Here is a 116,477-nt window from a genome sequence, read left to right as displayed (position 1 = left end):
AATTTTTAATATTCTAATATTTTTGTAACTACGTTTACTTATTTAGTATTAAAATTAAAGGGGATAAACTAAATAGATATAAAGTTTTATTCTAAGTTCAACAAATGTTAAGTATTTAAGCTAACAACTTGATGTGACCTAGCTTTATTTCAAATGAATAAATTTTAATGGTTTTTATGAACATAAAAAGACTTAATTTTATCGATCTAAAACCTATTAACTTAAAAAATCATAGAAAAAATTACTTCTAAAAAAAACATTTTGTACTACTCAAAATTTTTACTTAACAAAGTATAAAAAAAGGTATAACTATAAAAAAAACTTCAACAACGTTCTAAAAGAACTACTATTATTAAAGTGTATTTAAAATTCTAAATAATTTTTATAAGTCTTTACTAAAATAAAAGTTTACACAGATCGCAAAAAACTTTAAAATGCAATTATTTTTTCAATAGCAAGAGTTAGTCGTGAAAAAAGAAAAAAATTGACACTAGCACGACTTTTACTTGTCAACACTTGACTTTACTTGTACATTGCATTCTTCTCCCGTGACGTCATTTAAATATGTTTACATTTAAAAACAGAATTATATTTTTCTGAGTATTTAAAGAAGATATAACTTTGAGAAGATTAAGTATTTTTCATTTATTTTAAAAACAACTGTTTTATTTATTTACTAAGAATAAACACTTAATTTGTAAACAAAAGGTACTTAACATTTTTCAAATACTTTCAATTAGTCACGCTACACTAGTAATGCTTTATTGAATAAAAAAATATATATACCCCAAACGAGTCAAATAACGCAATATTATTTAAATTGTGCTTAAATTTAGTTGAAAAACAAATATATTTATAAATCATAAAAATCTAAAAAACCAGCTACATACTTTTACTTTACACAAAACTTTGTGAGCACTAATAGTTTTATTAATGATATATTTAAAATAACGTTTTCTAATTTTATCATTTTTTATATGCTTTAATATAAAAAATTATTTAGGATTGTATAAATTTTAAACTTTAAAGACAAAAAAAAAATTAATGCTAATATTAGCTATATTCTCTAAAAATACTTTATTTTTTAATTATTTACTTCAAAAAAAATTGACTTTATTTCATTATTAGTAAATTTTAAAAACAAAAAGCTTGTAATTAGAACGAAAAGTATAAATATTAAAAGTTTTGATTAATTTTTATATGTGTAAAAAATCTCAATTTCTACTAAAAGGAATAAGATATTAGTCTTAAAAAAGTGACTATTGTATTTTTTTCATAATAAGCTTCTTAAAAAAATTACTAATGCCTACTCTTTTTTTTACATTTGAACGAAGAATAAATGTTATAATATTTTAAGCTGAACTAATTCAGGCTTAACAAACTACATTAAATTTTCAGTATAACTTTATGTGATATCAAAATTAAGTAAAAACAAGTATAGTTATTTAATTTGTAAAAAAAATGCAAACAATTTAATGTACAACTGTTTATAAAAAAAAATTGACAAAAAAAAATCATTTAAAAAAAATAACTATAGAAAATATTTCAAAGCTCATTTAAAAAACCATGATCTCTAATTTCTTTACCATTTTACATTTCAATAAATTTACTTTATTGAAACATCATACTGTTACATGGTCATAAAATCGTATTAGAAAACTGTTACTTGTATTTAAACTTAATATAACCTTATGATTAATTTTTAATATAGTAGGCAACTTCAAAATAAAATTTTATTCAAAATAAGTTATCTAAATTTTACAATAACTTTTTCAATATATTTTACTTCTTTAGATACAGTGATCAAGCATGTAGTAGATAACTGTAAGGAACCTAAACTATAATTTGCAACTATATATTTTCAAGTTTCTAAAATTTTCTTTGCATAATTAACAAAAAAAATACTATATTGATTACTAAAATATTCATTGCAGTACATAAACCATGTGTAGATTAACTACAAACTCATTTCTTTTTGTTAAGTAATAATTTAAGATTTAAAAAATCTAAACCTTTCTATTTTTGATAGTATTTATAACAAAAAAAAATTTATTAACTAAAAATGTTCCTATAGTATATGCTTTATGTTACTTCGAATGATTGATAGAAATTATGAAATTATAGCAGTCAACTTTTGTAAATTCAGAAAACAATTTTATGTTAGCTAAAGCAAATTAATATGTAAGTTTTTAATTAAATCTAAAAAATACTAAATAAATTGTTACAAGTTATACTTTGATATTAACTAATATTTAATTTAAAAACTTGATACAATTTACAAAGCTTTATAAAACTCAGTAAAAGCACTTAAAATAAAAGCTTTTATTGTTGTAAATATTTCTAAGAGAAAACCTAATTTTAGAAAAAACCAACTTTAACAATAAAAATAAATTAATTAAAGCAAATTTAAAAAAAAAAATTAATACAAATAAAGATAGAAGACATTGACCAAATTACTTTTATTAGAAAAAATAAAACTTAATACCTAATAGATAAACTTATTTGACTATTTCTTAATCAAAACAAACATGTTATATTTATTGAACAAAAACAAAAAAAAGGTCAACCATTTTTTAATCCAAGGACCTGGGTACACAAAAAAACCTCTTGGTCATCGAGTTGCATACCCAACTTTAATCAAAATTATAATGAGTTAAAAAATAAAGAAAAAAAACTACAGTCAAATTTAAACTTTAAAACGAAAAACAATATGAAAAGTGAGACTATTAGACTTTACAACATTAAATATTATCCTAAACGATATTATCCAAGAATAAGGTTATATAATAATATCTAACATCAAAATATATATTGAACTCTAAGTTAAAAGGTAAAGTTTTAATCGGAAATATTTTTTAAAATAAAACATGTCAATAATTTTAGCAAAATAATTTAATCTTTTATTAAGTCATATATTTGAAAAAATAAAATAAATAAATTTTAAGTTTTAAAAAGTTTGTTTAAGAAATTAAATTCTACTATCAACTTTTTTTAATTTATTAAAAAAGTGTTAGTAAATTAAAGCTATAACATTTAAGAAAACAAAAGAGAGCTGTAACGTAATATTTTTAAAAATAAAATAAAGTTGTAACCTATTCAAGAAAACAATGCTTAAATTAAATGAAAAATGATAAAATAAACTTTTATTTAAAACTATCAATTTTTACAAATTTGAATAAATATCTAAATCTAAGAGTTTAACCGAACCAAAAAAATAATGTAAACAAGCACAGAAATCTTTAAAATTGTAAATTAATTTTCTTTGTAAAAAAATACTAAGAAGTAACAATAACAATAATAATCACAATATGAATCAACCTATTACCAATTTAAACTTTATCAGTAATTTCAGACTAAGATTAAGTATTTAACTTTTTTTTGACAAAATTTAAAAAGAGATTGATATTTTTATTTACACAGATAAAATGTATATTATTTAATGAAATTGTTTACTAATACACCAACTACTAAAAATAAAACATATTACAACTTTCTACAAACTAGACTGGATCATTGCTATAGAAACTTAATTAATAAAACTTTCTCAGACGAAAAACAAATACTAATCTACTCCTTATAAATATTTTTTTAAATATATGTTATGTAAACTCTACTTCATTAGTCGATAATTTAATAAATTATCCTTCAATTCAACCTAGAACCTTCCAAGATGACTTTGGTCTTTTAAATGAATAGGTAAGTCTGTCCAAAGCTTACTACTTTGATAAGCTAGTAACTTATGACCATTACTAAAAAACATAAATAACTTTCAAAAGAAAATAAAAAATTATAAACAAATATTATTATTACAGTTTTAAAATAGTCATAGCTAACTTTTACACTCAATAAAACCTCAAAGAATCATAATAAAAGCAAAACAAAAAAAATAATTTTATTAAAATTTAATTTATAAAAGTTGTTTGAAAGCATTTAAGTTAAAGAAATTAAAATAGTTGAAGTTATGGCAAGCGTTAAACTACATTATTTCAATTTTGCATGAAACGCTAACTAATAAATGGTAAAAGCTGTCAATAAATATGCTTTTTATACATTTTGGTCCTAAATAAAAGATTAACTAACTTTAATTAAGCTTAATAACTTAACATTTTATAACACAATGCTTTGTAAGCTAATAGTATTTTTTTCAGAACTTTTATATTTAAAATAAATAGTCTTAACTTCCTTAAATTTAAACTTTAAAAAAATTCCAGTTCAAAAACAAACTTTTAATAAGATGTTAACATACTTAACTAGTAGTAATATTTACTTTTGTAGTAACATTCTGTAGTAATACTTACTAGTAACATTTAATAGTAGTAATATTCACTTTTGAAAAATAATCTTATTTAACTATTTTTAAATAACTGACTTTTTAATCATACTTAATAAATAAATATTTTTAAATTAACGATTAACAGTGTAGTCAACATTTTAATTAAGGTAATTTTAATCTAACTCGTAATATAATAAAAAAAACTTTAGTAAACACAACAAAGTAGTTGTCATAAAAGTATATGTTGTTTACTTTTTTCTTTAAATAACATAGCTAATTCTTAACCTAGATCAAGATTAAAGACTTAAACTTACTTTTTATAAACAAATTTTAGAAGTTAAACTAACACATTTATTTTTAATTGTTTTAATTTTACAGACAATTTTTTCAAATACAAAGTAAATTATAACTAAAAATAATCAATTTAAATGAATAGTATTTTTTGAATTGAAACAGAAAATTAACCAAACCATTAACCATAATTGATACTTTCAACTTGAAATAATCAATACTAGGTTTTTTATTTTTTGTAAGCTAATTTACTAAAATAAAAGTCTTTTGCTAGAGTCTATAGTATGTTTAATATTATAAACTTCTGCATTAAATAAGTAAACAATGTTACAGTAATTTTTAGTAAACTTATAACTAAGCTTAAAATCAAGTGGTACTTTTTGCTAGGGTAACTAAATAAAACTAGTTTTGTTTATGAACAACTTTAATGTGAATTAATAATATAATAACAAAAATGTAGTTAATTTAAAACAGTGACAAAAAGTATTTAGTGTTTAACATTAGCAAATGTTAAAATTATGTAGTCATTACAATTATTACTTGCTGACAAAAACAAAAAAATTGCTATTCCAGTTGAACACTGAATGTTAAATAAACGTGAACATTTTTTTGAGTAATTGTTAAGTTAAAATGACAAGCTTTTTTTTTGTAAACTAACCAATATATGATGTTGGTACAGATATTCTTTTGAGTTTACTTATTAAATAGATTGTACACATCTAATTATAATTTATTGGAACAGTCAGTTTCAATGGCACAATTTCCACTCAATCAATTGCCACCCGATCAATTCAAAGGAAAAAATTGATAAGTAAAAAACACACATGAAAAAAATAAATAATAATAATAAAACTAAATAAAAAATTACCGACCAAAGGTAACAGTGATAGTAAAAAAGCTGAAAAAATAGTAAATTGTAAGTTTTTTTGGTGGGATTTGGTTGGGTGGGAATTGTAAGTATACCAATTAATTTATAACTGTAAAACCACAAAATACTGTAAAATCCTTCAACTTTATGTTTAGCTTTTGATTTTTTTATAATAAATGTAGTACAATACAGTCAACATGATTTTTACTTAGCTTGTTGAAGAATGGTGTATAAAATCAGCCTCTAAAGGCATTTTACATTATATATACCGAAAAATTTTTATAATTTCAAAATATACAAAAAAAACAAACAAATATTGATCATTAAAATAACATACAATATGAAATCAAAACTTACAACTTTATATTTCATATGCTTTTTTATACTTGAACTAATGTTAAATATAGTAATCCACATGTTTATGTCAAGTAAAAAGTTTTTTGTAAAAAATTCCCTAAGATAAACCAATTTTTTTTAATGTTTGTATTTTGTTAAGGAATAAAAAATCGTTTTCAACCTCAACGTCACACTATCTACACAAACTAAACGAAGTTAAAACGTGAAACATTACTAATTTTTATTTTTTAACAACAACTTTCGTAATAATTTCATTGAATAAAAGCATTTTCAATGTTGCATTCTTAACAAATTTATAGTTTGTTTTACATAGTCCTGAAGAAAATATTAAACTGTTAACTGTGTGTGTCCGTCTCCGTGGTGCATGACTTAATAACAAAAAGTTTTTTCGAACAATAGAATCTAGACCAAGCTTTTTAAACGCTTTTGTAACGTTCAACAATCATTACTGAATTAAACACAGCTAGTATTATTATAAAACTATTGAAGAAATGGCATGCAGATTGTAAAATTAAAATTGGTTATAGACCAAAGGTTGGCAGTGTTGGCACTATTATTAATAAATTAGTTATAAACTTTGTTTAAAAGAGAAAATATTTTAGATATTTTAAATAGAATTTTCAATAAACAGAATCAAATAGAATATTCATCTTTGGTGCCTAAGTAAATGTTATTTATTAATTTTAGGTCAGTTAATTTTTTATAATTCTAACAATAAAGTTTTAAACGGATCTACTTCACTGTAACTTGTTTAAACACTTAAAAAACAGCTTAACTATGTAAATAAGCAACCCCGATGAAAAAGTAAAATAAAATAATTCTGAATGAAATTTTAACAAAAATCTGAACGTACGTTGTAAAGTCGGAAAAGCTTGCCAAAAATATTGTACGTATGTGAACGGTCGAGTTTGGATATTTTAATTTCACATTAAAATAGTCGTTATTTGATAGTTCGTATTTTAAAACTTTGAAATTAATAATTTTGTAATATAAACTATTTGTCTGAAGAATCCTTCTTGCTTAGACTAACTTTAAAATAACCACTAATCAAATGCGAAAATTTAAATGTCTTTAAAAAGTTTTAGCAGTAAAAGTTGACTTTAAAGAAAAACAAATAGGAATACTGGTTGATAGCTTTAAAAATATTTGAATAATAAAATTCGTTTAAAATAAATTTTCAAACAACAACGCAAAAAAGGTTATTATTTTCGTTTTACAACCATCCTATATTTTTTATAGTTACTGTCGTAAAATTTAAACTTTCTTATCATTTTAATTTAGTTGGAATTTTTTTTTATCGATGAAACCTTAAACGTTGGGAAAATCCCAACTTAGGAGTAAACAAAACTTGCTAAGTTTTTCATAACACCTGGTCTTATTTTTTTTAGTTTGCGTCCTTGACTATAAATCGATAACGAAACAGAAGCTAAAAAATAATATGAACATTTTCTTACTATAAAAAAGTTCATAGTTCTTTTTACTAACTTAATTTTCGAAATCGAAATTGAAAAACCTAGTTCTTACTCAATTAACTTACTACCTCACATCGTCCGGCAAACTTGTATACTTATTTAATGCGTTCACTGTAAATTAAAATTACTTTTGTTTTCTAGAACTTAATTCTTTTCGGTATACTAAAGATTACCATAATAAATCTTTCTGAGAATGTAACAAAAAAATATATGCAATGAGTTTTTAGGTACCTTTTTACAAATTGAAACAAATACTTTTATTAATGTACTTACTGATATCTGTTAATTTTAGACGAGTGTGAGAACTTTATTTCAGTTGCAATTAAGTTACTAATCAACCCTTATGATAGTAAAATTGACACAAAATAAATAATTGATATAAAAAAAAGAAAATATTTCTATATGCTTTATAAACAAAATACTCTATTCTGTTGTTTTATTATAGTAAAGTAACTTGTAAAATCCTAGGATGTTAATAAGTTAATTCAAACAAAAACATTTATATGTAAAAAATTAAAACCAAACATCGTATCAAATTCGACCACTAACAACGGCTGTCGTAAATACTATAAATACTAAGAAAGCGAAATGAAACTATCTCGATTAACAAAACTAAAACTACTAAACCTTCGAAAACCGAATAAGTAATGAAGTTGATATTAAATGGGTCATTTAGAAAATAAAAAGTAAACCACTATCCTTTGTATGATTTTATAACATTTAATAACTGTAATGCAAATTTCTTTAAATATATTCTCTATAAAATTTTAAAACAATTTTTGATATTTAAGTTTAAAGTTATAAGTGTTTCAAAAATGATTTATACTTTAATTTAGTTACTGTAAAAAAGTCACAAATTGTTAATAGCTTGCGGTTTTCCCCTTGGTTTGATTTTTCAGCGATAAAACGATCGACAGCTAACTTTTTAGGAAAATACAAAACAGTTTAAACAAATTCAAAGTTCAATTATAATCTAATTGTTTTCTTTTTATTGTTCTCTAAAAACTTATATGCGTTAATTATATTTTAAATAACACAGTATATCAATGTATATATATAAATAATTGACGTTAACATAATAACTAATATATAGTTTTTTTATCCGATTAATTTGAATGGCGTTATAAAATTATCTAACAACATACAAAAGTATTTAAAAAAGGTAGTAGTTTTTTCAAGTAAATTAATAAAGATTTACTTTAGAAACCAAATTATTTTTAACTTTTACCCTGAAAAAACATTCTTTTGAAAATTAAGAATTTAAAAATTTAAAGATAGGCAAAATCTTAAGTACCCTCATTTTTTATATAATTAGGTAAAGTCATGTACTTTTTCATTATTATGATTTCTATAAATACTTTGAGAGACTATTCAGGAACAAATCAGCAGAAAGCTTGTATTTACAAAAGTATTGTATAAGAAATACATAAAAAATATCACAAATTAAATAAAAAAAAGAATTTGAAATTTATAGAGTTCAAAACTATTATAAAAGTACTTTCTTTTAACATCAATTACATGAATTTTTAGAGTCAGCTGTGTTTTGTTATTCAACTTGTTGTTGCGAGATTTTTTCCATTGAACTTTTTTTTTAATATATTGTAGTCTACACATTAAAAATTTTGTGATTAGAAATCACCTATTATTTCAGTATCACCAAAGAAAAAAAAATGTTTACGTCAACATTAAGTATTTATCAATCATGTACCTTTATTCAAAAGATAGTAAAAAGTCCACGCATTCAATTTACGAGACACTACATAATAAAATTTCTCAATTTATCAAACTTTTATGCAAACTATTTTTGCAGGACCCGATAAGTTTCTTATTTACTGTGAAAAAAAAGGATCTTCAAAAAATGTTGAAAAGAAAAACATATATACTAATACTAACTGGACAGTAAGTCAAATTACGCAGGTCTAAATACTAACACAAAAAAAACAACCTTGTAGTGAACAAGCTTGTATACGTAAATTCAAACTAGTTTTAATAATCTAGCCTGCTGTCTGCTAAAATTCAATTTTAATTCCGAAATTCCTAACAGTTTTTTGTAAAAAAGAGATGAAAAAACGCCTCTATCTTTCAGTTTTCAAAACAATTATTAACTTTGCTAAGACTTAGAAGAACTTATAACATTAAAGTTATTAAAAAAGTATAAGCAGCTTGTAATTTTTCAACCACAAAAATATGAAGCTAAAATAAAAAAGAGGATTTTTGAAAAAGTAACCAGTTAAGTGAGAATCCACGAGATGACGTGAAAACCGAATTACCATTGCCATTCGAGATGAGACGGAAAACAGAAGTACTAATACCATTAGAGATGACATGAGACCGAAGTACCACTACCATTCAAGATGACATGAAGACCGAAGTACCACTGCCACTTAAGATGACACGAAGTATCACTATCATTTGAAATGACATAAAGACCGAACTACATGACCAGACTGTTTTTCAATTATCACCGCTTCAAAAACTAAATTCCAAATCTTGAGTTTTTTGAACTTTAATATAATGCATGTTTAAAAAAAAAAAAGAATTTTGGATTTTTTTTTTGTTTTTTATTTATTTACAATTAACTCTAATTTGATATGAATTTCAATTTACAAAGTAACATAAAAACTTTTTTTTTTCGGTTTTACAGTAACCTCTCGAATATTTACGCACTCGTGACGTTACGCACTCTCGTTTATTTACGCATTTTAGAATTCTAAAAAGTTCAAAAAACTAAAAATTTAATGATTTTTAATATTGCACAAATTAGGTTTATTGTGTATTATTAATTTAAAATATGTTTTTAAATGCTAACTCACCTTGCTATATCTTCAGACTTTGTAAACTTATGTTCCTTGACTAATTCATAAACATTAAGTTATACCTTTGTATTTAAGAAATTTTGTTAATAATAAGCGACTAAATTAAAGTTCTGAAATAAATATGACTGTGTTAAATAATGAAAGTATAATGAAATAATGAGAGTTTAAAAGGGATGATTTTTAATAAAATTAGAATTTTTAATAACAAAAAACTTTTTATTAAACATTTTTTTTTATTTTACATAATTTTGTTCAAAAGAAGAAATCCATTACAGCACCAAATGCATATTTTTGTAAAAGGCTATAGAAACAGATTTTAATACTAGACCGTTTCTTAATTGTAAACAGATGCTTAATTATAAATTGAATTTGCTAAGTAGAATATAATATAAATGTTAAGTACCAAATAAGTCCCATATGAATAAAGATAAAATCTACTTATTAATAAAATTAATAAAAATTTTCTACAAGTGTTGTTGTTTTATATAAATTATATTCCTTTTTTTAATATATGTATAGTTATATATTTTGTTTTCATATTTATAAATAAAGTAAATAAGTTTTTTAAAGTAGGAAAGTCTTTTAACTAGAAGCAATATCAAAAAAACAGCCATTATAGTAAGTATATATGGTATCTCTCGTATCTTTACGATCTCTCGTATCTTTACGCACTTTTTCTGTGGACACAATGTGCGTAAATAAGCGAGAGGTTACTGTACTTCAACTTTTAGTTACATAACTCCTGCTCTGCAAACAGACAAATTGTAGTAAAAATTCTTAATGTTGAATATGTATGTTAAACAATGACTGATTTCATTCAATTTTTTAATAAATTATAACAAACTTAATTAATCATTTAGTTCTTACTTATAAAGATGTTTTCTATCTTTCTAGCCGTGTTTTTACACCATATTTCACTAATTGTTAATTAACAATTCATTTAATTTGTTTTATTTTAAGCACTGACAGCTTTTTGAACGAAACTTTGTTTTTTTTTCAATACTCTTGAAAAGTGTTAGACTGTAGCTTACTGAGGAGCACATGAAATTTTACATTTCATGTGTGAAACAGCTGTATAAATTATAGTTTTTATATAATTAGATAAATACATATTCAAATATATATATAAAATGTAACTTTAAAAGGCGTTAAATCCTAGAGATCCTGATAAGCTAAGCTTATAGGTCAAAGTCAAGAACTTTTAGAGCTTTTTTGAGACTCAGTAGATCTGTTCTTAAATTTATTTGAGAGCAATGAAACGCCGTTAGTCGAAATAAAGTTTTAACACAAAAACATATGTAGTATATATTCCGATAAGTTTAGCTCATTAGGATCTCTAGGATTTAACGCCTTTTAGTGTTACATCTTATATATATATATATATATATATCTTTTTACTCGTCTTTTATCTTTTTATTCTTATAATGGTTGCATAAAGAGTTTATGGGTTCGGGGACAAAGTGTTAGACGTAAAAGATAATGTTGAGTCTAAAATCTAAATATAAAGTTAGCTTGTTGAAACTAATATAAAACAAAAACATAAGTTAATTACATTTTTAAATGAGAAGAAAGTAGAGAGGTTAGTTAAGAAACTAAGAACAAAAAATAAAATAAAAAGGAATTAAGTGAAGGATAATGTAACGAAACTGTCTTTAATCTTACCGTTTCGTTTAATTAAATTATTTTAAAAGAGAAAAAGAAAAAGAATAAAAAAGTCTTATGTTACGTCACTATTCGTATTGAAAACAGAAAGTGAGAAAAATAAGCGTGAAGTATTTTTAAGAGCGAATTTAAAAGTTGTCTTGCAGACGCACGCGGGAAGGGGAGACGCGAGACGCTTAAACAACGCAGAGACATGTGGAGCCGGCAAAGCGGATAAAGAACATTTAAGAAGGACGTTTAGCAATTAAACGAGGATTGAAAACTACATCGTCGAATCTATTTCTTGGCAATGTTAATATACAGTCAACAGAATATTTAGTGCTTAGTTATCGTGCCTACGAGACTCTTTTCAGCAGTTGTTGGTAACACTTTTATTGTATTTTGTTTTCTTTCACTAATTTCACAACATATTTATTAATCTTGTATATAAATAACGTACACTAATAACTAGTTTGCTAGTATTATTTTAGTAGTAAGAACTAGTACATTATACTAATCTGACATTCCATCTAAAAATTATACTTAAAATAAACATTATTAGTAATAAAAGATTAATTATTCGGGATTTTTATTTGAAAAACTAAGTTTCACCCTTTAAGGGATCTTCAGTTACAAATTAAATCTGGAAACTATAAGATAAACAAAACATGGAAGATATTATTAAGCAATACAAGTAAGTTAGAAGATGTAAATTATATTAGTTATAAAATTAATCAACGATTTGAAAAAAAATACTAAATAAAAACTATGGGTTTAGGCTCTTTAAAAAAAAAACTTAACGTGAAACTATTTTATTGAAAAAAACAAACATAAGTGGCTCAAAATTAAGGAATAAAACAAGCTACTTACATACTATAATATATAGAGAAAGTTTTGAGTCTTTAAATTGAAATTTAATTATACTGATGTAAAATTTTTGACTTAAAAAAACTTTACTAGCTTGAAGGCAAAAAACTAAATAAAATTAAAACTGCAACACACTAACGATTTGAGTATTTAAATTTTAAAAACTTCTTTTATAAATTACTTTTACTGCATAAGCTGCTAATTGTTAAAAAAAAACGTTTAACTTTGTGAGAAACTTTTAACTCTAAAAAGAATATAGTGGCATAGAATTAAAAAAACAATGTAAATAACTTAGATACTAAAATAGATAAAAAGATTAATCGGTTATTAATAATGTTATTTAAGAGCAGCATAAACTTATCAAAACCCTACCAACCATCATTTTTACTGATGGCGATTATAGTAATGCCGTACAAAAGTGTCTTCGTGCAAATTTGACACCTACCCATCATTTACAACAGGTTAGTTTACAAACACTCAAACTATGACAATATAGTATGAACACAATTTGAAACAATTGTCAAATAGTAGTGATTACGAATCTAGCTTTGGATCCGGCCCTACATTCCTTTTTTAGATCCGGATAAGGTAGGATATTAATATGAAAAAAGATAAAGCAGGAACTTTTGGCGTGAAACGTTCTATAGTTTCTGTTAGTTTGTTCTTTCGTACGTGATAGGACTTAAGAAAAAAAATATTTTAAATCAAATTTTTGTTAAAAGATTTATTAATTGCCTGGATAAATATAACTTTTAGAGCAAAAATGTTTCTACTTTTTTTATATAGTTTTTTAATGATTAAAATAAAACTATGAATTCGAGTTCACGTTTAAAGTTTTGAAAATTCTAATATTAATGGATCCGGATTCGATCAGATCTAAATCAGAAAAAAAAATCAAGATCTGGTCAGATCTTAATAAGAAAATAAGATCCTGATGCGGCTAGATTCAAAAATTGTGGATACAGTAAATCACTACGTTAAAATGCTAGTAAAATTTGTAGCACTGCTTCATATAATTTTTTTACCGATACGTCTGAGTGAGTTTGTTTATTCGTCATTGTTTTCTTATACCATGTATTTACAACCTTGACCTAAATGCGTACTTTAACTCTGCATTTTCTCTGAATCTAACAATTTTACCGAAAAAAAACGCATGTATATGAAGCAATCAAATATTTTGCCCGTAGTAGTGCTTTGAATTCCGCAAAGTAAGGCTTCTAAGTTTTAGCCGAATTCGTAGCATTCGTACTTTGTAGTGGCAAAACATTTGACAGCTTCATATACATGCTTTATTTTTGGGTAAACATTTTAAGAAATAGAGTAAGGGTAAAATTATTGGTTAATGTTAAAATACGCGTCCAGGTGACAGTCAAAAATAAGGTGTAAAAACTAGAAAAAAAAAGTAAACTCACTTAAGTGTATCCCTAAAAAACTAATTTACTTGAAGGTCTACTCTACACTTTGAAACCTACCTCGGCTAAAAAATCTAAAGATTTCCAATTTAACGATCAATATAATCGAAACAACTAAAACTCAATAGTCAACACTCAACACATCTACAAAAAGTCTTAATTTGAAGTTTCTTAAATTGATTTGTCAAATTTCGAGTTTTTAGACACCGAACCGAACCACTTTAAATCCAAAATTTCACAAGTTTTATAGGGTCGTGACTCGTGACTCGTAAGTTTTTGGAAATGTTTTCATTCAATACATTATGCAATTTTATGTAAATGAGGTAAACTGATAATGTTGAGAGCATTTACTTATACCCTTCGACCCAAGCCTACATTACACAAACATTTAAAAAATAAACTAAAAAAAAATTACATAAAACTTAAAATAAAAATAAGTAAAATATTAGCCAACCAGAAGCGACCTTAGAACTGCAGCTGACGCAATTTTATATTTAAAAAAATAAACATCCATGTAGGCGAAGAAAAACTAAAATTGTAATAAGTATGTTCTTCAACCCTTATTTTAGGGAAAGCTGTTACAAATTAGGTCCCAGTAAATCTATCAGTGTTTATTTATATAAATTTTACCTTAATTCAATAACTTTTGACCCTGACCATCAAAGTTAAAAAAAACTCTGTTATCTACAACCTCTAGATTTACATATTCTCAAATTATGACAATTGTAAACTATACTTTCATCTGTGTTTTTCAACAGTAGTTCAAATTTTCTTGTTGTATTGTGCGACTTTGTGTTTTTGATGCTCTTTAATTTAATGGAATCATTTCATGTGTGCAATGCATTATGTCACTGAAGAATTAAATTTATTTGAACAGTCTTGCTGTTAAAATTTTTATTGATAGTTCTAGTTATGTAGATAAACATTGTCTGATCATTTTACAAAGCTAATGTCAGTTAAAAATTAATTTTGGTTTAGAATTTAGTAAAATTAATTTTAGATTAAAATGTATGTTTGATAAGTAATTATATAGGTTTTGTACACCAGATTGTTACTATTATTTTGTGATTGTTTGGTCTAAGATAGATAAATTGCTGTACATTTCTGAAATGAGTTGAACTTGTATTTAATATTATTAATATGTAATTTGTTTATAGTTAATTATTTATTTCTGAATTTTTTTATTTTCTGTATTAGGTTTTAAGAGAGTTGATATTTTTAAAATTTATTTATAAAAAAAATATATACAAAGTTTAGTAATTATATGTTAATATTATTGATACTATTAAAGATATGTTAATTTAACAAGTTAATGGTTACTGAAATGAGTTGAAGTTATATTTAATATTATCAATATGTAATTTCTTTATAGTGAATTATTTATTATTTAGTTTTGATTTTTTTTTCTGTGTTAGGTTTTAAGAAAGTCGGTATTTTTATATTTTAATAAATTTTTTAAATTAAAAAATTCAAAGTCAACTAATGATATGTTAATATTATTGATACTTTTAAAGATATGTTAATTTGATAAGTTAATTGTAAAAGTTAATTTTTAAAAAGTTTTATCTTTTGTTTTTACTAGCAAATTTTAAAAATACTCCTTAAAGTTTTTGTAGTTACCTAGGATAATGTCGCACCAATATCAAGCTGAAATTGTATTATATTTGATGTATCGAGATCTTAATTAATTGTAGTGAAAATACTTTTTTCAAAAGTTGATCTTATTTTATATAGTTTTTACTAAGCTACTAGATGCTTTTTACAGATTATAAACATTCAAAATAAGTTTTGAGGTATAGCCGGTTAAAGTTGGAGGCAGCAATAGGATCCTTATGGGAGGCACAAACTAAAACAGCAAAAGTAGACTATTTCACTAAAAATATATCTTCTATGTTTTTTGAGATAACTACCTCAAAATTTCAGGAAGTGTTCCTTGATAAATTTAGAAAATTCTGTCGGATCAAAGTTTTTAAAAATTTAAAAATAGAAATAACAATAGTATCTATTAAAAAAAATACTCTAGAAAGTTGAAACGACATTGTCATTACAAGTTGAAGAGGTACATGGTTAATTGCTAAAGGACATTCAGTTATTGTTATATATTAGCAGAGTAAAGCTAAAATTAGAGCTGAAATTTCCTGTAAAAAAGGTCTTTAGAACAAAATATTATGCACACCTAAATAAAATTAATGATAATCAATAATAATTGTGGCTAATTAATAGATTTTTCATTAAAAAATTATAGCTAGGTACTTAAAATTGAACAATCTATAATACTAGGTTAATAGCAGATGATAAAACTTTATGTACTCTAAAAAAAATTTAAACTTCAATGATATAATTTTTTTATAAATATTGGAGACTTTCAGTTTTATTTAAAGTTTGTGGATGGATTTATTTTTTGTGTTAAGGTTACCACACATCTGTATAATCTTAATTTTGGATTAAAAAATTGACACTGCCGGGTTCTTAATCTAAGATTTTTAAATAAATTTGTTTAGACAACCTCAAATGACATATTGACTACAGTTTTTTTTTAATGACACTTCTAAAATGAGTTCATAACTTTATGCTATTGGCCCTCATATTTTTTTTAAACATCTTTAAGTAATGAAAGAATAACAATTTTACTTAAAATGTTAAATTATTTAAATTTATTGAATTGATACTATAGTAGAAATTTAAGAAACCAGCAGTAAGTTTGCACCACAATAACTTTTTATAAAACCCTTAAACTGACTCAAGTACTGCAAAAGTACTTAGTTTTGGTTGATTTGACTCACAATAAAACAATTGACTATGTCTGCCTAATGAGTCTTAAAAAGACAAAACTAGGTTGCAGAAGTTCATATGGATTGTTATTGATGGTTATGTAGTTCAGTTTAGTGCTAATTCTATTTTTAACAACATGTTAATTTTACGTTAAGGACAATTGAAAGAAATTTTAATATCACTGTAGTAAAGTTGTGATGAATTTTACTAGTTTTTTAAAACGGTAGTTTTTACAAATGTTGGCATGATACAATTAATTTTTAGTGAAATTTCAATTTCAGAATTTGTACTGTAGAAATAAAATAATATTCCATATTAAAATTTAAATACTACACTGATGATTGTCCATGAATATTCTTTAATATAAATATAACCTTAGTAATAATATAGTACTATGTTTATGAATAAACTATTTCTTATAAAGTTGTATAAAAAACATTATTGCTTTTTGTGCTAAGAAAAATTAGCCTCTAAAGCATGAAGAAAATAAATTAACAAAGATTAGACTTAATTTTTTTTTTTGAATTAAATTAATTTAATTATAAAAAAATGTATTGAAACTTATAACAAATATGGCTTATCATAAAGTTTATATTTATATGTTTGATTTAAATTATGCTATTCTTTTTTGTTACAGATTTGTATAATTTCATAACTTTTGAAAGTTTATTAAGTAAAAGTTGAAAAAGTTTAAAAAAAGTTGTCATAAGACAATGGTAAGTTATTTACAAAATATTTAAATGTTAATTTAAGTTTTTTTATCCTAGTAATTGTCACTCGAAAAATTAAAATGTACATTTTAGAATTATTTAAAAATATTACAAGTGTTCTATTTGTTGATTGAAATACTTAAAGTAATGCTTTTTTCATTGCTTCAAATGTATTTTAGTTCAAAGTACATATAACAGGGTTTCTACTACACTGAAAAACTCAACTCAAAAAATAAACTACCTGGTAATATGAAATAAAACAAAAAAACTACAAGATTTATCTTTTTTTAAATACTAAGTGGTTGGCCATTTAGTGCTATATGATTTTGCAATGGTTTATAATAACATTTTTTTTAAGTGATATCTGTTCAAATGTTGAGGATCATAGCAAAACACCTCCTTAACTTGCCAAAATCTTAAATACACTTGCCAAAACCTGATTTGTTTAACTTAAGGTTTTTATTTTTGATTGTCGGGTTTTTAACCTTAAAGAGGAAACCTGATATATGTAATTGAAATACCTTGAAATACAAAGATTAAAGTTGCTGAAGATTTAAGTAAAATTGAAGTATTTGAGAATATATAATGAACATTTTAGTTATTCAAAATGTCTTTCATTAAATCATTTTTAATATTTCAATTTTTTGGAGCTTAGTATAAGGTTTGCCTAGAGTTAGGATCAACTTTAGCAAGTTATTTTTTTCATAATTTTTTGAAAAGCTCAGGCTACTTTTTGGATTTTTTGAAAAAAATCTTGCTAGTTAATTGTTATCTTAAAAAAATTGAGTTGATTCAGTTTTAAATGCTCTAACCTTTTCTAGTAACTTATGTTTTATTTTCTTATTTTTCTTAATTTTACAATGTCAATTGTTATTATCAAGTATTTTTTAAATTCCTTTAAAACATTAAGTGTGAGATCATATACTTATAGTCCTGGTTTTAGTGATTTAGATATAAAGTACATAAGCCAAAAGAAGAGGCTTTCAACATCTTTAAAAAAAACTTGCAAAGTAAGCCACTGAGAAGCTTATATGCGTAGTAGATAATTTTAACTTAAACAATTTTTATTAGTACAAAATACTTTTTTAAGGTTTAGTTGTTTTTATAGTTGCGTGACATGTCAAATTTTGTTAATCACTATGAAATACAAAAACAACATATTGATTACACACATAATTAAACATATTTTTTGCATTGAAAATTATCCTGTGCTCACTTAAATGTATTATGAGCACTAGGGTGTATCTGTTTCCCCTTAAAAAAGAAAATTTGGTTGTAGAATTTAGTCCATTTTTTATGTGCGTGGCAAATCGCATAATTAAACAAAACAAAAAAATTAGCTTCCTAGCTGTGTCCATCTCTTGGATTCTTCAAAAAACTTAAAAATTACAAAAAATGTTAAAAATATACAGAAAATCTAAAAATACCTCAATGAAACTTTCTTCAAATGGCCTGAAAACGCAGATAATGTGTTTTTGTGATGATTGCTACATGTAAAAATGTTTTCAGCCAAAAACTCGAAGGTCAAAAGTATAAGGTCACATATAATTTACATAATGGTTGTTTTCAAAAAAATGTAAGTAGCGTGACTGAGGTAAAAGGAAGAAATCTATTTTTTTTGTGCTGTCTATTTATGTGATTTCCCACCTACAAAAAATGGACTAAGCAAAATTCCAATGTCGGGGCAACAGATGCACCCTAATGAGCACACTACTGTGCGCACTAGCTAGAAGATATGTGTGCAGTTTTTATTTTTTGTAAAAATAGTTGCTGACTTTGGCTTTTTTTTTTGCTTCAAGAGTAGCAACCATGTATGACTCTTATGTTCTAAAATTTATAGTAGTTTTTCAACATAGTTGATGACAATTTTTTTATTTCAGAAAAGAATTCGAAGAAGTAAAAGATCTACCAAAGGTTTGAAAAAACCTGTTTTTGACCCCTCTGATGTTGTAAATTGTAAGCATATTTATTGGTTAAAATTAAAGTATTTTTTATTAATTTTGAATAAAACTGTTTTAAAATAAGTTATTAAGAATAATATTAGTATATTAAGTAAAGTTTTGATTTTAAAATCTTTTTTTGGGTACTTATTAGTTGAATTTTTTTTTAAACAAACTTGCATTAGTAAAAAACATTGGTTTTGCTTTAAAAGGTAACATAAATTTAGTTTTTTACTTTCAGTTTGTATTCAGTTTTTTACTGTACTTTTATAGATAATATTGTTTAAACTATGCTTGTTATGTGGCTACTTTCGTTGTTATTTGCTTATTGTTGTCAATTTGCAATGGATTAAGTTAACGGATTAAAGGATATGAAAATTGAACTCATTTTATTTCAAATTTTTTAACTTTTTAAGTATACTGGTTGTAACTACGATGATTTACATAATTATACAATGTTACATAATATTTTGCTATGTAAGGTGTGTAAAGATTAGAAATTAAGTTGAATAGCAAATGATTAATTATGCTGTTAAAAAAACTTAAAACACACATTTTAAAGAGTTTAAAAGATCAAAAAATCCACCTTTAATAAATAACTAGGTTTAAAAACTAATTAGTCTATAACATTTACTGGGAAGGTAAGGATACTACACTATGACTAAGGGCATAGGCAGTCCAACATTTTTTTTTATAAAATATAATATTAGCTCTTGTATGAAAGCTTTCAGTATAAACTAGAAGCCAGTTTTTATAAAGTTTCTTTAATTATTGAGATATTATAATATTTGTAAAAATTTTTTGATACAAATGTATGGACAATTGCTAGGGTCAATTTTCTTAGAAGTTTAAAAAGTCACTAAAAATCTATCTTCTCCTTCAATTTTTGATCTAGAGACTTCAAGTTTTCAGGAAACATTTTTTAATTGTTTAAAAGATTTTTAGTGTTGCAATTAAAAAAAAAAATTAGATTTAAAAAAACATAAAAAAAAGGTGTTTTTTTAAAATAAATCTCAAGATTAAAAACAATTCTGCATTAAATCGATTTAAATATTAGTAATGGACTTTCTGTAAAATTTGAAGAAAATTGGTTAAAAAATGAAGGATAAGATAGATCTTTAATGAAATAGTTTTTTTCTAGTTTTTTGGTTTGCGCATTCCATTAGGAACCTATTGACCACACTGACTTTGATCAGTTATATTTAAAAAGTTACTTTGAATTTTTAAACGGTTAAAAATGTCTGATAGCTCAGATAAAACCCTACAAAATAAGATCAACTTTAAAGATTGAGGTGGACCTATTTATACCCTCAATTAAAATAAAGTAGCAAAAATTAATGTCTTTATATTACAATTTAGATTTTTTGTAAAAAGACTCTAAATAATTTCTTTCAAAACCCTTGGCTACTTTGTTGAGTTACTATTTTAACATTTTACTAGTGAAAAAATATTACTGTAGTTCAGTATAAATAAAGTTTTTATGCTAAAATTGTTAAACATATTTTGAATAACTTATTTTAACAACAGCCTCTTCAACATCTCAACAAGATGATGACAGTGATGCCAGCTTGAGTGATGACTGCATTGACACTAATGAAATAGAAATAAACAGAAGTAGCTCGAGTCCTGAAGATAAAATACCTTTGAGCAAGTTCAAAGCAAAACAAAAAACTATAACTTCATCATCTTCAAAAGGTGATTTTAGCATAAAAAAAAATATTTTGAATATTTTTTCTATAAAACAGTTTTTACAAGTAAATTACAGTCAATCCAATTGTATTTTTCGTAATTAAGCACAATATATTAAGTAGGTAAGTTACCAAATATCTGATAATTTACAAATATATGTTTTTTTAAAAGCTGAACTTATTGGTCTTAATTAATGTATATAATAAAACAATCTTGGAGTTATTCTTGTACACTGTACGAACCGGTACAACTTGTTCTTTGCATTTTGCAATAGTTTTTTATGATTATATTTTACCTCATATCTAACTTATTTTGAGATAACTTTTGATTAACTTCTGGATTATTGAAAAATTAAGCTTCTGTAAAAACTAGTAGTATAGTTTATACTCTAAGCCAGTGATTGTCAAGCTAATCAAATTTTGTGTACACCAAGCTGCAAAAAATAAAATTGGTGCATCCGTATATCTAATTTTAATAAGCACTGCTAGTGGTAGGACAACGTAACCTTTTTTCTTAGTGCATTTCTCCTTAAAAGTCATAACTCAGTTTGTATTTACATGCAAACTATTTAACAGCTGAAGTTAAATTTTTTTATTTGATCCTCTTTTTAATTGACCTCTTTATTTAGTTTACCTTATTTTTACGATGATATTTTAGTTGTAAGGCTTTGTCTTACATACTTTTTAATTGAAAACTTATCCGCAATTACTACAAAATCCCCAATTCAGTATTCTTTAAATACTTTAATAGGTATAACTACATACTTAATCTAACTCTAAGTACTTTTGTGTATTTTCAAAACTTCAGGCACCCCTAAATGAGTTTCGTGTACCATACAAATTTCGTGCAACCCAAAAAAAGTTTTGTGTGCACCAGTGTACACCTTGACGACCACTGCTCTAAGCATTCATGTAACAAAAAATATTAATATTAGTTGGATCCTTTTGCTAATAAATGTTCTTTACTAAGACTTTCGATAGTTTAAACTATAATTTATATATTAATTTAAATTTAATTTTTGTAGTAGTAAATAATTTATATATAAGTTGTGAATTTATGTGTTTATTGACTTAAATATGATATTATTAACTTTTAAAAACATTAAAGGCTTAAAAGGAAGTCCACAAATAACTTTTTTGCCAGTTGAACAAAGAATGTGCGCCCGTCCTGGTTGTAATAACTTTTCCATGAGTGGGAAAATATATTGCAGCAATGAATGCATTTTAAGATTTGCACAGATGACCAAGGGTAACACTGATGAGGTTGGTTAAGTTAGTTTGTATACTGACTATACTGCTACACATTAAATGTTATAAACTTTATATTTAATATTCAAAAGTATTTTTTTAACGGTTTTTGCAGTGTTTTCTATAAATTAACTTAGCCGTTTTAATGCTTTTTAGTATTGTAATTGTGTGGTACTACTGATGTTATTTATCAAGATTAAAGTCATAAGAGACCAACATTTTTTTATTAAAATTAACATTGGCTCTTTATGAAGTTTATAAATATAAACTAACAGGGTTGCCAAAAAACCTAGAGTCCTGGAAAAATCTGGAATTTGAGAAATTTTGAAAAAACCTTGAATTTTGAACAATAATCAGTAAAAAACTCTGAACTTAAAAGAAATTATACATGCAAAGTAGTAAAACGTTGATTTGACATGAAAAATTTATCATATAGATAAAAAAAAATTGTCATGATCAAATTTTTTTTTTTAACTTACAGTAACCTCTCCCTTATTTACGCACATTGTGTCCACAGAAAAGTGTGTAAAGATATGAGAGATCGTAAAGAAACGAGAGGTACCAAATATACTCACTAAAATGGCTGTTTTTAATATTGCTTCTAGTTAAAAGCAGACTGGGCACTTTTCCACTTTTAACAATTTGTTTACTTTATTTACAAATATGAAAACAACAGTTAAAACTATACATATATTAAAAAAAAGGATTTGAATTTCTATAAAATAATAATACGAGTAGAAATAATTTTACTATTTTAATAATAAGTAGAAATTATCTTTATCTTTATTTATATGTGACATTTATATTCTATTCTACTTAGCAAATTCAATTTATAATTAAGCTTTTTTTTACAATTATAAAATGGTGTTTACTAATTTATAATGCAAACTGCTGTATTATTTCTTTGTGTTTAAAACTCTCATTTTTTCATTATACTTTCATTATTAAAAAAAGTCCTGTTTGTTACAGAATTTTGATTTAATCTCGAATTGTTTACAAAATTTCTGATATACTGAGGTATAACTAAATGTTTATCAATTAGTCAAGGAACATGAATTTATAAAGTCTAAAGATACAGAGAGGTGTGTTAGCATTTAAAAACATATTTTAATTTAAAAATATACATTAAACCTAATTTGTGCAATATTAAAAAAAATAAAATTTTTATTTCCTGAATTTTATAGAATTCTGAAATGCGTAACTAAACGAGAGTGCGTAACGTCACGAGTGCGTAAAGATCCGAGAGGTTACTGTATTTAAAGTTGCTTTACAATATCTTTTCAAGATTTTAATACTAATTAAGACATTTTTTACCTTCAACTTAATTTTAAAGTAAAAACAGACTTTAATACGTGTAATTTTAAAAACCTGGAAGAAGTTTTGATAACCAGGAGAAAATTTATCAAAAACATTTTGCAACCCTGAAGTACAAGCCAATTTTATCGAATTATTGTTATTTTTATATTTTGAGATGTACATACTAATTTTTTTAAAAGTTTTTGATGCAAACGTATGAACCGCTTATTTTTATTGTCAATTTTATCAGAAATTTAAAAAGAAAAAATATATACATCTTCTTTTTCATTTTTGTGCTAGAGACCTCATATTTCCAGGAATAATGCCTTTTATACTTTTAAAGAATTTGATGTAAAAGTTAGAAAAAAAAAAAGAGATAAAAAAGGGTTGTTTTTAAATAAAACATTTATTAGAAAAAATAATTGTCCACTGAAAATATTTTAGATTCTAGTGAAATAGTCTTTTTTCGCTTCTTTAGTTTGCACCTTTTATAAGGAACCTATTGGGCTCATCATTTTTGATCGCTTATATCTTCAAAGTTACATAGAGTTTTGTTAAGCCTATAAAATTTATAGCAAAAATTAAACTCTACAAAATAAGAATAATTTGTAAAAAACAAAGTAACTATGGCTTAATTATGTTTGTCGTGCTTACTATTAATTAATAAATAGTAAATTAAAATCTTGTTTTAAATCAAAATATGTTTTTTATTAATTAATATTTTTCAATTATCACTTGAGAAAATTAAAAAGTGAAGCTAAATAATATAAAATAGATGCATGGTGTACCTCAACCAAAAAAAGGTATGGTTATTAAGCCTAAATATTCAAAAGCTGCGGGCAATTCAGGAAGACTGCTGCTAAGCCCAAACTCTTTACCTGCTAAGCCCAGCATGTTAGTTTTATTAAGCTTATTTTGTTCTATTCAAATTGATTGACAATTTTTCATATTTGTTTTTTTATAAGTAACTGCTTATACCAGTTGATTTAAACATTAAGAAAATAAATTTTTATTGTTCAGTAATGATAATAAAAAGATACTTGATAACTTATATTTCAAGATAAACAAAATTAGTTTAAAACAAAGTTAGATCATTGAAAAATTATTAAAACTAAAGAATTCTTTTATCTAATTTTATTAACCGTTTTAATTTTCTATTAGGTTCATAAGTTATATAACCAATAAATTAATTGTGTATATAATTTTGTTCTTCGTTTTTTTTTGCCATAAAGGTTTTTGTATAACTATTTGTTATACTATAAGATTGTTTTATCGTTTTTTTTAAAGGTTTCAAGGAAGAAAGATTTTAATCAAAAGGAAGGGAACTGATCAGGTAGTCCAGTCTATGGTGCTATCTTTTCAAGATGTTAAAGTAGCGGCTGATCACCAATTTCCATCTAAACCTTCAGCAGCATTTCAACAAAGTAGAAACTCTGTTAGTTGTTAAAAATTCTGAGTTTTACAAATTTTTGTAGTAAACTTTAATTCTTTTTCTGCAAAATTAGATGTTAAATAAAATTTAAAGATTTACTTGACAAAAATATAATTCTAACAACGACTTAAACCACAACTTTCTTTCCAATTTCTATATTAAGTATAAAACCTAAACATTAAGTGTTTTAAATTTTGTAATTATAAAAATAAAATTCATAAGGTAAATATTTTTTAAAAATTAAGTTAGCCGTTTTAGTGCTCATTAGTATCGTAATTGTGTGGTACTACTGATGTTATTTATCAAAACTAAGGTCATAGGGGACCAAAATTTTTTTAACCAATTTAGCATAAGTTATTATAATATCAATGTTTTACAATGCGGTTAACAATGATAAAGATAATTTTGAAACAACGGAGCAAAAAACCAAAACGAACAATAAAAATAAAATAATACGAAATATAGTTTGGTATAATCCCCCATTCAGTAGTTCAGTTTAAACAAATATCGGCAGAGAATTTATAAATCTAGTAAAAAAACATTTCAACAAAAATAATCCATTATCAAAAATCTTCAACAGACATAATATGCGAATTAGTTATTCATGTACGGCAAATTTGGAGAGATTAATTAAATCACTTAATCAAAAAATATTAAATAAAAGTAATCTTATCCAGAATCAATAGAATTGCGCTGGTGGCTGCTAATACAATTTAAAAGGGGGCAATTACCGTTCGGAGAACATTTTTAACAAGGCAACAGTTAACTATGACCTTGAAAAGAAGTTCTACATCGGCTTATGTTCAACTTAGTTCAGATTCCGATATGCTAACCATAAAAACTTTTTTAAAGGTGTGTATATGGAAATGAGACTGGGCTATCAAAGTACGTTTTCGACCAAAAGCGCAAAAACATTGGTTTAAGATTAACTTGTGAGGTGATAAAAAGAGCACAGCTAATATCAGATATTATTAAACTCTTTTATAGGTTGTGCTTAAAAGAATCAACGGCCGATGTGTATGCGTTGAAAAAAGAGGAGTGAATTCATATCGTCTTGTCGACATATGAAAAAGCTCCTCTTAAAATCCAATAAGTTTTTAAGTATTTGATAGTCACTTACTAGTAGTTTTGTAAATTTTAGTTTTTTGTTAACATGAAAGATTAATTTTTGCACTGAATAATTGTACTCTACAATATTTAATAGTTACGTCATATTGTGTTTTGTTTTTTTTGTATAACTTGTGTGTTATTGTTTAGCAAAGTGCATTTCATTTCAAACTCACAGTTGATGATTAAAAACAATTTTGTTGTTTTTATAAAACATATGTTCTGTTATTTTTAAACTGTAATTTTCTAATTAATTTAATTTAAAAGCCCTTAAAGTGGCCTCTGTGGAAAGTGATTAAGTTTATATAATCACATTATTTTCTATATATTTGTTTTTGTTTTTTCATGATTTGATTATTCCATTGTTTACAACGCTTCTATAATAGTTAGCAAATTATTAACAAAGGGTGTTTAAAATAGATATTTTTTTGTAAAAATAAGATATAACATTCATTGTGTTTTTAATACAAAACTATTAATCTTTAAATGTTAAAACTTCCGATTAGGCTTCTAAATACTTATTTTGGTTTTATATATATCTTTAACCTTAATTTTAGCAGTATACACACTTTCTGTAACTGACCAATTTAGTTTTATAAATATTCTCACTTTTAACAGGCACTGCTTTTTTAGTAATAAATTATTTAATAACTTTATTTTTAAAGCAAGCGTAATTTTTACAGTTTATATTGCTTTGTTTGAATTATTATATGACTAACAATAACATCAAATTGTTTTATTTTCTTAGTTTTGTATAAAATTTGTTAAATTTATTTTATTTTATGTGAGAGCTTGTAAATCTTACCAATTTTATGTTATTGTTATGTATATTTCTAATTATAAAAATTTTTGATTTATACTCGATGCTATATAAAATTTTTTAATTATTATATAAATAAATTAAATTATAAAAAATATTAAATTATAACATTTTACTAATGTATATATAATACATTATAGTTTTTACTTAAAGGTAAGAAATTAGGAAATTAGAGGACCTGAAGGCTCATTATATAAACTAAGTATTACTATAAAAAGCCAACCTTGCTAATACATTCTAAATAGGATCTCATTGTGATATTTACCTAAGTCCTGTTCAATAAGTTTTACAATTTATTACACATTACAATATATACAAAGTAAACACACACTATAAAGAATACATAACATAATAGTCGATTAAATAATACTCAGCTTAGATGAGAGTTAACAGGTGGCTTTGGCTCACCATTCTACCAAAAGCAACGTTTATTCAAAGTTATCATATTTAAGCATTGAGAAATTAATCTTTTTTTTTTTGCAATCTCTTCTCTTATACAATTAAGAAAGCAGTGAAGCATGCATTACTGCTACAATATAAATGTTTTAAAACTCACCTGAGTTAACTAATTTGAACTAAATTAAATATCCAAAACAGAAAACGGTTGTTGCTGAAGATGCTGCAAGTAAACAGGTCAAGAAAATCAAGCCGTACAAACCTGCTAGACAGGCTGTTGAAGAGACAAATTCTCCTGACAGTGTAAAAGTAAATATATTAAAATTTTAGTGTAAATAATTTAGTTATTTTATCTCAAGAATACTTTTTTTATTAATAATTAGCACTAGACTGCACTGCACAAAAATCAAAAGTAATTCCCGCAACAGAATACAACTAGTAACGTTCTGATTAAAACAAATCAAGTTTATATAGTCATTATGAACAGCTGCTTAAGTAGACTTTGAAATAATCTTTTGAGGGTTCAGTTAAAAAAATCTAGTGCTAATCAAATGACAGCAAAAACTTCTTAACCTTAGTTATTGTTAACAAAACAATTTTTACTTTTAAGGTTGAAAATTATTTAAGATGGTCTATTTTCTTTCAGGCCTCTTGTACCAAACAGTTTAGAGAACCAGATGCGTTCGATTTTGTCCGCCACAATGAAAATAAATACAAACGAGTTAAAATTCATCGAGATAAATCGGAAGTGTCCAAGTTTGACAGAGGAATTAGTGCTGCCAAAAAAGTAAGATAAGCTTGTAGAACTCTTTTCCTTTAAGATGTGTTATTCTACTATTTTATTTCAAGCAATACTATTGCACCATCTAAATATGATACCTTCAACTTTATAAAATAACAATTATATTTTATTTTAAATGTTAATTGCTACGGCAAAATAAACACCCAAAAATGTTTTTCAATTAATTTCTACTTAATCTATAAATTTATCTACAACTTAGTTTTACTTTTGAATTCGTGTTTTTTCTACTTTTATTACATAATATTTACAAAAACATGATTCAGGCACATCAAAGTCGTTTGAAAGAAACTGTACAAACCAAACCTACAAAATTTACAGCCAGATCAACGTTTGGTGATCAACTTAATACCACAGAACATGAAACTCTCGCTAAACTTAAAGAAGAAGAACGCCTTAGGAAAAAGAGAGGTTTTAGAGATTATTTTGCAGAAGATTTTAATACTATACAAACATTTTTTCAATATAAGAAGCAGTTCTCTGTTTATTAATTGTCTACTGCTATAAGCAGTAATTTATTAAAAAAATTAAACCAGTTTTTTATTTCTCTCGTAACTTAGTAATGTTTTTAATATTTTTACTTACATCCATACAATAATTAAAAAGTTTAGATAAAATATTTCAGCTCGCGAGAACGCACAAAAGCAAGCGAACAAGATGAACATGTCGAACCCAACAGACCCGATACCGTACCACAAGCGCAAGAGCACCGAGGTTCAGGTGATCCCAGCTCCTTTCAACAAGCGCGATAAAAGCGAAGTGGCCGACTCGTTTCCCCGGCAGAAGCGAAGAAAGCAAACAGAAAAGAGAACTGATCCCCTGCCCGTGCACAAGCCGTCGAAAAGAGTCGCGAAAATGCCTTCTTTGGCTGCTATGGCAGACAGAGCGGACAAAAGCAAGCTGAACATACAAACAAAGAAGCAGGAGGAAAAAAGAATGATGATTAAAAAGAAACTTGCAGTAAGTTTTATTTTTACTGTCTTTATAGGTATAAATCATACTGTTCAATACTACATTACAAGATGATAAAAATAGTTTTGAGAGTTTTTTATATAACAAAATAAGTATTAGTTGTTATTATTTAAAATTACTATAGGTATATGATTTAAAATTATTTTAATATTATATATATAAACACAATGTTAGCTATCATGTAATCTTTTTTATTTAGCAAGTTCTTCAAGAGCGCTCGAAGAATGCAGATCCGAAAGAAGGACTTCAAATGCAAAGCAAGTCAATAAAAAAACTTTCTTATAAAATTGAAGAAGCCTTGTATCAAAAGTTTCCAGCTGTTGATAACAAATATCAGAAGAAGTTTCGCACTATTCTATTCAATTTAAAAGTAATTTTTTTCAAACTTTTTACTTTATAGACTGTTTACCTGTACAAATAAAAATGTTTTATTACAAAATACATATGTAAATGTTCTTAAAACAGTATTTACATATCAATAAGCACATTTAAAAAAATATTACTATTGTTGTGAAAAACAGTCAATTTATTTAGTCATTTAGGACTACATATTAAAATACATTTTAGTAAGAAAATTTCTAATAAAGTATTAAAAAATTAAGATTTTAAATATAAACTAGTGTCTCCTTACATCAAAACTTACGTTAGATGCTTAACTTAATATTGTTTCAAGTGCCATTGGTTTTTTTTTGTAAAACTGATTTTATTTTATTATTAGAAATAAATTAGATAATTTTAAAGTTTGATTTTCTTGAATGATTCAATTTAACTATCTCAACATTCCTTATTCATGATTAGAACTAAAAGTACAGTCATTAAAAAAAATAACTTTACTATAGTCCAGTACTTTTTTTACTAGTTTTAAAATAGTGTTAGCAAATTTTTTTAAATCAAAGAAAGTGATTTTTGTAAATACTTCTGTAATTTATCACCAATTTTTTTACCCATGATTTTTACTAGGATGAAAAAAATGTGAGTTTGCTGCGTAAAGTGATGCTCGGCAATGTTTCTTGCCAATCACTGGTAAGTATGACTTCAGAACAAATGGCAAGCCAAGACCTGTTGGAGTGGAGAAAGAAAAATCTTAATGAAGAGCTTGACATGATACAGGTTAGTCTTGTATTTTAATAAAAGTCAATACACCTGATTCCTTAAGCTACTTAGGTGTTCTCAAAAGCGTTTAGATGAACTTTTATTTTAATTTTTTCACGTAATTAAACCTTCTTTTTTTTGTTGTACCAAGCTTGAAAGTTTTGTCTTGCGGTTAAAATTAATAATTTTATAGTTTTCAGAATTACTTTATTTGAATTTGATGTATATACTTTAAAATGACATGAATTGTAAACTGCAATAATATAACTTGATTTACATTTATATAAAAACATTTTTCTTTTGTTTGTTTTCTTTATTATTGTTTAGTTGGTAATATATGTAGGATAAAGAGATACTTATGTTTTAACTCGGGCTGTTTCATAAAACCAACTTAATATCAGTTGTGTTTTTTTATAATTAAATAGATTGTGAAAGTGTTCAGTGGAATAGAGGCTTTTAATAAGCTTATAAAAACACAATTTAAAATAGAGATACTGTCATAAAAAGACTACAAGTAGAAAATTTTACCCACACATCCTAGTATATGGCAAGTGTGTAAAAATTTTAATTACTTAAGTTTACTTAAAACTTTAAAAACTTGCTGGTTTGATGTTAAGTAAAAGTAAAATTTACAATCATTAGGAAATGTTAAAAACATCGAATTAAACTACTTATACTAACAGTAAAATAAATTCTGCCTCAGGTGCAGCAATTTTTCACCTTCTAACCACAAACTAATTAGAATAGTATAGGTTACTTTTTCCGCTAAGATACGGCAAAACTTGTAGGTAATATATATTATTTATCTAATTCGTGTTATCTTAAATATAAAAGTTCATATATATTTTAAATAGGGTAAAACTCTTAAAACTTTATTTTAGTTACCAGGTTCTTTTACTATTAAGAATATTTATAATTGTTTTGGAATTTATAAAGACTATATTTTACAGCAACGGGAAGAAGAAGAGGTGAATATTCGACCAGTAGCAAAAATAACTCACAAGGGAACAATAGCAATTAATGAAGATTTGTCTGACATGGCTTCCAATTTCACTCCTGTTAAGGTTTGTCTTAATTAAATTGTTTGAGATGAAAAACTTTTATAAAAAAACATATTTTATTTTTCTAGACTTTTGTACTGTGCTTTTAAAAACTTGTATAACTAACTATTTAAAATGGTAGTACAATATATAGTTTTTAGAAGTGTGTAAAAATATTTTGCATTGGAAACAGCTATTTCGTTTTCCAATTTTCTATTTGGAACGGGTCATTTTTGCACGAGCTTTTTATGTTCTAATTAAAAACTTTACTAAACGTTGTTTTCAAATAAATAAAAATTAGTTTACTAGTTTGTACTAATATTGGTCAAACTTTTTGATTAAACTAAATTGGTTTGTGCAAAAGTGACGCTCCGTGCATTTCTGACACCTACCTATTTTTCCCTTTTTTAATGCTTCTGTTTTTTAACTCTGCTTCAATTATTTTTATTAGCTTCTAACTAAGTAAAAAAATTCTAAACTTTCCAACAACAGAAAGACAGTCCAACAGACAAGGAGGAAAATAAAGCTGATGAAAATGATACTACAATGAAGCATGGGGAGCATGAATTCGACCAGAACTGCAAAATTTGCACAGGTAAATGTATAGTTTTCTAAATTTTCTAAATGAATTTTTTGTATGAAAAACTTTTCTTCAAGTCTTACAAGTGTTTTACTCTGTTTTAAAGACAGTTTTTGTTAAAAGTTCAAATTATATTCGAGAAATATTTTTATAAGGCAAAAATGTCTATTTTCTAATTAAAAAAGTACTAAAATAAGAGTAAAAAATATATTAAAAAAGTTGTTTCACTTATTTTTAAAGTTTATACAAACACATAATTAATTTTTAAAGATTTATCTATACACAAACTCAACTTCAATTTAAAAGTTTAAATTATAAGGTCTAAATATTTTTTAAGAATTAGTCTTATTTAGAGTTTTTTTCATGTGCTATAAATGTTGTACTACTTCTTGTTTTTGATACCTTAATCTCAAATGTTAATGTTTTGTTAAATTTCATAATGGGTTACTATTTTTCGTCAGTACAATTTTATAGCTCAAAAGCAAACTTAATACAATCATAGTGTTAAAAAAACAAAAAAAAAACAGATATTGTTTTAAAAGTATCTAATTAAATAGTAACTTTTAAATGGTGTTACATTTGAAGGATAGTTACATATTTACATAAAGTTTTTTTTTTTTAAACAGGACTTCAAAAGGAAAAAGTGGAAATAAAAAAAAGTACCGTTAGAAAATCCTCTTCAAGTATAATTTTGAGTAAAGAAGCTAAAGCAGCTAAGAGCTACATAACAGAAGCACCGGCTAGAGAGTTAGATTTTTTTTGTGATTAACCTTTTTGTTTGAAAATAATTAATTGATGAACTTTTTGTAGAGTTGACATCAGCAAGATTAGACTGGATCCAGTTGTAATGCCTGAAGAAAATGAATCAACACAAGAAGATGATGCAATAAATCAGCCTAAATCGCCTGAAAAGTTTGTTAAGTTAAAATGTTTTGTTTTAAACTGTAAATATTTAACAAAATTACATTTAATGTGATTTTTAACAAAGATTTTTTTTCCTTATAAATATTTTATACTATTGAAACTTATACGACTTTATTAAACATTTACCAACAGCATAAAACTAAACCATAGAACTTTGAACCTACTTTTTTTTATTGAAACTCCCTGATGAAAATACTTTGCAGCTCGCCAACTTACAACGAATTCGGCGAAGATGCCTCGGAAATGATAGCTGATATCGCAGGATCTTCCGCAAAAGACGGTCCTCTGTGGGAAGGTTCAATATCAATGCATGAGATGCAAACTTTTAATATACATTTACATCCGGTGAGTTTTTATTTATTTATCTAGTTTTAATAAAGTGAATTTTTTTATCCCTGTGCTTAAATTTAATTCATTTTTTATTATTTTGTCTTGAGCTTTAGATCGAACTACTTAATTAACTATTAGAGTAAGCATTTTTTGTTTATTTGTTTTTTAAATTTTAAATAGCTCGTATTTATGTACCCTTATTTGTACTAACAAAAATCTCTGTAAGCGAATTTTATTTGTTTGTGTGAAGAAGACATAATCGAAAATACTTACGAACAAAATAGTAATCTAAGCTTGAAATTTGTAGCTTTTTTGATACATTGTTATTTAAATACAAAGTACGAGATCAAGACAGATATATCATAATAAATTGTTGACACCCTAAAACGGTTTTAGGATATAACATATTTTTATGTTATTGCAGTTAATTTTAGTAGCCAAGTTTAAAATAAAGTTTTAATTTTTTTCGCAGGTGTGTGGTGAATGCCGCATGTTGGGTGAACATTTGCCCCTCAAAATTGAACTTGGAGGAAGAATAAGAATGGAGCAGGTGTGGAAATACGTTGGAGAAGTTAAAAGAAGACGACCGGACAAAACCATTAGCGTCGTCAGATTAGATCCGGCAATTAGCAAGGACAAGGCCGCGCATAGAGACATGATCCAGTATTTCCTTCAAAGAAGAAGGTTATTTGCTCTTAGTTTTTCTATACATAAATATTCCATAATTAAAAGATCGATGTTGGTTAGCTTATATCAGTTTACACGTGAGTATAAAAACAAATATAGTTATATATAAGTATATAAGCTCTGCAGTAAATGAAAACCTTGATGATAATGCGTGTTATATGCTAAAACAGCTGTACAAGTATATAGTTTAGTTTTGTTTACTAATTTTTAAAATACATGTATTTTGGTTTTATTTTGCAAATTTTAAGATTTTAAGTGGATAATATAGATCTTTATATTCTATAAATATGCAGGTATTTGAAATGTATATTACAGTTCTTTTAAGATGCTTTTCACAAGCTGTAAACAACAACAAAGTTGCAATGGAAATTTGTGATGCTTTTTGAAATTAGTCTCAATTTTATTTAATTTTTAATCCATAAAGTCTTTTGTATATTTTGTAATTAAAAAATGTATGTAATTTCTAAATGAGTCCAATTTGTAATTTTTTTATATTAATTATCAAAACAACGTAACCCAAGGTTATACACAAATGGCTCTTAAAAATAGTATTTATGACAAAGATCATGTGTTATCAACAAATGATATTCGTAAAAAAAAACAAAAACGAAATTGTTAGTAACTTTGATGAAGTTGACTAATTAAGTCCAGTGCCAATTTGTTAATGCTAACTAGAAATTATACAGTTATCTTCTTAATGGCAAGCATTATATTTTTAAAGCAAACATTCAACTTCTTAAAAAGTTTTGCTAGGTTATTTCTAGATATTTAGTAAATTTTACTGTATTAGTTTTAAAGTATTTGTAATAAATTCCAAGATTACACTCATTTACAGTATAAAACACCTTGCTATAAATCTTTTATAGACGAAATAAGTGTCGACCATTTTACATGATATTGTAAAACTGAAGTTTGAATATATTTTTAACAGTATAATATACTAGATTTTGCTTTAGAATACTTGATACAATAGAGACCAGAGTAGGTTTATTAAACAGCTTCTTCTAGTGCTAAAAAAGCTGTTTGTTTTTGTAATCTTCTAGTAATTAAAGAATTGTTTATACTAGAACCCAGAAACTGCTTAGTCTTCTCTTTGTTTGACTTGAATAGTTAATAACTAAAAGTATAACGATATTAAATGAAACTATTAATGTGAAGTCTCAATACTGAAATTTTTAATAATAATTCTACACAATACAAAACTGCATAAATTAAAGTGTAAAGGAAAATCAAAATCATGTTGTTATTTCTACCAAATGCTACAATTAGTTATGTTCAAAACGTAAGAAGCTGAACTGTTATTAAACTGAGCTTAAAATTATCCACTAATGAAAATTTTTATATCAAAATCATTTCTTAAATATTGTTTAAACTTTGACGTCCGGGAATGCGAAAAATTTGTTTGCTTATAATTCTTTTGACATACTTCTAAAGCTCTAAAATACCAGTTTGCAATGTCTTTACGAAATTTTGAAATTATTTGAAGCTACATGTTTTTGAATTACTAGGCTAGTCAGTATAGCTTAAACTGTTTTCTACTTTTTGTATTGTTTTTGGGAAAATCACATAGATTCAATACTTAAATACAACTGGAACTACTTTTTTAAGAGTGACAACCCGGTTTAACCAATGTTAAAGTGTTTTAATAATTCAGTAAACTTAGTTACATTAAATTAGTACTTCTCAATATGTATTACTACTGAGTACTGACGAACAGGTTCGGAGTGTTGTCAGGACACCAGGGTTCAGTTATCAAGGACATGTACATCATACCTCTGTCTTCAACCAAGCCGATTTACAAGGAGTTGTGCGAAGTAACCAACGATCAAGTTGTAATTGCGCTCGGCGATGACCGACTCAACTCAATGCTGATTGGTCTCATCATCAGAAACGAATTCGAACTGTTAGCTGCTTTTTGAGTTTTTAAAGACTTACTATATTTATTTTAATATTCAATTCGACGCTCGGGTTAAACTTTTTTGTTTAATTTATTATAAATTAAATGTTGCAATATTTAAAAAAAACTTATGAAGTATTTTTTTTAAGCTTATATATACATAAAATATTAAATTATAAGCAACCTTAAATTTACAGACCACCCGAAGAATTTTTAGCGGGTGACGAAATATTGGGTGAAGAAAACACTCAATCAACACTCGGAATGGCGGAAGTCGACGAACTCTACGAAGACGTTTCGGCAGTTTACGATGAAAACGCCACTACAGATCCTGATTTGGACATCGGCCAAACACCACCCGATTTCGAACCTGAAGACAACGATTATTTGGACCAATCAAACTCCACGTTCAACCTGTCGACGAGCTTAAACCAAACAAACGACGTGTTCGACCACACCGTAGTTGCCACAGACGAGTCGATGGTCGATCTCCTAGCACAATCGTTTGTAGAGGATCATGAAAGTTCGACGCTCGACGAGAGCCTGAACAGTTCCAGCCACACTCAAGCCAGCATGGAAGCCACCTCGAAAGTCATGAGCATGATAAATTCCGTTCGCAACATTCCCGTGCAGATTTCTGAGAATTCTTCACTTATAGGTAATTGATGGAATTCAATTGGTTTTAATATAATCTTACCTATATATTACTATTTATACACATAAACTTAAAACGGTGATTCACACATTTCTTTTTGAAAAAGTTAACATGAGATGTTAATTTGAAGCATAAAAAATGAACTAAAAGTTTTTTTTACAGAATGTATTAAGCTTAATATATTTTTGAGATAAAGCTAGTTTTATAATAAAAAATTTGTAAATTTTTATCTATAAACTTTTTTAATAAGGTAAAAATTCAAATAAACTTAATTGTAAAATTATAGAAACAATAAAAAAAATAATCTTCAATTTTCTTCTAAAGTTTTTATAACATACTCAAGGTTTATCTGCACTACCTTTTAAGCTATACACCTCAAGTTGTTAGGAAGTTGTCGTTAAATATTTAAAAAACTTGTTATTGCTAGAAATTGTGTTGCTTAGCTCTATAAAAGGACATATTTATAAAACACTTACAAATGTACCTAACTGTAACAATTCATTATCACAAATGTGTCATAATTTAACAACTTTTTGGATTTTCTCATTAATATTTTACTTTTTATCAAGTCAAACTAGTTAATGTTGGTGTTAACTATTTGAAATCAAGACTATTTTAAATCCGTTTAACACCGGCTAGTATTAAAATGTTTCAAAAACTCAAGCTAATACAGGCTAGCTCTAAATTAAGAAAAAAATAAATTAAGTTTATGATAGATCAAAATTAAGTTAGGTCTTTTTTATTTGATCAGTATAAACATCAAAACATCATATAAAACGTATTAAAGCATTTATATATTAGTTAGGTAAAGTTTTTTTATTCTTAGCTTACTTGTTTTATGAGATTATGATGATTTCAATTAAATTACTATTTTGTTATATAATAAAATTTTATATTATATGAGTTTATTTGTTGAAATTTTAAACTCTTTTAAAAAAATATTGTTTAGTAACTTTATCGAGAGTGCTAGTTAGAGCAATATGCTTAACTATCTAAGTAGACTGATATAATAACTTACTCTTCTGTATTTGAGTTTGCACAAAATATATAAAAATTACTAAAAGTTATTGCACGTAGTAAGTATATAGTATTGTTTGTTATATTGTTGTTTGCAAACGTAAAGTTCACAAAATGTTATAAAAACTGTAATTTTGGATAGTTTATAATAATATAAGTTATTTTGTTTTACGTAAAAGCAAGTTAGTTTATAAAAGCTTCAAAAAGTCTAATTTCTATTTATTTTAGTTCTACTATTTTTAATACTTTTAAATTTTTTGTCTTTCATACAATTTATTTAAAGTTGTGTGATAATACTCAACTGTTAGACTATGAGTCACTTTATTAACAACATTGTAGTGGAAACTTTTAGTTAACGAAATAAATAAGCTGTTACATTATTTACATATAGTATTTATAGTACGTTGTTTTTTTTTGTTTTTTTAATTAGCAAATTTGTTATTAAGTATTTTGAAGCACTTTTAAACTTTAGTAATTTAAGACAAGTACTTCAGCTAGACTAACAAATTTTTTCATATATTTTTAGGTTTTGAATTTAAAACATTAAATTGTTTTTTTTTAAATCTACTTTAAATTTTAGAAGTACTTATTTTTCTAAACTAATTTCAACAAAGTTAGTTTTTTTAAACCACGATAAAGATTTTTTTATTTTTTTTATTGAAATTTATTATCTATACATAATGTGTTTAATAAGCTTTATAGAAAAAATCGTTAAAATTATAAAAGTAAAATAACTTACTGCAGTTGTGCTTAATAATTTACTTGGAAAACGCAAATTAAAGTTGTAACCATTTTTTTTTAGTCATAATTTACTAATTTTTACAAACTGTTTATATTCACTTAAATGAAACATGCTACGAAAAATTTTCATAAGTTAGAATTTAAAACACTTTGAAAAACTTTTAATCTGCTAATGTTTTTATAACTTGACATTATAACTCACAAATATGCGCAAAACATAATTATAAAAATACAGTAAATTTTATGATATTTTTTAACAAATATGAAATAGTCCCAATTATATATATCTCTTTTTTCTGGTAAACTAATATTTGTTTACAAATTTTTTTTTTAAATCGTGTATCTACTACTAGATCATAACCATCACATTAAAGTTTAATTTCAGATACTTATTATTCATACTATTTTATTTAATTTTTGTGTTTTCTGAGTTATGACTAATTTTTTTGTTACGATTGTTAACTTTAAAGCCATTAAATTATCTTTATACAACTAAATATGACAGCTTTATTTTTATTTTACATTCTTACTAATAACAAGTTCTGTTATTTTTTATTCGCGGGAAACATAAAAGTAAATATTACCACAGATAGTTTTATAGAAGAAGATATCCAGGAAGAACCATCCTACACAATACCGACTGTCCAACCGCAGCCAAGGGTAAGTCTTTTTTATATTGATTTATACATAACTTGCAAATATATTGGCCTATTCCTTGTAGATTATAAGTTAACATCGATTTATATCATTTAGTAAAAGTTGTAATAATTAATGATAAGAAATATTGTTTAACTAGAAACTAGTAAATATTAAAGTTGTTAGTTTGTCAATGTCTATACAAGTGGTTTGAAGTTAATGAGAAATAGATAACAAACAGCAGATTTCAAGTTTACCTGAAGATGAAAACGACCTCAGTGAAGATTATCAATCCAGAATGGAACAAATCACCAAGCTTCAGAAAGAAATTGAACTCCGGCAACAGAGGTTGAAGACCTTTGATAAAAACGTAAGATATTATCTGACCTTAATTGTTGAATTTCTATAAATATTCTTTTTATAATTTTTTTTAGCCTGTCGAAGCTTCTATATCGCCACCAAGACTTCCTGATTCAACAACCAGCCACGAGCAAAAACAATATCATTCTCCAAGACTTGTCAAACAGGAAAAGTTTGTTTAAGCAAATATTGTAGTATTTTTATTTTGTAAAATATTTACATAATACTGTTCAACAAAGGAACAAGTCACGCAGAAACGATCCACATTCGCGTTCACCTGAAAAGAAAAAGAAAAAACACAAAAAAAGTCACCACAAGAAGGAGCACAAGAGCAGGGCGAGATCAAGGTTATTTGAAAATATTAACTTTTAATTGATTCTAATCTTTTATAACAATTAAAGGTGTATGAAGAACCGACTTTTATTTTGTATTTCACAATGTTTAGATTTTTGTTTTATGTCATGTAATGACGTTTTGAAGTTTATAATTTTTTTATCAATGCCATAGATTTAATATTTCTTTGTTTAAAATGCAGAATTCTAATAATTACAATGTTTTGTAAAAAACATTTTTTTATTTTCAGTCGTTAAGGTTAACTACTTTGTAAAGCACACTGTTTTATGTTGTTTCCAACTATATGGTAAACAACTAAGCAAAATTAGTTAACTAGAAGTTTTTTGTTTTGATAGAATGAGCATAAAAGTATTTTCTATATCAATCATTTTTTTGTTACAAGCAGGTTTTTATTGTTCTCAATAAGTTTAAAAGTTATTACCATACAAGTAAATCATAAATTCTATTTTATTTTAGAGTTATTAAACTTATACTAATGTTGTACAACTATTGAGCTTGTATATTTTAAAGGGTAGATTAGAAACTTGAAGGTGTATATGAATGAGCATATATTTTCAACAGGTCTCCGAGTGACAGACATTACAAACACTCATCTTACGAAAGAAAACGAGATAAAGACTACAGGAGGCATTGAAACGTACTTATATATATGTTTTTGTCTTTATTTAAACTGCAACTACTAGTATATGTGGGTTTTAGGAATTTAGTATAAAACTTAGTTCGACTTGTTTCTATTTTTATTTCTTTTTGTGGTAGTTGCAGTTTTTCCTGTAACTAATTTTACATTTTAAAATGTTTTTTTTTTTTTCGAAACATGCAAAATGCTTTAAAAGTGTTTTTAAATATACATATTTCCGTTGACTTTTGAACTCAATGAAAAAATTGGAATGTAGGTATTGAAAAAACTAAAATTTCATAGGTGTTTTTAAATGTTTAAATTCATTATTTTATTAAAAATTTAAAGAAAATTCTTATAAGTTAATAATATTTAATTTGGTTTGGTTAAATATTCTATCATGTTTTGTTATTTTAATTTTTTCCATTTTCTTAATGTGTTCTTGAGATTTAATAGTATAGTTCGAAGTTTTTATAATAATTTTGTTTAGTTTTGTTAATTTTTTTTCTTTTGAAGTATGTAAAATAATCAACAACAACATCTTAAAAGTTAGGACAATTGAAATTTCTTAACTTTTTCTTTATTTGTTTTTTTTTATTAAGATGTAATACAAAAGTTGAATGAACTCGTTTGTGTTTTGTATATATTGGATCTTAGTCTTAGTTAAAACTTATTTAAGTATTGTCATCTAGGCTCATAGTTAAAATGTTTTTTGAACTCAGTCTTGCATAGCTTTTAGTCGAAAACTACGACAATTTTTTAATATAAATAAGAATATGTTTGTCTTTTTCTTTAAATCATTAAAATTTTACTATTGTTTAATATTGTACATACTGATGTTTTAAAACTTACTAGTTAAGTTAGATTTTTGACAAATATCAACCTAACTTGAAAAGCTTCTGAAGTTTGTTAGAACCATTTTTATAAAAAATAAAATCAAAATTTGTTCACAGGGTTGCCACTTTACCTGGAAAAACCTGGAATTTGACAATTTAGGCAAAAAAAAACCCTGTAATTTTAACAATTTTCACATGTTCAGTAATAAAATTTCAATTTGACTCAAAAATTCTATCATATAAATAGAAAAATTTTGTCATCATCAAAAATTTTTTTATTAAAAAACATACTTGAAGTAGTTTTACAGTATCTTTTTAATGTTTTTAATGTATCTTATCTATTTAACACAGTTTCTTACCTTAACTTAATTTTTAACTAAAATTAGACCCAAAAATGTGTACTTTTAAAAACCTGGAAGAAATTTGGAAAACCTAGAAAAAATTTAGAAAAACGAGTGACAACTCTGCGTTAATTAAGGTTTTAATTCCAGTATTTTAAAAAGTTTGATAGTCCTTATCAAAAGTATATTGTAAACACAAACTAAAACATGCATTTCAAAATTACATTGTTTTTATACAAATAACGAACAATTTGACCGGTACACAATTTATAGTTGCATATTTTTCAAGAAGTGATCTACCGGATTCGGATTTTTTTTTTCAAGATAAGATCTGACTGGAACAAGTAAATTTATATTTTTATTTAAATTAGACTTTTTAGTGTTATTTCAATCATTATAATAAATTGATAGAAACTTTTTTAGTCGATGGGTCATATCTACCAGAAAATATTTTGCGGGCCGGACATAAAATAAAAACGTTAAACGCTACTAATAACTTTTCAACCATGAAAGTGAAATTATTTTATACAGTATTTTTACGTTTATAAAGTTTTCTGTAAAACTCTTAAGATTTTTAGTTTGCTTTATTATTGGGTTTTGCAAGCTTTAAAATATTTTAAACCTGATAAGTTATTGTCAAACATAACGCTAAAGTATTGTTCAGTAACTAATAGTATTTTAGTGAGTGATCTAAAAATTTTAGAATCTTTTTTAAACTAAGATTCAACCGGTTCTAAAAAGACAACACCCGGTCGGATATTGGATGCGGTAGATCACTAGTTTTAAGATATTTTGCTGGAGTTTTCAACTGTATTTATTGAGTTTTTCTAGATGTTTGTAAATATAGGTTAAACAAGAGTGTATAAATGACTGTCAGTCATGTGACTATTGTAAAAAATAGTTAAATATTATTTTCAGTATTCTTACCCACATTTAAATAATTTTATTTCTTCAAAAAATCACTTACCTTATACGGGGTTGCAACAAAAATTCAGAAGAAGACTAATGTCAGGAAAAAATGGGGTTTTTGAAAAAAAGTCAGAAAATTTGGTATAAACATACTCTTTTAAAAAAGTCTATCATCACTAAAACTACATTTTACTAATGTTGTTATCTAAAAAATATTGTTTTTGCAACTTATCTTTTTTTCAGGGTCTAATTGAATTTTTGGAATAAATTAAAAACTTTTACGATCTTCCGTAAGTATTACTATGTGGTAGAGAGTGAGTTTATTTTTTGTTTAATTAGAATTACTTGCACAGAAAAATAATACTTTATGTATAGGGTTTTCAAACTCAGACTAATCATTATTGTTTTTCCTTCCAGATCAGTTTATAATACTTGGGTAAATTTGTTATACGCATATAATATTTCAATGTCAAATCTAGAATACTGGATTTCTAAAAATAATGTTCTGAATGGCTCATTAAAGATGATTATGAAAAGAATCTTTAATGCAATTGTAGTTCATTAGGGTAAAACTATAAATATTGCAACCATTGAGCTTTTAACTAAAAAAAATACATTTGCCGAACAGCACAAAAACACAATGTACAAGATTTTTAACGATTTGAAGAAATTTTCACCTTGGTGTAATTAGATTTTAGGTGAAAGTTTTTTTACATGTGGCAATTAATACAAAAACACGTTATGCACAATTTAAGACAACTTAAAAAATAATTTATGGTGGTAAATCTTTTAGTAAGGTATTTTCCTTTTACTAGGCATATAATTCTTGTTTTGAAAAAAAAAACTATGCTTTATTTATTTTCAGTATAATTACACGTTTTTATTATTTTTTCTTAATAATTGTATGACTTTTTTTTTTGAATTTAACTGTAGTAATAAATTTGCGCTCACTTAATGCTGGCTCGAACTGTGTTTTATATTTGGTAGACATATCCTTAGTTTTTGATAACGAATTTTAATTATTCTTGACTATTTTATGTAGTTTGATTATAGTAGTTTAGTTTATACATCACAATAAAAAAACCGACCCCCAAAGTTGTTGTCAAAGGACCTGTGATGTAAAGTAAGACATTTCAGATATCCAACTACACTACCGTTAAACCCATTAATAAATAGATATAGTATGACTGAAACTTGAATTTTTATTTTATACTTTGTTCTTGTTTTCTGAATTGATGATATAAAATTTTCTGCAAATCAAGTTATATATTAAAAAATCTGATATCTCGCTCAAAATTTATTTACGGTTCTGCTCAGAAAAAAAAAGCTAGTCAATCAAACATCAAAAAATTATCAGAATCCTAAGGCGTTCCACATACTTCATAGCTTGAAAAAACCTTATGCAAAAAAAACTAACATTGAGCTTTCTATAACTACAGTATCTATATATATATATAACAAATTTGAATTTTTGTAAACAGTGGTACATAAAATAAAATCAAAAAAATTATCAAAAAACCTTTTTGTACTGAAGTATTAGGAAAAATTTTTTATTATAAATACTTTAAAAGTTATCCGGACAACTGAGATTTATTTTTACTATGTGTGGCCCCCAAAAGCCGTTTCTGGTAGATCTGGTCCATCGACTAATAAAGTTTTTATACTTCTTTTTAAAAATAAAATACTTTTTAACTTTCCTTAGTAAAAAACTTGGGCTTTGTACATCTATGCTTTTAATTTTAACCACAACAAAATAAGCCATAAAAAAAACCTAAAAAAAGAAAATACTATAATAATTTTTTATAGATATTTAAAGTATGCTAAGTTGTTATATATTGTTTATTAAACGATAAAAAAGCGCTCAAAAAGTTTAGTCTAAGGACCTGGTGTACGAAAACATCTTTCGGTTATCGAGTCGAACACAACATGCTTTTACAATTTCTTATTAGCTAAACATTATTTTTTTTTCATCTGAACTTATAAACCTTAAATATATTAATGTTTTACTTCAGTTGTAACTTCCTTTAACGACTTAAGAAGTTAACTTTTTGAAATCGCTGTATAAACATGTTTTTGTTCATGGAAAAATAAATAATTTTAAATGTTAATTTAAACTTTTAGTGCATTAAAAGTTTGAAAATTTTGTTTATTGGTTGACGATTTACTTTAAACCTTTAAAGTTACAACAGTTGTAAAGATTTAACCTGTTATGAATAAAAAAAAAAAAAGTTTAAAAAAATCTAGTTTAAAAACGAGAGTTTGAAATGATTGGCTCCGTTTAATATAGATTAAAACATATATATAGTAAATTTATTATATTAATTATAAATTATAAATTTTATTAATAATACAATGTTACACTAGTTTGAAAACGAGATCTTCAGTTGTTTAAAATCTTATTCAAATAGAAAATTATTTGAATAAGATTTTAAACAACTGAAGATCTCGTTTTCAAACGAGTGAAACATTGTATTGTTAATAAAATTTAAAATTTATAATTGATCATTCTCCTTTTATTTAAGTTCAGAACTTTGATTGCCACCTTTAAAGTATAAAGTACGCAACATATTATATTAACTATTATATAAACTATTAAAACTATAAACTGTACCAGTTACTAATATTTGAAAACTGAATGAAATTTGATTCAAAACTAAAATCATTGTATACTATGTAACAAACTTTAAAAATAAGCTAAGTATGTTTAAGTAATAAGCTTTAAAATTGAAGTATAAATTGGTATATTAAGGCCAAAAGTTTTTTAAGAATTTAGTGTGTTGTACATAATTCAAACTTAATGAATGATAAAATATGTAGTTAGAAATACAAAATGTTTAGTAAAAACTATTTTAAAGAAATAAAAATCAATTTTACTACAGTTTTTAGTTTGTTTATGTGGAATGGATATTTGTGTCTCTGAATAAAGTAAACAGTAAGTTATCTATAATTGGAATAATAATTGTAAACTTAAGAATTTAAATTGATTTTTTTATTTGTTTTATGTTAATAATTTAATTAAATTAAACTAATTCATCAAGTTAAAAACAGGGTTTGTGCTCATCAAGCTTAATCCAGTCAAATCAGGCTCAATCAGTTATGTTGAAAAAAAGTGCAAAATATTTTTTTTTTTCAGTTTTTTGCTTGAAAATTTTAGAACTTCAGTAAATGTCATTTTAAATGCTTTAAAACTTCTGAATTAAAAATAAATTAAGAATAATTTTTATTATTCATAAGTAAATCTGATTAAGGTGTGAATTAATTTCTAAATATAAGTTTATTTATAAAATGAAAAATCAGTCAATATATGTTGAAATAAATGCTTAATACCTTTTGTTGAACCCTTAAATTTTTTTTAAGTATTTTCATTAATTTGTTTTGAGTAGATTATATATGTCATAGTATTGAAATTTTCATATAAAAAAGCAGTTTAAACATTACAGTTTAGTTTAACAACTTAGCTGTTTGTTTGAATTTGTTTACATCAGCTATGTTTTTCAGAGCTTAGTTGGTTGAACTGTTTTAATTTCTAATTAAAAGGTTTTTTACCAAATACTTTTTAGATCAAAACTCTTAGCAGTTTATTCATATATTTTACTGTTTGTTTAAAATTTTTAGAGATATTCACAATACTAAAACTTAGCTTTATGATACAAGTACTAAGTTTTGTAGGAGTAAAAATTTTAGGTACAATTCACTTTTCTTTTCAAAAACAAAATATTAAAGTTTTTTTTTTTTAAATTTAAGTGTTAGCTTTTTAAATCTGATATGGAATCAACAATAACTATATTTATTTAGATTTAGAGTTTAGGATTTATAATTATGTATCAATTTTAAGTATTAGTCAAATCATTATAATAAACATTTTATACTTATTTTAATAGTCGTGTAAGCCTTTCATTTTGAATTAAGAATAATAATAAAATACAACTAATATTGTGGTTTTATTAAAAGAAATTCTGGTCATAATGTTTTTACTTAGTGCTTAATTAAATTGAACATTTATGTTTAGTAACATATAGTAAATTTACACTAGTAATAGATTATATATAACACTTATTTTAAAACTTATCACTGAATTTTTTATCTTAAGGGCATAGGGGGTCAATCAACCTTTTCACAAATTAGTTTTATATAATTGAGTTGTAACTAAGCTACAAATTGCTTTTTGTAGATTTTTAAATCTCAAAATAAATTTTGAGATAAAGCTCATTGAAGTAGGAGATTACACTAGTACTAATTAAGACCCCCAATACCCAAAATGACTTCTAAATGGGATTTTTCTTACTTTAAAAAAATATCAGGCTAAAATGGTCTCAATCCGACTAAATGAAAAAAATTTTGTGCTCAAACCCTGTAAAAATTAGGGGTTTTTCTTAATTTTGTTGAATAATTGACCTCCTCTTTTGCATTTAGTATGTTGGGTATTAGATATTCTTACCCAGTATTTCTCAAGATTTATAAAACCGTTCACAGTAAACCACTAATAAAATCTATGTAGACTGGTGAGAACATTTTCAAATAACTCAAGTTTGTTTTTTATGTATTGCTCACTAAACATGGCTTGATAGTGTAGGAGTCTAAATAACAACATTGGAAACTGTAACACTTGAATATTCTAAGATCAAAGCTTGCTACTCAACACATACTAAAAAATATAGATATTTAAAATAGAAGTAGTTACTTTTTGATGTATTTCACCCTTTGCAACTTTTTCAAAGTGGTTAAAGTTTATTAACAAAGAAAAATAAAATTACAAATGATCACATCTATAAAATTAGTAAGTCTAATGAATTGATGTTTAGAATAAAATATACTAGTCAAAATTTTTGTTTTTGTTTTGTGTTGTATATATATTTATAAATTCTAACTATTGAAAAAATGTGTATGAAAAGTTCTGTCTCTCTTCTCTTTTGTTAAGAAGTCAAGTACAGGGTTAACAAAAAACCTTGAATTTGAAAAACTTAATAAAAAAAAACCTGGAGTTTTTAACAACTTTAACATCTTAAGTAATAAAATTTTGATTTGACTCAACAATCTATCATATAGATAAAATTTTTTTGATTAAAACACACATTTAAAGTAGCTTAACAGTAGTTTTTACACTATTTAACACAGTTTTTTATCTTAAACTCAATTTTAAACTAAAAATAGACCAAAAAATGTGTACTTTTAAAAACCTAGAGCAGGGGTTTGCAAACTGCAGCCCGCGGGCCACATTAGAAATTTTTTTCAACTAGTTTAATACACTAATATTTTCGAAAACACAAAAATGAAATTTAAGTGTTATATTTAAAAGAAATTCTATCGCCTCAAATTTTTTTTTGTTCAAAAAAATTGATTTTAAATATGTTTTTTAAAGCACATAAAAAAGCGTTTCTTTTTGACCTGCCGACCCCTGACCTAGAGGGAAGTTTAAAAACCTGGAGAAAATTTGTCAAAAACATTTGGCAACCCTGCAAATAAAACAAAATTAAAAAGTATAACATATATGACTTTAACAAAAAATTAGTAATGTTATTTAAGAATTAAAAATGTTAAGTTATTTTTTTTTTGATTAAGTTAAATGATTTTGTTATAGCTGTAGAGTGTATTTTTTAGTCTTGTTCATATATTTTTAGCTAAACTACCAGTTGCTTTTTGTATTTTTAAAATAGAAAGTAATACTTAAAATACAAGTGATCTAAGTTTGAGAGTTTCATAGGTTCTTTAATCCTTATTTTTAAGGTTATGACAACAGAAGTAAAGGTCTTAAATTATTAAGTAAACAAGGCACTAATTGAAAAATTATTAATCTTTAATTTCCAATAATATCTCAATGTTTATACAACAAGTTTTAAATCACTTGATCACTTTATTAAAATAGTATAAATAAAAAAATTGTTAATTTAGAAAACAGTTTGCTAATTGCTACACAATTACTTGAGCATGAAATTTAAAGTTAAAGCAAACAAGTGCTTGTTGAATGTGCATAACTCTTTATTTTTGGAATTGTTTTAACTCTGTTTTAATTATATCTTATCTTAAAAAGTTCAGCTTATCAAATAATTTAAATTTTTGATGAATATTAAAAAAAAATTGTTCTTGTTTTACAGAATAAGTAAATATATAATTTTTTTTATTAAGCTTCTATGAAAATAAAAATGTAGCTAATAAAAGATACATAGTTTTCTTCAATTTTTATTATATACAAGTTTGCAATAAAACCTGGAAATTTTAATAATTTTTAAATGTAAAATAATGAAATTTAGATTAGATAAGAAAAATCTGTCACATAAGATACTTTTTATTACATTATTTAGAATTTTCATATTATGAAAAGTATTAAGAGTTAAATTATAGTATCTTACTAATATTTTTATAGCATATATTAAATCTAAGGAACAAAACTGTCTTATATGTTATAAAAATGTTGATAAGATACTGTAATCTAACTTTAAATACTTTTCATAATAAAAAAATTCTAAATAATGTAATAAAAAATTATTTTATGTGATATATTTTTAGTTTTTGATTAAACATTTTAAAAAACCTTGCACTTTTTTTGATATTTAACTGAAAACTTATTTTCCACTACTTAAATTAAAAAAGTATTTGGTTTTAATTATCAGATTAAATTTTCTGTTTTGCTCTACTTGTGTATAACAATGGTATCGTTCTTAGGCTTTTTTTAATTATAAGGTATAACAATATCTACAGTTGTGCTTATAGATATTTAAACATTAAGTAGAGATATTTATAAGCTAAAAACAAGAGTTTTCTATATATTAAAAATCATGCACAGATCACTGATCGAAGTTTTGTATATGGTAGATAAATTTATTTTAACTTTTAGTTAACAAAGATCATTTTTAAATATTTTAAAGTAGAAAAAGTTCTGATGTTGCATTTATCTAAACATATTTTTTAGTTTAATAATTTTCAATGTACAATACATACAAACAGTTTGTGTGTACATAATACGCACAATGCATACTACCATAAAGATAGTTATGACAAATGTGCTTTTTTTAAATTTTTAATCAGCTCAGGCTAGTTAATAGTTGTTTATAATATTTTGGTCATCAGACTAGCTTTTTTTTAAGTAGTATTCCTTGTTGAGACTAACATTTAACACATAAAAATTGATGTAAAAATGAGTGGACCTTTTTATGGATGTTTCTTTAAGTACCTGGGTCACTATATTTAAAACCTGAGAATGTTGGTCATAATACTCTTGAACTTGTGTGAGTTCAGAAATGAAGATTGGATAAATTCCTAATTTTTTAAAACCTATTGTTATCTATTTGTTAATGCTGTTGAGAAGAGTTTTTTGTATAAAGTTCTCTTATTATTTTAACAAGTTATCATTGAAAAATGGAATTTTATATATTGTTATTATAATAACAACATGTTTACAAACCAAATAAAGTTTTACACAGTTTTGAATGGTATAGTATACTTGTATTGCTTTTTACTAAAGTTGTTTTGAATGAATATTTATGATAAATTTAATACTAGACATGATTTCAAATATAATTTTTATACAAATCAAATATTTATAACCCTACTTTATTTTTGTTTGTTTTAAACTTTCATAATTAATTATATTAGTATGATTCTCTAGTATATTGAAATAGAGAAATAACTTACAGAATTGTTTAATTTAGTTAAAAGATGGCAACAGAAGATAGTACTAGTGAAGCTACAAGTGAATTGATTTCATCTCTTTCTGTTGAACAACAAGATATTATTAAACAATTTAAAGTAATTTTTCTTTTTTTTATTATTATAATTTAGAATTTTTTATTGACTTTAAAAATTAACAAATACTGTTTTTCTACTTCTAAACTTAGAGTTGTTTGATAGTTTTTAGACATAACTTCTGTTAGTTGTATGTTCATTATTATTATTGTTTATTAAAAGACAAAAAAAAGCTCCAATCATTTGGTCCTAGGATCTGGTGCACAAAAAGCCTTTTGGTTATCAAGTTGCACACCACCTGGATGCCTTTTAACATCTATGTTTAACAGTAATAAACTTATTTAAATACGTATAAGGCAATTAAATGCATGAGAATATTATTTAACAGGTTTGCGACAAAGTCTGAAAAAAAAAGACAAAATTTAAGAAAATTCAGGAAAAAATTTGGGTTTTCCAAAAAAGTCAGGAAATTTGATATAAACATGCTCTTGATAAGAAAGTTTATCATTTTTTAAAAACTGTTTTTTGCCTAAGTTATTTTCTAAAAGGTTTTTCTTTTGCAATACATCTTTTTTTTCAGGGCCAAATTGAATTTTTCTAATAAATTAAAATCTATTATTCGTTTATTTCTAAGTATTTGGTTATGTATTTTTGTTAGGTTTTTATTAAGAGTTTTCATTTAGAAAACTCAAGAACTTTCTACGACCTGTGTCAACCTTGATTTAAGTGGATAACATACTTAGTAGTTATGAAATTAATTACATTATTTACTTTCATGAACACAAGTAATAAATATTTACTACTGTATACTTAACAATAACTGAAGTTAAATAGCTATACATTTTAAATTCTACCAAATATTTGCTATGTACTACATGGAACATAATTTAAAAGGTTTATTCAATTTAATTAGGAAATATCAAATTTATCAACTGAAGCAAGTTTTGAAGCGTTGTTGAACAGTGATTGGAGAATTGAATCAGCCTTAAACAAACTTTTTAATCCAGCTATACCAAATACTACAACACCACCTCCTGCAATTGGCCCTGTTAGTTAACTTTGCTAATTTGTTTTTTAAAACTAGAAAAGAATATTTATCTAAATTAAGTTAATAATTGGTGCTTTTATTTTTAGTCTGTTGCAAAAGAAACAAAGCTCACAAAAAGAGTTAATAATAGAACACAGTTTTCAAGTTTAGATTATAGGAAAAACTTATTGTAAAAATTTCTTTTTAACTTACCTTTAAATTAGTTTAACACAATTTTTTTTTGTATTAAATTGATTTTTTAGATAATAAACATACTTTAAAGATGAAATTAGGGGCAAAGGGGGTCCACATTGATTTTTCTGAGTTGATCTTATTTTATCTGAGCTATCAGACATTTTTAACTGCTTGAAAAAAATTCAAAGTAATTTTTGAGAGATCAAAGTCGGTGACCTCAATAGTTTCTTAATGGAAGTTGCAAACTAAAAACGCAAAAAAAAGACCATTTCACTGTAAATCTATCTCCTTCTTCATTTTTTAATCAATCTTCTTCAAGTTTTCACAGAAAGTGTATTATTAAATTTAAAAGATTGAATGCAGGAATTTTTTTAATTTTAAAAAATAAATTTTTATTATAAAAAACCACCTGTTTTTTTGTTTTTTTAATCTAAAATTTTTATTTTTTAATATTTTTAAAATTTCATTGTTCAAAGTCTTTTAAACTATAAAAGGAACGTTTCCTGAAAGTTTGAGGTCCCTAGCTCAAAAAATAAAGAAAAAGATAGAATTTTAGTGATTTTTTAAATTTCCGAGATACTGATCCCAAAAAATATGTTTGTATCGGAAACTTTTTATAAAAATTACAATATCTCAAAAGTTAAATAAAAATTTTTGACTTTATAAAAACTGGCTTGTAGTTTGTATTTAAAGCTTTCATATAAGATCCATTGTTATTTTCAGTAAAAAAAATGTTGGACTCCCCCTATGCATATAATGAATATTGAGATGAATTAAAAATATATTTTAAAACTATTTCTGATTTAAACTCAGAGTAAATTTAAGTTTAAGTTACCACTCTCTTTAGCCAGTATATTTTTGATTATTTATTTTATTTCTTATTAACATCAATATGTCTTTTGATTGATTAGCTACTATCAATTTGTTGAATTAGTTTATACTATAGTATAAGCCAGTATTTATTTCGGCCATCGTCAACAAGTTGAGATGTTTTATGCCATCGAATATAAACAATGAACTTAACCGCACGATCAACAACAACAGCATCCGAGACAATCCTACGACCGGTTTCTACGACCGGTTTAAATAATCAAAAATATACTGGCTAAAGAGAGTGGTAACTTAAACTTATGATATAATCTAACAAACAAAACTTAAATTTACTCTGAGTTTAAATCAGAAATAGTTTTAAAATATATTTTTAATTCATCTCAATATTCATTATATGCATAGGGGGAGTCCAACATTTTTTTTACTGAAAATAACAATGGATCTTATATGAAAGCTTTAAATACAAACTACAAGCCAGTTTTTATAAAGTCAAAAATTTTTATTTAACTTTTGAGATATTGTAATTTTTATAAAAAGTTTCCGATACAAACATATTTTTTGGGATCAGTATCTCGGAAATTTAGATCACAACAGCGGTTTCTCGCGATTATTCCTGCCTGATGAGTCCTAATAAGGACGAAACCGATCGTAGGATTGTCTTGGATGCTGTTGTTGTTGATTGTGCGGTGAAGTTCATTGTTTATACTATAGTATAAGAAATAAATATTCAGAGTTTTGAACTGTTAGACAAGTTTTTTAATTAACTTTAGTTGTTATATATAAACCAATAAACTTTGACTGACTTTTGTTAGTTTTCTACACAAAAAAAAGGCAATCCAACAAGGTCTAAAAATGCTTTATATAGTTTTATCTAGAAAGCATAAAATTTTGTACAAAATCAATTTAAAAAACTGTCACAACACTTAAAAGAATAAGATCCTTGTTATGTTAATTTAAGCCCCTTATTAAAGGTTATAATTTTTTTTGTAAAAATTTATTTTCTGTTGAGTTTAGGTCTATAATTAATTAAGATGACTTGAAAAATTTTTACCTGATACAAAATTAACTCTAGGATTTAAACTTTTATGGCGAAATATAATTTAAGTTACACAAAAAGTTATCATTTGTATAAAATATTAATTTATATTATTTTTTAATTTTAATTGTGTAAGTAATGGTTATCCTAATTTGAAGTTTATGTAGTAAGTAAAACTAATTATATCTTCCTAAGGTGAGACAACGTCGCCCAGGCAATGTAGTCCGCCCAGGAGTATCTTACTCAAATGCAGTTTCACCCCGACAATCCCCTCCAAATGAGGAACACTTTCTTGTTAAACTGCTATGGCTGCCGTTCAGAGCTCTTTTCACTACTCTTTCTTTTTCTTCAAGGTAAGTATTGTTTTAATTTGCCTGAGTTAGCATGAACTTGTAAGCAGCATATTTGTATTATTAATAGATAGATTATCTGAATTTCAAAATTTTATGTGAATAATGTTGTGGAGGTAATTCTTTTTATTAAAACTTACAACAAATTTCAGTGTTTTCAACAAAATAGTTTCTTATGTGTTTAACTATTTCAACCCACCAATTACTGATCCCATTGGTGATGTTAAGAAGTTCATTGATATGCTCAAAGATACGCAAGTAAACAGCCCTGATTTCCAATTGGTTAGTTTTTTAATTATGATTTTTATACACAACATAAATATTATAGTGTGAGTAGTATTACTATCACTATCATAAGTAAAGAAGTATTTTTTTGGTAAATGTTTAGATAATTTTACTAATTATTTCTAGATCATATTACTAAAAATAAATTGTTTGTGGGAGCTATAAAATTCAAGTGTTTGGGCGGGTAAATTACCGTTGGGTAGCAGGTTTTAAATCACTTTTTAAAAATAGGCTACTAGCTGTTTTTTTTACACTCATTAAAAGCATAAAGTATTTTGAGATATAAGAAGCAAATCAAAGATGGTCAGTTTTTATTTTCATAGGTTTTTTTACAGGAGGCACAAACTACAAGGCGAAAGTAGACTATTTGAGTAAAATTCTATCTCCTTCAGTTTTTGAGCAGTTATTTTAAAACTTTCTCAGTTTAATCTTTAATAAATTCTAAACAACTTGTAGTAAACATTTTTTTTATTTTTTCTTAATTTTTTGATAAAAGTAAATTGAAAACATAATATTTATAAAAAATCTTCAACTATTTAGAGATTTTTTATCCACTTCTACAAGTTATTTGTAATATAAGAAAGAATATTTCTTAAATATTTGAGGTAAATTGCTTTAAAAATAAAAGAAGAAACATATTTTTAGTGTACTTTTAAAAATTCTGAGAAAACCGGCAATGAAAATTTTAAGAACCATAAGATTGTATTGGATTTTTTTACAAAACTTTTATCTCCAGTGTTAATTAAAATTTTCGTGTTCTATAAAAAGTATATTATGGTTTTAATTTAAAGCTTTCACATATTAGCTAATGTAATTAAATTTCTGTAAAAATAATGTTCGACTTCCAAAAGCCTAAAATAAAAAGAAAATTGTGTTGCTTCATTTTTAACTTAGTAGCTTTAAATACTGTGATTTAATTTGACAGGAAACTCAAGTAGCAATAACAAGAAAAGCTAAAGAGCAAGTCAAAATGTTGCTTGTGTACATCCACGGAAATAAAGACACAGAGTCGCGCGACTTTATCAGCAAAATATTGTCCAACGAAGAAGTTATCAGTCAAATGAACAACAACTTCATGCTGTGGGGATGTTCCGTGGCAACGCCTGAAGGTAATGGAGTCATGCGCAAGTTCAGAGCCTCGAAAGTTCCCTTCACCATCGTCATGTGTCCAAAAGACAACAAGATGGTTGTTGTGGCTAAAATTAAAAATGTCCTCGATGCTCAGGTAAGCACAAAGTATTAAAATATACTTATAACTGTGAACCGTGTGTTTTTTAAACTGTTCATTTTTTTTTGGAAATTTATACGTTTATAGACATGAAGCTACAATTTTTCTCATTTTGTAATTTTATTAGATGTTTTATGAATCTGTAAAATATAAGTTGAATAAAACAGTGTTGTCACAAGTATTTTAAACTTTAGCTAATTTTTTTTTAACTTGTTATTACAAAAAAAACTTTTAGGAGAACTTTTAATATACTTTAATTTTTTAATTTTTGTTATTTTTTAACAATTGTTAAATATATCTTATTTAATTAAAAAATAGTAAATTTTGATTTTTTTTTACAGATAGCTAAAATAATTAAAACTTACATTCTTAACTTCTTTTTTTTTAAATTTGTTGTCTATAAATTTAACTTAAATATGCTTGAAGTTGTAGGACTATCATTTTACGAGCAATTTTATTTCTAAGTCTTACAAATTGTAATGTTATTTTACAACTACAATACTAAAAAAGTTGGAAAAATTGCTGAAGCAATGTACATTTTCACTTATGTGTTGCTGCTATAAGAATCTTATAAATTTTCATAGGACTACTTGAGCAGACTTCGATCAGTAGTACAAAACAATAAGCACCACATCGAGGCCATCCATAAGACGAAAGCTGATTTGTTGGAAAATCAGAGAATAAGGGAGGCGCAAGATGAGGCTTATCAGCAAGCTCTTCTGCAGGATCAGGAAAAAGTTTGTACATTTAAGAAAGTGTATATAAGTATATTTTGAAATAAATTTGTACTTTTGTGTTAAATTTTTTGTTTATATTTAAAATGATAAATTCTTGAAATAATTAAAAAGATAGTAATTTTAAAAATATGAAGTTGCAATAACTCAAATTACATAGTAGCCTCACATCAAGAATAAAACCACCATTTATAAACAACTATTACTATATTTAAAAAAATTACTATATTTTAAAAATTACTATGAAAAATATTTTAAAAATTATTTGATTAGTATGCTATTTTAATAGTTTTTTTTAATCAAAATTAAATAACTGTATTTATCATAAATCACCATCTGATTTATTACAAAATTCAGGCACGTAAAAAGAGAGAAGAAGTTGAAGAAAAAGAAAGGAAAGAAAAATTAAAAAGGGAAAGAAAAGAACTAAAACAGCAAAAAAAGAATGATCATGAAGTGAGAAGAGCTATTTGTTTATCAGGTGCGTTTGTTTGTTTCGTAAAATAAACGAAATTTCTAAAAAATATTTCGTATTTTCCTGGACAGATTTAACTCGAGTGAATATTAGCTAGTCTGTTTTACTTGTAGACCTACTGTACTACGTATTAAGACCTTCACTATTTACAGAAGTATCTATCTAAACTTATTTAAGCAATAGAAGCTAGTTTTAAATGAAATAAATTACACATAAAATAAATAAGCAAGCATAATAATAACAACCGATGAGATTGAAAGACTAGATAAAATGTTTAGAATTTTCTTATTATTTAAAATTTAAAAAGGATTAGTCTTTCAATTTTTATTTTGAAATTCTTTTAAAACAAGAATAATATTTCAAATAGCTCAATTAAAAAAACAAAAATGATTCGAATAAGTTAATATTTAGAACACTTATAAAACTTACTTTAATTGCTTTTCATATATTTTAGGTTAAGGTAAATAATTTAAAAAAATATTTTTTTGATATATCAAGAAGTGTAAGTAAAGCTGTTAGAAGAGTATTAATTCATAACTTTTATTTAAATAAGTCAGTTAATTTTTTTAAGGCATAATAAATTTATACAGCCAACTAAATACTGTAATATATGTCCCCTTGCAGTTTTTCAGTTTAAATGCTACAAGTTACAATGACAAATTATAGATTTTGAATATCTGATATAGTTTGTACATAGACGGAGAGGGCTACTCTGTGTAAAGAATTTATTTTATTACTTTATCTCAAGTTTTCATATTGCTTTTGATTTTAAAACAAACAATATTTAACAAAATAATTTGTATAGAGATTGGAGAAGAACCGAAGCGAGGTAGTGACAATTGTTACACGTTTAGAATACACATGCTCGATGGAAAAAAAATACAAAGAAATTTTCATGGAGATGATTCTATCAGGGTAAATTATAACTAGTGTTTTGAAATAGTGAAAAGTTTAAATTTCAAGTTTTATTGTACTCAGTTTAATTCTATTTTTCAGATATTTAAATAGCAGTAATTTTTTAACCAAAATAAAAAGCTTGATAGCTAGTTTAAACTCCCTCTTAACATAATATAAAATTTAATAACTGATTTTTAGCTTTATTGTTTTTATAATACTGAATAAGTTTGAAACTTTGATCATAAACTAAAATTTTCTGTAAAGAGGTTGAAACAACTTAAATTGTTTTATAAGTTATTTTTTATTTTAGTCAGACTAAGGTAATTTATAACAGTTTGTAAGCGTAGATGTTCAACTCCATATAGAAAAAGTTGAAATATAATATTGTTAAAAGTATTAATTTTCTGTGGTTTTCAAAATTAGTTAAAGATAAAATATGAACTCACTAGAATAAATTATCTGTTTTTAATACTTAACTAAGTGAAACCAATTTTCGAAGAAACTACAAAGTATCTTAGAACTTGTTATGGAATTATCAAAAACATCTATTTAAATTCGAAAAAGCTAAAAACCTTACCTCAATAAAACATATTTCTCATTAATTCCTTATCATTTTTTTCTTGCATTGTTGAAAACCTTTACAAACTCTTTACTAGATAACAAAAATGTCTTGCTCACTTTAGCGTTTAAGATGCTTTATTTTAGATTTAGTCTGATGTGTTGCGTTTTAGTTTATAAAAGTATTTTAAAAACTACTTGCTTTTTGATTTAATAAAAAAACTATACATTTGTGCTCACAATAACTTTGTCTTTATAAATATAAAAGGTAGTTAACAAATTATGTTAACAACGTTTCACATCATACATTGTCTGTTAAATTCAATTTGTTATTTGACTTGATTTTTTATCTTATAGTAATAGCCAGCTATGCTTGCAAACCTCCATCCTTTTTAAACGAAGTCAGTTTTACTTATAATAGAACCTTACAAATTTGTACAGAAACTTCACGATTTTGTCTATGCGGATTCATCTTCACTGAGAAAAATTATAGTTTCAAAAACCTTTCCACGGCAGCAAGTGACAAACTGTTCCACAAATGAAATCGATGAAGCAAGTTCCTCCCTGGCGACCATTGCTACTTCTAATCTGGTCACCATGGAAACACTGATGGTTGAATCTCAAGTGTCTGATGACGAGTCTTCAACAGATGAAGATGAAAGTTCATGACTAGGGGTTAAAATCAAATTGTGTTGATCATGATGTCATAATAAATTATTTGACGTTGGGATTCTTTAAATAGGCCAGAATTGCTATCTTTTAAATAGTTTTATTTTATTTATAAGTACGTTTTCTAGTTTCCTTACTATATAAAAATTCTTATAATTATAATTTGTTTTAATGTTTATCTTGCTATTAAAGTAAAACAAGATCTTATTAATTTTTGGTTTTTCCATTTCAGTTAAAATGTATTAATGTCAGTGGTGTAGTTTTGCAATATTTTTATGTTTTGCTGAAATAAAAAATGTTCTCATCGTCTTAAAGTTTTGTTAGTTTTTAATATATTATGGTTGCCAATATTAGAAAATATTAATTTTGATTGCCATTTTAATTTTTAACAAGTATTTTTTACAAAAAGTATTCAAAGCTAAACAAATTATTTAGTATTAGTATATTAAAGCTAGAAGAGATCGTTTATAAATAGTCTAAAAGTCGAGTTAAAAGAATATATATTTTATTTGTCAGTTCTTGTTATACTGTTATGCAAAAATAGCCTGTTCGTACATAAACTTTTGGTTTATATTGTTTTACTCAATTTTGGGTCTAAATCCAGTTTTGCTAAACTTAAACCAAGACAATAATGAAGAATAAAATTTATAAAACTTGAAGTGATCATAATTTAAATAGAATCTTAAATTAACTATAAAATTGCATAAAGTAAATAAGTTGAGTTATATTTGAGTTGTAAGCTAAAACTTCTTGTTCAAATGAAACCTTGAAATATATAACTATATTTTCATTGTGTGTATTTATAGTGATATAAATTACTATAAGTTCAGTTATGGTTTACTTACTCCAGCTGATGATTTGAAACTTATTCTGTTCAGGTCAAAAATTGTTAGTACTAAATTAAACATAGTAAAACTAAAAATCACTTAAATACTATTGTTTCATCATAGTGTTTACACCTAAATAGTTACTCTTCGTATATCTACTGCGCAACTTACAAATAGAACTGTAACTGGTATGATGTTTTTGTATTTGCTGTTGTGCTGTTTTAAAATTGTTCAACAAATACCAACTTAAAAAATAGAAAACAAAAGTTTAAATAAAAACCAAAAAATTTATCACCAATATTTTTCTTTAAATAAATCCGTCCATTTAAAAAATCTTGTTTAAACACAGGGGTCGGCAGCCTTTGTAACTGGCTGGCCGCATTATTTACAAAAAAGTCTTCGAGGGCCGCAGTTATTAGAAACTAATTATAGTAATTACTAAGAAAGTACTATTTAAAACCAAAAATTTAAGAAAATAAGCAGTGAAATAGCACTAGTAAAGAGTATTAACTAAATTAAGAGCCTGTAAATTTTTATATCAGAACCTTTTATTTTTATGCCTTAGCTAAAAAGTACTTCGCGGGCTACAGATTTTAGCTTTGAGGGCCGCATTAGGCCCACGGATCACAGTTTGCCGACCCTTGTTTTAATATAATCTTATATCAAATATTTTCTGCTAAATCATGTATTTCAACTGTCTCTTACTTTAAATTAGTAAGTATTTACAACTGTAACAATTATTTAAAGAACAATTTTTAGAATAAACTATACTTTAAGCTTTTACTTTATTTAGTAACAAAAACCTATGGTAAAGTAATAATGGTAACATATAATTAAAATTTCTTTAAATTAGCTAACTATAAATGTTAACTTACTTGTTAAAAGTACTTTTTAAAATGTTTCATCAGAATAAAAATTTATATATAATGCAGCACAAAACATTTAAAAAAAATTCAGCTGGTAGTGCTAAAAGTAACATACATTAGAGTCTAATTTTGTTTAGTTAATATATATCTATTACAATGGCAACTGATAATTCAATAAACTAAGGAAAGATTACTAAAATGTATCTTTTAATAGGGTCTGACGCTGAAATTACAGTGTTCAATAAAAAACCATCAAGTAGCAAAAAAGTCAACGCAGAAAACAAGTTTCCTAAATCTTAAAAAAAGGAGTTTTAGAAAACTTAATAAAAACTCCCGCAACCTAGTTCAATCTAAAAAAAATTAAAAAATATGACCCTAAAGATTATACAATTGAAGAGTTACATATAAAATCGCGCGGGCAATGTTTGAAACGTCGTGAAGATCAAAAAGTTAAAAGAAAATATTATCGATAAAAAATTTTCAAGGTGAAAATCTAACTCCGAAAGAAAAACTACGAAACCAACCGGATAAAGAAATGTTAAAAATTGCAACACAGTACAAAGAAATATAGGAGAAGGACATCCGATCTAAATTTTTTGTGAATGATTTTTCTAAAAGCAAAATCTATTGTTTAGAAGAGTCTGAAGACTTATAAGACACCTTATCATACAAACACAGAGCGTAAAAGATGAGAAGATACGCGTTTGAACGCTGCTAAAGTCAGATATGGAGCGAAAGAAAGAAATGATGGAAATAAAAAATACGATATTATTGCAGAAGACGAAATAGTATCGTTTCTTAAAGCAACAATCTTAAATGGTAAAAACAAAGAAGATAACATAGACGCAATAGGATTTAAAAAAAATGAAAATGTCTTTAAAATTAGCTCAGGAGTTACTTCCAAAATTTAAGTATAGAAAGGAACTTGTTCATGCTGTCAAAAACACCAGGTTGTTATAGTATAAGGTGGAACTAGCAGTGGCAAAACTACTCAGATTCCTCAGTATTTGTACGAGGAAGGATTTTACGAAATTGAAATAAAACTTTGCACTCTGACGTTTTGCTTGGTCTTTTAAAAGACATAATTATGTCACGCATTGACCTATAATTACTTATCAGTTCTGCTACACTGGACACTGAAAAATTTTCCATCTTTTTTGGTGGTGCACCTACATTTTGTATTCCTTGAAGACGATACCCCGTAATATGTTCACTGAAGCTTCAGAAACTGTATACAGACGCTTGTCTTGCCTGTGTGTTTTAAATCAAATCTACGTAGCCAAAAGATGATGTTCTTGTTTTTCTAACAGAGCAAGCAGAGTTTGAACATTGCTGTAAAGTTTTTAAAGAAAAAAGAGAGTTTGGGATCAAAAGCATGTGAATTAATAGTTTTAAAACTTTATGCAAACCTACCTGGAGACATGCAAGCACAAAGTTTTTGAACCCAAATGGAGCAAGAAAAATTGTCATTGCCACAAATATTCCTGAAGCGTCTCTTACAATCGACGGGATTGTATACGTCATTGATCCTGAATTTTGCAAACAAAATATTTATAGTGCTCGCATGGGAATGGAGTCTCTCGACCTGGTTGCTTGTTCGCAACAATCAACGAACTAAAGATGTGACGTGCCGGTCGAGTTGTTCCCAGTTGTACACTGCTTTTTTCAAAATGAACTAAGCTGATCAACCGTCCGTGAAATACAAAGGACCAACCTTGCGAATTTAAAGTTACTTTTGAAAAGCCTCGGTTTTAAAGATCTTGTGCATTTCGACTACATGGACCTTCCTCATTTTGACAGCTTACAAGTTCCTTTAGAGCAACTTAACACCCTCGGAGCACTTAATTGCAAAGGCTGATTGACTAAGATAGGCCGTAGAATGGCTGAGATTCCTACTAACCCCATGCTTTCTAAAAAAATATTTTCTGATCTTTATAAATTATCTTAAGAACTTTTAAATATTTTCCCATTGCTGTTTGTTAATTCAAACATTTTTTAATGCCAAAAAAATAATCTAAAGCAAGCAAAAACCGCTCATAAACACTTTAGCCATGAACTAAAAGTTGGAGACCACATGACATTACTAAATATTTACAATCGGTGGGCCAAAGCAAAATACACAGCACAGTGGTGCGTTGAAATTTTTATACAGCAACAATCGATGAAACGCACCCGTGACATCCGTAATCATTAGGATAATCTAATGAGAAGAGTTGAAATTGAACCTACTTTTAACATTGGTGATGATTTAGGTATTTAAAAAGCGTTCACTTCTGGCTTTTTCTACAACGCAGCAGAAAAAATGAAAGGGTATAGAACAGTTAAGAAGAAAACAGTTTACAATCATCCCGAGTCATGTCTGTTTGATCAAGAATCTAAAACGGTTGTTTATAATGAAGTTTTATTAACAAAGAAAAATTTATGAGGCAACTAATTGGAATCGATAGCAGTTGGTTAGCTAAAGTTGCGCCACGTTTCTATAAAACAAGTGTACTTCTACAGACATTTAAAAAGATACCAAGAGTTGTTAGTAAAAGTGAAAATGTTTAGAAGGAACTGCGCGCAAAAATCTTATGCCAACAAACTAGTGAAACTTCTGTTTTTGTTACAGTTTTTTAAACTTTTCTAAAACTAGTTAAATTAATAATAATTAAAAATTGTTTTTGTGTTAAACAAATATTTACTATAATAGATCATGTTTTGTATTATGCACTTTTTCTAAATATTTTAGTCCAAAACCAAATCTTAGAATAGACTTAATAGTGGTTAATATTACATAGAATTATATTTATATTATGAATCTATGTGAAACCCCCCATTAAAAAAAGTGTAAACCATGTCGTGTTGCTAGTCTCTACGTGCTGACATGGACCATTAGCCAATTAATGTTAAGATTGCAAAATAGCAATACTACCATTTAGTGGTGAAGCTAATGATATCGCTTTAAATTAAGCTACTAAGACATTTGTTTTGGATAACTAATTTTGTCGTAATTAATCTTTCTTGTATTATCGGTTTGGGACTAATGTCTTTTTTATTTTTTTACCAACTCTATTTATATCAAATCAGACATCATTTTTTGTACATTAATTTTTAAACATAGTTATATCAGTATCGATAAATGTTTGTTACAAAAAGACTTTATATATCGTAACATAAAAACTACTTAAGTATCATAAGTATTTAACACAGTCCTTGAAATTAAATTCTCTTAGGAACAAATCTTGAAATACAATTTTACGTTTAAATTCTTGTTTTTTTATATTATTATGTAATAAACAACACTTGTTTTTACTTGATTCAATTAAGAAAAAATATTAGAAATAGTGTATTTATATTTGCTCTTTAAAAGTATTTTAAACCATTTATGTCAACTAATTCTATTTGGGTAATGGATGACCGCTAGGTCACTTTTGTTGTTAGGGGGAATTTTAATCTAGTTCTCATCTATAAGGCATTTCCACCACATTTTACTTTTCTCAGTGGGTTAAAAGGGAAAAGCTGGTATAACTAAAAGTAAACTGGACAACCTTTATATCAAAAATATTACTCTTAAATCTGTCTTGGACAAAGTCATTATTGTTTTGTGATTTTGATAATGGTATAAAACACACAAATAAGTTTATATCGGTAACGTTTTTGTTTTTATTTCAATTTACTCTTTAGTAGAAAATTACCATTATGTTTACTAACAAACTTCCACCTGTTTACAAACTAATTATACGCAGTTTTAAATACTACGTCACATTATATATTTTTTGATGTTAAATGTAATTGCAAAAATAAGTTTTAGTTTTGAAGTTTTAGTTTTTCAAGGTTATTAATAGTGATAGTTATACTTTTGGAAGCGCTATATACTTTAATGTGTTATGATTTTTTTAGATTAAATTTACTTACTCATAGATTAACAATTTGGAGCGTTCGTCTATGAGTTCTGATTAGGTTTCACAGTGTTGTAATAACAATGTAGCCAACAAAAATTTATTAGTTTAGCTTATCTGTTTAAAAAACAAAAATTTTCAAGACTTGTAAAAAAATTCAATAGAAATGAATTCATGAAAAAATTAGTTGGATAATAACTTATTTCAATAACTTGTCTATTTGACTGAATATTTTGAGAAAAGTAAAAATACTTTAAAAGCTAGATTTGAGCAGTGAGCATTTATAAATTTCTGTAATTTTTTACTTTTAAAACCATACAATTTAACAGTGAGTTAAGATTTTTTCTTTAAATAGATCTCATAGCTTAATTTTTTTTAATGAACTATATAATTTTACTTTTTAATTTGTCTCAAGGCAATTTAGTTGTCTCTGAAAATTCTTATAAAAACTACAATTAATAAAATAAAATAGTACAATTTTATTAAAAAAAGTCCCAGTTTTGAAAGTTTTGGTGTCATAGCAATTCAAAAATTTTGCACCAAGCTAAAATTAATAATAGGTGCACACATGCATACAGCCATGTTTGGCAATCTTTTCTTGTGATCATGGCCAGATAAGAAAAAAAAATGTTTCTTATTTTTTAATACACTTTTCTATTTGTTAAGCAGCGTATATAAAAAGCATACACTAAATTTTTTGTTAACATAATTTGTTAACCATTGTCCTGGACATGACTTTAAAAGGTTTTTAAATGGTGTATGATTCAATAACTGTAAGGTTTTTTTGTGCACCAGGTCCAAGAACTTAGAGCGCTTTTTTTCTTGTTTCTCAAGTAGTGTACAACTCAATGACCAAAAGGTTTATTTTAGTGCACCAGGTCCTTGGACCAAATATTTTGAGCACTTTTATTTTTGTTTTTCTATAAACAATATTAAGCCAGCCAAACAATTGAAACAGACAAAAAAAAAAACAAAAAAAAACTTTGTTAAAGTTTAAAATGAATTTAACAAAAACAAATTACACTATATATTATAATTTATATTAGTTTTACTTGTTGAAGTGAAGAACAATGATCTTAGCTGAACTAATTAAATTAAAAGATTAAAACTAAACAAAAAAGGTTTTACTTTGCTATAAGTATATTATTTTGTAACACATGCATATTATGAGCTTAAATCAAACTAAAAACAAAATTGATTAAAAATTAAAATGATTTAACTTGCACAATGTTTGTTTTTAATTCAAAAATTTTAAAATATTATTCATTTTTAATTAAATTTTATAAATTTTGTACCACTGAAATCTTGGACACATCAAGTTTCCTAACTTCCACAGCAACATTTCAACAATTGAAGGATTGAGTTTTTTTTTTCTTTTTTTTTACAACAACTCTAATTGATCGACATTTAAAAATTATAATTTGACACTATAGAATACTTTTAATAAAACGTAAAGCTTAATCACAATTAATTTTGGTTTAGTAAAAATATTTGGATACCAATGGATGGAAGCAAACATTTTCTTTACTGCTCTTCTCAGAATTTCAAAAAATTAATCAAAAATAATCTGGATTATTTCATAAGCAATCAACTTTATATTTTCAGAAATTCTTTTACATTAAAAAAAAAAAAGTACTTAAACAAATAAAAATAAAATGAGTATTTTATTATATTTTCTAGAAAACTTTATTTTTACTTCTCAGAATTAAACAAAAACATTCAATAATATTGTTTAATAATAACTTAAAAATAAACTGAGAAAGTTTGAGAACCACTTATTTAAAACTGTAGGAGAGAATTTATTTTTGAATAAATAGTTTTTTGTCTCTAAAGTAAGGTGCCTTAAAGAATTTTTTGAGCTCTCTGACCTTAAAACCTTTTATCTCAAAAACTAATTTGAATTTACAAAGCAACTTAAAGTAACAGCTAGTATTGAAAATCTTTAAAACAAGGTTAACTTGTAAAAAACGGCTTATCTCATTAAAAAAAGTTCTTTAAAGGGTCTTTAAATATTTTGGATTACAATGTAGGTATAATTTACTTAGATAATTTTTAGATCCAGTTTTACGAAGTATATTTTATGTTTGTCCTTGATTTGTTTTTATTTATTTAGAATTGAAATGTTAATAAATATATTAAAAAAAACTTCCAAATTCAATATTTTAAAATATACTTCACGTTTAAGGGCTTAGAATGTTCCAACATTTTGGAACATGGCTTTTATAAAAAAGTTTAGAATATAAACTACAAGCCAGTTTTTATAGAATGTAAAAAAATTGATTACTTTTTAAAATAAAGACAATTTTATTTTCAATACAGTGCTTCCTCACTTATAGGGTCCTCACTTATCTGGTTCCTTGCTAATCTGGCCGGATTTTGTCATGAATTATATTTGTTTAATTTAGCTAAAATCAACGATTTTGAGTATTTTTAACTTTTCAAATTTTATCCTTTTTTTTTGTGCTAGAGACCTTAAATTTTCAGGAAACATTCCTTTTATAGTTTAAAAGACTTTAAATATTGCCATTTAAAATATATTAAAAAAAAAAAAAAAACATATAAAAAAGGTGATTAATAAAATATCAGAATTTTAAAAAATTGTTTTTATTTAGTTTAGATATAAGTTGTGGTATTACGGTGAAAATTTGAAGAAGGTTGTTTAAAAAATGAAAGAGAAGGTATATTTTTAGTGAAATAGTACTTTTAGGGTTTTTGGTTTGCACATTTTATAAGGAACCTATTGAGGTCACCGACTTTGATTGCCTATATCTCAAAAGTTACTTTAAGTTTTGTAAAGCTGTTGAAAATTTCTGATAGCTCAGAAACTCTACAAAATAAGATCAACTTATAAAAATCAAGGTGGACACCTCTATGTTCTTAATTAATTTATAACTGTGTACGTAAAGATATATTAAAAAAAATGTAGCTAAACCCTTATAACATGTATGTAACTTATATTTTAGATAAACATTCAATGTTGTTAGTTAAGTCATAATTTAAGCTCACTAAGTACTATTAGCTACATTTTTACTTACGCAATGTTTAGTTTGAAAATTAACTATAACAAAAAAGAAAGCTACATACAGCTTTTATTATTATTCTTGTTGTTATATTGGTTTTAATACTTAACTAAAAATTAAACTTTACCATAAATTCAATCTTGATATATAAATTTAATTTGTTTAGTTTTTAAGTACAAGTTTTAAGTAAAAATTTGTTTTTATTTAATTGTTTAAATGCTATTTTCTATGACTGTTACATATCTTTTTAGATTTATTTAAGCACTGACAAAGTCTTTGACCAAAACTTAGTTTGTATAATAAATTCTTGAAAGTATAAAATCATTATTTCTACTCTAGTAGTTGAGACCTTTTTATTTGTTTTCTTAAAACCAAAACATATAATATTTTCTGTAACTAAATTAAAAAGTAAGTGTAATAATTATTAACTAGTCATGGATTCAGGTCAAAGCTTATTTCCAAAACTTTTGATTTGATGACTATTTAGTGAATAATAGTGTCCTAGGTGTAAGGGTATTTAGAAGAAATTGTTGTCAAGTTTTTATTAGGGTTTTATGGTTAAGTAGAAAATTAAAAAATACTATTAATATTATGAACTTATAATTTTTTTAAAACATAAAAAAAATAAAAAACTTCAAATATAAATATTTCATAATTACAAATAAAGCTTTATATTCTTTACAGAATTAAGAAGAAATTAAAATAAGCAAAGATGAAATTTTATACCTTGTCTGCTAGTTTATGATGTAAAAATCTGTTACAAAAATTTAAAGGTTTGTCTTATACTTTTGTTTTTGTTTTGTGTTAAAAAAATGTGGTTATGTTCAAATATTGTCTTATAGTTTTTAAAGTTTAAGGCTATATGAAAGTCATAATGTTTGTTTTAAACTCACCTTGACTTTAACACAAAAAATTTAAACAATGAGTTAGTTTTTTTTTTGAGTAAATAAGTTTTTTAAAGTTTTCATATACAAAAAATGTTGAAAGTCTACTGCACAGAAAAAAAGAGAATTGTTAAGTATCAAAAGTAAAAATAAATCAAGTTATTATGATTTATTTAAGAAGCTTATGAAAATAAAATATTAATAAGCCTAAAACATAAATAATTGTTTTTGAAATTAGTAAAGAATGAAACTTGTTTAAGTTATTAATTTTAGAAGGTTGCTTAAAGTTGTGTGAAAGTATTTTTTATGATATATTTTTTTTTGATATTTTAGGTTTCAATTTAATTAGAAATTAATTAAACTTTTTCTTTTTATTCTTTAAATTTGTTAAGTAAATTACAATATTATATTAAGCCATTAACATTTTTTTTAGATAGTAGAACCCAAAAAATAAGACAGTTTTATGTTAGTTAAGACCCACTTAGTTTTAAAAAGTTTATATAGAAGAAAAACTTGTAGTTTTATTATAAATTTAAAAGTTTCATCTTGTATTTAAGTATTTTTATGTTAATTTTTTATTTTCAAACTATAAATTTGTTTAGCTTATCTTAGACTTTGTCTTTCAAAAGTGTAGAACTTACCATTTAAGTAAAATATAACATAAAATATATATTGCTCTTAAGATTAAACTAAGTTTTTATGATATTTTTTATTTGTATTCCTGTCAAAAAACTATTTATGTTGAAATAATAAATCTATTATAAATTGATATACAAAATTTTAAATAGTTTTATTCAAAAAAATAGATGCTTAAATCTACAAATCAAGGAGTGAACTCCCAGATAAATAGCGGTGGCAGTTTTTTAACAGAGGTTGATAACCAAATAGACGTTTATTCTGATCAAAAGAGTAAGTACAGCAGTATTATGTTTAGAAACTTATAAACTAAAAGTTTTTAAAAGTCTTGTTTATTTAAGAAAATGAAGTCACTAATGATCTTATACCTGATGAGCTTTTGTTTGCTCTTAAGCAAATGGACTCTTCTTCAGATAAACCACCTGTTGTTAATGAAAAGGGAGAGTCGTTAAAAGAGGTTAAATTTTTTGTATTAGTTTATAACCTTATAAAAACTTTATTGTGCGATGAATAATAACAATCTTAGTTAATAAAACTTTTTTTTACTGAATTAGAGCTGTGTAAAACTTATTTTTTGAAACAAAAAAAGAAAACTTATGTTTATTTTTTAGTGTAATATATATGCAAAGTTTACTAAAAAAATAATGTAAGCAATAAAGTTGGCAAGATATATACAAAAATGTAATAAATTCAACTCTACTTTTTTAAAAATTATTTAATTTAATATTAGTTTAAACAGACTAGAGTAGAGACAGTGTTTATTTATTTTTTCTTAATAACAAATTAAAGTTTAAGAAATAAAGAACTATCAATCTATATCTCAACTTGATAAACTTATGTTTGGTCTTTATTACCATAAGAAGGGGCCCAACATTTTTTGTAATAACTACATTGTCCCTTATTATAAATTTTAAGTGTATTCTGTAAAACACTGTTTAAAGTTTATTAAAGTTTTATTTAAATTTCTGATACAAAGGTATGGTAAAGACTTTTTATATAGCCAATTTCATTGAATTAAAAGTAACTACTACAGTTATACCTTTTCCTATGTTTGTTCGGATATTTTCTTTTAAAATATCTAGAATGGTTTGTTGGTACAAATTAGATTTAAAAAAATTAAAAACAAAAGCAGAAAAATTTCTTTTTAAAACCTATCTAAAAATTATTTTAGAAAATGTTTAAAATCGAATACTAAGTAAAATACACTTCTTTGGCATTTTTATTTTGCATTCTCTTGAGGAACCTAAGAAACTCTTTAAACTGATTGCTTATATCTAAAAAGTTATCTATGAATTTTAAAATAGGTAAAAAGCAAAAAGTTGCTTAGCTTAAAATAAAGAGAATATGATTAGATTTTTTTTTAAGTGATTTCCTTGCTGCTGTATCCTTAATTGTTTATATTGGAACTGTTGTAACTTTATTATTTCAAATACTTTATTAGCTAAACACTAAGAAAAAGACAACAAGTCTAATTTTTGAAAAAAATTTAAGGTTTTAAAAAAAGGACCTCCAGCAAGCCTTTGGCATCACAAGTCTAGACGAAAGAACTTTAAGCATCTGACAAACAACCCAAGATCAAATGGAGACAGAGTAGGTACCAGAGATGTCTCATTTCTTTATGATTGCAATACTATAGGATTTAGTTCGAAAATCAATCAAGCTGAAGGCTCTGGTGATAAAGTATGTTTAAAGTCATTAAAACCTTAGTTTTACTTATAGTTTTTTGCAGCTAGAATATTTACTTCTTGTTGATCTATTTTTAAATTTTTTAATAGTATTTGTAAACACACATGTTTTTATGTTTTAACGTAGGAAATTTTTCCCACTGAAATCTGCTATTAAATAGAATAGTTAATTTGAAAATTTATTCTTATGTTTTGTATAAGTAAATTATAGCACATACATTTCAGAAATTAGGTGCATACTTTTTTTGTTTAAAATTTTTTATCAAATATACGCAGTCAGAGTTTTTAGAAGTAATAATCTCTGTTATAGAATAATTTGTTGTTTATAATTGATGCTGTTTCAAAACGTACTGTGTGCTTTTCAATTAACATAATTTAGCAAAAATTTGTTGTGAAATTTTCAAATCAGGTAGTTTTATTTAAAATAAAAATGTACAAAAATCTTTTTTTTTTTTATTATGTACTATTATTCTTAACAGGAGCCGTTGTCTAAGCTCAAAGTTCCTGGTAAAATAGCAGAAAATGAGTTTAATCTTGTAAAAACAAAAAAAGTCAGAAGTTTAAAGTTTCTTGACAGCAAAAATACAACAGAGCTGTTGGATGTGGAAAAAAAGTTAAGAGTTTTTCCTTCACTTCAACCTGCTAAGCGACATGAGGTTGATAATTTTGCTACTTAAATGTAACACTGTTTTTTTTCTTATAAAATCTGTTTTGTCAGATTTTTTTTTATGTTTTTTCTAGTTGTGAAACATCGAAGCATTTAATATTTTAACAGTAATACCTGTGAGTTGTGAACAAAAATTATTTTTGACGGAGATCTTATGTACAAAATGATTAATTTCTTTTTTTTTCGCATTAGACCAAAAAAAATTTTAAGAAAAACTTTCAAGATAAGTTTTTGACATATGTTTTATTTAAATCATCGTCATGCTTTGTAAATGAATAGAGATGTTTGTTAATTTTTTTCGCTCCTTTTTGTATTGTAAACGTTAATAACCTAGAGATAATTTTAGTTTTATGATAAAATATATTTAACATACCTAAACAAACACAGTTGCTTAATTCAAATATAGTCATCACTATGTCCCTTAAATAATTGTTTTGAAAATTGTATGTGTGATAGGTAGTCCAACTGCTGAAAACTTTTGACTACATGCTGAAGAAAAGTGGTGTTGATGATGAAAGTGTAGAAATCAACGGGCCTTCACAAATACATCACCTGCTTGAGCTTGTTAAAAAAGAGCAAAAAATGTACGATCTTGCTTTTAGTGAGGTAACTTTTGCTAAAAAATTGTTTAATACGTAAGTAAATTTCAAAATAGTTAAACCTTTATTCAATTATAATATGCTCGTTTCAATCGTTTTAAAAATATATTTTAAATCAAAAAATACTATATTCAGACTTTCTTAACAATTTTTCTACTGAAAATATTTACTTGTTATTTATTAAATAGTTTTTAAAATATTACAATTTTTAAATAATTTAAAGGTCATAAGACAAGTTAGTGTTGGTTGCATTGAACAAGGCCAACTTTTATCAAAACTTAGAACAAGATATGCAGACCTACTCAGTAGGGTTAGAAAAAATAAATTTATACAAATAGAATATACAGCTAAAGTTTGATAAAGAACGAATTATACTATAAGCTATTACATTTAAAACTAAAAATGACTTGTTAATAAGTACTCAAAGCTCTTTTTGATTTATAATAGAATAAAATAAGTATTAGTGTTTTAAGTATTAGTTTTATGGTTTATGTACACAAGTTGCTCTATGTATTTATATACACTTTAATGTTAAAAAGTTTTCTTAAATTTTTCTTAAAATACGCGCAGATACCACGGCAAGTGAAAAGTTTACACACTGAAGTTCTAGCACAAAGAGCTCTTGACAGAAGATTGACAGAACAACTTGAGCTATTCAAAATGTCTATACTTACACTAACTAGGTTTAGATTTTATAAAGTTTGTTCAATACTTTGGTAAACAAGTTAATTTAAAGTTTTCTTTTCAGCAAAAATCTATAATTTCAGAAACAAATGTTGAACTGATTGTTTCATCTAAAGCTTTTAACAATTAATAACACAAAACACTTAAAAATTAAAGTTTTAATAAATTTTTTTTATGTTTTTAAACTCAAATAAACTTGCTATGAATTAAAAAAAAAAACACTTTTATTTTAAGAGCTATATGAAATTATTGTAAGTTATTTAAGAATAATCATGAGTCATATTTAGCGAACTGTCGCAAATGAAGCATAAAGACGAAGTTGTGACTGCTGAAACTGAACATGTTAAAAACAATTTGGAACTTGCACTGACCGTAAGTTTAGAAATTCTTATTTGTTTTGCCGTCAGCTACTTTTATCTACAGTAGTTTTATTTCCTACTGAAACTGATTTTAAACTTTTACTAAAACTATTTTAAGATATTACTATAGTTATTAATACCACAGATGTTTTTGTGTCAAAACTTTATTCTGACTAACGGAGTTTCACTGCTCTCAGATAAATTTAAGAACAGATCTACGGAGTCTAAAAAAAGCTCTAAGAATGAGAGAATTTTGAGACTCTGTAGATCTGTTATTGAGTTTATTTGAGAGCCGTGAAACGCTTTTAGTCGGAATAAAGTTTTGACACAAAAACATCTGTGGTATAAATTCTGATGAGCTTAACTTATCAGGATCTCCAGGATTTAACGTTACATCTTGTAGTTGTTTTCCTAATTTTGATTATATAAAAAAATATATTATCAAGTTTTTTATTAGTTTTTGATAGATAGTCATGCCATTATTTAACGAAAACATTTTGTATAAAACCAAAATTTATCTACTTTTTTTTGCTGAAATAAATATAAGCCTTATATTTTTTGTACAAATGAAAAGTTTAGTTACAAACAAAAAATCTAATAAATACATTTAAAGTTAATGAAAAACATTTATAGGAGATACAACCTAAAGAAAAATTAGTATCTTAGATAATAAAACGAAACATGAAAAAGTGATCTTAAACTTAATAGTTAAACTTAAGTTTTACAAACTATAAAACATGTTACTATATTAAAAATAGGAGATAAAAAACTAGATCTTAAACAGCTAAATTTTAGCTTTGCTTATTTAAATTTAACATGTAGTTTAGTAGAAAACTACTACTACTACTTTTAAGTATCAGATAGTGGCAGTTTTTAGTTCAAAAATTATACACATTCGATATTACTGAAGGTATTTATAATTTATTTGTTTATTTCAAAACACATTATAATTTATAATTTTACAGATATTTACTAGATGTTTGATTTATAAATAGTGTTCTTACGTTTTACACTTTGTATTCTGTTATCAGTGTCATACTTAAAAGTTATATAGTTTTAATTTTATGGTGCATATTCCAAAACTACTTTATAAATTTCTTATTGAAAAGTTATAGTTTAGTCTAATAGTATTTAGTTTAATCTTGTCAAAATATACAAAATAAATAATTTCTAAGTGATAAACTTTCAGTTAACAACAATTTTGATGAAAAATATCTAAATTTTATACACCAAATGTTAGTTAGTTATAAATGTCCGAGAAAAAATATTTTAGTCAATTTACTATTAAGTCACTGTTTGGTCTGTTAGCTGTTGCTAGACTTTATTGTTTGTTTATGTTGGTATAATATTGTTGAATTTTTCTGTTAAGGCTGTTTTTATTTTATTTTAAGCCCTGTAGTATACTCTTACTTTGTAAATACTTAATTTCTTTTCTATCTTCTTTTCTTCTATATCCAAAATTGTCGTTGTCTAGTCCGTTTTTAATAAAACTTGTTGTAGGAATTAGTAGTACTTTTAGTATAGGCAAAACGTTTGATATTTTCATAAAAAATAAAGGATTATCAAGTTTAGTTTCTATTGTGTTTTAAAAAGCAATTTCGTGGTATATAGTGTTTTTAGTTCTCTTGTTGTTCAACTTTATTATATTTAGTCATTATATAGTCATAACTTTCAAAACCATCTCTTTGTACAAAGTATTTAATGTTTACCTTTTTTTTGCTTAAAATGATTTATTTATTAAGAAATGTTGCAGGACTCTAAAGAAAACGCAAAGTTGGTAGAAGAGTATCACACTTTATACGAACTTCAGCGTAAAAGGCTCGAAACCACCATAAATATTTTGAATGAGGAAAAAGACATGTGGGCAAAATCTGCCATGTCGTTATCTAAGAAAGTAAATTTGCATGCTTTTTGTTTTAAAAATACTGAAATCCACTGTATATGAAAAATATTTTGATTTCTCTTTAGCGTTGTAATGTAGTTGTTTTTATGTAGTTTGTTAAACACATTTTTATAAATTTATAACTTTTTTAATTTATCAAATTGTATAATATGATTAAGTATATTTTTGTGAATGTATTTTATGACAAGTTTATGTATTTAACTATTGATAGTAATATATCCAAGAAGTAGGTTGAAATTTAAAATTTTATTATTTTAAAAAACACAATTACACTGTTCACCGCAAAGCGGATTTTCAAAGTGTATATCTGTAATAAAATCGTAATGATAAAAATGAAAAATAATTTTTTTTACAGATTTACAATTTTAAAATCCGCTTTGCGTCGAAGCAGTGTATGGTGTAATGGTGTTTCTTAAAATAATAAAACTTTAAGTGTTTGTATTTATTTGATGTAAAAATATGTTTTTTTGTAGTTAAAAACTAATGTTTTACTGCGTTGCTTTTACTCTAGAAGTATAAATTTAAGATTATATACAAAAAGTTTAAAATTATAACTACTCGATCTTTTGTAAGTTACAAATTAAACAAAATATTATAACTAGGTAAAATTTAGTTAATTTTGTATTTCCAATTAACAGTGATCAGGGTTGCCACAAGTTTAAGAAAATCAGGAATGAATGGGGGTTTTTGTAAAAAAGTCAGGATTTAAACAAATAGGTTATGTTTATATTGGTTATGTTTATGTGTCTTAACTACGTGGTCTCCAGTAACTAACTTACTGTCAGCTTTAGTTACAAGTAGCTACAATTATAAGTTACAAAACTATTTCCTAAGTTATGATCAAAACACACTTTGAATAAATGCAATCTACTTTATTTTCAATAATAATTCTTAGTTCTGAAGAAAAAAACTATTAAATCACGACACAAATAAAATGTATAAAAAGAACTAACAATCGTAAAGTTATATAAAATACTAACATCAACTCCGCGATGTAGACGCTTTCTTGATTCTCGAAACTAGAAATAAACGTTGACTTTAATCGTAACTTGATCGTAACGCGGAATAACTAATTCACCAAATAAGCAACTAACGCGTATTTGAAAGACAAACGCAAATATACGTATTGAAATTAAATTAAGTCCTTAAAATAAAAAAATTGTTTGTTTTTAATACTGGAAGAACGTCACGAAAATTGCGTAAAACAGTTTACAACATCCGCTTTAAAATAAGAAAATGAAATGTAAATATCATTACAAGGAAATTTGACAAATTTTGAAAAAACGTCAGGTTTCGTCAGTTCAAATTTACAAAATTTATTATTTTCCAAAGCCAATATTTTCCAAAGTAAAAATTAATTGTAATTCTTTAAAGTCAGACTAAAATTGCAAAAATTTCTTAAAATTAAAAAATTACTCAATTTCGAATGCCTTCATCTGCTAAAAATTAATAAAATATTCTTTATAAAACTGCAAAACTTTTCCATTAACATATTGAACAACTACCCTACTTGAACAAGCAGTTTTTTAATACTTTTTAGTATTGATGATCTGTGGCAAGGACACTTCCATAGTGAAACTGTGATATACACACAAAAGTTTACTTGCATTTCTTTAGTTATGTGATATCTCTCATGCAATCTTTTTTGACATTCTACTAGAGTACCCAGCCTGTTGTTGCCTTTATGCTTGAGGACATTTCGTACTTGATACTTAAATTGCTGTGCATCATTTTGAAAGACGTGATAGTTACGAACCTCAGCATTAATCAGTTATTCAAGGTTGAATTAAATGATCAAGCTTCCCTAAAACCTGCCCTTGATCTTGACTGTGCTGCAACCAATTCTCTTGCAAATTTGAGGAAACAAGACCTAGTTGAGGAACAAAAGGTCTTAAATTTCAACAAAGAATGTAGAGTATTTGTTATAAAAGCGGGTGAAAATCTCCGGAGCAGAATGACTATTGTAAGCACATTCGTAAAAAATATGTCATGCCTAAATGCGCATAGCCTTGAAAAATTAGGAGTCACAATTGTTGTTAAGCGTTTTGCCAACATTGTGCTCTCCTTAACAAAGTAAAAATATGCTCAAACTCTGAAGGTGATGCTAGCATTGAACAATTTAGAACTTTGGTAAACTTTCCAATGAATATATAAGTTCAAGAACTTCAAGCAAAGTGAAGATCGTTTGGACCAATTCTATTTTGAAACATTAAAAGTTCCTGCCAAATTTTCTCTCGGAAAGTTGTCGCAACCATTATTTGTGTTGCACAATGACCAGGCTGGTTTAATATTAACAAAGCTCTGCTTGAAAACAGTATGAAATGAGCAACTATTACATCCGGAAGAAGAATAAAAGATTATATGTATGCATACAAACTAGAACTGTATCAAGTTAGAAAATACAAGTATTTTGCTGATAGAGCTGTTTATTGCAAATACATCAATCATACACAGATGGTTCAAGTGATGCAATGGAAATTAGATGATTGAATTCATCAAAAAAAACTGTTGTTTTAACCTGTATAAAAATAATATTAAACGCTTTATATAGTTTCAAGTGTTTGATTATGTATTTTAGAATAAGTTTAAATTAAGAGTTTAGATTTAGAAATGACAGGAAATTTTTCTCAGCTTGATTTGTGGCAACCCGGAGTGATAAATTACATAAAGTATTGTTTTGTAAAACATTTTTTTTAAATCACTGTATCTTCTAAACTAGTTAAGTCTTAAATTCTGTAGATCGGTAGTTTAATTCTTTTTAAAAGAGCCATTATTAACTGTAAGACAAAAAAAAATTGATCTCCCTAATTGTTTTATACTATTTTAACCTAAAAAATATTCGATAAGTTTCAAGAAAAAAACGTTTCAAATCATAAATTTCAAGTATTAATAAGTTTTATAAAAAATAAAGTTTATATCTTTTGTTTCACATAAAGTCATTTCCAGCCCAAAAATTCCGTCACTCTTGGTAGCTAGAAAATAGAATATACGTACATCAATACTTTTTTATTTGTTACGAATTTTTTTTTTGTTTTTTGTAGTATGTCGAAGAGTACTTTATAAAAAAAAGTACATACTATGCTTATTTCAAAGATTGATAACGACTACTGTACTTAATTTAAATTATAGGAGCTTAAATTATTGCTGATTCTAAAGAGTTTCAATTACACTCACCTTACTCAAATCTACGCATATTTTGTTCACAGCAAAAGTGCGTAACTAAATGAGAGGTAGCAAATATACCTCCTATAAAAGCTGTTTTCTTATATTGCGTTTGATTAAATACAGTTTGGGAACTTACCAACTTTTTTGTTTACAAAAATATTTTTAATTTGAGTTATCAGCATATCAGTATATCAGCATAACTTTGTTTATGTAAAGTTATAAACTATGAATTTTTCAGTAGAGTTTTTATCTATATTTTCTTAAGTTTCATATTCCACGGCTAAATATTTTGTATAGCTCTTATCAAAAATATTACTTTGCACAAAATGAAGTTTAAGTATATCGGAGAAACTTTTAAAGCAAACTTGAGAAATTATAAATACTTTGAAGGTGACCGTATAATAACTGCTTTTAGTTAGCATTTAGTTTTTTACAGATAGTAGATTCGAACGAGCTGGTGACATCGAAGAAGCTGAGTGTGGCAGAAAAAGGATGGTACAATGTTGCCATGGAACTCAACGCCCAGTTGAACAATGCTGACCAACAGAATATTGAAGATGTGCAAAAATACGTACAAAACTGGAAAGAAACGATAACCGAGTTGGTTGTTTACTAAGTTTTTTTTTTTTTTAAAGCTAAAAGTATAAGTTTGTAATTGGATATAAAAAGGAGAAATATGAGATTCGGTGAGAAATATGAAATAAAAAATAAACAATAAAGTTTGATTCAATTCAACAAATAGTTTTTACAACTTATTAAAAATACTAAGAAATTTTGTTTTTTGAGCTAATAGTTTAAAATAAATTTGAAATTAGTTGATTTATTAATTACTCATGAAGTTAAAACGTTTTATTAAAATAGCTTTGGAAGTTTAATTGACGAAAATGACAGAAGAACTGGAAATTATCTCACTCAGATGAACCTAGAAGCAGACACATGGCTAAAAAAAATAAAAGGTAATAATACGTAACTAAACTCAGTTTTCAAATTGGAAATGAAGTTTTTTGTGTATTAAAAAAGCAAAAAGGTTTTAACATTACATTAATGGGATCGTAACTTAATTTACTGTTAAAGCTGTATTTTAGGTATGAGTTAACACAAACAAATAAGCTTGGTTTTTCGCAGATTCGTACATCAAAAAAGTAGAAGAAGATGTTGAAAACCCAACAACTGAGCTGACACAGGAGCTTGCCAAGCTTTATAACTCCTGGGATGAGGTAGAAAAATAATGCTGTAATTTTTTTTTGATTACATGCTCACAAAAACTATACTATCTTCTTCTAACTTAAATTTTTGCTTAGTGGAAATGTATTTTAAATTAAATGACCATTCGCAGAGGTTGGTTACGGCGCTTGAAAGGTACGAGAGCGATTATTCGTTTGAACAAGCGGAAAAATTCGATGAGATGAACAAGGATTTGCAGCACATGGCCGATGTGGCGTTGAGAATATTTCGCAGACACAAGTAATACTGATAGTTTAGCTAACACTGAAACATTTTTCTTCACCTAAAAAGTTAGCTAGTACTGTTCGAGATGTATTTTAAGCATCTCGGTTAAGCATTGCGGTTAACTGAATTTCATAAAGTTTTGACAACTTTCAACCTCTCTCGTAGTTTTTGTTATTTTAATTTTCAAATAACAACATCGTTACCTAAACAAATATTTAAAAAATACTTTTTTACTCAATTTCAATAATATTTGAAACAATCTTCTTTAAACTTTATAGTTTTAAAATTTTTATTTAGAAATGGAGAAGGTGAAATCCACGAGTTAGGACCACAAATGAACGACATCCTCAGTAGAATAAAAGTTCTTGAACAACAATTAAACGGTCGCGTAGCTGGAGACCATGGTATGTTTAATTTAATTAAACTTATAAATAGACGGTTTAGCTGGAATATTTGCAATAATTAATTTTGATGTATGTTTCAAATTTAATCTCCTAAAGCAATGGTGTTATAAGCGTTAATTAAAAAAATCAATAAATCATAAGTAAACAAGTCTTTCAAAATTACTTAATAAATACTTCCAAATTTGTAACTTTTATTTTAAACTATCCCGTAAGTTGAGTTCATAGTGGTTTGAATTTTAATTGTTTTAAAGGTGTTGTAGATGACTTACGTACTATGAAAAAACAAGTTACTACGTGGAACACAAAACTGTCATCCTCACAAACTAAAAACTTAGGTAATTTTTTTATCATTTTAAACTTAATTTAAGAAAAGTTGTTCATAAAAATCCTAACAGAACTACAGCATGCCCAGTTGATGCAGATATACGATCAGATGGTAGACGTGACTAAATTAACCAAGTCTTCGCGTAACAAACTCAGTAATCCAGTGTTTAAAGCAGGCAAAACCAATAAAGTCTCTCAAGAACTGTTGCGTGTCGAAGATATCGTGAACGAAGTATTTGATTGGTCGCGCGAAGTCACAAGCTCTATTCAAGCATCTAACGGAAAGCTACAGGCCGAGGTTTTTAAACTATTAAGGGTATAAAGGGTTGAACTACTTTGTTTTTACATATATAAGTAAGTATATACCGTCCATTATAGTTCGAGGAAACTTCTAAGGTATAAGCGATCAAAGGTAGGAACTTCAATAGATTTTTCATGGGAGACGCAAGTTAAAAGGGCAAAAGTAGACTATTTCACTAAAAGTCTATCTCCTCTTACAGTTTTTGAGCAATCGTTTTTAAAACTTACCCATATGATATTTGATAAGTTACCAAAAACTTGTAGGAAACGGATTTTCAAAATTTTGACCTAAAAGGTTTTTTTTCAATAAACAAAAAATATCGATTCTTTTTAATATTTTTTTTTTCCTCAAACCTGCTTTCTACAAGTTTTTTATAATATTAGAAACATCACTTGAAAAAAACGTAGGAGGAAAAATATTTTTAGTGATGTTTATTTAGTTACGGTTTTAGTTTTTTCTTCCCATAAGAAACTTATTTTATTTTCTGATTTTAAATAGCTATAATTGAAATATTAAAAAGACGTAAAAAGAAACCTGTAGCTTACTTAAAACTCTACAAATTGAGATCAAGTTGTAAATAAGTGTATAACCCTCCTCAATCCTATGCCCTTGTTAATTTTTTTCTTCTATTAGAACCTAAAAAATATTTATGTTTCGCTTTTATACATTTATTAGCTAGTTATCTTATGTTATAGTTTTAATTCATATTAAAAACAAAGTTTTATAACATAGATACATAACCTAAATGTTTATAGAATTAAAGTTTTATTTATATCTTTGAGATATAACTTACCTTGACAAAATAGTTTTATAATTACTATTTATTTTTTATTAACCGTCGAATCTACAAAGATTTTTGTAGTCATATTTTTTTCACAGACACACTACTCTAAAAGTTGTAAGTCTTGCAATATAAATCTTTCTTATTTTTTATAAACTAATTCCATTAAACAAGCAAACAGTGTTACATTTATTTGTATTTTTATTCCATAGATTTTTCCTAAACAACACTGATCCTAAATAAAATTTCAGAGTTCAAGAATCCACCAAAAAATGACCCAGTGGATGATCGAGTCAATACTCTACCTGGCTCCAGATGCGGAAGAGGAAGATGACAGGAGGAGGGACTCTTTCACCCTGCAGCTGACGCCGGAAGGACTCCAATCGAAAGCTGAGAAGATAACTGAGGACATTGCTGAGTTCACAGCTTATTTGTCTGAGTCGGTCGATTAAAATATCATACTTTGCTTTTTGCTTTTTTTAAACAAACTTTGAATCGTAGCGCGTAGTTTTTAAACTATTTTTATAATGTCTTCTTCAACTAGTTTTGTAATAACATTTTTTGAACAAGGCTAGCATAATTAAAAGTAGCATGTTTAAAAAAGTAATTTAACTGTCTTAAATACATTCTAAATCACTATTTTCTTTAATAGATTAGAGTGACACTCTGAATTCATTATGCAAATTTGGTATAGTCTTGATAAACCTAAGTTTTCTGTGCACAATTAATCTAATGTTGATTTATAATCTAAGTCAATAGATTTATTTTTTGATCTCAAGTGATATTAAAAAGCATTTAATGACAATATATTAACATAAGAATTGCAGCTCACTTTTAAAAATAAAGTATGATTACTTTAAATGTAGCAATTGTATTAAAAAAAAAGTTGACGAATTAAATGAAGTGTTATAAGTTTATGTAAATGAAAATTAAACATTAATACATAAATTTTTTTAGTTTACGTAACTTTTTATTAACCTACATTTTGTTGTATAACAACGTGTGGAACCTTATGTATTTTTTAGGTGTGTTGAAGACGTGGTGGCTGAAAAGAAATACGAAAACGAACAGCTAGGTATCAAGGACCGCCTCTGGCAAGAATATGCTGAATTTAAAGTTGTTTTTATTTTTTAATCATTTACTGTATTGTCATATTTAAAATTTTTTATATATTTTTGACTTTAAGTAATATATGTATTTATCGAAAGCGATATGCGCTGCTAAATATTAACTTTTTAAGTTCACTTTCAGACCGTTTAAGTATATAATATTTTTAACGTATTCAGTTCTAATGTCATTTAGTTATAAATCAAACCTAGTTATTGAAACAACTTATGCTTTTTAATGAAGTATTGCTTAAATTTTTTATTCAAACTTTAATATAGAACGAGGCTCGGGATTGGATCACCACTGCCGAGATAGTTCTAAAGAAAGTAAGCGGACACGACATCAAGTTGCTGAATGAAGAGGTCGCAAAAAAACTCGTTCCACCTAAAATTAAGAACGTTCCCCGCGATTCCACTGGAACCAGGCAAAAGGTATACGTTTTTCTTGTTCAAATATGTATTATTAGCAGTATTTGAAGTTGGTAATTTTTTTTTCCGATCTGTTATACTTTTAGTTTAATTTTAAGTGCATAAAGGAAGTAATTCAAGTTTGTTTTTAAATTAAAAATTAAATTACCAGTTGTTTTTTACCGTTTCTTAAGATTTAAGATTACTTTTGAGATACAAGCGATCAAAGTTAGAGAGTTCAATAAAGACGCAAACAGAAAAAACCATAAAAAGACTATTTTCTAAAATCTATCTCTTCTTATAACTTTTTAGCAATCTTTTCTAAACTATGAACCATTTGTAGGAAGCAGATTTTTAATTTTCTCACCAATTTTCCTTAATGAAAAATAAACTTTTTTTTGTTTCTAAAAAAAATCCCTTCTTACAAAAGGTTCATAGTATTTAAAAGACCTTTTCTAAAACTTTAAAGTAAATTATAAAAAAATTAAGGAGAACATTAACTTTTAGTTGTTTCTAAATTATAAAATACTGGGCTATGAATATTTTCATAGACATATGTTTGTATTATTTTTATTTACAAAATTGATTATGTCTCAATAGTTAATTAGTTTTCTTCTATAAAACTTATTTATTAAAATATACTTTAAACTTCAAATAAGGGTCAATGTCAATTTTACACAAAAAAATATTGGACTCCTTATGGCCCTTAATAAACTTAAATTAGTGTATCAAGTTTTTTAGAGCAAATTAACTAAAATAGATTATATTCATATTTTAAATGTGTTCATTTTATTACGGTTCAAATATGTTAAACTTCATTGTATTAATTATAACATAGTTAGCTCTTTGTTTAAAGGATTAGCAGATGGAAGTAGATTTAAAGTAAATAATGTCATAAAATTTTCTTAAGGGAGGAAAAAGTTCAAAAAAAGAAAGAGAAAGTACAGAAAAAAAGAAGAAATCAGTAGTTAAGGTTATATTAAGTTAAAGCAGTCGTAGTAAAATAACTGAGTTGCTAAATATTATTTTTTACTTAACAGATGAACCAGTTAGCTAAAGTTCAAGAAAAGTTGAAAAGTTTAACAAAATCAGTTAGTTTTTTACTCTTTACAAAAAAAATTTTCCCGTGTAATCTTTTGAGTATTTAAATAGAGAAAAAGTCAAGATGGTCCTTACACTAAAGATGGGTTTAAGAAAGCTAAAAAAAAGTTTGATATTTTAAGAAAAAAAATCCAGCCAAATAAAGAAGATAAACAGAAAGTTGTTGAGATAGTTAAAGAACTCATAAATACAACAAAGGATCCTTCACACCTCAAAATTAACGAATTAGACCCAGAGTTGTTTAGTATTTTAAATACAGTTTAGTTTATCGTTTTAATAATCTATTTAGTTATAAAAGTTTAAGAAACATGTAAGTTCTAAACAAAGGGTTGGCAAACTACGGATAAAAAGCCAAAAGTCGCCCACCAAGCAAAAATTTCTGGCCCACGACGTGTTTTTAAATAAATGACAAATAATTTATTAGAAGAAAGTTTAAGCTATTTTCTAATAAAAGTTCACAAATATGCTTTGATTATGCTTGTGATTAAGCTGTACTACATACTTTATATATGTTTCATTTACATAATTACTTTTGTATATTTGTAATTTTTTAGTAAAGTTTTTAAAAAGTATTGTGGCCCGCTAAGACTTTTTTGTTTTTGTGACTCGCGAAGAACTTTTTCAGTAAATCTTACTCGTTATTATTGAAAGGCTGCTGACTCCTGTTCTAAACTAGAAGTTTTTATTTTTTTAATCGAATAAGCATGACTGTTTTTAGTTTTTAAATTTATTGAAATAACATCAGAAAGAAATCGACAAAATTATAGAAGAAAACAAAGCAGAAATTACGAAAACCCGTGAAAGCACTGCTGAAGAAGCAAAAGAGGAAAGGCAAGTAAAAACGCAACTTCGTAAAAAGGTTGAAGAGCACCAGAACACAAAACATAGTAAACCAGCAGAGGGTAATGAAGCAGTTAGTTTTTTATAATAAATATATGCAGTTGTTTTAAGTAAGGTATCAGGGACGTAGCTTGATCTAAATGTTCACGAGTCTAAAAACATGCTATACAATTACAATTATAGAGATTGTATTAAAACTGTTATAACGTTGCAGCACTTAGATATAATTAACACAACTATTTTAGTTTTTTTTTGTTCTAAAAATTACTGTACAACTAGTAATATACAAAATATCAATTGATTAACTGCTGATTTATATTTACAACCGTTTATGATAGTTTGAAATTTACTGATTCAGGATGATTATTTGTTTTTAATTTCAACTTATTAAGCTAGCTATGTTATAAATTATAATATAGATTTAAGTTTTTTTAATTTTTTGTATTTAAATATACTTTAAACATTTTCAACAAGTTAGCAAGTTAATATTTTAGAGAAGAAACTAGTTATATAAGTTTTTTTTATAAAAGATCTTTTATTATTAATGTATGAATACACATAAATATTTTTAAAACTACTGTTAATCATATTTTTTTAAACTCAATTTGATAACAGTAAAAAATATGATAACTTTAATTTGTTTACGCTTAATGGTGAACCAACTTCATAGCTTTCAATAAACTTTTTTGATATTCCAAACTTCTATCTGTAATAAAATTTGGTTAAAAACCATTGAAAGAAACTGTCTGAATTCTTTAAACAAAAACACTTTACAAGAGATCTTCAGTTTATTAAAAAAATATTTTCAATTCTGATAAAAAATACTTACTTATAGAGAAATATAATAAAGTATTAGTTAGGATATGTTTAACAAAGAATGAAATTAAAATCTAATAAAAAACAGTTAAAATGTATATAGTTATTTACAACTTAAAGAATTTTTATTAGATAAAAAAATTTAAAAATAAAATTATTATTGTTATATAAGAGATTTAAAAAAAACATTTGTATATAGAGAATATGATAAAAATAGGGTTGCCAAAAAACCTAATAAAACTTGGAATTTGACAATTTAGCTTAAAAAAAATAAAAAAAACCTGGATATTCGAACAAAAAACACTAAAAAGCCTAGAAATTTAAAGAACTTTTTTAAGTAAAATACTGAAGTTTCGATCAAATACGAAAAATCTCATTATAGGAAAAAGTATTTATCCTTAAAACTTTTTTTGTTAAAAAAATACATTTTGAGTATATAATGTAGCCTTACAGCATTTTTTCAATATTGTTATACTATTTAAGACATATTTTACCTTAAATTTGAAGTTATACTAAAAATGTATCCAAAAACTTTTTTAAAACTACGAAGAAATTTAGAATACCTGGAAAAATTTTCAAAATATTTTTGGCAGCCCTGTAAAATGATTAACAAGATATGTTTAACAAGGAATTAAACTAAAATCTAATAAAAATTATCTTTAAAATTTAAATTATAAAAATAATTAGTTATTTACACTTTAAAGGTTTTATTATTAGATTTGAATTTCATTCTTTGTTAAACATTACCTTAATACTACTTTATTATATTTCTTTATAAGTAAGTACTTTTCTGCAGGGTTGAAAAAGTTTTTTAATAAAATAAATACCTCTTGCTAAGCGTTTTTGTTTGAAAAATTGAGACAGTTTCTTTCAATGGTTTTTAAACCAATCTTTTATTTGTCAAATTATTAAAAGCTGTACGATTCTAATCTAAAAAAGGCAGACTACCTGCATTAAATTCATCCCCCCTTCTATCTATAATATTAATAGTTTTTTAAATCAACTAATTCAATTTTTTGTTAATTAGCTACCTTAAGACTAAGTCAATCAAAAAATTTGGATCATTAAAAAAAAACTATCAATTACAAAGTACTGTGAATTTTAATACATAGTTTATAGACTTCAAAATAATAGTATCCACTAAAATTTCATTAGAACAAATTTTTATTTTTCAAACTCAACTAAACATCCAATTACTCATGTAATGCTTAAAAACATTCTCATAGAAATAAACAAATTAAAAAAAACTAAGCTTTTATAACTTCACGATCTTTGAGGATCACTTTATTTATTATATCAAAACTTGAAGACTACTTGACTGACATTTTCAGTTATTCTATGCTTGTATTTTCAATTTGTTCTTGTAATTTGATTGATTTCTGAATCAAAATTTAAAGTCCAAAAAAATATATGTTCTGAAATTACGCTTTTTATACACCTAGTACTAAAACACTTATTACACGCCTTTAAAATCTAAACAAATGCAGCTTATTGAAGAAGTAAGTGAAACTGAAGTTGACAGTAAAGAGGAAATTAAAAGTGCTCAGACTTCAGTTTTACCTGAACAAAGTCAAATAACCGATGCAAGCACATTAAAAATTAATGATGATCCCAGTGATTGCTTTGGTCGCTTGAAAGCTCCTCAAAAGGTAAATGTTTATAAAAGTTATTGATTTTTACTTACGTTAATGTTTTTAAATACTTTTAAAGAGTTTTTATACGTTCTTAAAATTTATCTTCAAAGTTGTCTAACAATGAGTTTCAGAAAAAAAAAATGGAAACTTAAAATAGCAAGAGTTTTCTTACTTATAAATTTATGATTAGATATGATACATGAAAACGAATTTTGAACTTTATTCAGTTTGTTTAAAAAAACATACAGTTTTTTCAATTCTATGTTTTAATTTTATTTTTTAAACTTTTATCTGATATTTATACATTTATCGTTTTTAATTTTTTACTATTTGAATACGTTATTTTTAGTTTCACACTTAAGTTGTTAATTACTTTACGTCTCTGAAAAGTAAGTTTATTAGAAATACAATAACTAAGCGCTTTTGTTACTTCTTAGAATTTTTAAAGACTTTCAAGTCTGTAAAAGCTAACTTTTAGACCATACATGGTCCTAGGTAAGAGTTAGCCAAAGAAGACTTTTACTTAAACTGGCCCGAATTTTATTCTTTTAAAGTTTTAAGATACAGTGAAAAATATACGGTAGTTTTATTAAGCATTTAAGATCTTCTTAAGCTTATTGGTATAACCTGATTTCTAGTTTCTAGGTTTTACACAATAAAACAGTGCTTAAACTTTAAGTTAGAGAAGTCGAATTCAATGAACAGGTAAAAATGCATTTTTCCGAAGATGTCCATTCGCAAAATCTACCAAGTTTACACACAAGCAGTCAATCGCCAGATAAATTAGTTTCTAATTTAGGTATAGACTCCCAAATTGAATTCTTCACAAATATAAGTACGAAACTACCAAAAAAGACGAAACTAATTGAAGTTAGTTTAGTCTTAGTTTCAATTTTTTTTTGTTTTTTATTGAAAGCTCTTTTTTTATTTGTCAGTTTATATTTGTTGGTGTTTTTACTTTGTTAGTTCAGACTGTTTCTAAGCTACTTACTTTTAAATAAATGTTTCTTTTCAAAATTTCAGTAGTAGTTTGTAATTTTATGTTTCAAATCTTGGTAGAAGAAAAGTTTCTAAAATTTACGAAAGAAGACATAAATAAATTTAACCAAGAAAATATAGGAATAGCAAGTTTTAGGTTCATTTTTAGCCATAAAAAAATCATTTTATTTTATTAGTCAGGGGTGCTGAAGTACTCTTAAAATTTTAGTAAAGTACTTTGCTAACTTTTGCGGTCGGTATTTCAACTTGTGTGGCGAATAATCAACAGGAAAAGAAGGTTAAGGTAGATGATGAAGTGGAAGGGCAAACGTTCGTTGAGTTCATAGCTGGTGGCACCAAGAAGGTTGTTTTGGATATGAAGGCAATAAAGAGGCTGAGTGGGACGAAGAACGACATGAGGATGATACAAGAGAAGTTCATCCGCAGACAGATATCAGATCATGAAAACAAACACCCGTCCGAGGAAGATTTGGGTAGAGAAGATGTTCAACTCAGTCAGATCTCGATGGAATCTGAAAGAGATCGTCAAGTTTCAGATGAGATAGTTGTTGGTTGTTTAGCTCTGTCTGTAGAAAATATAAACCGATAGAGTAAATAAGAGTTTTGTGTTTAGTTCAATTTAATTTTTTAACAGTTATTGGAAAACTATTTGTAAAGTTTATTTAATCCTAAATAAAAACTCATAAGTAACTTTATTCTAACAATTTAGTTTGTATCTCAAGAACTAAAATAGTAAAACCTTATATAGAGTCTAGTTACTTACAATATTTATTGAAGATAGTTAAAGTTGCAGGCTTAAGTTAGCAAAATAGAACTAGCAAAAAGTGTTGATTTCAGTTTTACATAAGATTAAAAGTAAATATACATCTATAATACGAAATTAATCCAAAGGTGGATGTTTGCAAGGAAGTAGTAGACCAGCCAGTGACTGTCGACAGAAGCGTCGCAGCATTAAGTTTGAGTTTTGCACCTCGGGTCAGCAAACACGACTTTTGCCAACAAGCCAGTCCGAAACAGGTGAACGACTCGACGCAGTTGAGAGTGGACACCAATATCATGAACAGAAATCCGTTGGGAAGGAAGAACAAGAAGACGCAGATTGGAAGCTTGGAAGGTGGAAATAAAAATCATTTGGAAGAGTCGTTGTCTTTAGAGATGCTAAACGCAAAATTGTCTGGCTCGAGGATGATCAACAGTGGAGAATCCTCATACAAGAAGCCAATACTGATCAAGAGAAAAGAGAAAACTTTCAATCCCAGGAATTCTCGAGATATTAAGCAAGGTGAGATGAGCATTGCAGTACAACATGAAAAAGAAGAGAAAGTTGTAGTTACTGATAAAAACAGGAAGGAAAAGATCAGGAACAGCGTAAAATTTTCTGACGATAAAACGGATGCCGAGGAGTATATAATTCAAGAAAAGTTTATAGTGCCAAAGCAACATGGAAAGCACCAAGAAGAAAAAAGTTCTCGCAAAAGTAGAGCAAAGCGCTCTGTCAAGCAGCAGCCTGTGCATACTCAAACGGAACATTCTACAGACGCTAAAAAATACACTGATAGCAGCGTAGACGAGTCCGAATTAAGTACAGAAGAATCTACAGAGCTGCACGAATACACTGAAAAAAAATACAATAAGAACGAATTAAGTATGAAAGAGCCAAACAAAATAGAATATATAAGACCGACGAATCAGGCCGCCAGAAAAAAGTTTAAATCAGCAGAACTGACAGTGTTAACAGTCGTCAACATGAACAAGATGGCCAAAGGAAAGCGGGAAGAGAATTCGAAAAAGTTTATTCCTACTCTGGTGCCGCGAAGGACGCCAAAGAAGCCGCACAAAAAGATAACTTATGACGACGACCACCTTAAGGTTCAGCCGCCTTCAAGCTCAGACGACAGTAGTGACAGTGAAAGCTCAACAGAAGAAGATTTTCAGACAGACCTATCTGAAAAAAGAAAGCGCGTTGCAGGTAAATTAAGGGTGAAAAGAAGCGGGTTTCAAAATATAGAGAGGTCTTCCACACTACTAGTAGAGCCTTATATGGAGGTAGAAAGCGAGTCGTTTATCAAGATCGACGAGAACTTCGGAAGACAATCGGAAGCATCTAATCGATTCACACGCGAATTCGAAACTGACTACAATATGTTTTATGATGATAAGGTTAGATTTGATTTGAAAGTATCTTTATTCGTTGTCACTTGATTTAAATCTGTATTACTTTTAAGCACAACAAACGACATTTAGTATCGACAAGGTCAGACACGGATGTGACTGTAAATATACGGGTTACACCCAGGTTGCATAACGCTTCAGTTGTTAGTTTTTATGCCTTTATTTAAATAAAGATAGCTTATATCAATAACAAAAAAATCTATTCACAGTACGCAGATTTTACAAACAGAGTTCCAAGAAGAACATTTGATGTCAATAAAGTAGTTTTCAGTTTTATTTTTTCTGTATGCACTAATAATAATTTCAGTATGTATGTTTAAATAGATTTTTTTTGTAATACTTTAATAAAAACAGCCAAAAATTGATGATGTTTTGAGTGGAAAAGCTGATGCTAGACAAAGATTCAGTGTGCTTAGTGCATCAGTGAGTCTTTATTTTGTTCAGAAATATTTTTAAAGCTTTTTGGGTTAAAATTTTGTGTTTGTTTCCAGGATAAAGCTGATTTAATAAGCAAAATGCTGATTGGAAGCCAAGTGAGTTACTAAAATAATATTGACTTAATTTTCAGGTTGAACGTATTATAAATATTGTTCGTTTTTTAGACATCTAAGTTGTCATTTGGTAGTAAAGATAGCATGAGTCTTGTATCGGTGAGTTTTTTTGTTTTATGAGTGTTAGTTTTTTGCTTAATCTATTTATTCAGTATTATAGTTTATGTTATTTTTAGTTGTTAACAATTATGATCTACCAAAAATAGGATAAGAAGATTTAAAAGTATATCGTGATACAAGAGGTTTCTAGCTTAAAAGTAGTGTTTTAAACATTACGTGGAATTTTACTTTAAAAGTTTTTTTATTGTTAACCATATATAATAGTTACTAATTAGTTAGGAGTAAAATTTTAATTTTTATTTTTGACATTAAAGTACATTTGAAAAAATAGTGTAAAAACTCTGTTTTTTAGTTCTTAAAATTAAATAGGACTAATACAATACAAAACTTATGCAACAGTAATCTATATGATATCTTTTTAACATAAAAATTTTTATTTCCAAAAAATTATAGGTTCCTTACCAGGACAATGCAGGAGACGCGAGGCTTTCACAACTAAGTTCGTTTTATATTTTATAATCTTGTGTTTGGAGTAAAAATTTTGAAAACTGATTCTTTCATTTCAGTTTTTTTTTTTTTGAAAATGTTAATGGGGTTTAGTTTGTAAGGGTAAGTGAAAGATTTTTACAGAGCGTCTTTTTTTGCTCGGCAATAGCAACAATTCTCAACTGCTCTTTCTAATTATTACTAAATACCCCTAACTTTTTTAATTCAAACCCTTAGTCTTAACCTCCAATACATAAGTTCAAGCCTTAAAACCTTCTATCCTTGACACCACAGTCTTAAGTCTTTTAGGTTACTTGTAAAGTATAATCCTAAGCCTTGTTTTTAAGCTTTAAGTTATTAAAATAAAGTACTATTAACTTTAAACCGTAACTTTTCATGTTGCACTTTCAACTGTTAGCTTCTTATATGGTGTTTAACCAAGTATTAATAATCAATAACTTTTTGTGTAAATTTGATTTGTTTAGAAACCCTGTGCAGAAGTGAACCTGTGCAATTCTGACTTGTTCCCAGTTTAATGCTACATGTTTCTGTCTAATAAAAATTACAATGAACTTCTCTAGAATCTTAAGTATTTATGTGGTTTAAAAGAAAAATACTACAAAGTTGATTAAAAAGTGCAAAAGAGCACAATTAGGAGTTGATAGTAACAACTCTCTTCACTATTTATGAGTTATGAAGCAGCAGTTGTTGTATATGTGCAGTTCAACAAGCCTATATTAGTATGCAAAAATTGAAATAAAATCACAGTTAAAAATTTTTCATTAAAAAAATAGCCAATAGCTGTTAAAGTGTCAATGGAAACTTTGCAATTAATTAACAAAACTAATCTTTAACACCATTAGTTTGATAATATTTAGATTAACATTTACCTTTTTTTTCAAATACTCCCCATTCGCAGATGTAAATTTTCTGAGTAATGTTGAAGTGAACGCGATTGGAGAGGATGCGAACGTGATGAGGCACGTTCTGAACGATGCGTCGTTCAACGAACTCGTTCCTCCGTGCTCCAAGCTCACACAGCAAGCACTCGATGCTATTGCGAACGTTGACAGGCTTCAGCAAGAACTAATGTTTGCAAAGATTTTTTGTTTGTTTAAAAAAAATTAAACTGACTAAAAGGAATAAATTTTGATGACTAAAAACAGCTGAGGTTAAAAAAATTAATTTTGAGCAGTTGTTATTTTAGCTCGAATCTTTCATAACTTATTTGATACTGTAACATTTTTTAATGTTTAAACAGTTGTTTAATAATTTAACCATAATACATTTTTTTATTTTTAAAAAGACGTTACGAAATTTGTACAAATTGTTTAACTAAAGTTTTTTTTTTTTTTGAAAATTTTCAATTTGTTTTAACTGATCAGTTAATTTTTAACCTTCAATTATTTAATAATAATGTTTTATTATCCTTTTATTTTTGTTATTTGAATAGTGACACTGAGATACGAGCACAACAAGCGGAAGACTTCGCCATCAGCCTGCAGGAGCAAGTCGTCAACAAAGACCAAAAAATTATAGAGCTAGAAAAAATCGTTTGTTTCTCAAATCTTGAATTTATTTGTTAGTGATTTTAAATATTTTCGTTATTCGCAGATCAACGATTTAAAGGGCCTTGAGACATCTGAGGAGTCACTAGAGGTCGTGGCAGAGTCAGTGGTTAGAAGTGGAAGTACTACCGCCACGGACGTGAGTTTATCCGTACAACTGTTTTTTGCGCACGGTGATATGAACTGTGTTGCTGATTTATAATAATCTGCTAATGAGACTCAGCTCTATTTTTGAATCAATATAAGCAACTGAACAGTAATTTAATTTTTTTTAAAGAATGCTAGTCAAAATATAAGTTTACTTGAAATTCTTATTTATTTTTGATAATTTTTTTTATGACCTAAACTAAGTTTAGCAAAAATTTTTATTGCAGCTACGCGACGACTCTAAATCTTCGCGGAAAAAGTCTGAAGGGGGAAAAAGAAAAACTCCCTCACCAAAGAAGAAATCTCGATCAAAGAAATAATTACTTTTTACACACTTTAATATTTTACCTACTGTTTCTATGTGCAAAATCCAAAACGTTGTATTTCACTGTTGCCGTTGTTTTGAGATTCTTCATGGCGTTTTAGTCATGTTGTATACAAATGCAAGATGCTAATAAACTAAAACCTTACAATCTCCTTGGTATCAAAGTTTAATTGTAAACGTTTTATTTGATAACATGTAATTAATATCTTTAGAACTATTTGTTATCTTTTGATAGTGACTATTTTTTTATTATTTTGTTATGTATTTAATTCTTAATAATCAAATACGGTTAATATATATAATACTAAAAACTACTCTCAGTCTTGCAATAAAAATTGATAATTGAAAATGAAATTTCGGTGACAAGTAATAGTATTGCTAAGTTTCGCTGTAAGGTTTACAATTAAGTTAAGGGCATATTAGGGGTCCAACACTTTTTTACAAAAGTTTACATTGGCTCTTATTTGAAAGCTTAGAGTGAATACTATAACATAGTATTTATAGAACAAAACATTTTGTATATTATCAGCTTTGTAAAAAAAACGATATAACGTTATGGAATCAAGAAGGGCGATTTTCTCAGAATTTTGAAAAAATCACTAAAAGTCTATCTCCTCCTTGACTATTAAAGCAATTTACTTTAAATTTTAAAGTAATGAAAAGATATTACAAACAACTTGTATGAATCACATTAAAAAAATCTAAAAATTTAATTTATTTTTTAATTTATACAAAAATTAAATAATTTATTTTCTACAAGTTGTTCAAAGTTTATTTAATATTACTTTGAGAAAGTTTTAAACAATTGCTAAAGGAGGAAATAGATATAACTGTCAAGTAGTCTGTTTTTGCCTTTTTAGTTTCCGCCTCCCATAAAGAACTTATACCCTAAACTTGATCGTTTGTATTTCAAAAATACCTTCAAATTTCAACAAGCGATAAAAAGTAACTAATATTTTTATTGATTATACGTAAAAAAGTCTTTCCCTCTATGCCTATAACCTTAAAGGTAAGTTAAACTTTCTATTACATCATTTTATGAATTTTTTTCATGGTTTTATATAAACAGTTTCAATCAAAACAACTATCAGATATCTTACTAGAATCATAATGTCTTGTATTTTTGTTTATGATAACTTTATTTAAAAAAAAATATCAATAATAATTATATATAAGATATGGTTGTTGAAAAGACAGTTAGAGGTCGCTACTTTGTAAAATAAGAACAAAAGTACTTTTAATTTTTCAAAAAATTATTTTACACATATGTTCCGCTCAAAGACCTCGTCCGTGCTTAAACATCTATAATAGTTATTTACTTGTCGTCAATTATTTCTTCTTTATTTTTAGTTTAGACCACCTTGAATAAAATTTCAAACTACCGTTAGAGACGAAACAAAAAAACATAGTTTCTGGATTTTTTATATTTTCAAATGTTATATTCCAATTTCAGTTAAAACTTATAATCTTTTAATTGGCAGTAAAATTTAAAGTAATCATTAGATAATTATCATAACAATAATAAAAAGTACACCTTTGGATAATTGCGTTCATCTATAAGTAGCAAAATAAAGAGTGTTGAATATTAGTACGCGTATAACAACTTTATAGGCCGAAAACTCACGAAAACCTTAAAAAAGTTATGATTGTGTTCGTAAAAAACTACCTAACTTAAATTAGAAAATATATTCAGGATTACCACATGGTCAGGAAATTTTTTTTAAGTGACAAAAGTCTTGAAAAAATGGGGGGTTTTTAAAAAAAGTCAGGAAATTTGATAAAATTTTTAAAAAGGCAGATTTTGTCAGTTAAAATTTACAAAATTCCTTATTATCCAAAGCCTTCAAATGGTAAAAATTAATTAAAAATCTGAAAAAAATTCCAAAATTTTCCTAGAAATTTACAAAATTATTTAATTTCCTATGCCTCTTCACCTGGTATAAATTAGTAAAATATCCTTTATAAAACTGCAAAATTTTTCTATTAACATATTGGACAAGTACTTTACTTGAACAAGCAGATTTTTAGTATTGATTATCTGTAGCAAGGACACTTCCATAGTGAAACTGTGATATATACATAAAAATTTATCTAGCATAATTTTAGAACCAAAGTGTTTTTTTAAGTAAATAATTGAGTTCTTTATAATTAAGCAGTTAGTTTAGTATTTTATGTAACAAACTGATGTGTATAGTTCGTTATTAATTTAAGGTTTTAATTGTTAAAGTTCCTTATATGTCGTTTCGTTTATTTAGATACATTTATGCTAGGAAATGCTAAAAAATTGTGTCTTTTTTCAGACAACCTGTGTTTATAAGGCAATAATACAAGTATTTTGCTGATAGAGCTGTTTATTGCAAGTACATTAATCGTACACAGATGGTTCAAGTGATGTATTGGAAGTTTGATGATTTAATTCAGAAAAAAAAACTGTTGTTGTAACCTGTATTAAAATTGTATTGAAAGCTTTATATATTTTCAAGTGGTAGATTATGTATTTTAGAATAAGTTTAAGTTAAGAGTTTGTTTTAGAAAAGTCAGGAAACAATTGGTAAAAAGTTAGGAAAAGTCAGGAAATTTTTCTCAGCTTGATCTGTGGCAACCATGTATATTAATTATATGTAAAATTATAAGCACAGCTTAATAATGATAAAGTTTACTACACAATTATTTACTTTTTTTTGATAAAATTATATTTTTACCCAAGTTCTAAAACAATGGTAAGTAATAAATTTTTAAACTGCGTTAAATATAAGAATAGAAAATTTTTTTTACAAGTAAATACTTTTTAATGACATTTTAAGTATTAAAAACATCTTCGGGGATCATGAGCAAAGCTAAAATTATTTTTACTACTACACAATTGGCAATAGACTGTACTACACAACACAAAAATACATACGCTAACAGCAGTTTCCTAAAACATAACCTGTTCGAGAATATTAGCAGCCAGATAAGCTAAAAATAGTCTAAAAAGTCAAAAGTTCAAAAATATAAGTATTTATAACACAAAATAAAAGGGAAAATAATGTAATTAGCCATCACTTGACGTAATACTTGTTATATAAAGATTCAAAACACTCTGAAGTTTACAGGTGGAATAATAATTGAAAAATCTAAGCTTTGGTGAACCAGTGTTTAAACTTGTTACTCAGTTTTTTTTAACTGTGTATGTTTTGTCAGGTTAACAATGTATAGTACAGATTATAATACAACTTCACACAAAATTGTTGAACTAAAAATTTGCGTTCTTAACTTTAGTTAAATTTTAATAAACTGTTTAGTCAATTATTCTGGATATTTTTCAAACTATTCATCATTTTTTACATCTTAAGAAGTATCATGAAGAGTATTGTTGTTACTATTAGTTTTTTAAACGTTTATGATTTTATTAGTTAAATTTGAAGTTAGAGGTCACATTTTATTTCTAAAATTAAGAAAAATTATCGAAAAATATATTAATCAAACTACTTTGTACAAAAATTCTAAGTTTTGCATAGTATTTTAACTTAAAAACATTCGATAAAATCATTGTTAAGAGAAAGACGTAGTATTTTTTTTTTAAATTCTTTTGTACTGTTTTGTTCAAAACATTAAAATTTATTGAAACTTTATTATGAAAAAACAACTAATGATCAATTTAATAGTTTCTTACGTATTGAAATTATAAAATCAAATAAAAATAATTTATAGCATTTTTTTTTACTTTGACTAATAAAATTATTTACAAACTATACTTCATAAACTAAGGTATACTTGAAAGACTTTTATAACTAAATAAATGCTAAAAACTTTATTTTAATTTTATATCGTTATAAATATATGTAAAATGCTAGTATCTTAGTTTAAAATCAAAATTAAACAAAACTTACAATTTAGAGTAAATTAGTCAACAGGGTTATCAAACAAATTCTATGCTTATACAAAAATAAAAATATTTGTTAACATAGGTTTTACCGTCGAAATTTATCAGCAACGCATTTTTTTAAACTAACAGTTTTGGGGTTTTTTACAAAGTTTGTCATGGTAACTAGATCATCTTTACCAGCAATTTATACTTTATAAACTTTTTTTTCTTGTCTTTTCATTACAAACAATTTAAAATTAAATTAAAACTTGTTACTATTTTTTTGACTATTTCTTCTATAAACTATGTCACATTTAGAAAAAGTAAATACAGATACTGTTAAAGGATCAATTTGTAAGTTTTTTATTTTAGTTTTTTCTACTGATTTTTTCCTACAGAAATTTATCATAAAATTATTCTTAAGCATAATAAGTAAAATTATTTTTTGTTGGTTTTATAATGATATAACCTTAAAAGGTTGACATTTAATTTAAAAGAACAAAATATTAACATTTTTGTAAACAATTTAAGAAAAATTTAAATTTGAATTTATAAAAATAAAATAAAAACATTTAGTTGAATATCGTTAAAATAGACTTTTTTAATATAAACAAGTTTTAAAATATAAAAATTTAGAACATTATTTAGTAATAAAGTTTCACAAACACTTTATGATTATATTTGAAACTTTTAACAATGTTTGTTTTAGTAAAAGCGTTTCAAATTTTAAAGTGTAGTGTTAGTTTATAAAAACTTTTGAATCAATTTTTTTTTACCTTTTTGTTTTTATTAACAAATTTTATTACTTAAATATTAATTGTTTAGTTTTATACAAATTATATAGTATATAAATACCAGCAAAACTTTTACGACGCCTTTTGAAGTAAACTTTTATCTAAAAAAAATACTATAAAAAAATATAAGTAAAGAATGTGATTGAAGTATTTATTTACTTTTATTAAATTTTTAAACAGTACTTTTTTTTAATGGTTCAGTTGAAAAAAAGTTTTTTTTTAATTATAAGATACTTTAAAAAAAAAAATTAAATTTGTTTATACTAGTAGTGTTTTATGCTTCATTGATAAAGGGTAACAGAAAGTTATTATTTTGTATTTTCTTGTAATATATTGTAGTTTGTAACTTATACTTATATCAGTTTTTGTCAAAAACTATGTAAAACATCTATAGACTAACAAGTAACAACCTATATAGAGTTATACAACTTTATGACTCACACACTTAGTAAAAAATAAAATTTCAAGCTTCTTCATACTTGTCATCTGCTTTAGAAAAACAAGTCAAAGATAAAACTTCGCTGTCAACTGATGTTGCAATTTCTAAATTAAAACAATCTTTTGTTTCATTTCAAGACATAATACACCATTGTGGAATTTACGCCCCCATACTACAGATTATCAAGGATGAGCTTTATGGTTTGATAGAAACTAGGTTTTATTTTGACAGCATAAGTTAAACTTAATTATCAAAGTACAATATTCTATACAATTTACCTTATTAACTAGCTTTTTACTTATTAACTAACTTTTTTGCTTAATTGAGTGTTTATTGAATTGAGCTTACTTCTTTGAGAATGTAGTATACTAACACATAATTAAAAATAAATCTGAAGTAACATTTATACATATCAGATGCAGTATATAGTAGTAAATTCACTTCATTACAAGACAAGCATGAACTAGAAAGAATACCATATTTTGTTCTGCATAAGGTATTTTTGTAGTGAAGATATTAATTAAACATGACTATTTTTAAGATTTAAGTATGATTTAAATAACAGCGATTCTTAAAAGAACAAGATGAAAAAGTAGAGCAAATGTTAAATCAAATAAGTTCTTTAGAAAATGAAACTAAAGTTCTAACTCAAAAGCTAAATAAGAAAGAAAAAACAATTAAATCACTAGATGATGAATGCAAAGAGTCTTTAAATATCATAGAAAAACAAACCTCTCAGCTTAAAAACTCAAAAACAGAAAACGAAAGGTATGTGTAAATTTCAGTTTTAGTTTTTCTTGTAGTTATTCTGATCATTAGACTTTTTAATTCTAACTCTAATAATTTTATAGGATGAAAGCTTTATTTAAAGCGGATTTAGAGAAACAAAACAACATTTTAAGGGAAACATTAAACCAGTTTAACACTAGTAAAAGTTTAAACAACAAACTTCGACGAGATTTGAACTATGCAAATAGTTTTAAAACTATCTACAACAAGTTAAACGGAAGGTTTAGTCTTGATGCAGAGCAACGCAGTCCTATGAGAAAACTTAAGTTTTCAAACATCAAAGTTAGTACTAAATATAATGAAATACTAGTAGCTTCAAACCCACAAAGGCATTAAATGTTGAAATATTTTCAAATATAAGCTTGGTGTTAATTGTTTGAATAAAAGTATTTTAGTTGTATCAGATAATAAAAGTATTATTATAAAAAATAGCTGAAGTACACATCCATCTAAAATAAACGTCTTCGTACTAATAATTCATCGTTAAGATGGTCATATTTTGCATATATCATTTATCTTTGGTATTTTAGAACTTTTGTACAAATTTAATAAACATTCTTATAAGTAGATTAACAATAAGATACTTGAATTAATCTTATTAATGAAGTTATAATAGTTAAATCATCACCTCAATTTTTAAATTGATAGAAAATTAACAGTATTTCAGATTTTTTTGTTTATTGATAAATTGTTATACTATTCAATGTAAGCGCTATTTGTTTGTGTTTACATTATTTGTTTCATTTTTTTTAGATTTAAAATGTATGCAGTGAAATTGGTTGTTCAAAAATTAAAAATCTGTTAGCAAATACTTGTAATTTATAAAAATTTTTCTTTTTATTACTTTTTAGAAGTTTTAAAATATTAATATGCCTGATTTCAAATTTTAAGCATAACTTAAAAAACACTTTATTTTATTCTTGTGCAAAAAATTATTGAGTTAAATGTCTAATTCTTCCTTTTGCTTTTTTTAAACTGTATATATTTTTTGTACAAGTTTATTTTCTGCTAAAAAAACTATAGCTCGAAATAGTTAAAGTGAATTATTGCTAGGTAGCTTTATAACCGAAAAGTCTTTTTACAGACTACATTAATTGATTGCATTTATAAACTTCAAGTTTTTGATTGTTTAACTAAAAACAATGTTTTATAACTTTTATGTATTATAAAACTTGAGTGATGTTAAAGTTTACGATTATAAGTAAAGCTTTAAAAGTGTGTGTTTATTGAATTTGAAAAAATTAATCTTCTTAGTATAAAAATTTAGTTTGCTAAAAAATTTATCTATAGTGAAAATGAACTATATAGTGTTAAAGATATAGTTTAAGCTTGTACTATTTTTTTTAATTACTTTATAACCAAAGTATCAAAAAAACTACGAATTAAGTAAAGTAGTTTACAAAATTAATTGTTATAGTTTGCAAGTTGTATAGCTTATACAATTACTTTCAAAATAATTAAGTTTAAACACGTTTAAGTACATAAATGTAAATTTATAGCAGTTATAATTAAAAACTTTTGGTAGTAGAGCTTGCAAAATTATGTTGTCAATGCTTTAGTACAACTTTCGTCTTGTAAAGGGCGTTAAAAAAATCTTAAAACTTATAAAACAGTTTTACTGTGTTTCTAATTTACACATGCCATTTTTTTTTTCTTTTCTCAACCGTTGCCAACTTTGTTATAAGTATTCATTAAGTTTATAAATTAGCTTATTTAACTTAATTTTTATAATTTTTATATATAATTATATTGCATTGTATAAAAAATAAATTTTTTGTCAGTCGTACTCATTAGTATTCACAATGTGATTAAGTAAACTTTACCATAAGTTTATCGAAAAATTGACTAAATTACTTAATTCTTACCAAAGGTTAAAATATTTAGTCTGGTGTAATTTTTTATTTGCTTAACTCATACTTACAAGTACATTGAAAACTTATATACACATAATTTGTTGAAGACGACTATACAATCACATATTGGAGTTGCAGACAAACTTGAAGAACAAATCATGACTTTACAAGCAAAAGCAATAAATGAATTGGATGAATCTGTTGTTTGTAAAAAGTCAAAATACATGAAAAACAACTTTGATGAAGAAGAGACGGAAAATATCCAAACGCAGGTGGTTGTAGAAGAAATAAAATTTATTATACACGTTATTACTTTTATTACAGTCCGGGACAAGACGTAATACTGTATCCAAGTAGTGTACGACTCGATAACCAAAAGGTTTTTTCCTACACTAGGTCTTTGGACCAAGTACTTTTGAGTGCTTTGTTTGTCGTTCCATAAAATATTAAGTATTAATGCTAAGTACAAGTTTACTACTTAAAAAGTATTTTTGATTTATAGTATTAAACCAAATAGCCAAAAGTTATTAGTTGACGCTACTAAAAACTTACTACTTATCACAAGTTATGAAAAACTAACTAAAATGTATTAGTTTTGCAAGCACTAACGTTATAAAAGTCTTTTTTTTCAGTTATAATTTATGTAATTCTAAAGATTTAAGCTACAGTTTAATTTACGTGCTAATACAAAAATAGTTCAAAACTAATACTTTAAATCAATAAGTTTTTTTTATTTAACTTACTACTATAAAATGTGTTAAGTTTTTTTCAATAAAACTAATTTTATAAGTTATAAGTTAACAAAACATGTAGATATTAAAATAAAGTTAAAAAATATATAAAACGCATGTGTTTAAGAAAGGAAAAATTTACCTTAATAAAAAATTAAACTGTACTACAAAAAAAATTATAAAAAAATCTTCAAAAAAAATTAAAGGTGACAAATCTAACAACAGCATTAACAAAACCTTTTCTCATAACTTACTTTTAGGTTTAAAACTTTTTCATTAGTTTATTAGGTAGTTTCTTTTATACAAATCAGTATTTTTCCAGCAATGGGGGCGCCTAGAAGCGATACCGAAAAGTTATAAAACCTTTTTGTTTTGATAATTGCTACATCGTTTGACTTACAATAACCTTGTCTAAGTTTTATTACCAAATCATTCAATTCTGGAATAAAGTAAATACCTAGTGTTACGTTCATTATTACCAAACAATTAAAACATAAGTTTTGTAGGGTCTAAATTTATCTTTACCTACATGACAATAATTTTTTTTTAACAAAAAAACTATTATTGTTAATTTAAACCATTTATAGGTAGCTTAGCTTTTTTTATGAACTATCAAAGTACTACTATTTAAAAACTATTGTACTAAATAAGAAGTTTTTTTTTCTATTTTAAAGTGTTATTTATAATCGTAAATTTTAACATCAGTTAATTTTTTTATTCGGATACTTTTAATAGCTTCATTTCTAATGATTAACGTTTTTAATATCAAGTAAGAAAGTATGTACGAATAAAGCACAAAACTAAAAGTACCTGAAATGTCTCGTAAAACATTTTTTAATGACTAATATCTTTTTAAAATATTTAATTCAGATGCGTCAAAATCTAACTGACTTTCAAAGAGTTACAACAGAATCAACACATGAACTTAAAATGGTTCGACAACAAAACCTTTATCTTAATGAACATTTAAATGAAGTTACAAATCTTTATAACTGTAAGTGAATTATGCCATTAGAAGTATTTAGCAAGTTACCATTTTTTTAAATAAAACTAATAACATACAGTTGAACAATATGTTGAAAATAATAACTATTGCTTATATTATTTACATTAATATGCGGTATCCTTTTTAGTTGGTTAACTTTTAATATGTTTTCTTAAATAAAAGTAATTTAAATGTATAATTTTAACATGACAATTGTTAAAAAAAAGTTACGGTCTATAAAACTTGTAGACATTTAATCATCAAAAATAATCTTTAAATAGTGTCAATTGATTTTTTTTTGGGCAATATTTTCTTAAAGTTTTTACTAACATTACCTTGTAAAGAAAAAAAATTGACGTTAATGTTTAATAGTTTGAAATTAAATTTTGCCTTACAAGCTTATTATAAATAACAAGTTTAAATTTAACACGTTTTTTTAATTTGTTTTCAAACTTAATAGACAATGATTGTTGTGTACGACTCGATGACCGAGAGTTCTTTTCGTACACTCAGGTCCTTAGACCAAAACATTTTTTGAGCATCTTCGTTTTAGTTCAATATACTTACTTACTTTTAAAGACTTTTTAACAATTTAAAAAAGGTGTCAAAAAACGTTAGTTTCAGAAAAAGCTTAAAAAACCAACGTAAAAAGTAATGATATTATTGTATTAGTATAACACTTTTACCGAAGGAAAATTTTAACTCCATAAAAAGTGTAAATGTAGTTTATTTAAAAAAAAAAGATCTTTTACAAGCTTATGTGCTCTTTTTTAATCAGTTGATAGCTTCTTTTAGGAGATTAAACAGAAATTAAAAGATAAAGTTTGATAGCTTATGAGAAAATAATCTGTTATAATTTTTTTAATTCAGCTTACGTTAACATTTGTTAAATTTTTCTACTACTTTTTAAACCAAAGTGTTATGATTTAACTAAACATTCTTCAAATATAATTTAGTTTTAAGTTACTGTTAAATAAAACTATGCTAAACTTTTTTAATCCTTAAAAAACTTTAAAAACACAATGTAGACATGCTAAATTTAGTTTCAAACAAAGTATGGAATTTATATTATAAAACTAAAGCTAAAGTTTAACAAATAAGTTCAATGTATGTTCTATAACTTAAGTTTACCAAAAAGATTGAAAATGAAACTATGTACTCAAATTCCTTATAATTACCCCAAAGTATGAAATTTGTTTGTCTAATTAAATTATATTGCCTTTTTGGTCTACAACTTAAAAACTTTTGAACATTGTTAGGTTTTTAAATGTTTATGTCTAAACTATTGCAGAATTTTTATAGCGCTGTTTTGTAGATTTGTAAAACTAAAATTAAAAAACAAGCAATTGAAAATTAAATTATACAAATTTGTTGCTGCTGTGAAACAAGCTGTTAAACTTATACACCTAAATAGAACTTAAAATTAAGAAACAACTAAAAATCTAAGTTAATGATTATATGCAACAACAAATATTTTAAAAGCAAAGTGTGAAAGTATAAAAACTAAAACACTTAAAATAAAAGTATGAATGGTGCAAAAATGTGTGCAACAATTGAACGTCCAATATTAAAATCAATCTTATCCGTGAAAGCAAAACAAGTTCGATGGCTTTAAAAAGTATTTAAAACTGTAAAAGTAAAGCAGTTGTAACTTACTTTGACAAAATAAACTTCTGAAGAAGTTATAAACTTAATAGGTTATAACTAGGGAGCTTTAGATAAAGTATACATGATTTTTTTGACATTTTTAAACACTTTCAACATTTTTTCCAAATATGTTTAGTTGATGACAACAAGTCCAAAAAAGTCTTTATGAGAAGTAAATTATTTGAATCTCAAGAAAAACTTTTAAGCAAATACTCATACATGTTGTACACTTCAAATGATGAAGGTTAATTTTGTAATAAATTGAAAGTAAAATGAAACAAAAACTATAAATTATTTATAACTGTTTTGTTAACTTTCAGCTTCATAGAATCCAAGTTAAAATTTTACTATTTTTAAAACAAACTTGTAATAAAATACCTAGTTTTTTATCAAAGTATCATTAGCTTTTATAGTATGTATATATTTTATCTAAAAAAATATAAATAAAATAATAAAACTTTAAAAAAAAGAAATTTTTATATAATAATGTAACAAATTTCTGTTTACATAAGTATGATTAAAGTTCTACTTTGTTTGTACTGTTCTTTGTAAAATAAAACAACTCTTTTAACGAAGTAATAAAACAAAACCCTTTATATTTGTTTTATTATGTAAAAATAAAAAATAAAATAAACTAAACTACCTTATTAAATTGTGAGAAGATTTTCTTATTAGGAAAAACGTTTGATGAATTGACGTTTGGAAACTATTGTATCAACTGTGGAAGTAAAACAGTTGTTTGTCCACACAAGCTAACTATAGAATCATCAGTGATAAAACTTCCTTTAAATTCTACTCATTTGATGATTAAAAGACCTTTTATAAAAGCGAATATATTAAGATCATATCACAAGTAATTTATATTGTTTTTGTTTTAATATTAAATACTTTTTTTTATCAAAACATAAAAAGTTCTTAAAAAAATCTAATAAAACTATATTAAACAATAAAAGTACTACTAAAAGTTTATTATACTTTATGAAATCACTTTTTACGTTCTTATTTAATTTAGTAAAAAAGTTCTGAAGAATTTAATTTACTAGTTTTTTTGAATTTTATTATAAGTTAATTAATAATTTATAAGAGGGGCGTATCTAGATTTTTTTCCAGTAGAGTTGCACAACTTTTTGTTTGATAATAATATCTTTTGTAAGAGTTTTTAATAATACACTTTTATTCGACAACTGTCTAAAATTTTTCCAGATAAATAAAAATTTATAGACTTAAAACAATTTGAAAATACCTGTAACTCAGAATTCAAAATCTTAATAAGTTATCAAGTTTTTTCATTTTAGGAAAATAATTGAAATATAAACCTGAGTCCTGTGTGAAAATTTTGCCTTACAATGTGAAGCTAACATGTATAACCACAACTTTTATGTATTAAACACTAAAATCTAAGTAATAATCAAAATTAGTAATTCTTTTGTCTAAATAACAAAAAATATAATCAACGATATGTTAATAAATTACTTACTCAAATAGTTCCACTTAAAATAATTTAGCTTAAAATAAGACTAAAATCAAAAACAAGTCATATACTTTAAAATAAACTAGTATCAGACGTGAACAATTACTTTAGAACTTGATTAGAAAAATGTAAAACTTCGATTTTCATAATCTTATAAAAATAAAGTCAATACGAAAAATTGGTCAATGGTTTCCTATTTAGAAAGGAAACCCTTGGAGGTGTAAATAGTTTCCTAAAACACTAATTTTGTGTCAAAAGTTTCCTTTTTTAAATGTGCTCGCTTTAATAATTTAGAATTTTTGTTTAGTTTATACTTTTTGTTTCTACAAAAAAAAACTACGTAATTTATGCAAAAAATGAAAAATAATATTAGTTGATAGCAAATAGTTAACAAATATATAACTATTCAAAACTTAAAGTTAATCGTTTGCTAATAAAGATCCTAGCGAAACAATTTCACTGGAATATATAATAATATCAGCAAATTTAAACAGTACACTTTTTTTTATTACACTAATACATGTTTTGTCTTCAATGGAGCTCTGTAAAAAAAATAATACTGTAAGGAAAAAATAGGAGCTAATAGTCGGAATTAACATTAGGTATTGTATCTATATTTAACCATTAATCTACAATAATCTATAGTATTCTCATTTTCAATAAACACATGTATATACCTGTTTTAGCTTCCATTCTTTCCTTACATCATTTATTTTTTTACAGAGCTCCGTTGTGTGTAAAAACATGTGTTAGTGTAATAAAGAAAGAGTACTATTTTAATTTGTAAAAAATATGTATAAACTTTAAGTAAACTATTAAAAAAAACATATTCAAGCTCATTTTTATTACATTACTTTCTTTTTTTTTCTTGGGTCGCACAGGAAATAGGAAACCAGTCAAAACACGCCCCTACTTCAAAACAGATTCTGTACTTAATAAAAAACAAAACTATTCGTTAAATTTTTTTTTAGTGATTAACCTTTATCGTATTACATTGAGACAACTTAAATTTACTGTATAAGTAAATTAAAAGTATTATTAAAAACTTTTGCGTAACCATATTATTTTTCATTTGCTATGTTTTATATCGAGTTTTTAATACCAAATTTATTAAAAGGAAAGAAAGTTTGAAAAATGAAATGGTAAACTCTAATACTAATCTTGAAGCAGAATTAGGTATAGAGTTTTTATACACATTTATAATACTTAAAACCTACTAAATGTTTTATTGTACAAACAAAACTAGTCAAAAATAAACCAAACTAGTTGTTTTATTACTTAATATAAGTCTTGGTTACGTTTTTCTACAGGTGTTTACAAAGCTTTTAATAAAAAATTAAAACAATTTGTGTTTGACATCGAAAAGAAACTTCAAACTGTCTGTGAAAGTACTTGCCCTGATTCTAAAATAAATACAAACAATGAAATAAGTAAAAGACGATATATACAACAAACGAGTTTGTTAGACATAATGGAAGATGTGTATGCAGCTACAATGTGGAAAGACATGAATGTAAAAGATGATTCTGAAGTTTTGTCCATAAGGTTCGAAGTTTTTTTTATTAGCATACAAATATATTTTACTTTCAAAACCTTTCTCTTTTTTCACTGAAATCATTGAAATATATTACTAAAAATAGAATACTGTACATAACTTCAAATCAATTTGTTTTCTTTTAAAATACATTCATAGTTTTTAAGTTTTAGAAAGTAAAACTAAAACATTTAGCATCATTTTAATTATCTTTGTGCAACTTATTATATATAAGCTTAGAATATTTACATGTGCAAGTAGTTATATAAACAGAAAATAGTATGTTCAATTTAAAAACATATTTTCAAAATTTATTACTTTATTATGCTGTCTGTTAATTTTAATTATAAACTTATTTTTAATGAGTTTGATTAAATTACTCTAAAAACAATTTAAGTAGTTAAAGTTCTATAAAAAACTGTATTAAATATAAATATAATTACTTTTGGCTATCAAAGTTATCTATACTATGTTACTTTAGGTTGAAAAAACACTAATAATCAAAAAACGTTAAATTAACTAGCAAAAAAACATACAATTAGATTTAAGACGATCTTACAGAATATTATCAAAAAAATTTAAAGTATTTGTTAAACAAACTAAAATAGGAATAAATATCATTGTAATAAAAATAGAATAATCATAACCTTTCTATTTAAATTACCTTAGATAATTAATTATCAACAGAAACTTTTTTATTGCGATGATGGAAAATAGATATCAAAAGCCGGACATGTCTGCAAGCTCCATACGCGATATAGTGACTAGTGTGGTTGATAATGCTTTAAACAACAAGGTTTAAAAATGTTTCTATAATTATTCAGTTTTTTAAAGAGATCAGGATATACAATTTTTGAAACTGTAAGAAAAAAATTCAACTTTTTTTGAAATGATTCTTGTTGGAATTTTAAATATTTTTGTCTATAAAAGAAATAAAACAAATATGTGTTTATAAATTTGTTGATTCTTATAATTGCATTTTTACAACAAAACTTCTGAATAAAGCATTGAATATTGTTCAAACGTTTAGATTTATAAAAAGCATTTCTATAAAGTTTATTAAAATAAAATTTCCTTTATAGGTTCTACTTGTGTTTGCCTTGACTTTATCGGGAGCTATAGAAGGTACAATGTTTAGGTATGTACACACTGTGGCAGGTATCATAAATGCTGTTCAATGGGAAAAAACTTCTGACTTTCGCGCTTTCTGTCGCATTGTCTATCCTTTTATGTGTGTAAGTACATTTTTGTAAATTTTATTTTTATTAATTTAAAATAAAAGTTAGTAGATTTTATGTAAAATATAGGATGAAGAACTTGAAATTTATGCAATAGACTTCAACTCTTTTGGTGAAAACAAAATTTCTAAAAGCATAGTTTTTGATTTTACAATTGACTCAATTCTCAAACAGAAGGAACCGAGAATACAAGTGATGATATTTGTTATAAAAACTTTATAATATATAGTTTAAATTAGTAAACTTTTTAGGACGCTTTGTCTATTCTCGAAATTTCACTAGAAAAAATAAAAGCTGCAGACAAGGAAAACATGAAACCAGAAATGTTCAAAAACCTAATTGAGTCTATGCTTCCAGTTGCAAATATAAAACTTGTTGATCGACTTTTAGAAGAAAGCAAACGCACTTCAAAATTGAACCGTGATATATTACAACCTTACACACACCCAATTCAAAACTTAAAATGTAGATAACAATTTTTGTATCTCTTAAATTTACTGTTTTTTAGTTTATTTTTCTTATATTGGTGAAGCTAAAAAATATATCTTTGGGTATATATATGTCTTTTGGGTATATTATATATTTCTATTGACTAAAAATGTTTATTAGTATTTCATCTTAAAATTTTAGTTTAGTAAATAAATAGTTTTTTTTTTTCATTTTTAATGTAAATAACTAGGTAGTAAAAGTAAAAATGTTAAATTTTTATTCATGTGAATATATAACTTTTACTTGGCAGTTTTGTCTAACAGAAACACTTTCTGTAAACTTATAAAATACCAAACATTTTTTACTTGAAGTATAAGTTATATTTAATAAACAATTTTTAAACTGTTTGTGATTAAAACAGATATTTTAGCATACATATCTATAGAGAATGTATGGAAAGTTCTACAACAAAATATACAAAAAAGAATGAATGATATTAAAAGCAGAACTGTAACAGGTTAGCTCATTTTAATATTTTCACGCATACTTTTCTAATATTTAAATTTTAATATTGATTTTTTTAGCTCATACCCTATTAGAAGCTGCAGAAAATGTAGTTCATGAGACTGGACCCATATTAACAATGGAACAAGTTAGTTTAAGCAGTTAAGAAATATGTAACAGGAATACCTAAATAAGTATTTTTTTTCAGATTATTGAAGTGTCGAAAAATGTATCAAAATGGCAAACAAAGAATGAACTCGAAAAAGTGTAAAATAGTTACATTTTAAATGTAATTAATAACGCACAAGATATCATAATAAATAGATAAATAATTTGTTTAGAGTCGTTATTTTTGAATAAACTTTTATTATTAAAACAAGTTCGTTTGAATAAAAAAAAAGTACCCAAGTTGTTAAAAATAAACGACATCTCTCAATTTTTAATAAATAAAACAGTTCCATTGACATTTAATATTTTGGACAGTATTAATACAAAAATTTTAATTCCATTCTAGAACTATTTTAAATATTTAGACACAAAAGTCAATTTTTTGAATAACTTCATTGATATAAAAACTTATGTTTAATTTAAGTATTGTTGTAGTTTCAGTTAATACTAGTTTTTCAATAAAGACGTTCTTGCATTTTTATTGTTTAATAAATTAAACTCTCTCTTTACTAGCCAAAACTTTAATTTGTACTAAAAAAAGTTAAATTCATTGTTATTTTTCAAAAAAAAAACAAATGGTTTTTTCTAGTTTATAATTTTCTGGACATTAGTTACATGACAATCGAGCTCTTAGTACAAGTGTCAAGGGGCCATATATCAAAAACAAACTTAAAATTTAAAAAACAAAATGTTTACTTGAAGGTGTAATTCATAAGTCTGTAATGGTTAATTGATATCTTAAACTAAAAAGTTTATTTCAAAAAAGTCAAAAATTACTAAAAGTAGCCATAATTTAGTAACGAGATATTCTTTATTAAACGACAGAAAAAAAATCGCTCAAAATATTTGGTCGTAGGACCTGGTGCACGAAAAAACCTTACAGTTATCGAGTCGCACACCACTTGGATACCTTTTAACGTTTTGTCGAGGACAGTAAGTTTTAAAATAATTTAAAGTCATATCTATAAAAGTATTATTTATTTGAAACAAAAGTTCACCACAAAGTATAATTCAAAAAACTATGACTGTTTTTTTTTTTGAAAAAAATAAATTAAAAGGATAGTTTTAGCATTTTAAATGTCCGAAGTAGTGTCGTCGAGCAACCTTAAAGATGACATAATCGAAAGTGCTTGCAACTAAAATTATAAGCTAAGTAAAAATAAGATTTGTGTGTAAAAATATTTAGATTTTATTATGATTACTATGTACCAGATAAAATAAAACAAAAGGCTAACATTACTTAGATAACAGGAGCAGTATCGGTGTGTAGCTCGATGACGTAAATGTTTTTGTTATACACCAAATCCTTTGACTGGGATATTTGAGCAGTGATAATTTAATCGTGTTCAATAAACTACATTGATTAAATTACTATCATTTATTTAAATTAGAACTACTTAAAAATTTTAGCTTTGGTAATTTTTTTTTTCAAGAAAAGGAAATGAAAGACTTTCAAAACAAATTTAAGTTTTGTATTATTTTTTTTTTAATTTTCTGTAATTTTATTTAAAAATAGTTATAAAAGGTTTATTTTTTAGTCGTAAAATCTTATATTTAAATTTTAAACTATAAAAATTATAACTAACTATGAACCGAATAAAGCGACTAATCAGTAGAAGTTAAAATTGTAGACCAGCTAAACATCCATACAGATAAAAAGTAGTATTGTAATTAAAAACTTAGTTCTTATTTTAGTTTTGAAAAAGGTTTGTTTAATATAAGTTTTAATCTTTAGCTTAATACAAATTTCAACATCATTTTTGTAATCATAACATAAGTTTTTTTTTTATATCAACTAAGTAAGGTTCTTTGACGAAAACAGAACTTTTTAAATTGATTTTAATCTAAAAACTGAATTTATTTTAGCTTCTTAAAATCTTAGCAGTTCAAGAGCATATACTAAAAGTAGTCAAATAATTTATATTCAAAAAATCTTTTTTATGGTATTCATAGCTAAAACTATATAAACACCATTAAAAATTACTTAAATGTGTTTATATAGAATTAATTTTCTTACAAATAGTTTTTAAGTTTAAAAACAATAATAAACAAGTTAGTTAAATTAAAATTTATCTAGAACTTAAAAACTAGAAAATGGTATTGACTTTATATCTAGCACCTTAAAAAAGAGTTAAGTAGTGTCTTACTTATGGTATATTAATATATTAATTACTTATATTAATACTTTAATTTGACTTTCAAATATTTACAAGAAAAATGAAATTTATTTCGGTTTACTGTTAATTAAAAGTACCAATGTATTTTAGCTAGAACTAACGTTAAACTATAAGATATGTAAGTAGATGTAAAATACTTTATCGTTTAAAGTTGTGTAAATAAAAGAATGTATTGTAAATAAACTTACTTATTGAAAATCATATTGAATCTTATTGAATCTTGTTGAAAGTTGTGTATATAAAAGAATGTATTGTAAATAAACTTACTTATTGAAAATCAGAGCACAAAATATAACATCTTGTGTTAAACCTAAATTTATTTTCAAACTGTAGCTTGAATGTGAAATTAGTTACTTACAGTGATTAAATGTTTTTTTTTAATATTTAATACTTTCATTTAGCTTTATAAATAAGGTTATTCTTATTACTCAGTAAAAAAACTTGGTTATGAGTGCAAATAAAATTAATGCTATCACTAGTTTAAATTTGTACACTAAAAAAGTTTTGTAACATACCGTATTAACAATTAGTTTCTTTCTGAAGCTAGAAAATGTATTAACCTTTGTAGCCATAAGTTTGTAGGTGTCAATTTTAAGTCCTTAAAACAAGCTTTTCATTTATTCAATTTGTAAAAACTTTTACAAATAGTAGCTAAAAAGTATTATTAAATTTAGCAAAATAAAGAAGTTTTTTTTTATTTGACAGTTAATAAAAAATTTTAAAGGCAATTTTAAGCAAATAAACTTGTACTTCATTTTATAGTTTTCTTAAATAGCTTTAATTTTTTTCATTCTTTTTAAAGTATTTCTAACTATTACCCGATGAATTTTTTGTTAAGTTTATACACAAAACTTATAAAATGGTAACTAAATTTCTTTTTAAACTTTTAATTGTCATTTTCACTTGAGTAGTCTAAATACACGTTGTACATGTACTACTTACTTTATATACATATATAAATGTATAGCTTTGTAATTATGTTTTTGGTTGCAATCTGAAAAAATTATGTTGCTAGTATTTTAGATACTTTAAATAATTTAAGTATTTTAGATAGCTTTAAATACCTTATGTTCTCAGTATATATCATATTTTTAAATTCGACTTAATAACAGAAAAAATTTAAGAAATACTTCAACTTTTACAATAATTTAGTAAAAAAAAATAGTAGTTTTATTTTTTGACAGTATTTCTAATTGTTATATATTGTTTCCTATAAAGTTAGTATGCAAAAAGGTAAGAATTTATTGAGACAATTCGTAGAAAACTCAAAACAAAAAACTAACTTTACTAGTAACGCCTAAATTTAATAAAATTAATGAAAAACATAAATAGCTAATTTTCAAATTTTTAAAGCAATCAAAAAAACAGGTTTTGAAGGTATTTTTATGTTAAAGTTTATATCTAATGCTTTTTGAGGTTTAATTAGTTTAGTTTTAGAGGTTGTTTACAAAGTTATTTTTTTCATATGAGTTGTTCCACAAGTTAATATAGTTAAATTACATACTTAAACAACTTTTTTAACTGGTAGTTAAATTAGTGGATAAAACCAAGTTATGTTCAAGTAGATTATAAAAGTATTCTATTAGTTTGTACAATTAGAACAGTATTATATGTAAGTATTTGTATAATTATACAAAGCTTTATAAATAAATTGTAAAATGTTTTTTTTTTTAAGTTTTGGTATTTGTACAAAGTTAAGTAATTACCTCTGTTAAGAAATTTTTATCACAATAAACTTACAAAAACGTTTTTAACTGTAAGGTTTTAACAAAAAAAAGTCTGAGCTACTGAGAGTGAAAATAAATAAGTTAAATTTCTATTAATTTTTAAAGGGAGCAAGTTTGCTTATAATAAAAATGTTATACTTATTTTCTTTTTATAGTTGTTTTTGTGGGGTAAGTGTCAAATTTGCACGAGCGTACAAAATTGAACGAAGATTTTTTTGCATGAAGATACTTTTTCAAGGAGGGTCAATTTTGCACGAAGACATTTTTGCACTGGTTGATTTTTTTTTTATATAATTTGTTTCTTTTTTTTTTAAGTTTAGATTTTTTACTATCACTGTTACCTGTAATCCTTACTCTCGGTCTGTAACTTATTTTTTATTTTTTTTTGTTATTAATTAATTTTTATATTAGTTGTTATTCGTTTTTTATCTAATTTTTTTATCACTGTTACCTCTAACCCTTACCCTCGGTCAAAAGCTTTTTTTTTTGTTTAATTAACTTATTTTTCTTGTTTTTTTTTAATAGAAATTTTTATTAGTTTTATTTTATTTTTACTATCATTGTTACCCCTAACTCTTACCCTCGGTCGGTAAATTTCTTTTCTCCTTGTTTTTTTTATTAATTTATCTTTCAGTTTTTTATTTTATTTTTTTTTTTTCTGTTTCTTTTTTACTCTCGTGCAAAAATGACTCTCAGTGCAAAACTGTCACTCGTGCAAAATTGTCTTCGTGCAATTTTGACCCGTTCCCATTTTTAAGATATACAATATTAAATTAGTACTTCAAATTTAACTTAACAACAGTTGGCTTTTTATAATTATTTGATTAACTTTTTTAAAATTAAACATTTTTACTTTTAGTTTCGTTGTATTACAATGCTTAGTAGATGTTTTATAACATTTTTTTAATATTGTTTTTTAATGCCATTCATTACTTAAAAGTAATGCATCATTTAAAGAAAGTTTAGAAATCTTAACAATTATGTTTTTTGTAAAAAAAAATTCACTTTAAGTAAATTTTAAAACTTTTAAATAACTATTTTTTTCTAGTTTTAATAACATTGTATAAAAAAATGTATCTATACTTTTAGTATTACAATAAACTTTTACCTATAAACTCAGAAGTCTTCGGCACTCTGTTGTTGTTTGTTTTTTTAGATTAACTTTATTTTTTTTTTTAAGTTATTTACTTAGATTAGAATATGGATTACTCAAACAAAATAAAAAACAACTTAATAAAAGTTGTTAACCACAGTGAAGTACTGAAAATGAAAGATGTAGAAAAGTGTACAAAAAAAAACGAAAAGTTCGCTTTACTTGGAAATTATTTAGACAAATTGTACTTTGTTGAAGAAAGCGACTCTTTTATTAAAGAGATACCGGACGATATACTTGAAAACAAACAAGTAACCGAGCTTGGACTGATGAAAATTAGCAAGCAAGGTCTTGAAACTTTTTTAGATGAAAAAGAAAAGCTTTTCAAGTGGAGCAACGTTTCTCATTTCGTTGTGTTTCAAAACAGCAACGTTTTTGCGCTTAGATATCGAAAAGATGGAAAACAACATTATTTTCCCTCATTCTTTACATCAGATAAGTCATCTGAGTATATTGCAAATTTTGTGAAGGAGATTTTGCCCTCAACAAAAGTTCAACTCGACTTTAAATACGTATCTTTTCCCGAAGCTATTAAGGCTCATTTTAAGTATTAAAATATTTATACTACAAAAGAAAATGCTTTCAAGATTGTATTATTTTATAGTTATTAAAAAAAATTTTTTTATTTAGTGTCATTGTGTATTAGAATCATAGCTTTTAACTAAATTACAGAGTTGCCACTCATTTTTTCAAATTTTTTTCCAGGTTTTCCAAATTTCTTCCAGGTTTTTAAAAGTACACATTTTTGGGTATATTTTTGGTTTTCAGTTAATTTCTATTAAAGAAACTGAGTTAAATAGAATAAAAGCATTGAAAAGATACTGTAAAGTTACTTTAAATGTGTTTTTTAATAAAAAAATTTTGATGATGACAAAAAATCTTAATTATATGATAGATTTTTTGTGTCAAATATAAATTTTACAACTGAAAATGTTAAAGTTATTAAAAATTCCAGGTTTTTTGATCAAAATTCCAGGCTTTTCCAGGTTATTTTAGCCTAAATTGTCAAACTCCAGGTTTTTTCAGGTAAAGTGGCAACCCTGTAAATTGGTAATTCCCAATTTTTTTCAACGGGGAGTATATTACTAGTCAAACGAAATGCACTTTGGTGTTTTAAATATAATATTTTGTATATAGATATTTGAAAGGTTAATAAATTGCAGTTCAAAGTATAATAAGATGAAACACGTTAAGCAGTAAAAACAGTGTTTCATCATCTATTATCCCGATTAAGTACTACAATGTTTTAAAATTTGGTAATAAACGGCTAAAAAAACTTGAGAACGATTGTGGTCCAAGCTTATGTTAAGACACTTTATTTTTCTATTAGTGATTAATCAAATTTGCAAAAGTTATCTAATGAATTTTAAAAAGATTCATAACGCCTATAACATTATGTAGCTTGTTGGCGTGGGGTCCTAACCTAATGACAAAATCGAAAGTATAACAGCTGTGAGATCGAAACCAACTGGTAGACACTAAATGGTTAACTAAATTAGTTTTAAGTTTTGTTTAGACTTTTTAAGTTATTTCTACACTGATTGGGTAACATAAATGTTATTCGTGATTAAAAAACTATGTACTACGCAGACACTCAACGTTCATATATTGGGACATATGGTAATAGAATATATTTGCTTTATTTAATTATGTAACCCTAAACATAATTTAAACCGAACAACAACTATGATCAAAAATTTTAAAATTTAAAGATTGTATATGTGTCCAAATTGTTTTCATATATTAATTGAAATTTAGTTTTATTAAACTATATCTTTTTAGCTTAAAATTACGTCGCGGGACGAATCAAACCCGTACCTTAGTCCTACGGGTTTGATAATAATTCACTCTATAAGTGCTCTAGGAAAAAAAGTATTGAAGTAAACTGAACTTAGTTTTAAAAGAATATTGTTTTTGGGCTGTTACACATACATTTTGATAGATTACAGTTTAAAAAAATCATCTGCAAAAACATTTTTTGTTTAAAAATTATGTTAAATTAAACTATTAACAACCATTTTGAACAATAAAATAAAAAAATTAAACTGTTGGTAGTTGTATCATTTATAGTCTTAATAAATAAATAAAACTATTGTTTAGTATCCTAGCTGTAAAGAGTTATTTATTATAAATCTTATCAAATCTGATACTAATTTGATGAACTTTATTTAAAAGTGAAAAGAAAT

The 116,477-nt window shown here is 25.4% G+C and overlaps 4 protein-coding genes and 1 pseudogene across 11 annotated transcripts; all 5 read left to right on the top strand.

The window, feature by feature from the left end:
- The first annotated feature begins 17,407 nt into the window (after nt 1-17,407).
- LOC145838114 (uncharacterized) lies at nt 17,408-40,361 on the top strand. Of its 5 annotated transcripts, none has more exons than XM_082945660.1 (25): nt 17,408-17,485; nt 19,360-19,435; nt 20,947-21,114; nt 22,252-22,370; nt 24,427-24,545; nt 24,939-25,086; nt 27,599-27,715; nt 28,053-28,193; nt 28,472-28,616; nt 28,831-29,165; nt 29,377-29,547; nt 30,138-30,287; nt 31,220-31,333; nt 31,802-31,904; nt 32,516-32,636; nt 32,700-32,801; nt 33,017-33,158; nt 33,616-33,827; nt 35,548-35,733; nt 35,925-36,385; nt 38,730-38,800; nt 39,018-39,146; nt 39,211-39,308; nt 39,376-39,483; nt 40,052-40,361. In XM_082945660.1, the coding sequence occupies exons 1-25, from the start codon at nt 17,483-17,485 to the stop codon at nt 40,122-40,124; spliced, it is 3,612 nt and encodes a 1,203-aa protein (XP_082801786.1). In that variant the 5' UTR covers nt 17,408-17,482; the 3' UTR covers nt 40,125-40,361. The 5 variants fall into 5 exon arrangements, with proteins under 5 accessions (XP_082801786.1, XP_082801785.1, XP_082801784.1 ...); XM_082945659.1 differs by having other exon boundaries at nt 22,216-22,370; nt 27,608-27,715; XM_082945658.1 differs by having other exon boundaries at nt 22,216-22,370; nt 27,599-27,709.
- A 4,658-nt stretch (nt 40,362-45,019) lies between these two features.
- On the top strand, nt 45,020-58,456 carry LOC145838437 (FAS-associated factor 2-like). Of its 2 annotated transcripts, XM_082946026.1 has the most exons (10): nt 45,020-45,124; nt 49,839-49,935; nt 50,786-50,920; nt 53,157-53,314; nt 53,464-53,593; nt 54,522-54,821; nt 55,409-55,561; nt 55,916-56,039; nt 56,839-56,948; nt 57,930-58,456. In XM_082946026.1, the coding sequence occupies exons 2-10, from the start codon at nt 49,846-49,848 to the stop codon at nt 58,155-58,157; spliced, it is 1,428 nt and encodes a 475-aa protein (XP_082802152.1). In that variant the 5' UTR covers nt 45,020-45,124; nt 49,839-49,845; the 3' UTR covers nt 58,158-58,456. The 2 variants fall into 2 exon arrangements, with proteins under 2 accessions (XP_082802152.1, XP_082802153.1); XM_082946027.1 differs by lacking the exon at nt 45,020-45,124 and having other exon boundaries at nt 49,822-49,935.
- A 2,600-nt stretch (nt 58,457-61,056) lies between these two features.
- Nucleotides 61,057-62,275, top strand: LOC145838877 (putative pre-mRNA-splicing factor ATP-dependent RNA helicase mog-4; annotated as a pseudogene).
- A 5,161-nt stretch (nt 62,276-67,436) lies between these two features.
- Nucleotides 67,437-92,871, top strand: LOC145838364 (axonemal dynein light chain domain-containing protein 1-like). 2 transcript variants are annotated; one of them, XM_082945941.1, is made up of 28 exons: nt 67,437-67,524; nt 68,442-68,544; nt 68,613-68,728; nt 69,763-69,951; nt 70,436-70,612; nt 71,080-71,229; nt 71,446-71,532; nt 71,793-71,905; nt 72,194-72,278; nt 74,019-74,159; nt 77,770-77,933; nt 78,195-78,289; nt 78,459-78,550; nt 78,670-78,797; nt 79,080-79,186; nt 79,438-79,521; nt 79,582-79,808; nt 80,844-81,031; nt 81,618-81,708; nt 81,978-82,130; nt 83,953-84,120; nt 86,351-86,512; nt 87,203-87,367; nt 90,733-90,778; nt 91,685-91,856; nt 92,219-92,318; nt 92,380-92,472; nt 92,708-92,871. In XM_082945941.1, exons 2-28 carry the CDS (start codon nt 68,442-68,444, stop codon nt 92,798-92,800), a joined length of 3,489 nt encoding a protein of 1,162 aa, XP_082802067.1. In that variant the 5' UTR covers nt 67,437-67,524; the 3' UTR covers nt 92,801-92,871. The 2 variants fall into 2 exon arrangements, with proteins under 2 accessions (XP_082802067.1, XP_082802068.1); XM_082945942.1 differs by lacking the exon at nt 87,203-87,367.
- A 4,025-nt stretch (nt 92,872-96,896) lies between these two features.
- Nucleotides 96,897-109,451, top strand: LOC145838353 (uncharacterized). 2 transcript variants are annotated; one of them, XM_082945928.1, is made up of 18 exons: nt 96,897-97,006; nt 97,915-98,085; nt 98,302-98,381; nt 98,451-98,653; nt 98,737-98,956; nt 100,635-100,799; nt 102,129-102,252; nt 104,027-104,134; nt 104,566-104,743; nt 106,479-106,537; nt 106,672-106,906; nt 107,583-107,691; nt 107,978-108,130; nt 108,203-108,325; nt 108,385-108,598; nt 108,984-109,079; nt 109,147-109,214; nt 109,275-109,451. In XM_082945928.1, exons 1-18 carry the CDS (start codon nt 96,958-96,960, stop codon nt 109,335-109,337), a joined length of 2,418 nt encoding a protein of 805 aa, XP_082802054.1. In that variant the 5' UTR covers nt 96,897-96,957; the 3' UTR covers nt 109,338-109,451. The 2 variants fall into 2 exon arrangements, with proteins under 2 accessions (XP_082802054.1, XP_082802055.1); XM_082945929.1 differs by having other exon boundaries at nt 96,898-97,006; nt 97,942-98,101.
- Nucleotides 109,452-116,477: the final 7,026 nt, after the last annotated feature.

Source organism: Thalia democratica, chromosome 6, assembly GCF_965202585.1.
Source record: "Thalia democratica chromosome 6, ktThaDemo2.hap1.1, whole genome shotgun sequence".
In the NCBI taxonomy this organism is placed as follows: Eukaryota; Metazoa; Chordata; class Thaliacea; order Salpida; family Salpidae; genus Thalia; species Thalia democratica.
This window is presented reverse-complemented; position numbering and strand designations above follow the sequence as displayed.

Excerpts from the sequence above, each read along its gene's own strand:
- LOC145838114 (XM_082945656.1), top strand. Across the intron at positions 25,087-27,598 it reads TTCAACAAAGTAGAAACTCT|CCAAAACAGAAAACGGTTGT; the intron begins GTTAGTTGTTAA and ends TAAATTAAATAT. Across the intron at positions 39,309-39,375 it reads AGACTTGTCAAACAGGAAAA|GAACAAGTCACGCAGAAACG; the intron begins GTTTGTTTAAGC and ends TGTTCAACAAAG.
- LOC145838437 (XM_082946026.1), top strand. The coding sequence starts at position 49,846 with ATGGCAACAGAAGATAGTACTAGTGAAGCTACAAGTGAATTGATTTCA. Across the intron at positions 50,921-53,156 it reads CACCTCCTGCAATTGGCCCT|GTGAGACAACGTCGCCCAGG; the intron begins GTTAGTTAACTT and ends TATCTTCCTAAG. Across the intron at positions 55,562-55,915 it reads TTCTGCAGGATCAGGAAAAA|GCACGTAAAAAGAGAGAAGA; the intron begins GTTTGTACATTT and ends TACAAAATTCAG.
- LOC145838364 (XM_082945941.1), top strand. The coding sequence starts at position 68,442 with ATGCTTAAATCTACAAATCAAGGAGTGAACTCCCAGATAAATAGCGGT. Across the intron at positions 79,187-79,437 it reads TCGCGTAGCTGGAGACCATG|GTGTTGTAGATGACTTACGT; the intron begins GTATGTTTAATT and ends ATTGTTTTAAAG. Across the intron at positions 92,473-92,707 it reads GAAGTACTACCGCCACGGAC|CTACGCGACGACTCTAAATC; the intron begins GTGAGTTTATCC and ends TTTTTATTGCAG.
- LOC145838353 (XM_082945928.1), top strand. The coding sequence starts at position 96,958 with ATGTCACATTTAGAAAAAGTAAATACAGATACTGTTAAAGGATCAATT. Across the intron at positions 109,080-109,146 it reads TAAAAGCAGAACTGTAACAG|CTCATACCCTATTAGAAGCT; the intron begins GTTAGCTCATTT and ends TGATTTTTTTAG. Across the intron at positions 109,215-109,274 it reads CCATATTAACAATGGAACAA|ATTATTGAAGTGTCGAAAAA; the intron begins GTTAGTTTAAGC and ends ATTTTTTTTCAG.